The sequence below is a fragment of the Teleopsis dalmanni genome, chromosome X (assembly GCF_002237135.1).
Source record: "Teleopsis dalmanni isolate 2A chromosome X, ASM223713v2, whole genome shotgun sequence".
Lineage (NCBI taxonomy): Eukaryota > Metazoa > Arthropoda > Insecta > Diptera > Diopsidae > Teleopsis > Teleopsis dalmanni.
The window spans coordinates 44,400,248-44,544,426 of record NC_051848.1 but is presented as its reverse complement, the minus strand read 5'-3'; the positions used below and the strand labels follow the sequence as shown (position 1 = coordinate 44,544,426).

Sequence of the window (144,179 nt, the reverse complement as noted above, 5' to 3'; positions counted from 1 at the left end):
ATGATGATGATGATATAAGTAAATCGTTATTATTTTAAAATAATTCACAACTTTTTAAAATTAAATTTTTTTTTTAAATACAATATTACATTCATATACAAATTACTTTTCGGGCTCGCAGATTAACTCCATCACTAACTATATGTGGTCCTATATTAACCATATCATAGGTTATGATCATATATGAGCATTCTTCTATATCATATTCTTTATAACTTAAATTGTTTCTGATTCAAAGAGGTATATCCCTTTTAAACTTTATAAATATTTAAGAACTGGAAACTTTAATTTTTTTTGCAAATATTTATTAGGGAAATCGCTGAGATTTTGAATTTTGATGGTTTAAATTCAGAGTTAACCCAACTTAATTGGTACAGCAGTTTTTTATTTATTCAAAACAATTTAGTCCTTTTCATTTTTATTTTCAGATATATAATAAAAAATTATGGATCTAAGGACTCGTTTGGGTTTTGTTTTACCAGAATCGGTTCGTTATCGTCTCAATGGAACCAAGTCATTATTATTATACAATTTGTGTTTTATGTTGTCATGAATCATTGTTTCCTATAACAGTTTATGAAAAATATTCACCGTGTAAGTTACAATTGTGAGTGCAACCCAAAGTTGCATTCCATTTTTGTGAATGCAACTCAAAGTTGAAACTTTGTTCTGTAAAGTTTTGGAACTACAGTGTTTGAGAGTTAAAATTTCCCAATTTCTGTCAACTTTAGCAAAAGCTGATGTTTTCAGTACATGCAGCTATTTTATTGAGAAGTCAGCAATTGTAATTGTTTTAAAAATTTTAAAGATGCTTTGCCCAGATATAATTTGGCTTCTTCTTATACTCCAAAAGTACCTAAGTAATGAACAAGACTTCATTTAGAAAACTTAAATTTCTTACTTACAATTTTCGTCAAAATTACGTTTTATATCCAGTAAACAGGGGGGAAAATGTAAAAGGAGCTTAGTATTTGTAATTACAAATTTATCTAAGGTAGGTAAGGACGCACAAGCGTTAAGTGTATTGGGTTATGGGCATCTATCTACAGAGCGTTATGTAAGTGGGGTTAGGGGTTTGTTACTACTCTGTGAAATGGGTTACGATATCCGCGTTTGTAGAGTGTAATGGAGTAATTTGAGATCGAGCTATCTTTTCGAAGTAAAGTGCTAAGGGTTAATATCTTCTATCTCTCTATTTGCCTTCTATTAATCTTACTACTTGCAGTTTGTATGTTGTTTATTTGTAGGTCGTTTATTTCTTTATTTTTTGTCGGGTTCAGCATAACTCTTCTTCTAGAATTTGAGTCATATAATGATATGCACTAGCTTTTGAAAATTTAACTTCCAAAGTGATCAGTGCATAAACAACATTCAATGAAAAACCAAAACTTCCATTCTAATAAAAAAGGACCAATCTAAAAATATATAATCTTACATGTGTCTCAAAAAATAGAATGGTTCAGTTTTCATTTGAATATGCAGAGTTCTACGTTTTCTAATTCCAAAATAGAACGTTAATAAAACACACTTGTTATTGAAATTTCAGTTATATTTTTATATCCACATATCATTTGCTGCTTAAAATGTCTTTGATATGATATCTTCCACTACAGGATCCCTAATATATGTTAAATTAAAATTCGTTTTAATTATAACTTAAAACAGATGTTCAATTTTAAAACGTTAAAAATTTAAGTATTGCCCATTTAAACGTAACTCTTTGGGTAATCTCACAAAAAAAAAAGTCAGATGGTGACAAATCGCATGGTCCTGGTCACGAAATCAGATAACCATAATGACAATTATGTAATGATACTTTTAAAGATTTCTCGCTTCACAAAATCGAATCAGGTCATATTCTATGGCTTATGGTGCCAGTGGGTTGAAACCGTTTTCACACTATTCATATCTTTAATTTTGTATCAAGAAAAAAAATTGATAACCATTTGTTTATCAAGCCTCTTCACTGAACCACAAAGGTATTTAACTTCCTATGTGAGGGAAGCTATAGAATAAATTGATGCACTTATGCGCTTAGAGCAGTATTTTAATATAGATGACAGTCACACAATAGGTCCATTCCTTTAATCTCAGTGAATATGATTTACACACGTAGGTGATGAAAATAAATTAATGAATCACATTTCTTAAAAAGAATTATTTTACATCTACTTATAGTAAGGCACTAATAAAAAAAATTAGGAAATGTATTACAATTATAATTATTCCTACAATTCTTTTTCAAAATTTTGCCCTATTTTATTTGCATACATCTATTCGAGTCTTTAATGTATTTTAAAATATTCTTCTTAACCAAATATATCAGGCACTTTAGACCCAACAACTTTAAAGATATGCAACAATGATTTTAGGCTAGAATAATTCAGCTATATTAAAATGTACACTATACGTAAATATAAATTTTCTTATATAAAATATGATATTCAAACAATATGAGAATTATAATTATATTACAGGATAAAAACAGATAAAAGTTTTATTCTGTGTTGAATCAGTGTTCATATATATATTATCCAAACATCACAATTTCTAAGCATAAGAATTCTTAAGCCATGGTAAATGAGACCGCCATACTTCAATGTTATAAGTATATTAAAATTTACACTAAATTTTAAGTACATATTTCTTATGTAGAAAATATAATTCAAACAATATGAGAATTGTAATTATGTGTGAGACCTATAACATCTACCGCGCCATTGCTGAAAAGGAATTTCTAATTTAACCTTGATATATTACGGTTATTGATAATGCTAATTCGACCTCATTTATTAAAATTTGTAAGCAGTTACTGCATTTTTTTTTGACAATTATAGTCAAATGTGTCTAATTAGTTTAAATTGTAAGGCTGGAGTGGAAATACACTCTTTTAGTAGAGACATTGTTGGATGATCAGATTTTTAAGTATTGTAGTAAATAAATTTTTGGCAAGACATCTGTAGCATTACGTATGCAAACAGATATATGACGTTCAGCATGACGTTCAGAATGCAGCTGAACGTCAATATGTCAAATAAAAATTTGTAAAAAGATATAAAAATGGGACACATTTTCCTCTTTGCAGCCTCGGTTTTGAGTAGTAGTATAGGCCTATCTTTAATTTTTCGAATCACTAAAATTCTAAAAAAATTATTGGTACGAATTTGTTTGTTTTTAAAAATTTATTTAAAAGTCTGACTAAAATTTGCACAGTACTTTTTTGTTGAGGGAGCGTTTTCATTATTGTCCTTATAAATCTTTTCAGAATTATATATTATATTTAATAATAAATTAAATAAAAAGCAATCGACCTTTTAGGGAACAAAAGTTAGTAGAGATAAAAGCAACATTTAAAATAATTACAAATGGTAAACATAATTCCACGCTCAGTTTTTTATCTGAATAATAAAATGTCCATATAGGTTATATTCTAAAAATAAAAAAAAATTCCTGAGCATAGTCAGCCAATACTGGCCAGCTGAACCCCATTGTCAGATATCTAGATTGATTTCGTCTAATTTAGACAAGAAACGCACTAGTCAGCTACTTCAACTAAGGCGGAACCTGCTCAGCAACACGGTATCTGTGCTGACGGGCCACTGCCGAAATAGGAAGGCATGCTATGAGACTGGATCTACCCTCTAATTATTTTTGTCGAGGATATGGCTCTGAGAATGAGAATAACATGTGCTCCATCTCATATGTCAGTGCCCTTCTTTAGCTAGGAGAAGTACAAAAATATTCGGGGCCCTTTTTCTCATCGACCTCACCTGACTAAGCTGTCTTTCTGTAATATTAGGGAGCTGACCTAGAACTGTCAGATTGGTTTGCCTGTACCTAATGGAGGAATCATTAAATTAAAAAACTAAAATTTATCTGCACAAAAGTATTATTTATTCCATCAAGCCGTCGAGTGGTATCAATCCATTTTTCAATAAAGTGTTTTCGAATTAGTTAGTTTTGACTACCGCCAGTAAAATATTGACGGTATAATAATATATTATATATAAATATATAATATATATTTATGTTGGTAAATAAAAGTTGATTTGGATATTTGTCCACATATGAAATGGTCGAAGTATTCTTGGTCGTGGTGTGATATTATTTATAAAAATCAAATTGACTTCTGGAATCTCGTCTTAGTGTTCCCGATTCCTGATTAGAGGTAGAATTTCTTTGCGGGTTTGAACTATTATTTGCCTGTGAATTATTTGGATCGGTATTTTCATTTGCAGGGCTCTGACTTACACGAGCAGGCCTACTGTCTTTAGTGACCTGTAATAAAAAACGTTTATATAAGAATATAATATACTAAATCTTTCAACTTACCGGCTCTACAATTTCCTCGCAGTAGCGTTTAACTATCGTAACAACACTCGGAACCGCTTCCGTAATATTATCTTTTCTAATGTCGTCAACTGTTGTTTCATGATTTAGTAATATATTCGATACTTCTCTATTGTTCACATTAAGCAAATTAATTACCATTCCATTTGCATTTACATGTGCAATCAGTAAATTTAATTGATTCCTATAAAGGTATCGTATTGCATACTTTGCTGAACTAGAATTCCAATCAGTGGGTAACCATATAGAGCCAACCTCATCACTTGCAAATGTTTTCTAATTAAGAGAAACAAAAATATATATGAAATATTTATAAGATTTTGTAACATTGATGATGTTATGACGTTACTTCTTCGCCAACTCCTATACATCGGAAATCTTTACTAATTAGCACAAAATGAAGCTGTAAAATATAATTAATTTAATATTTCAGTCCATTAAAATATTCGTTTTTTTTTTAAAGAAGAGAACTCACAAGACAAATTAGTAAGTCTGATTTTGTGTTGAGATTGGCCCTAATCGAAAGAGTTCGCCAATTGAAAACATCACCGGTCTGGGTTTGACCTAGTAAAGATTCTATCAATTCATTTGAGCTGTCCATAATTGCTCTAATTTGATACCACGTTAGCGAGCGGAGGTACTTCTATGTATGTACCTTTTGTGCAGAATAAATTTTGACCGACAAACTAATGAAAATAAAAAAAAATTGGATTAAGAACTAAAATTAAATCTATATTCAAATAATAAAAATAATTTTGAAATTTATAATGCAATGAAAACAAGATTTTTAAATTTTAATTAAAGGAATGCATATTTCTAACTTATTTAATTCTCTTCTTTAGCTAAGAATACTTAAACTTGATCTTAAACTTCCAAAACTTATATTATAAAAGTATTGATTGTTATATATGAAGTTCATTAAAAGCTTCAGCATAATATTATATATATGATACTTCATTTTTACAATGAATAAATAGCTTGTTTTATAGTACGATTTTGGGAAAACATACGCTATAGACAAAACCTTTAATAATGTGGGTTTGAACAGAAATCATGTAATTTTTCATACATTAATATGAAAGGGAGGCCAAGATTCAACTAGGATCGTTGCGCCATTAATGATGATGAATATGAAACACTTTTCACTTCGTCCAAAAGAGAAGTGCTTGGCTTCTCAATGGTTCGTTTTTAATTAAAATACATATATAGTTTCTATAGGTCCAATACTTATTCAGATCTCACTAGTACTAGCAGATTTCACTGTTCTGCTGAAACTCTAAAGTTTTGTTTTCAAAAAAACTGATTCAAGTCATCTATACATTTTCATTTGACTTAAAGGATCGCAATTGTACCTTTTTAATTAAAACACATATATATTTTCTATAGGTCCAATACTTGTTCAAATCTCACTAGCACTAGCATGCTAACATACAATAGTGTTAAAACTTATAGTTTTTGCTTGCAAAAAACAGACGCAAGTCATTTTGACAACTTCATTTGTCATAAAGCTTTTGCCATCTAACTAATTCAGTAAATACGGAACAAACAAATATTATCAAGATGCCAGTTCTGGAGAATATTGAGTAATACATTCCTTCCACATTTTATCCAAACTTATTAGAAGTCTCGGAATATTCTTGCAAAAGGCTATAGTTTTTCTATAGATCAATCGTGATCTTTTCTGTTTAAATGCAATGTCCAATTTGTCTAATTAAAAATATATAGTATACTTCAAAATGGATTGTGGTCTTGTTTGATATAAGTTGAAACAAATGACGTCAGTGGCTTTTTAAGTTTATGATTTCTTTTCCTCTGCAGATATATTTATGGTGGTGAAATTCGGTGATTTCCATCAATCGATGCATTAATTTGGTCTTAATAATTTTAAAATGGAGCTCCAGAATATGATGCATTTTCAATTTCAATATTGTCAGAATTAAATCTTATGAATCAGTTTTAGGACTGGTGCTCTGTGTATACAGAGGTAGGGACAAATTATTTTATACTTATTATAAATAATTTGTAATTTTCTTCTACACTATCTTTACGGTTTTGATAATGCAAATATATAGATTAACAAAAATTTCTAAAACTATTATTAGACCAAAAAAAAATTTTTTATTATGTAGTCTAGTGAATTGAAGAAAAAACACATGTCTTGGTTGAGGAACATCCGATACTGGATTGGGTTAAGAAATATTGCAGAGTTGGTACATATTGCAAGATACAGAGAGAACTCCAAAAACATTATTTCTAACATATTGTAGTTTATATGATTAATTAACATTCAATTTTTGAATAAACAATTAAAAAAGAAGACAAATAAATGATATGATTTCTTAGCCTAGTTAAAGCCTAGTGTGGGGTAGAGATAAGTCCCCCAGCCATTATAGAATAAAAGTGCGTTATAGCACTAACTTAAGAAGAAGAATCAAGAAGTCAAGAAGAAGAAGTCTAATTATGTCACCTGCCAAAACATATATGTTTAGTAGAAGTACACTGTAAAATGTAAACTGTAAAAAAATGAAATTACTTTCCGAGCACCCAATATAGGTAATATATTTCAGGATACCATAAAAATCATAGTTTAATCTTATTGAAATAGGAATCAATTTAAATAACATGAAAGGTTCGATATAAAAAATATCGATACTTTTATGGTTAAATATATTTTTTGTGTTAATTTTTTTCCAATACCAAGTATTTTACTTCATACTTGAAGTATTCGCCACCCACTTTCATCCCATACGTTTAAGTTTATTCAACCAAGAAATTATTTTTTATTGATTTCTCCAATACAAAGGTTTTATATACTAAATACTAAATATATCATGCAGTAAAAAATTTGCCAGTATATTGAAAGATATTTTTATTATATTGATGGATACTCAAATACGCTAGTCCAGACTTTTTTAAATCTTTGGCAGCCTGACACTTATTCATGTTCTAACAGACCTTTTCAAAACATTTAAAATTGCTAAGCATTATTTACAACTGCACATATAGAGAGAAGTGCAGTACTGTAAATATTGTAATCAGTAAATATTGTAATTCGAGCCGTAGCGTTGCGGCAGGACCTCTACATATACAATGTTCTTAAAATGTTGACTATAAAATTACCAGATTTTTTGTCTTAATTGAGACGATTAAAGAACCTCTATTAGTAGATACTGTTTGTGCCACTAGAATGATATAGGTTATTCGTAGATGCTATAAGTGAAGCATACTAACCTCTTACACCCTTAATAAGATATTGAAAGTTGTTTTTTTGTAGAATTGTGAATTTATTTCAACTACAAGATATTAAAATAAATTCTCAAAATATATATATAAATGTATATCTTATCACATGTTGAGACCTTAATTTTATTTCAACTTTGATATTAAAAAAAATTTTCAAAATATATATAAAAATATATATCATTTTTTGACATGTTGGAGACCTCGTTAATTTCATAATTTGGACCTTTAATACAATCAAATTATGATTGAGTAACTGGTAATGCTTATTAGGAGCTAAGTTGTTAAAGGAACGTCTTCCTCAATAGAACTATTGTCTACGCTTTTATCCTGAGTCCTGTTTGCTTTAAACTTATCCAGACAATGTTGGTTCTGCGAATAAAATATAAAACAAATAAATATAATTTATTTTGTTTTTCTCCATAATCACCTCTGATAAAAAGTATGCTTCTTCGGCGCAATTCTTATGTTTGTTGTGACAAGATCCGCGCAACCATTGACCTGGAATTGATTTACTAACAGCTTCCTCGAGTTCTTCTGTAGGGCAATCATACTTTTTGTCCATTGAAGGTAAGCCATGAATACGTATATTATCTAATTGTTGCTTATCCTTCTCGGCAAAGTAACGTTCCTCATCCCTACAGCCACGGCACTTGTTGAAACCACCAGCAAACAGGTACAGCTTTGTGTTGCAAGCATTACTGCAAGTAAGAAAATTTTAACAGATACTGATATTAAAGATAACGCATCATACCCAGTTACAAAGGTCCTTGTGAAATGTACGAGCAATTTGAACATAATGTATAATCTTATGAAAATATATTCAAATTAATGTATAAATTTTGTTTGTGGAATAAAACCTCTTCGATAAAAAATATACAATTACAAGATATGGTAAGAATATTTATAATGTCCAGTAAAAAAAATTAATGTAAACTTAAAGTTATCATTTAAATTCAAATTTCAATGATATATATGATTACAAATTTAATATTGTACTTCATAAGTATACCTACTTTGTCAAATAAGTATTAGCTAAAGCATTTTACTCAACTTATATAGTTATGACAATATATAGGTATATATATATCTCAATTGTTTTTTCTTTGTTTTTGTGCGGAGAGGACGTTTAAAAAGCGTAGCGCATCGTCACTATACCGTGATATGCTTGGTTTACATAAAACCAATACTCATCGTGTGCTAGAACGTTTCAACCCTGGAACTTTATCGGGAATACTTCAAGGTAAGGTCTTTGTGTTAATTATGCATTTTCTTCGTTAGCCTGTGTTCAACCCTCGCTTAAGTTTATTTATCTCTTTGTTAAAGTAGTAATTTTCAAGATCTTATTTTATCAGTTTGAGTATGATCGTAACGAATTGGTCTATGACTGTCCAGTTTTCTTCAGATAGCATTATCTTCGTGACTATATATTCGACGTTTATTTCACCGACTATTATTTTAAGTGATGTTCTTTCGGTGTTCCATCTGTTGTATTTGAAGATGATATATTCAGCGTTGTCTTCTCCGTATATGCATTTCGTATCATTTGCTTTGCCGATGTAAAAAATGTGTTTTTTACAATATCCATGTCCAGAAAAGAATTTTGTTAGATAATAGTTTACTTCGCCAGTTTTTCTATCGAACCATTCGCTACATCTGGAATCAATCTCGCTGTTCATTTTTTTTCTGTTTCTTCATTCTATCTTTGTTGTCACAATTGTTGGATCTATTGTTCTATTATTAGATCATTTAACATTGTGATTTATTGCTGCTTTATTTGCCATCTTGTGTTCCTTTCTTTGGCTGTTTGATCTATATGTAATCTACCACAGATGACCAGCACCGTGACTTTAATTACGTAACGTTATGCTGAAGCAACTCTGAGAGCTGCCGTTCATTGTACTGATGTTATTACCTTACGTTTCGGTTCTACTTTCAGTGAATCAACCAAATAGTTTTTATATAGTAGGAAAGAGTAACATAGGACTGTTTCGTATATTTAATAAGCGCATTTTTAATAGTTGCTTTTGTGAACTCTGAATTAGGTAAACATTTTTTTATATGTTTTTCCAACGTTAGTAAGTGAATAAAGTTCTTAAATGTGGACTAAAAATTTTTAACTGATTAGTTTACGCACTCAAGCGAACACTTTTTACTAACTGTCTTGTAAAAATTAAATAATTATTAAATATTTATTTAAGTAATCACTATGTTAGCATGCTAAATATAATAGATAACAAATTCAAAAAAAATTTGAAATTTGAAAAAATTGTATAATGCAGACAGTAGCGCAAGCTATGGTAATCATATTAATTGTTTGTGTAGAATGTGCAACATGGTTGGTGATAATGACTGTCATGAACTCTATGGTATTCCATGACTTTTTGAATTCATATATTATATGTGATAAATGTAATGTGCCAAAGAAATTATTTGCATTAGTTTATATGTGAAGTGTAAGTTTCACTTTATTTTTATCGTAAAGATAAAGAAAAATAGTTTTATATAATAATTGGAATTTAAACAAGTATTAAATAAGTATTATACTACAAAAATGTAATTCAGTGCAACACAATATGCTTAAAACTCATACAAAAAAAGATAACCGAAACAGCTCGTCGGAGCGATAAATAAAACCGACCGACAATATAGTGGTTTATATTCGTTAGTCTTTTTACAGTTCGGTACCCCTTTATATATTTGTACACTCCTGTGAATTTTTTGAAAACTTGATTATTGAACGTTAAAAGTTGAAAACTCGTTTTTATTTATAATCTTTTTAAATTTTATTGTTTTATTAAATAATTTTGTTAACTCTGCTTCTTCAATAAAATAAATTTTGAAGAATAACGTTATAACAAATAAAGGAGTTATTAATATATTTCTAAAATATATTGACACAAAACTGAACCACTGGCACTGCAGTGTCAAAGAAGAAGTAGTACTATAGTACAGTGTAGGGTGTTACGGAGATCTGTGTTTATATCAAATATGGGGGAAAGGTTCTAATCAAATGAGTGTGAAAAATGATCACGCAGCTGAGTGAGATTCCGCCACGTGATCGCTAGTAGTTACTTTTCACGATCAGTATATTTAGCTTTAACTTAAGTTAGGGAATTGAAAATATATTTGCTGTTAGGCTTGTGCTTATTATTAATAGAGCCGCAAAAGGACTTGAAGGACTCAAAAAAATGAAATTCTGCGCTTAATTCAAATAGGCTAGGCTTATGTGAAAGGAAATTGTATAATTATTCCGTTAAGTTGATAATGGCTGCAAAGAAAAGTATTTGTGAAAGTATATTTATCGATGTCATATGTAATAGTTTTAAATTAATTATAGTTCAATTGGGTCACTCTGTTTATTTTTTATCCAAAAACGTATGACATTATTTCTTTAAATTTTTTTTTAGATTTTTTTGCATAGTCATATAAATATATTATAAATATAGAGCTGTTATTTTCCTGAAAGTTTTGGAATTTTGAGTTACATTTCCTTGTGTATAAATGTTGTGATCACATGTCTAAAATGTGTATTTCCTGTTTGTGATGACATTTTTTCAATTCGATAGATGATTATTGAAGGGACTTGTGTTTAAGTAAAAATTTTAAATACTATATTATTTTTGTTTTAAAATTTATTTCACTTAATTTCAATTCTTTTGTTAATGTAGTTATATTTTTATTATTGTTAGCTGTTGTGCTAGTCTGCACATTTTCTAAAAAAAATTTAATGCCAACGATACTTTTTATCAGTGCAAGTTACCGACGGTGAAACAGATATTCATTACAGCCGTTATCTGAAACAACAGTTATCCTTACAATAATGCACAAGCTTATCTATGTAAGTTCTTACAAATTTATGTGCAGGCAATCAGTTATATAAACAAACTACATATTTATTCAATATAAATGTCAGAGCACACAAATACAATGCATTCACACCGAACCAACACGTTTACCGGCAACAACACTAACACTAACACTAGCATCAAGCCAACACCAACAACAACAACAACACCAGCACCAATACCAATACCAAAACCAATGCCAACGCCAACGCCAAAACAGTACCAATACCAACACCAACATCAACACCAACACCAACACTAACACTATTACCAACGGCAACACCGACACTCATGCAAAAAACGTTAAAACTCTTTTTGTTTATCTTACTTGCCATATCGCTGCAAATGAATGGAAAGGTTCTTTCCTAGATAAGCACAGTGTGATATGTTGCAACTACAATAAAAAGAAGGAGTACAAAACAAAATTTAGGGTGACTGTGGATGCGCTTCTGCCTGTGCCTGTGCCTTTGCCCGTACTCGTACCCGTACCCGTACCCGCACCCGTGCCTGAGTTGTGGCTGTGCTTATGAGTATGACTTTGACTGCTCTTATGACACTTATTACTTTGAAAATGCATAGCACCGGTAGTAGCAGCACTTAAAACACAAGACATTAAAATGATTTTTGTGTAGGAGAACAGGCAAAATACAGTGACAAGTGAAATTTTGCACCCTCTTATCGACTGATAAAACACTGTACCCCTGCCCTTGTTGCAATTTTCAACGATGTATATTGAAATGATAGGGGTTTAAGTAGCTTTACTAGTTTTAAATTGTTCTATTAAAAATATAATGTACTAATGTTTGTGCTGTCTTTTCTAAACGCGGGAAACGATACTACAGCTTTCAACCATTGTGGACTTTATCACTTTATTAATATCTTCAGCTACTTTAGATAACATATCTTAGTTAAAATTTATTTTAGAACTTCTTAAGTCGGTTCAAAAAGAAAACCTGACTACTTAAAAGTATTCTAAAATTCAATCTTAACTGCATTAACTTAAATAAAATTTTTAGACAACTAAAATACCATCTCACGAGACTTGGTATACATACGGATACAAACTGTGTACTCTGCGGAGAGAATGAGGAGTCGGTCACACATGTGCTGTTAGAATGCCCCGCGTTAATACACAAACGGAATAGACTCCTGGGAATGTATATGCTTACGAAAGAGGTAATAAAACTCTGTAAAGTAGGTCTATAGGGCTTAAATATCTACTCAAAACGCAGAAGGGGGCACAATAGACCCGACAGTCGCAGTACCACATCCATTAACAATAATAATAATAATAATAGTTTAACGCCTATATAATTATCGTTTGGTCATAGTGTTTCGTTTCACTGGGAGAACAGGACTCTGTCAAATTCAATTCTAACAACCGTATTATATAAATATTTTCCACACCTATTTTTAAATCTATAATTATTATTATTATTGTTATGGGATCTGGCCTCCTTCTAGGTTTATAGTAGATCTCTAATCCCTGTTGCGTCAATAAAAATTGGTATAGAACCTACTTTACAGAGTTTTAATGCCTCTTTCGTGAGGATGTAAATCTATTACACCTAAAATACTGGATAATAAAAATCTATTTACTTTAATATTTTCAATACTTTTCCAAATTTTGAGCTCGGACCCAATTAAAATGGGATATCCAGCAACAATATATGTTGAGAAGGAGAGTATAAATGTTGTTAAATTCTATTCTAACAAACACATTATATTGTTCTGTTTCTAAATCTTTTTTAAATCTCAAGAATTGGATAATAAAAATCTATTCCAATTTGATTTTTTAAGTCAATTATGACGAATTACAACAACAAAATTTTATTATTTTTAATTAATGGAATTTTCGATTGATCATTGGATTAATGGTAAATACACATTATCAGTGGTCTTTTTGGAAATATTTCTTAAATTTAATTTTTCGTAAATAGATTTTTGAGAGTGCAAGCAACAAGGGTTGAACTCGTGCTCTGCCAAATTTGAACCTCAGAGTCAGTGTTAATTATCCAACTGACCCAAAGCCGTACTTTATTATTAAATTCGCTTGCTTTGCTATATTAGAGTGAAATCATAAACCAGCTATACAGTAATTGAATTTATTAGCTATAGTTATTTTTATTTATTTATTTAAAAATCTATGTAATTGATTATTTTTAAAAGAGATATTTTTAATATCTATTAAATTTGACAATACAGATTGATTGTTATTTAAAGATATTATATATTATATATTATATATATATATATATTATATATATTATATATATATTATATTTAGAAATAAGAAACGTTGAATTGTGATAATATCAATCTAGAATGACTTAACCTAAGTATATAATAAACCAAGAATGCGTGATAGTATACTTTACCTATTCGAATATATAATAAGAAAGTCTAACACTGATTAAATATACAAATCTGAAGGTCTTATGATCCAAAAAAAAAATGTGTTAAAAATATTATAATTAAGAAACGTGCTAAACCAATATATAATAACAATTGTCTTAAATTCAAAAAGAAAATGGCATAGGGTTTTGATCTTTAAGAATTTTAAAAATTTAAAACCCTAATATATCGTATCGTATTTACGAAAACCGTACTATTAAATATTTGTAATGGAACTTTTACGGCCGATATTATATATTATCAATTTATATTTTTCAACTGTTTCAAGTTTGAATGATATGTTATGAGGTTTTATGAGAACTTTGAATTTAATCTTCAATATTTTTATTTCGAGTTTAAAAAAAAAAACTCCGGATAAAATTGCAAGAACATCTCAAAAAAATCATTTCATGAAAACTTATTAATCCATAAGATATTAAATGAGAAGACTAAAATTTACTTGACTTGACAGCTATGCATTCTTTACTAGCGCTCTGCTGTAGATCTCTGTCTCAAGCTGTAACAAAAACTGTGGACTGATCTGTTTCACAATATCTCAAGGTCTTACTAAAATTGCTGACTAAGTTTAATGCCCAATATATTTTTACAATTCTGAGGATTTCTGAGGAATATTATAAGCTATTTTTGTTTCTAAAAGTTTTAAGATCAAATACTTTTTATTTTACTGTAGATGAACACCTCCGATAATCAATATATTGAGTTAGTTAAAATGATTGATTCTTAGTTCCAAATATATTGTCTAATTTAAAAAATTTTTAACACATATTTTATTGAAAGAGTTTTTTAGATCTTTTAAAATAACGTTTAACCAATATTTTAATTTTATTTGCAGGTAACTACATAATTGAACTATATATAATGCAGTGTCTACAATATTTATATTGTGGAGTTGTATTTATGCCGCCATTCAGGTACAACTGTCAATTGGCTTAGTGAACTAGTGTTATCTTGCCCTACGCTCCAGGATAAATAACAACCACTCTCTCCGACTGTCTTCAAGCATCTACCACAAAATTTTTACAGTACGTGGTTGACTTGCTTCATCGAAAAACGCTCCTCAACCACTACGGTCGATGATCGTTCAAATCATCATAAAGGTTGGTTCTCCATTTTAGACGGTTTTTCGAATGCATATATTTTTATATGATTTATGTGTACACTAAATTCGTTCATTTTGTGTGTTTATTATTCTGATTGTTATTAAATTTGATATTTTGCGTATCCACTTAAAGTCAAATTGTCTCAATAAATTATAGTATCCTACCTAATTTATTTATTTCTTTGAGTTTTATTTCGTCAACTTAAGTAAGATGTGCGTATAGGTATTTCCATTTAATCACTACTTAATGAAAAGGCAAGAGTTTGATAAGGATTATTTAATCGACTCGTACTTTCGAGATATTTAGGACTATATACATAATATATGTGGTGTGAGTAGTCTCTAATTTTTTCTTCTTCACAGCTGTTGCAAATTAAATAACATTTATAACTCAGTTCAATAAGTCTTATTAATATTATTTTTATTTTATTAATTTCAACAATATTTTTCTCTAATTGTGGATAAAAAAATTGCAAGTATTGGGTTCTTCAGAGTATTAGGTTAGCTTTTAAAGCGGATTTTTTATATATAAAATAGTTTTGTAACTTAGATACTTTTTATTTAATTTTGCTGTGCTTACATAACATGATTTTATTTAATTTTAATAACATAATTTAAAGGTATAAATTATAGTTTAGAGTTAAAACGTATGCTCTCTCTATAGATGCATCACTTTTTTTTTTTGAAAAGAGCATCGTCGTCTAGAAATACGTCTTTAAATATCTTTTTAGTGAAAACTCTAATTTCGTTTAAAGTGCAAATAATGAAACCTCTTGCAATTTGTGCACTCCACTCCTTGAAATGCTCTAGCAAAGTACTATGATGCCCAACTGCATAAAGTTTTACTTAACTGATAAGGAAAATGGTGCCTACTTGAAATGGAAGAAGAGAGTTTGCCATTTCACTTATGAAGTTGAAGTTGGTTTTGCACATTTGCAGATTTATAGAAAATGCCATATATTTTTTTTGAAGTTTAAATATTAAGCGTTTAAGAAATTGTATATTAAAGTATTCAAAAAATGTTAGAACACTTAACAATCAATTTTATAGTTAAAAAACTGTTAAGTTACAAAATTAATATAAAATTAAAAATATGATTTATAATAGCATAATAATTAAGTTTAAAAAATATAATCAATTGTATTTACTTTAATTCACATTTGATCTTAAAGTAGGAGCCTAAAAGAATATATATAATCTCATAACTATATAGGCGTCTTAAAATCCACTAATTATTTACACACCTAAGTGGCCTTAATAACCTGTTGCACATTGCACATTATTTTCTCATATATCGTCATTCTCCAAATACCGTTTCAAGCACCTTCATTGTTGGACCAGCACCAACAATGTGTATCATTCTCATTAAATGACTTAGCTAGCAACGCCTTAGTTGTTGATAATAGCTGATAATTTGCTGAACAATATTAATGTTCTCGTACAGCTCATGGTGTATTGAAATGTACTAAAACAAAATAGAAAATATGAGCGATTTATAATAAGTATTTTAGATCCTAAGTTCATCGAGAGAGAGAGCTTTACTTCCAGTTTATTCAGACTACAGTAACACCTACTGGATATAATAAGTAAGTTAGTTAACTTTGACTCTGAGAGCAGATTATACTGCCATTTGCTAAAAAATAAGTGGCATTAAGTGAAGCATTAAGTCCAATGCAATAGATGTTGTGGTAGACAGAGTACTTATAATGTAAAGTTCAATCCTACGGTGAACCCAATTGAATACCGTGCAGTACTAAGATTTGTCTAAGGTCATCCATCATACTGTGATGCCATCAAACAGTATAGATGTTATGTTAACCGTATCTTCTTAATTCCTTTATCTCCTTATTTATCTCCTTATGATATACATTCATTCCTTATAATAATATACAGTTGTTATCCATTGAATCATGAGTGGTTATAACGCCCACTTTTTACCAATGCTTCTTCAACATTAAAGTAGCGCAATGTTGGATTTCTTAGCGCGCTCGAAGGTGTTCTGCTTCCAAATTAGTTTTCTGTCAAAAATAATACATTCTGTCAAGTAGAAACTTTATGCTTCTTGGTGAAAATTACGATTTCAGTATAATTGGGGTAAGGCCCCGTTTCAGTGTTCATTTGTTCAGAATATTAAAATTATTATGCAAAATATTTCTTAGATTCTTTGCATGCTTACCGGTAGCTACTAATGCAATAGTTTCACTATTTTCAGTTTTTGTAGTAATTTGTTTCACCACTATATTCCAGAGGAGAAAGCAGAGAACGCCACCTTCGGGTGCACCCCTAGTTACCCTTATGTGTGCTGTTGATGAATTTATAGTTGTTTTAATAAACCTGCTAGTTAGTGACTGACTTATGAAGCTAATGAGCATATCATCAACACCCAGCCGAGAGAGTGCGCCAGCTTTTGCATTTGGAAGTATACTGTTAAATATACTAAATAAAATTCTAAAATATTTTAATTAATTTGGTAAGATTTCGTACCTAATAAGTTAAAATAAACAGCGACTGATCGTCATAAGAAGTTGTTTCCGGTCAAACTGATAAATAAAATCCCAAAATTATTTTTACTAATTTGGTGAGATTTTGTTGGGTACAAAAAATGTCTTAAAAATAATCCTTTAAAAAAGTTGTTCCAAAGCCATAACTGTCCGTAAAATCATATTTCAAAATCCATAAAAGAGTTAATGCTCAACTAACAGCGCTATTGTCATCAATTGACATGACTTTTCAAGCAATTTAACAATGTATGACATTCATTTGGCAAACTTTCATGTTGTCTATTACCCTTAACTTCTCTCACATGACTATTTTTCTTATAGCCTTTATTCCTCTGTACCATACATTCCACTTGAAATCTTAAACAGCGAGATAAACACTTCGACAGATAGAATGCAACAGTGAGATAAAACTTGCACAATTGTCAAAATGATTGGATTATATATTCCCATCAAACCCTCTACAACAGTTAAGACCTTTATGAGAATAAATAATATTTATTTGATTAAGTTTTCGTGCAGAAACTTGCTACGGCTTTAAAGTCCTGCCACATTAAAGCAATCTCTCATTAACTTATAAATTTAGAACCCGTTTCAATTTCACTTTGGTCTATGAAAAACGACCAGAAACTGTGATAATATTTACTTTCCACTGTCTTCAGCATAGGCACTCATTCTCATACATACGGACCCAATGCTGCAGATATGTGCATGTTTATGTGTGTATGTATGTGTGTGTGTGTGTGTGTTGCTTATATGCGAAAAAGCCGGAAAACTGTTTATTCTTTATACTTTACTCTACAGTTTATTGCTTGTGTATTGCTACTACCTTAGCAGCCACACCCCTTGGTGCACAAAAATTTAAATCTTTTTGCTTATCGCTCTACGCCTGATTGATGGTTAATGATAAGCACACCAGTCGCTTGTCCGTTTTGTCGTTCGTATCATATCGAATCGCGTCGTTTTGTCCTCGTATGCTTATGCCTGCATTGTGTTCTGTTTTATTGTTCGGTCCCATTAGTGCGGGTGTTATCAACTCTGCTCAGCCAAGTTCATTTCTTTTCATAATACTGTTGGCGTCTCTCGTTGTTGCTGCCACTGCTACATTCATTCAGTGGGTGAATGAAACATTGCGATAAGAATGGAAAATAAAAAATATAATGCGCGCTTCAGGAATATCTTTTTGTGGGTTAAATTTTGTTTTTTTTGTTTTTTTGTTTTTTTATTTACTTTTTAAATTTGTGTGTTTGGCTGATAACTTATTCGTTATTATTACTTTTGTTGTTGCTGTCGTTTGGTTGTGTTGTTGATGTCGATGTTGCAGTTGCTATTGCTGTTAGTGTGCGCTGTTGTTGTTGTTGTCGGTGGTGTTTATAAAATATTAAGTCAGCAAAAAATGAACACTACGAAATAGAAATAGAAATAAATTATAATTTGTACATCTTCCAAAAAGGCACTCCATTTCGAAAAATTCCATAGATAATTCAATAGAACATTATCTATGTATATATATATATATATACATTTATTATTCAAATTAATAATATTAGAGTATATGTAAATTATTGGCGATTATATTAAGTTTATTTTATTCAATCTACTAAATTATATAAATGAAAGAAAAGGACAATTTAAATTATCTAAATTATAATAATAATATACATACATAAATTATATTAATTGAATAATCTCATTACATTAATCTAATAGTATATAATAGTATAATATTAATCTAATAATACTATAATACTAATATTGTAATATTAAACTAATAATATTATAAAATCAATTTAATAATATTATAATATTTATCTAATAATATTATAAAATTGATCTAGTAATATTATAATATTAATCTAATAATTATATTTATAGAAATTAATAGTTATAATAATTTATAAAAAAAAATTTTATTGTTTAATAAGAGTCTGAAAATAACCTAATATTAATTTGGTAGTGAATGGAAAAAAATTATCAATCATGAAAGCACCAATTTTTATTTTTAGTAAACAATGTTTTTAATCCAATTCAATCCAATCCTAAAACTACTAATTATTTTTACATTTAATTTCTGTAATTTTGTAATTTTTTTATTTTTAGTAAACAATGTTTTCAATGCAATTCAATCGAACTATTGCTAATTATGGCAACTACTAATTATTTTTACTTTCAAAAATTATTTTTCAATAATTTTTTTCATTGGTCGACTTAAGAACCTATTCAGAAAATGGGGAGAAACAATTACAAAGTTGTGACTAATTTTTTTAATTAGAAGAATATGTTAGGTACCCGATTAAGAAAAATCAGTAAAAGAAAAAGAAGAAAGAATCTAATTTTCAGGATTAGATTTTAATCCTATTTTTTTAACTTTCAAAAATTATTTCTAATAAATTTTTTCATTGACCGAAATAATTATAATGTTGTGATTAAATTTTTGTATTTAAAAAATATAATATCATTGCAAATTTAATCCAAAATAAATTAACTCTGTATTATCATAAGCAACAGAAAAAACAAGAGTGTCTGAACCAGCTCAATTTATGAGGATCGCTCTGGATAGTCAAAACCTGTCGCCACTGATGGAAACTACTAAAAAGTGCAACAAATGGCTTGAGTGATTATCAATAAAATTTATTACATCAATTATCAATAAAAATTTGTTACCATATTAATCCTATGAACACTTTTTTTGACAGGAATTTTTTTTTAATGACCGACTTAAGTGCTTAAGTGAATTAGGAGAAGCGGAAACATTTTTTGTAGTAAAAAATAAAATGTCATTGCAAATTTAATTCAAAATACATGAAATCAACTATGACTCCGTGTATTCTTATTTACTTAAGAACTTAGTTACAGACATGTCTCTGTAATAGCCTACCCCATGAGTGGCTTGCTATTGCCGATTGGTAGTGTCGAGTAGTGTCGAGTTACCTGGTTGATCACATGGTCCTTTCAACGACGAGGTCATTTTTATCCATCGCGTTTTTCATCACCGTGAACCGAATCAAACACATTTCTAACCAAAGCACTGTCTTCCATTCGTAATACATGACCAAGCCAACAAAATCACCGAATTTTTATGGACTTAATTATGTTAATGTCGGTATTATAACACAACTCATTGTTCCATCTAATTTGATATCGATTATTAATTCCTCTCGTCCTCTGCCTGAAATTTTTAATATAACGAAGAAAATTTAAATTTGGAGCGGATTTTTTTGCTTTTGTTTTGAAGTGCCTCTATGAAGACTATTTTCTTCCTCTTCTTTTCTTTCGACATCTATTTTTATACACGCATATCTTAGAACTCATTATAATGAGTTTAGACAACGAATTATATTTTGTAGATTAAAGATTTAGAAATCATTGAAATTGTGAACTCGTAAGCGACAAATATATATTCCTGATACAAATTGTTCAATTGTTAGATGGCGCTAAAAATTGTCATATAAGTCTTCAATAACGTTACTGATATAAAAACATAAATTTTTGAGATATATAAAGCTTATTTAAAATATTTAAAAAATCACCATCAAACAAGAGGTCGTTATAAAGTTTATATATGATTGGAGAAACCATTAGCACTTCAAAAAATATGTTTTGTATATATCCAATAATACCCGAACATATATTTTTTAGACCTGAAGCGGATTCTACATATTCCTTATTCCTCTTTTATCTGTAATTCAAATATATAACAGATATATTTTCTATACAGTTTCAGATTGGTCTATTTATGTCTACAGAAGTAACATGTCATAGGCAGTTTTAGTAATTAACAATAATAACTAATTAATAACTAAAATGATTAATTATTAATTGAACAAATCATAGTTTTTTTAAGTATTTATATTAAAGATAATTATTTATTATTGATAAATATTAAAAACTATGTTTTTAGAATTAAATCAATGCATATATACAAAGTGTGATCAATAATTTTAAATAATTATCGCTTTATACTTGAGTTCACTGTGGCCTCAACTCAGTTCGTTCATAATTATTTTGTTTGTATAAGAGGTAACTTACGTCATCTTTTTAAATTTCAAATAATGAATAAATGGACATACTCCTCAACGAGGCATTGTAATCTTGCCCTGGCAATCAACATGCTGAGATTTCTTCTCTTGATAACAACGAAGTATGGTGCGAAAGGATTTCGAAGAATCGAGTATCTTTAAATCAATGAATAATAAAGTGTAAACTCAAATTATTTGAAATATTTTTTTTGTAAAAACAGTTTTTGCATGAAATTACATTAAAAACTATTTAGTTTCTAGAAGTTTAATAAAAAATTAAAGCTACTTTTAGTTTTTATTGCACTTGATTATACATCAAATACAGAATTCTGTTAATAAATAAGAACTTATTTACTTCTTTATTTAATTGGGCTTTACAGATGTGTGTCATTCTAGACAGTGTATACAAATAACGAATTACATTATTTCACATAGATAATATATTTAAAAGAACTACTCAACTGGGTCAGTAATTCAGGTCTTTGAAACTCCGTGATAGTTCAGTACCTAGTAATTTATTTTAGTTTAGTAATTGTAGTAAATGTAGAATATTTATTGATATCTTATGGAGTGATACAGTTCAATGAGTGCTATAATTTTAGAAACATTGTTAGTGAAGAGCAAACATACATATATAACAATATATGTATACAAGGTCGTACTGCCATTAAAACATAGTGAGTCAACGATAAATTTATATATTTTGTGTCTTCCTTACTTAACTTATTCGAAACATGTCTTATTCGAAAATAATTTTTAAATTACATAAATTGTATATATATTTAAATTATATATATATATAAAATTTATATTTATTATCGAAAATACTAAAACAATTTACATAGTAAGAAAACAATTTGCTAGCTTCATCCCAAAAACTTACACCTTGTAATTTCAACGTATTAAATAAGATATGTAAATAAGCAACCGAATGAATTTCGAGTGAGTGAATGCTCGAAGTTCAATTCGAGGTATTGATTTTTACGTAGAAGCAGTTTTTCTTTGTGTTATAAGCACAAATATGTGAACATCAAACAATCAAATTCATTTTGAATATATGGAATGCTTAATACTTCTCCGTTTACTGCGATCTCTTAATAATGATTTTACTTCTCTACCCCTCTTACCGCTGTTACGAATGTGATGTTCTTCGGTTTTTTTTCATTTTACCTACGGGATTAAAATTTACTATCGGATACTATCGAAAACAGGTTTCCATTATGTATGCTTAATTTTTCGGTATTTATATTGATTAGTCTATAGCAGTGCTTCTTAAATTTTTTTTGACCAAGGACTACTATGATATTCCTCATTTTAGTAGACACCACAAAATTTATGAATAATAAACTGTATGATTATTTTAATATGCTTTATTCATCTGGTACAATGTATAATGAATTGTATAGGTGCATAAGTACATTATATAGGATATAAAATAGCTATATAATTAGTTGGAAATTTTTTGTGGCTATTTTCTAATAAGTGAGGTCTAAGTGGACAAACCGGATGTTATGTATGCATACTCATTAAATTTGATTCACGGACCATTTTGAACCATCTCGCGGACCACCAGTTGAGAGGCACTGGTCTATAATTTGTAGTACTGACATGTCAATAGACAAAATAATCTTATACCATATATTTGAAATTTGTCGTTAGATCCATTTTAGTAACATTTTAGTTCTTCTCATGGGCTCATCAGAAATAATTTAGTCACAGCTATACAAAAAAATGGTGTCATAATTAAATTCAAAATAATTAATTTTAAATTACCACAAATAACTCACGATCCTTAAATTTTTTTAAACATGCAAAAATTTATTTTCTCTTGGTTTCTCTACTAAGAGAGACCAATGTAAACCTATTTTAAAGGAAACTCTAATTTCAGACAGTATGGATAAATTTTCAGTTTTATTGGTAATACTGAAAAAAAGGAGAATATTTCAAATGTTTGTGGCATCTTTTCTTTCTGACCTGACAGTGCTGTTATTTTGCGAAACTAAGAACTTGGATAAATTTATAAACTTGTCAGATTGATTAATTTTCACTTGAATGGGTGTGTTGTGCCTTTATACGTTGTTCGTACGCTGACCTTCTAGTCTGTCTTCTATTTAAGTCCCAAAATACTTCGGGCACAAGGCCATCGTTCCAACCTAACCTAACCTTACATGTTACATTGTATAAATTCTTTATGTTTTTGCTGTTTACCGTAATTTACATTACACCTGGCACATGTTAAGTTTCTCGCTTGTTATATACTAATGGATATAATCTGTACTTATTTGTATATAATCAGAACTACTCAATAAACTTCGAAACGTGAAGTTTTTAAGTGACTATCAAAAATCGTAGCTTGTAGTTTATTTATGGATTCGTAATCTATTAAAAGCATGTTTCTTCATTATAATAAAAAACTTCAATTACCTATAAACAGAAGACTGAACTTAAAAACTTACTAAAAGCAATATAGACACTTTTATTAGACCATAGTTTCACTTCCTGAGCTACTAATCAACAATTTATCGCACAATTGTTATTCACTTAAATAATCAGTTGTCTTTCTAGTCAATTTTTTAAAGATATCACTACTAGTCGCCCGGTTTTTTACAATGCGGCGACTTTATAGTCTTACTTAAACGTTCGTATCTTATGTGACTCGCAATATGAAATCTCTTACCATTTTAAGACTAATGCACTCCATATCGTTTCCTATTACTCGTAAATGTGCTTATCAAGAATTTTGTTTACATATCATTTTTCCTAATTGCATTTTTAGTCTCAAATATTGACTTAACCCATAATTTGATTTCTGTAGTGATAGTTATAGTCATAAATGAAAGATTGAAAGTAATTAAAGATTTTCTTGATTTCGCTTATCTGACATTTTTAGGCGCCGTTCGAAGAGGAATAAAAAATAACAAGAATGAATTTCTCTGATAAACAATTTCATACGAGGGCTTGTTTGCATTAATAGCTAATCGAACCTTTGTGCCAACAGGCAAGTGAATATGTAAGTAATTGGTGTGTAATATGTGTAATATGTGTAATATGTGTAATATGTGTACACATGTTTACTTACAAAATAATTCTTATTCCATTTATTTTATTACACTTTCCCCTTCGTTGATGTCATTCATTATCATAAGAGCAAGTTCCTTAAGTTATCTGAAGATAACACACATGTGAGTGGCTAGGACGATTTTCAGTATGCAAAAACAAAAACAATTATGGTTTTGAGTGGAAGAGCGACTACGATGTGACACAACAGCAATAGCAACAGAAGTCACACTCACAGTAGTGATGGCGGTAGCAGTTCCCTTTGCCGTTGCCGTTGCCGTTGCCTTAGCTGTAGCTGTAGCCGTAGCAGTAGTCATAGCCGAGTTGGAAATCGTACAGGCACTCACATAATAACTCATTATCCATTATCCACTTGATCAACGAAACTGATATAACGAAAGAGTCAATGGCTTTTGCGTTTACATTCCTTTGGCATTTAACTAATGTCACAATAAACGACATTTTTTATGAGAAGAACGGCAACAATATATCACAACAAAGTAATTATGTTTTGATGACGCCGTTGCTGTTGCCGTTGCGTTGCCGTTGCCGTTACCGTTTTTACCGCCGACCAAATGGAGTGACTAAGCTACCAGTTCAATAAGTCTTCGTCAGCAAATTCTAAGTTCCTTCCAATGACTTTGATAACAAACATTTTTGAGATTGTTTTCGATTTTTTTATTGTTGCTCTTTTATTGCTTTCTAATCTTGTGTTCAATTTTATTGCTCAAGTTTTGATTTTTGGAGAAAAAGCAAACCGCTTTTGTCGTGATTTATATTTAGCGACTACGCGACTCTTTAATTACTTTTTTTATGGTCAAGTTGGGCGTAAAAAGCTCTATTGGCTTACGGGTCACGCCTTTGCACTTGCTGTAAATATGTGAATGCTGTCACCTGTTGCATGGGAAAAAATTTGGATTTCAAGAGCTAATTAAATATTTTTGGACAATTATCTGATATTATTATTGTTTGATTTAAGTCGTAAGTCTCGGCACTTAGTATACATACTTTATTTAGGTAAATTGATTTATTTAGGTAGTTATATATTATCTGTGAAAATCGCTTTAACGTTAAATGAGAACAAAACTGAATATATGTATGTATGTCGGCTACTGGTAGGAATGTACGCCACTCAAAGGCCGAGGGAGCTGGCGACTATACCCCCGCATCTGACAAGAGTTTCATCTACCTTAGTACCGCAGTAACAAGAAACAATGATATCAGCCTGGAGATCAGACCAAAAATTATCATTGCCAATAGATGCAATTGGGATGTTGAGTTCTCTCTCGACAGACAAATATTATACCCTATAGGTAACTCATTCCACTTGTGCTACTTGGCAAAAAAGTATGAAGGCTATTACAGAACAATGAAGTAGTACTAGGAATTTTTGAGAGAAAAGTTATTCGAAAGATCTATGGTCCTCTATGAATTGACGAAGACTACCATATCCAAATAAGACACACGCTATACAAACTTTACCACAACATTTATAGAATTTGGGATTATGGTTTCGATGGCTGGATTATGTCACGAGAATGGATGAAGATGTTTCAGCGAAAAAGATATTTGATGCAGAAGTTTGAGAAAGAAGACATAAAGATGAACCATATTACCGTATCAAGTTGAGGAAGTACTAATCACACATAATGTACGAGACTGAGGAATGTACGCATGTAGTACAGGCACCTAAAGAGGAGTGCTGTGATAGACCGAAATCCGGTGACCGGTTTTTATGGCTATTTAAGAAAAAGAAGTTCCTAAATATGTAAAAGTATATTCTATAAAGTTTCTTCGTTAAATTAAAAGTTAATGTTTAAAAGTATTCTGCTTGTTAAATATTGAGATTTTTTTTTAAATTACATTTGAGATATGAAAAAATTTAAGTTAGAATCTATTTATGACTTAAAACTGTTAGCTGTTTTTTATTTGACCATTGTTTGATTTAGACTTAAACTTAACTCCCCAGTGTTGAATTCGAAATAAAGCTTAATATCAAAAATTCATAGATGTTTATAAATAAAAAAAGGCAATCATTTTTAACCAGAGAAACACATTCTCAAACAGATAAATATAGTCTCTCGTTTATTTTCGGGGGGCTTTAATCTCTTAAGCGCGCTGGCTACATGGCAGACGGTAGTCCATGGTTCTTGAATAATGTTGATATTTATACTATATTTTGTTTACTGTAATACTAATTGGTTTCGTATACCTGGTCATTGTTAATCATACCATATAAGCGGATTACTCTATTCTATATTATCAATTAAATTAGTGGAATACTCACAATACGGCTATTTTGGATACTGATTAGGCTTTTACATTAGAGAAATGTAAAAAAATTTTTAGAATTTTTTAAAAAACTCTTGGACAGAGTATTGAATACACCTAGAATTACGAGTCAACAAAACGTTAGAAATATGGGATATAATTTCGTTAGGGAAAAGTATAGGTTACAATATAGGTTAACATAAGTTATAGCAAGAGCGCATATCCCTAAAAGTTACGAAAATAACATTAAAAAAAAAAAATTCAACCGTGGTTCAGGAAGTTTTCGATTGTATGAAATTAAAAGTGACGAATCTGTTGACTGAATGAAAATAATATTTAATGGCACCCAAAAATTGATGTGATATTTAAGGTGATAATTTAAGACAGAATTGCAGGAAGGTACAACTCTGAAAGCTAAAAAAAATTTTGATTTCAGAATCTATTACAGTAGTTGAGAGAAGGATTGCTCTTTTAGGAAGCTGAAAGACGGAATGAAAATAACACTTAGAAGAAGATAAGTAATTTCGTATTAGGACGTTTCTGAATATCATATTATAACTTAAATTATAGTTATATATATACATATATAATATATTAATATTTCAAATAAATAAACACTTATAAAAACACTTCTTATAAAACAGAAGACAGTTAATTGATTTTAAAGTACATAATTCGATATCTCTAAGCCTAATCTAAAATTCATTATACACTTGAGGACCAAAGTGTTATATTTTTATGGGTTATTTATGACTTTAATTTATGTGAGATTATTAAAAGGATTATTTTATTATGACCCCCCGTCACTTCCGTCGTAAACCACTTTTACGAGTAGTATACATCGATACGTGTAAACGTGTAAACTTATAAACGCATAAACGTATAAACGGGTAAGTACGTATGTATCGTTTTTGTGCCAAGTAATCCTTTTTGGTGTCCCTCAAGTTGGAAATCAAAATTTCGTTATATAAAGTCTAATGAAAGTTTTCCTTTTTGTAGTTTATGCATATATGTATGTATGTATGTAAGTATGTATGTATATATGTGTATGTGCATTTGTGTGTGCATATGTGTGTTTGTGCGTTTGAATAGCTGTAAATTCGCACAGTTAAGTATAGGTGTATGTATATGCGTATGTGTGTATATATGGTGCGTCATAATAAAATGGAATTTATCAAACCGAAGCAGATATGCATAAAAATTGCTTATCAGAGAATTCAGCAAACAGAAATATGCAGCAATAAATCTTCTTACACACGAGGTGCAATGAATTTTTTAGATATGTAAATCTTATTATGTGAATATCTACATACAATATGGGGCAAGAGAAAGCCGGCAGCGTGCAGAGAGTAAAAGTTGTAATGCACATTGTTACGTTGGGTACGTTCGGAAGAGATGCGATGCGATGAGATGAGATGAGATGACGCATGCGCAATGCTCGCTTATCAGCTGGTTGTGCGTTATGTAGAATGAATGCAATGGCAAAGCAAAAATAAAAACAAAAACAAAAACAAAACATTATCCGACTTGGTAGGAAAATTGATAATAAGAAAAACTGATTCCGAATTTATCACATAGACTACTTACTTACTACCCATTTTGCTAGTAGGATAAAACGAGAGAAGAGATGGAATTATTGAGTGCCCGCCCGAGTGAGCAACTAGCAAGTACGTTTTGTACTTAACAGAAGAAATATAAGAAAAAAAGTTTTTTTTTTACTTTATGGTAATAAAATGAAAACTGATAAGCTCACATTATAAAAAAAAACAGGCAAACAGACAAACCGACATACAGACATTGAGACGCATAGACGTTGAAACGCAGAGACGTAAAGACGCAAAGACGCAAAGACACAGAGACATAGAGACAGGCAGAACAGCAGACACAAACTAGATCAAATTTTTATGATAACAATTTTTCAAAGAAAAAAAATATTAACACTGAACATAGTACGTTGAAGTTAGCGAAAGGGCAAGTGTATAAACAAGTTATCACTAATAGCAGCAATAAACATGCATGTCCATATATACAGGAGTATGTAGACATGTATGTATTTTAATGATTTTCATAATATGAGTCTAATCCCATTAAGCAAACAATCATATAAAATGCACAAACATATATTTTAATACTCATTTCATATATAAATATAAATATACATATATATATATATATGAATATATATGTATGTAGATATATGTACGTAAGATTGCTTATGCATATTTAAAAATGAGTGTATGTTCAACCGAATTCAGATACAATTATACAGAAAGCTTATCAGAACGCAATAATCAGAATTCCATTAGCTGCAGACTAACTATCGCATAATAGCACCACTGCGAGCACCGCCACTAGTTCCAATACATATCCGTATCCGCTTGTGCACTTATTTGTTCATAACCAGTCGTCCGCCTCAATTTTTCTGTGAGGTAATATACTTGCATACAAACACACAAGCACACAAACACACACATTGATATAAACGTACGTACAAATGTACATATACACATATCTTAATTCGATGTTGGTTAGCTGTTGTTGGTCGATGTTATCTAAATGCGCTGTGCGCTTATCACTGCTTTATCAATTTTTGTTTTGAAAATTTGAACTAACGAAGAAACCAACGAACGAACAAACGAACGAATAAGCAAACGTTGGAGTACGAAACAACGTGTTGATGGAAAACAGGGCAAAGTGAAGCGATATCTTATTTCGTATTCAGCCAACCAGGCAAGTAATAGCAACAGAATTTTAGATTCGCAAATACACAAAATAACAAAAGATAAACAATACCAACGAATGCTACGAATGCGACGAGTTGAACTCAGTTGAGCTCAACTGAGCTGAGCTGTGCTGTGCTGTGCTGTGCTATGTTGAGCTAAACTGAGCCAAGCCAAGTTGAATTCACTACACAACACACTGCACAGCACAATATTGTACACTATGCAGTGTAGAGTGTACAGTGTACACTGTTAATGCCGCCGCCGCCACCGCCACCAACATACACCAATGCCATTAGTAACATCATTAAAACAAGCAACAAAAACAAACATTACCACCAACACAGTAATATTACCACCATTTCCATCAGTGTTAATACCAACACCATCGTCATCACTAACATCAGCTGTACAAGACACAGTACACTAGCCAAATAAAGGAGAGTAAAAACTTAACCCAGCAAAAAATCCATAGAGCACCAAGTCTGATATTAGGCCGTTTGCGAATTCGAGTAAATTGAGGTAAAGTATATATTTACACTTATGTAAATATGTATTCATTTATTTATTGCACTTATTTATTATTTTTGGTTAAAAGTATTCTAATTTATTTATTGATTTATCAAACATCTTATAAAATTTTCACAATGGTAATACATAATTTACCGAATTTTTATCTAATTTATCCTACTCGTAATTCTGGTAAACATTCGCTGCCATACCGATATAATTCACTATATTTCTCAGTTTATCTTCAATTTACACGAACTCGCACACGGCTTTTGTAACATTTACAATAATATAGAGAAAGTCAATAAAATTTGATTCATCCGGGCTTAAGGTCTATTATTTAAAACCTGAATTGTTAATAAGGAACGTTTATTAAATTTTTGTGTTAGTTTCAAATTTATTGAAAAAAAAAAATTAATAATACTATATTAAATTTGATTTTTTGACGAAAGAAACTATTCTCTTAGTAGAAACTATTGTTTTAATAGAAAGATTTTTCGAGCAGTAGTGAATTGCAATAACAAAGTTTTAATTTTTTGAAATCAAATGAGAGAGAGAGATAGAGAATTTTCGGCTAACCATAAAACTGAATATTGCCAAAAACGTATAATTAGTAATATTTTTTTGGATATATTTTTTATATATAAATATTTGCAAAAATAATTTTTTACGATTGTAAGTGCCAAGGGTTAAATTTGTGCCCTGCCAAATTTGAAGCTCCGAGTCAGTATTAATTAGCTAACTACACAAAGCCATAGTAGACTTTTATGGAGTTTTGTTGACATGTTATAAAAGTCCATTTACAATTTTACTTGCATGTATTATATTAAAATGAAATTATAAACCAGCTACAAAATAATTTAATTAATTAATTATACTTACTTCTAATTGTTCGATTTCAGTACTATTAACAATTAATTTCTAAAATATGTAGAGAGAGTCGGTAAAGAAGAATATTGAAGCAACAATAGAATATATTAAGAAGTATTTAGACGTAACTTAAGAAAATGTTGAGGTTGAAGTCAGTAAAGTTTTAAAATTCAACTACCAAAACAGCAGATTTTGTTTTTGTTTGGATTTGGTTTATATTTTCTACGTTCAATACGATATTTATACTGAATGAATAATAATTTTTCATATGTATTATTATCTAATTTTGTATGTAAACAAAAATTTGTATATGCCTCTGAATATGCATGGGCATGTGTGAAAATATTACCAAAAGTCAAATAAGTGTAGACGCAAAGTAAGCAACAAAGTAATTCAATTTTTGTAAGTATATAAACGACTGATTAATATAACACATAACCATTAATATTTATTGGTGATCCATGTTAGCAAACAACAATTCGAATCTTGTAGGTAATAGCCATATATCTCACCAAACTTCAAGCCAATATAATTGTAGTGTATCAATTTCAATCAATTTTTAGTTAATGGAATGGTTATTGCTTCACGTTCTAGTTGATCTCATTCTCGTTTATTGAAAACCAACTATAGTCTTCAACACACTGAAGATGACTATTAACTGTATTCGAAATATGCACTATAGTCTAAGTAAAAAATAGTTTAAAAAACTATTTTTTATATATTTAAAAGCTAAGATTAATAGGAAAAAGTATTTTACTTCGTATAGATATACATTTTCAATACACTAGCAGTGTTAATGAGATTTATCTAATATATTAATAAACTATTAATAAACTATTAATTTATAATTATTAATTAATTATTAATTGATTATTAATTATTATTACTAATTAAATATTTAATTAATTATTTTATATATATTTTTTATAACATTTAAAGTTGAGATTTACAGCGAACTACTGTCTTACTTCAGTAGTTCAAAACATTTTCTATATATTTTAATTTATGTCATTCGATAATATGTTACACTAACATAATTAATAAAAACTAATTAATTTATTAATTTGTAATTTAACTTCATATTTTTCTGACGGAAGTGACTACTATATAAAAATAAAAATATAATTAATTAATTTAATTATTCTATAGCATGTTTATGATTTCATTTTAATATAAAACACAGCAAATGAATTTGTTAACAAAATTTTCATAGCAAAGTAACAAAATTCCAGAAAAGTGTGCGAACATAAAAACTCAAGTACGGCTTTAAGTCAGTTGGTTAAGGTGCGCTGACTCTAAACTTCAAATTTACCTTGCAATCTTAAAAAATGATTAACGAATAATTAAATAGAACAATTATTTACAAAGGTCAGCCAAAAATTCAATTACTTAAAATAATATAAAATAAATTTTTGTTATTGCAGTTCACTACTGTACGAAAAACTTCTTTAATTTATTAATTAATTATTAATTTAACATTATGAATATATTAATTATTATTAGTTATTATAATAATTTTATTAATTATTTATATAGTTAGTTATTTTAAATGTATTCTATACAGCATTTAAAATTAATATTTATAAGTATTTTGCTTCAGTAGATATATATATATTAATATGTATGTTTTATATATATTTTAATTTGTGCCAATTGATAATAGCAAATATTTACTAGCAGCGTTTGTATTGAATTGAGTTGACTACCTAAATTGCCTGCTGGGTCTGTATGAGAAGAGAATAAAATTCTGAGTTCACAGTTTTCTTGTGTGAAGCAATCATAAACTGAATGTAGTGCAGAGCAAGCAGAAGTCGAACGCGATGAGCGTATAGAAGGCACACTGCTGCCATGAGTATCAAGTATCTCACAGTATAATTTTCATTAATTTGCCGCTAGTTCAGTGTGTCGTTAAACGCCAAACGAATGGTAGTGTGCTGTACTGTCGCGGATAGTCGTACGCGTGTGTATATGTGTGATATTTAAACAAATCGCGCGTAATGTTTTATTTTAAAACAATTATTCAATAAATGATTGATTTCTTCATTATATACATGAAGAGTGCGTGTTTCGGTTGTTTTACAAAAAGAATTTATCAATATAAAATTAATAGAATGCCAAAAAAATAAACAATTGCAAGTAAATTAAAATTCAATTTTTAATAAAATAATTATTGCTTCTTTTTTGCTCTTTATTTGTTGATATTATAAATTTTAAATTATTTCAACACTTAACTAATTCCACATAAAACTCGTTAACATCAACAACATCGACAACATCGACAACAGAACAAAACTAATAATGTAATTTATATATGTAAAAAATAAAAGTGCTGATAAAAATCTATAAACATCAAGATTTTTGCTTGCATATACCCGTTCTCCCATATATATTTTATTTATAAATTTATTTATAAATTAAATTTTTTATTTGTGTGGCGATAATTCAGTACGCGGCGCATCTGTGTTGGCTTGGCTAATGATGTTTGGTAATCCATAAAAAATAAATTTATACAATGTTAAATACAATATACAAAATACAAAACACAATATACAAAATACAATATACAATATCAATACAATATCGAGTAGAGTACATTTACAGAAACAAAACAAAAACAAAATCCAACAAAACAAACAAATAACAAAAACGATTATTTCAAGATTATAATTACATTTCATATGAGATAAAACAAAAGCTTCAATTTCAAGTTTAGTATCAACAAAGGAATTTGATATTATGTAGATAAGTCGAGAGATATACTTACGGAATACTGTGGAATATTGTTGTATTTTGTGCGAGTACGAGTACTAGTACGAGTACGAGTATTGCTAATGATAAGAACTGCTCGCCATTCGCCACTCGCTCAATGCATTTTCGTTATTAACTCCACTGACATGTAAACATTTAGTGACTTATTTTGTTAATATTTTAATATATATTTTTTTTGTTTTGTTTTTGCATTTTGTATTGATAAATTAAAATTAATTATTCACTAAGTGACAGTAATTAAAAAAAAAAAAAAAAAATTAACTAAGTAGAGTGTAATAATTATTATTAGATCTGGAAAGCCACATTGAGGCATGTAACTCTAACTATTATACATTATTAAAAAACAATTATTGATCAGGTCTTTAAAAGATTAACCTGTTTTACGTTTGATCTTGAAAACTTTGGAAAGTGATCAATCTCTACGGAACTACAATATATGCTTATATTTCTTAAATATGCACAACATATGTATATAGCACTTAATATAGTCTAATTGTATAGTAATTTGAAATCATTTGAAAAAATATTTATATTCAACAATAAATAAATTGTAAATTTTACAAGTTGATTGAACCCAAATAGTTCGGGACACATTTTTAAATATAGTTGCATTTTTATACAATAAAATAATATCATGTTTTCACTGCAACTAAAACTACTTAAGTTAATGAAATTAAGATTTGATCGTTTCCATTGACATAAACTGATTTATGCATGTGAAATACATAGTTTATTTATTTACATTTTACATATAAAACATATGACAAATATTTTGAATTTGATCATTTCCACTTCCATGCTAATCTTAAATCAAATGATTTATTTATAATAAGCTCAATGTTCTTTATATAGAAAATGTTCACATTTTTTGTCTTAAATTAATTGATTTATTTATAATAAGCTCAATGTGCTTCAATGTGAAATAAAGATTAGATCGTTTTCATCGGCATAAACTGATTTATGCATGTGAAATACATAGCTTGTTTGTTTACACTTTACATATAAAATATATGACAAATATTTTGAATTTGATAATTTCCACTTCCATGCTAGTCTTAAATCAAATGATTTATTTATAATAAGCTCAATGTTCTTTATATAGAAAATGACCACATTTTTTGTCTTAAATCAATTGATTTATTAATAATAAGCTCAATGTGCTTTGTATGGAAAGGAATCTTAATAAGCAAAATAGCCGATATGAGACAAGTGGAAACATGGTATAAGAATGATAACATTGGGGTATTAACAGCTGAAAAATATCTCATATATTGCAAGTGTTTCTTCACCAAAGTAACGAGCCTTAAATATCCTTTTTCGACAATGGGGTATAGTGTAGTTCATTTAAGAAGGACGTAACAATAATTTGCATAGTAATACCGGTTTTAAATATTTTTTTAGGTATTTAATTAGTTGTTGTTCATTGGCCTTTCTTGATAAAATTGACTAGATCACAATGAAACAACTTAACCTAAATATAACAGCTGCTAACTTATGTCAGAAAGTCGACGGCCACTTGTATCTACCTATCTAAATAGAAGAAAATCTGCTGTCAAATAAGTACTTTCCTCTAACAGTATAATTCAAAGAATTAAAAAAAATTTTAGCTAAAAGCAAATAAAATTAACAATATTAAAAGTATTACTAGAATACTACTATTTTAGAACCACTATTTTTCTAGTAGTTCTAATACACAACATAACACTTAATATTGGTTAAAGGACTAATAAGACAAAAAATTTTAAATACAATTTAAATTTATTCAATAATATAGTCTCTTTCTAGAAATGATAAATTTATTTCAATACTTTTGTTACATGTCGATATTTTTTTTTAAGAGTTTCTGATTCCCAAGCTTCAAATAGGCTTTAGTTTCGATAATCACTTCTTCAGTGCAGCATTTTTTCCGTCCCATTTAGTTCTGTAAATAAATTATATTGTCTAAAAGCCTGATACACTGATAAGGTAAATGGAGAAGCGATTGGTAGTGTAATTTTTATAATTGACAAATTTTTTCCCTATATTTGTGCTCATATCTTAATCATTTTTTGCTTTAAACTTACCATAAATGTCATATAAAATTCACTCAAGGTAATTGATGTTTAAAATACCATGGTTATCCTAACCTATGGAAACCAAAACCATAACAGCTGACTTGTAGCGTATCCAGGGACGGATTAGGGAATAGATCGCGCCTTAAAAATATAATCTACAGATAATACACTGCAAAAACAATACCAACAAAAGTATTTTCTAGTATATTTCTCCCTTGGCACAATTCTAATTACTCTATTGCAGTTGACAGTCAATTTTTGGGCGTTTTGGGGAGCTTTGATCATATATTAATCAACTGATTATAAATTTGATTCTTACGTCTAGTGATGGTTTTATATTTTTTCCATTATCGCATGTTGCATTTTCCATTAAAAGGTTTAAACATGTCTATACAGATCCCGATAATGCAATGAGGTTTATATTCTCTATTATTTTGCAAATCACAAAACTACTATAATATCACATATTTAATATTATAAAGATCTTTAGTTATTGTTAATCAAACATTAGATTCTTTTTAAATTCTATCACGTGTCGTTTAAACTATTTCACTAACTTTTCATTAATCATATCGATTTGTCAATAGTGACGCCATCTGTGTTACGCCCCACGAAGTAACTTAATATAATTGGAAAAAAATATGATTAATAAGTTATTTTTTAATAATTATTGTTTGCAATGTTCAAAATGTACGCCCGCCATAATAAAAAATGCCCTAAGCAAAAATCCATAGTGTTGTAAATTTAAGTAAATAGAGTGAGTAGAGTAAAGTAGAGTAGAGTAAAAGTAGAGTAGAGTGAATAAAATGAGTAGAATCTTTACTAAGATATTTTTTCATATGGTACATCTAGAGTTGGATACAATAACTTTGTTTGCGTTATAACAGTGTTCTGTATAAACCAGTATTCGGGGTGTACAGGGATATAACTATTCGAAAAGATTAACTATAATTGGTTTAATTTTGCTTTATCTCTAATGTAAGGAGTTCAACAAAAGTGAGTTCTGTTAACATAAATAAAATATACAAAAAAAAAAAAAAATTATTTGAACAAATAGGCGCTTTTGGCTTCTAAGTCCACGGGACATCTGTCTCCTCAAATTCTCACTCGTGTCGCCACTGGTCAATTCATAACTTAAATGGTGTTTCATTAAAAATGTTTATTAATTTGTTGTCCATTGTATTCCATTTCTATTTTTTTTTTAAAAGTGATGTGTTACAAAACTAAAAAAAGAAACCAAAAAAAAAAAAATTGATTGATGCCAATTAGTTGGGTCTTCCTATGCGGAAACTAGTTGTCAACCTTGTTACCTTCAGAAGCGTTCACTTCACCGATGCCTGCGTACGGCAGCGAAAAATATTCCAAATTTATTCAAAAAAGCAAATTTAAGAAACGTATTTAAAGCGAATAAAATAGAATGTAATAGATAAAAAATAGTTTAAGTGATACTAAGAAATATTGGTGTCATTCCTATATATTTATCTGAAATAATCACAATTTTAACTGATAAAATTTTTAGTGTCAAAATAAAATTAATCAAAAATAAGAACTATAAAAGTAACAACACCCTTTTCATCTTAAACTGACTAAAAGATCGTTATACATTGTGACCGAAAAGCTTCCGGAAATTTTAAATAAAACGCAAAATTCTTAATCTTCATCAATATTTATTTTATCTCCTTCAAAATATGCTCCATTAGAAGCGATACACAAATGCCAACGTTTCTTCCAATCATCAAAACATTTTTTATAGGCGCTTTCCGGTATGGCTTTGAGTTCCCTCTGCGAATTCTGTTTTACGTCTTCTATGGATTCAAAACGCGTTCCTCTGAGTGGTAATTTGAGGTTGGGAAACAGGAAAAAGTCACACGGTGCAAGATCAGGTGAATACGGTGGCTGTTCGATGGTATTTATTGAATGTTTGGCCTTAAAATCGTTGATAATGTTGAACAAATTGAGGTGAATCGGAACAAGCCGGGCGTTGACACGTCGCATACACAAATTGTCCACCAAAATCAAACGAGCCATCTCACGACCGATGCCTAGCTCTCGTGCTATCTCTCTAACACTCACATGAGGATTTTTGAACACGATTTCCTTTGCCTTTTCAATGTTTTCGTCGGTGGTAGAGGTCGAAGGTCGTCCAGAACGCGGCATGTCTTCGACGGTCGTACGACAGTCCTGAAAGGCTTTGTACCACTCATAAACTTGAGTTTTCGATAAAACTGATTCCCCATAAGCCTTTTGTAGCATTCGCAACGATTCTGCACACGAAATTTCGTTCGAAAAACAAAATTTGATGCAAACTCTTTGTTCAATATTTTTTTCCATTGTTTTTTTCGCAACGCACTACTGAGGTGAACTGGTTTCAACAGCTGCCGTAAACGAACTGTCTGACAGATCGCGCTCATTTTTGGCATAGTAATTAAGGACAGTGCTGCCAAACTACATAAACTTAAAATATCGAAAAATATACAGCGCGCGAATTTTAAATGAGAACCTCCGAAAACTTTTCGGTCACAATGTATAGATGAGATAAATATGCGCTTAGAAATACTTGTTTATCGTCGTTTTCTCAGTAATCAAAGCAGGACTTACAATCAAAATAAAGAGTGAACCACTCCAATAGAAATGTTTCAGACAGAACCCAAAACATGGCTAACAATCGTAACACATGTTTACTCTTGTTTTTGTATTTATGATTTTTTTTCTAATATGTAAGGGTGTATACGAGCGAGTGAAGGTCTGCTGCCATAGCATTCACACGACAAAGTGTAAGAACACTTTGAAAATTGATATTTTCGAAAAGTAGACAATATTTTCTTTCCACTCATAACACACATAAAAAAAAATGATTGTTTCAATACTTAAAACATTCCTTATTTGAAGTGTAAATGTGTCCCTCAATATGCACTCTTCCTAATATTATCATCTTTTATTCTCTGCAATGTTCTGATACATTCTTGTAGTATTGAGAGAAAGAAATTTAATAATTTTTAATTATTCACTTCTGACAAATATGCTTAGTATCACCCATTTCGATACTACTCATAACCGAGTTTGTGGTAACAAACCACCATTTATGCACTACTTGAACATCAAAAGAGGCTCTGACACTAATCTACTAATCCCATCCAGGTATCTAATGCTTTTTATCGCCCTTTTAAGCTAAGTGAGTTAAAACTTCAAAATGGGTATAAAACATTTGAGTGGATTAAGCTTTATGCCTGTAAGTTTACTTATCTTGATTTCATTTCAATGGTATCAAATAAATAGATTTTCATTAGAAATTTTATTTAGTACATATAGTATATATATAATTTTAACTATTTGTATTAAGTAGCTTATCCAAAACTTTTACCAATTTATTTTAGATAGATTTTAATACAGAATTACAAGAAGAAATATTGATTTTATATATCTGGGTAGTAAGTATAAGACTCTAAAATATAAAACCAGGTCACAATAATAAGTGCTTTTTAAAAAGCTTATCAGTAAAATTGAAATTGAAATCTTGAGACATGATTAAAACCTATATATTTCTTTTCTTCTTTCTATTTCTTTTCTAATTTTAGCCTATTTTCTGTCGACTCTTCTTATACGATATCTCCAGAACACACGCTCCTTAGTGTTGTCTTTTAATATTATCTTTTTTATTTTATTGACGTCTTTATTTAATTTGATTTACCTCCACCATTCTGTTCACTTGTTCATTTGCTGTTATCAGTGAATCTATATAATTAAAAAAAATTATAAAGAATCAGCAAGTCAATCTCTAATCGAATAATGAGAGTTTTTCTTCGCTTTTTCATCTAATCACTTAATTCTAGAAATGGACACAAGAAGTATCAGTTATCTGTTAGTTCTTAAATTCATACTTAATATTTTAATACCATTTTTCCATCTAGCATATAGTGAATCAAACATCTTTGTCTTTCTGTTTTAAAAAAAAAATCGCCGTATCTTGACATGATTTATTATGCCTATGTTGCGATAATTTTATATAAGTCATCTTTCTATCTGAATTGACGCTAATCTACAGATCTGTTTATGAACCAATAGGTCATCTCATTACTCTTGGTTATAATTCAAAATTGTTTCACATTCTGAATGCGAGGTGTTATCAGAGGTGGAGCATAATTGTAGTCTGTCACAAAATCTCTGCTATTCAATTTTCAATTTCTTTGCTTCAAGAATAATTTTTATTAATTAAAAAAAAAAATAATAATCTGCTAAGTATTTTGGCAAACCACGTAAATGGTACATTTGGCACTTTATTTAACTATATGTATCTGCAATAGTTCTTAAATCCTAAAATATGGTTGCCGTCATTGCTTTTAAGAAACGATTTTCTCAAACGTAATGATTATTGATGAAATAATTTTCTTTCACATTGTAAAATTTGCTATCATCTTAAAAATCATTTTAAGAATTCTTTTACATTTAGCTTTGATAAGAACTAAAAGTTTTGTAATTTATTATTAATTTAAAGTTAATAGATATAATTTTAATTGCAAAATATATTATCAACAATTTAACAAATTGTCAGCCTGTTTCTACTAAATAAATATTCTTCTTCTTCATTCTACTAGTTCTGTGTGCAACACAGGACCTCTACAACTTCGTTTAATCTAATTCTCTTATTGTCTTGACATGTCTTGTGAGGCGACAAGTTCGGCTTCAATGTTTTCTATGTCGCTTCTGGGCTTCCGATTGTTCCATTTTGAGACTTATCTGAATATATATGAGCTCGGTTGTTGAAGTTTATGGTATGTGCAAATCACTGTCATTTCGGTTTTTTGACTTCATATATCGTTTCTTGTGTGCTTGCTCGTCTCTACAATTTCTTATTGGAGAATAACTTTGGCCGTCATATATTTAATATATGCTTTAATTATAAAAACAATAAATAATTGTGGTATAGACTATGATACTTTATTCTTTGCAGCGCGGTAAAATATTGATAACAAGACTTTGTATATTGGAAGTACTTTTTTTCAATTTAGAACTTTACAGAGAATCTTGATTAAAATCTTTAATAAATCTTTTAAATAAGGGCTTCTTTTATTTGTAGTATTTGCCCTAATAACCAACCTGCATCATATATTTATTTCTAGAACTGATAAAAATTGCTAGACAAGTATTATCTGGACAAATTCCATCAATTAACACTTTAATCCATTATGTTCGATCGATGCTACTTTTTGATTAAAAAAGGAAACAATATATTCAAAAATTTTATTTGATGAAACATCGAAAATCGATACTATTAAATAAGTATTTATAGTAAATATAAGATCTGATGTTGACTCGAATGAGATATTTGTATTATCTAAGAGTTTTGGCATGAATTCACAAATAAATTATATTTTATATTCCGAAATTACCCTAACAAAGTGATATTCCACTGAAAAACTCGGATCCTATGAAGAGATCTGGAGTACTCTGCTACGCAAGTGTTTTAACTGTGTAACGTCGGTACACTGTGAATACACTTAAATATGGGATTCTGCCGTTTCGAACTAATTTGAATTTATTAGTTTAAAATATTCTGTTTTTAATTTTATAATTCTTTTCTAAAACTTTCGTTCCTAAATTTTGATTAACTCTGTGTAACGAGAATTTTCAGTAAAACCGGAGCTAACCTAGTATTTTTTTTGTGCTTAATTTTTGTGTAATTACATATACTTTATAATTATTGGCAGGTGCGTACGTATAAGCCTATAATAAATTTACTTTAATTATTTTTTATTTAGAACAATTCATTTGCAATTTAATAGCATAATAATTTAATTATTTTAACTTTAACTAATTAATTGAAATTATTTAGTACAATAAATTTTAATAATTTAAATTTAGAATTAATTATAACTAAAACATATACCTTGATACCTTGAAAAAACTTGACTATAACAGGTTGTTAGTGATTCTATTTTAATTTATTTAAAATTTTTTTTTATAGATGAGAACATTTTTTAATTACATTATAGTGGACTTTTATGATCTATGTTATTTTATAGTTTTTAAGTTGAATGTAATTAATGCCGGTTATAATGCCGGCTATAAATTCATAAATCCTTTTATTACATGTTTTTTTTTCATGTCTTCCTTGGGCTTTAAATACCTTTTTTTATTATTATTTTTTATTAAAAATTATTAACCTGAAATCGTTGAATAGCCGGTACTGCAGCCAGAAGAGTCCTATTGTACCAATTTCACTATTGATTAAATAGAGCCCTTTAAAGCTTTGTGAACAAAGTCCAGAACTAAATCTGGAGAAGAACTCTTAATATTATTCTGGTGACTGAAATGGCATATGAATACGTGAATACCTAACACTCTTTATTAATTATGTGCATATGTATAAAAATATTTTTGATCTCAACCCTTCGTTGCAAGTTAACCTTTATGGTATACTTGTTTGGATTTAATTTAATCTCCGAGTTTATTTATTCAAGAAAATTCAAGAGATTTTTATTCAAGAACTTCTTTGAAAAAAATTTTGTTTCTGACTTTTTGAGTTTAATTTCCTTTTCTGAAACTAATTTTATTAAAGAGCTAATTTGGATTAAAAATATGGCAGTCTTTATGTGGTATATTAAAAAAGTCTATGTAAGTACCCAAAAAGTTGATGTACTCACTACATGTGATTATTGTACAGATTTGTTTCCGAAGCTAAGTCATATGTGGGTCTTGTTATTAAAAATCTAAACACTTTTTTGTAATATGTCTATATATTGTTAGAGCCAGTGAAATTGGAGACATAGAGATATTAAGTGAAATGATTGTTGTTTTCAATGTAAATATTACATTTGAAAAAGATAGGAAAAGAAAAATTTTGTTTAAACTTTGGTCTCGATGACTAGGCTTTCTTTCAAAAAATTTTTGTATACCTAAAAATGTCAAAATTTGTGCAAATCTAAATATGATTACATGGACACACAAAAACAATTGCATAAATAACATATATATAATACATAAATATTGTTTAAATTTAGGCATCTCCAAAAAGTATTAAAGTAGTAGTGAAAGTATTAAATTTGGTCATCATCAAATGTATTAAATTGCCGTGACAATTCGTCATATAACCATATAAGAACAGTCTGCATAATATGATCTTTAGATCTATTTTCTAACAGTTTAACATTATAATATGAAATAACAAACATGTTTTAAACACCATTTAATTTTAGGCACCTCCAGAATATACTAAAGTAGTGAATAAAGTACTAAATTTAATGATGATCAAATGCGTAAAATGATCGTAACCATTCGTCGTAAAACAGTCTGCATAACATGATCCTTAGATCTATATTCTTACACTTTTACATTATAATATGAAATAACAAACATATTCTCAACATCCTTTTATGTTAGGCACCTCCAGAAAATACTAAAGTAGTGAATAAAGTACTAAATTTGATGATCAAATGCGTAAAATTTCGTCATAAATAATCTATATAACATGGTTCTTTGATCTATGATATGATATGAAATATATAATCACAGTGAGAAACAAAGACATTGGCTACTAAGCCTCAACTATTAAGAATTTTATATTTAATTTAATCTCGTCTTTCGACTGAGCAATGAGTACTTTTTCAATATATGCTATACTATATTTGTCATACTTGGAAATTTAATTAATTAACTCATTTCTATGAGAGCATAAGTGTATGTCAAATTATCGAGTCGATCAAGTCCGTCCGTCGTATGACAGATCCGAATAAGCACAAGCTCCACACGTTGGTTGGTTTTTTAGAATTTTTATATTATTTCCCCTGCAAAAATAAAAATCCATTAAGCTGATAAGGCCGTAATAAAATTAAAAAATTAATTTAATACAACCACAAGCGCTCAAATGCATATCCATTATGTATTAGTCATGCGGAGCGTTTATCAAAGCATTTGCGAATATTTCAAGCTCACAAAATTCATTTAACACAATTTAAATATATTTAAGATTTCAATTTTAATTTCAATATTTTGATCACTTTGTATTTTTCTGAGATTCAGTGATTCTGTTAGTCTGTGATGGTATTCTGTGATTCTGGGATTCTGCTAATCTGTGAATATACAATATAAGTACGGCTATATGAGTTAGTGAGCTAGTGAGCTTGTGGTTGTGGTTGTGGCTGTGTAATGAAAATGCTTTTAAAATTGTTTTCAAGGGTAAATGTTTACATTTTGGAAAACATTTAAATACCCGTACCTGCATTTTTATTTGAATCCACTCATGCTTGCTAGCTGGGCTTTCTGCCTACGTACTACTCCAACTCCAACTACAACTCCAACTCCAAGTCCGATTATTATCAGCATACTATCTGCTGGATACATTCATTTATATAAGACGTACACATGTGCTCACACATGAATAAACTTTCATATGCATATATAGCATTTGGATTCTTGTTTATGTAAGTTTTAGGTATATTTTTAGTATCTTTAATCTAAGCAAAAAAACATAAAGTAAAAAAAATTAATAATAATAATAATAATAACAATAAAAAAGTAGTACCGACAGCTGTTATTATTGTTATTTTAATTCTTGGAATTGTATATCAGCAAAATAAAATCAAATTCTAAAAGTACAAAAGTATAAAAAATAAGAAATGAGATAGCCTGACGCTAGTCCAGCGGCTACACTTCATTCATTTAAAAGTATTTATATTGAAATTGGTTTAGTGAGGAAACAGATACATTAAGGCACATACTGAAATTACAAACTAACGTGCCATCATTATTAATGTTGTTTTAGAGAATTGCGAGAAAACTCGTACTCGTACTCGTACTCATATCGAGTCGCATTGTGATTAGCCATCACGTAGAGAAGTCCTTCAAACACTAAATGGGAACAGGTAATTTTGATCAAATACCAGGAATTTGTAGTCGCGCAGCTAGACACTTTGCAGCAGACCAAATCGTTTAGTCCCTAATGACTTGTTTACTCTCTAATTATTTTGTCATTGTTGAAATTACTTAAAGATACTTTTAATAATTAAATTTGCATTAAATGTCTAAGTGTAATTATTATAATGATCTTTTAAATTGTGATGGATTTTGAAAATGGTTAAAACTATCTACATAAATAGCCCACTTGACTGACTAAAACTTATGTTTTAAGTCATACACATTTCCAAATGTATCTACGGCCTTCATATCTTTCTAACATTGGTGTATGGTTATATTAAATATTTTTTAGTAAAAATATTTTTTTTGCAATTTCAAATTCCTGTGAAATTTCTGTGGACTTTATAAGTTTTACGGGAATACTATCCACAAAAAAACAGTAATCAGTAATTAATACGAGTATAATGAATTTATATCTGGACGTAATATATAGACACTTCGATGACGCTAAAGTCTTTGTTCGTCCATATGAGGCTATTACTCTAGAAGAGACATCTAAAACAAAAAAATAGAAGTATTTTTAATGAGTGTATGATGATATATATATTTATTGTTTTTTTTTATTATTAACAATTCTTAAAATATCTACAAAAATCGTTTTAATATTGCACCTAGTACAAATAACAAATAAGAGGTACTACTAAGCAATTCCATTGGAATATTTAAGGTAAAAAGAAACTATTTTGCTACTCGTTGTCCATTAGGTCTGCCACTGTTCTCTTTTTTAACCGTCTAGGTAGTGCAACAGCCTAAAGAAGACTGGATACTGTAACGTTAACATGTGTTTTCAAACACTGTTTGTGACCAACGGCACATCTTTTTGCCACGTCGTCGACTGTCGGCATGCCAATGTTACGGTGGAGACCACTGTTTCTAATATAGTATGAAGCATTTAACATATATACCATAAATCCAAGCCGGCTTCAGTATTTGTGTATAGACCATTAATTTGTTATCCTTATGATGATATTGAAAATAATTTTTTTGATATAGTATAAATAATAACCAATTGAGTATCGGATTTGTGTAGCTTCATTCAAATCGAGCAACACAATTATGATTTACAGTATTTCTTAGGCATATAGGCTTATAATGGCTGTGATAATTTACGTGATCTATGGTAATATGTGCTTCATTCAAAAAGGATATTGAGTTATTCAAGTGAACTACTAAAAGTATATTTTAGGTTAGTTTATACCAGTGATCCAAACGACATACCTACAATTATTGGTCAATGGTGTTACCGTATAGAGAAAACTCAGAGGTTTGAACTCTTAGTTAAGCTTAAAATGTGAGTGAGAATTGGTCAAGACCTTCAAAAAGAGCGGCACTTAAAATCATAAAATGGTGCCACACATGCATTTTGCAATAGCGAAACAAATGTAAGGCACCTCCATTGTGCTCTCCACAATCCAATCTTCTAGCAATCTTCTAGCCTAATCGGCTATGATCCGTAAGCAAATATACCAGAACATTGATATTTGTACGAGTCATAAAGTTTATTTTAAAATCCAGTATATATCATATTTCTGACAGAATACAGATTACAATTGTTTGAAGAATGTATAATGCGATGTTAGTATGAGCAATTGAAAAATCAAATAATTTCAGTACTCGATCTCTTCTTCTTAAGCAATACAACCATAGAGCACTTTGACTGTACTATTGTTCTCACTACTTTTAAATAAAGTAAACTTTCCATAAATTGCTGGTTGGAAAGGATCAATTGTTGTATTATAAGTCAGTTCTTTGATACTTATGTTTCCTAAGCAAGTAAATCTTTTATCAAGAGTCACAGTTAAGAGTTGCCCATTTTATTTCATTATTGACTTTTTTTATACTTTATAGTCTTTTAAGTGTTACCTTTGATTCTTTACCTTTTAAAGTGGCCCATTATTTTTTCAATATAAAGTATATTCACATTAAAACTACCAGATATGACAGCATGAACTATACAGATGTTGTCTATAAAAATTGAAATTAAGTTCCCATATTGCATAAGAAAATCAGGTATATATAGACTACTGCCAAACGCTTCAAAGGCTCATGTCTTCAGCGATGCTCGGTTAAATATATTTCGTATTGTCATTTTTTGACATTAGTACAGCCATCTATCTGACTTTGCTAAACTCATTAAAAAATTGTTGAGAGTAATTACAATTGAATGATGCTCTTTCGTTCTTTCCTTAATATCGCAAATAATATCTAATAATGAAAGGTTGTATGTTATTATCTTTTATTAGAATTTTTTCAGTTCTTAAAAATATTCTCAATTAGTTTTTAGAGATCCAAAATAAAAGTTAGAGTTGAAGTTGAAATAGAGTTATAATAATATATAAAAAAAACACTTTAAACTCTACTAAAAAGTATAAAGGATATATGTTAAAACTATTATAATATTGCTCTAGGTACATTTATAAAAAAAATTGCAGGTGTCAGTTAAATATTTATCAGATTGGTAACTCTGTAGTTATCGAGGTAATGTTTCGTGAATTTCGGAATGAATCACTCTGCTTAATATTAATTTTTAATTTTGATGAATCATGTATTGTAACTTATTTATTATGAAAAGTTATGAATTACTAAAAAAAAGAAAAAATCAACAATTTATCTAACCTATAGTAATTTAATAAATATATATTAAAAACCAGTACTGATAAAAAAAATTTATTATAAATAAACAAAATTTTTTCTTATATTGAGAGAATTTATTGTAGCGCCTATATTATAATTATTTTATTATATTTTCACTAAATGCAATATGCAAAGTATTACAAGTTGCTATATATATTCCTTCATTCAAAACTGAATGATACTGAAGTATAAGTTTTTATATTTAAAACTCTTGGCATAGAACAAAGCCGTAGACTAATAAAGAATTTGACTAGAGTTCTCAGCCGTATCTAAGTAAGTATTCAAAGGCATTCAGACTCGACTTTTGATTTCCTTAAAAAAATCCATCTTGTTAAGATAATGCATGCCTGGCAGATGTTCCCAACAACCTCAACTCTGTGCTACTAAGGAGTTTCTTCACTCCAGGCTATTCTTTTAATTACAAACCATTTTTCTATGCGAGACCTCATTGTTGGTCCACTAATTTAATAATGATAATATTGTGTATAAAATTGTATGACTGATCCAGTCCTTGTGAGATTATTTTCGACGTCATTGCCATAGTTTTCTGTGTAACTAGCAATGTAGCAAACGACCATCCTGTTTTTGCTTTTCAGCTTCTGTGGCATATCATAGCAGTCTACTAAAATTCTTAAAGTAAAGTTTCAAGAACCCAATGTGTTTATTGCTACTTGACTGTCTGTGTAATAAAATTGACTCGAGTGCAGAACTTAATGGATCGAAGATCTAATCACGAGATCAGATTCGCTTCTAATCTAGAATTGCTTTTCTCTCAATCCATACAATCGGGATTACATATCACATAAGATATTAATTGCTTAACTACATATTAAAAAAATTACATTTATTTTAATCAAGTGTTCATAAGACTAGTTCTTGAGATATTCCAATACAAATGAGTTTTAAAATCAAATCTTATTCACAATTACTTCTGATTGTGTGCTTTTAATTAAATAGCTAATACCAATTTTTATTATTAATATTATATATTTACCATATGTAATAGAAGTACCATAGGTATATACCTATATGGTATATTTTGGTTTGTAGAAAACTGTAATGCAAGAAGAACTTTTAATTCTTTATAATTTTGTGTGAAGGGTACTTATTTTTCAGTTGACCCAAACTTTTTAATAAATGTTTTAAAAAATCTTAAAGGCAAGATTTTTATTTTTGCTATAAAAATGAACACATATATGAGAAATAAGTGCATTTACATATTGTTGAATAACAATCTACAATAAAAAAATTAAAAATTCCAAAGAAATATTAAATGTTATTATTAAATAAAATAATATAACTTAGTAAGTTCATTGTCTAAATATCGATACATAATTGAAACCGTACAAAAAACACATTATCAATTTTCACTTTCGATGTACATATTTTTCTAGAATTTTGTATTGCAGTTGGTTGACTTATGTAAATATATTAAAAAATTAATTTTTTAATTTTTGTAATATTAATAAACATGAACGAGTACACATCACATGAAGATGATAACTTAACTCTCACTTTTATATATAATATTTGTAAGACATTCGTTATCAACAAGTAACATTTTAGAAAATAATCTATCGAACCGGATTTAATAGATTAGAGAAATAAATTAACGACATATAACGACATGAAGAGATGTATATTGTACATATATTAGATTCTAATCACAGGAAATTTATTTATAATTCATAAAATAGAATTTAGTAAAACCCAGAAGACAAACAAAAAATTACTCAAAGTTTAAATGAAATAGAACTATAGATAAAAATAAATTATCTGGATTACAATGTCTTCTCTAAGGCAACTTTTTGCAAATATTTTTGTCTTTCTCCAGCGGTGTTTTTTTTCTTTTATTCTCCACTAAAAACACCAAACTAGGAGTATGAGAATAAAATGATTCACACTTCCAATCCCACAGAGGAAAATATTGCATAGTACGTAGTGTGAAGTTTTATCGAAGTCTACTTACAACACTCCATCGCATACAGTCACATTATGGGTGTAAAGGTAAAAGTACAATCACGACTTTGACTTCACAGCTTTTACAGTCTGATTGCAAAGCAACGACTTCAGCTTTAACGAAACCGACTGTAAGTTGAATCCATAATAACAAGAAGGCAGTTAAAATGAGATACTTTGGCAACACTTCTCTGTTAGAGATTCTTACTGTTAAAAGCTAACTTTCTAAGTCTTTTGCTCTCTAATCAAACACATGCTCACAGATATTTTTTAAAGAGATCTGATCGTACTGGCAGTTGAATGCTCTTTTGAAATATGATAATATTGCTGACTTAAAAAATAATACTATTTCGATATATAAATATCACAATAATTACCGAATAATAATTATTGAAAGTGAACTCATATATTATTTAACCGTATATAGAGAAGAAAGTTCGGATGAAATTAAAAGCTAACTAAGTACTTCTATAATTTTTTGTGCATTTTTACGTTAATTCGATATTCAAAGTATTTAATAATTTTATTAATTTTGATAATTTTTTGTAATTTGTAAACTAATTTTTCAATTGCGTTTAAATAATACTCTTTGGTTCATCAAAATTAATCAGAAAATACTGACGTGGATGCTAAATGTTGACAAACATAATTAACATAATTCTCTATACTTAGAATATAGTATTCAATTCAATAGTTTCTTTTATTATTATAAAAAAAATATTGCATTAATTAAAATTATATATAAATATTTATTTTTTTTATTTTACAAAGGTTTTAATATATCTCTGACATTAATTAATATCAAGACATTTTTAAATATATAACATAGATATTATTTGATCAATAACCTTTTGAACTTCAAAAAAAAAAGATAAATGTAGCACATTTGCATTCAAAAATTCGATTAAATATTTATTTTAATATATTGTTAAGACTCTGCGATTGGAAGTGTAGCACCACAACATTCAAATAAACTCTGTGAATCATCATATCATTTTTATTTAAATATATAGTTAAAGTCTGCCATTAAGAGTTGAAAACTACATCATTCAAATGTATTTCATAGGTTGCCATATAGTACTAGATAAATTTTCATTTCAATATCTTGCTAAGAATCTGCCATAAGAAGTAAAACACTACAGCATTCAAATGTTTTCTGCGGATCATTATATAGTACTAGCACATTTTGAGGTAATTTTCGACAACTTGACACCACATAGTTGGCAATATCTCAACTATAAACAAAATGGTTCAAAGCCATCCTATCTATAATTTAAGGATAAACACGATCCTTTGTGTAACATCATAAATAAAATGTACACTCAAGATATGTCCAAGATACTTTTATTTGAGAATAATATCTTCAATTCTATGCGTAATCCCACAAAACAAAATGTTTTTCTAATGTTAATTTTTTTTGCCGAATGTCACGCGTCCTATGACGAAAAAAAACTATTTAATAGTAAGAAGAGTTTAAATGGAAATGAAAAGACAACAACAAAAATTTCAGTTAAATTATTTAAATTTGACTGACCATACAACGCTGTTCCAAATATTGCCAAGTACTCATCATCAGTGGTCTTAGAATAGAAATAAACGGGGTACTAGCTCCCAACGGAGCAGAGCACTGCGACCAGATTGATCTTTTGTGCTGCAACTGACCCTAACCGAACAGAAGACATTCCGCTTTTCGAATTAAACCCAGAATGCCGTCCGTTGAGGACCTCGTAATGTCAGAAGGAAAGAGCAGCTCTCCTCCCAGTGACCTCCTCCTTGCCCAGATCAAGGTTGGGCAGTCACAGAGAATGTGACTTGTAGTCTCGTCTGCTTCTAAGCAGACTCGACACTCTGTCTCCTTGGACAGACCCATTTTATTAAGGTGGTAACGCAGTCTATGGTGACCCGTTAAATATCCCACCAGCAATCTCAAATCTGATCTGCTAGGGAGGGATGCCTTACCATTACTATATGGGTGAACCAGCTGTTTAGCCTAACGGTTATCTCGATTGTCGCGCCAGTAGCGACCTCTCTCGGTTAAGATCCATTTATCAATTAGATACCTAGTTGTAGACCAACTTAATCCACAATAGGGTTCCGGTCCACAGATTTGAGTGGCAGAACCTGCCCTTGTAAGACAGGGCAGTGGTCTTAGGAAATATTCGAATTATTTTTTTTAAATTAGTTTATAGTTCGTATATAATTTATTTGAGAGTCAAGTACCAGGCTTCAAACCTGTCAAAATACAAGCATAAAAGAATATTTTTAATAGTGATAAATCGGATGACCTTTATGAAAACGTGAAATAATACTTTTGAAAGTTATTTCGAACAATAAATCCAAAACAGGACATTTTGTGTGATGACTTTTAGTGTCAACTTGTTGAAATCTCATATTTTCCATATCCGTATCTTCAATTTCACCCTAAGAAAATTGATAATTATATGATATAACCGATCACAACTTACAGCTTGTGCAACACTTTCATGTTTTTTTTACAAGAATATACTAGCTATTCATACCTCTAGATAATATGTCATACATAGGATTGTATTAAGCCATACCATCATCACTTTCAAAAAAGTATAGCCTTATCACACCTCGAGATTACTGCCATACCATATAGATAAATAGACTTTTTAGGAATAAAATGCTCTTTCGACAGTTACTTATTCATTAAGAAAAGCTAAGTGTTAAATGTGACTACTACATAATCATTACTTTAACACGTTCAGCACTTGTTAAACGATCCATGTTGTAAAATGGTTAGATCAATCATTGAATAATCACGAAGATTATGAGGAACACTCAAATTAGACTCTGCAGTAACCCCCAGCCATCATAGAGTAAAAGTGCCCAGATGCTCTAACTCGGAAAAGGCTCAACATAATAAAATGGCGAAATTATACATATAAAATACATTGTTTACAAATGCTAATGTCATTGAAACAGTACAGCTAAGTCCGAAGCACAAAATTGATAACCCATTGTGAAATCTAATTGCCTCCAATATATTTCGTAATATACAGATCTTAAAGTCTAATTTAGTCTATTAAAATCTGAGCTATAAGTAAAATCTAATTTAGTTAAAAGTGTTTCAATTAATTATTATAATTTTTATTTAATTTCAGGTGATTGTACTGAAACGAAAGAAGAAATGACAATTGATAGCAGAGGTAAGTTACAAGTACATGTAATAGAAATAATAATAATACCATACAATAAGAAACTAAAACTATCTAAACTTTTATTATAAGAATACCCACATATACTAATGTAAGTATATTGTTTATTAAATAAACATATTGTAACTGAAAGATAGACTTGAAGAGAGATATTGTATTATATATTATATGTATATTTAAGCTTAGAAATAAATTATGAAAACTATTTAAAGGTATTTATTGCTAAAATCTGTGAGGTTTGGTTTTATTGTAATTAAGTAATGAATTAAAACTGAATTATGCATAATTAAGAAATCATCACATTCTACAAAACGATTAAAAGTTTTATGTTTGTTTAATTCTTCTATAACTTTGACTTATTAAATTATCTACTCTATAATCTAAAAAAAAAACTCTACTCGAACCATATCTCACAATCCTTTTATGAGCCAAAAAAATACATAGCTATATTAGTTCCATTCGTTCATTAAACCCCGTTATATAGAAGCAACCAAAACGCACGATAATTAATTTCTAAGATCAACATTATGTAGTATGTATATTATCTGTCCATTAAAAGTACTTTCATAACGACGTAGAATTAAATTATTCATCAGAATTTCATTATCGAATTTTATATGAAATATACTTATAACGCTTTGGTAATGTATAATACCAAATAAAAAGTCTTGTCTTTTTCAAATTAGATATATAGTGAGCGCAATTTACTTAGACGCACTTAATATTTTTTCAAAAATGATGCAACGAACTGGAATATAAATGTTTTTTTTGTTGAAAAAGAAAAAGCAGTGCTTGATAGTAAAAAACAAAAAAGAAATATATTTCATATCAGTCATTCTTCTTACATATGTACAAAAACACAAAAATAAGGCAAAATAAACGCGCAATTTTCTTAGGCGCACTATGTTTAAACAAAAGAAATCAAAGAGTTTTCACAGTTTTGACAATGCTTAATACTTTGTAATTCCTCCGTTTTGGTTTATAACTGAAAAAATTCGATTTGGCATCGAATCTATCAATTTTTTGATAATCACATCGTCGATTTTGTCCCAAGCCTCTTGGATTGATGCTTTGAGCTCACTTACTGTGGAATACTGACGTCCGTTGGCATAGACCTTCCGTGAAATTATTCCCCATAGGTTCTCAATGGGGTTTAGGTCAGGACTCCTTGCTGGCCAATTCATTACCGTTATCTGCTTCGACGAGAAGTAAGACTTTGAAAGCTTGGACACATGAATGGCGGCTTTATCCTGCTGGAAAATTAGATCCCGATCGGCGTGTTCCTCCAGAAACTTTATAAGAACGTCATCCAGCATTTCAGTGTACTTCTCTGAGTTCATTCTTGTATTTATGAAGCACAAAGTAAGTTTTCCATGAAGTGAAAAGCCACCCCATATCATGACAGATCCGCCTCCAAAGTTTCTACTCATTCTTATGGGATTGTTTTGGCGAAGATCATGCCAGTAAGAGCTGAAACCGTCTGGCCCGTCCAAGTTAAATTTTTTCTCGTCCGAAAAAATAACCGAGTGCCATTCTTTGGTCCAAGGCATATGATTTTTAGCAAAAACAATGCGATTCTTCTTGTGCATTTCTTTCAGAGGGGGCCGTTTCATCATTTTCTTCCATTTTATGTGGCCATCGGCATGTAAAATTTGTTACACTCTTCTTTTTTTAATTGGTAGCTGCAATTTTGCTGCGATTTGAGCTGCACTGAGCCGATTTTTTGTTGCTTCTTCCTTTATTTGGTTTTTGAGTCGCCGATTTATCTTTGCATTTCGATTGTTATTCGTAGGGGCTTTACCATATTCCTCACCCAAACGTAAAAAATTTCTTACAACGTGTTCCGATCGGTTTATGTGGCTTGCAATTTTTCTCTTTGAGAATCCATTTTGATGTAAACACCCTATTTTGGCTTTTTCTTCAACGCTCAGAAATTTTCCCTTTGCCATTCGACTTGCGCAAATGCGAAGCCTATTTCGTAAAGAATTTGTATGGTTTTTGCTTTTAGAATATTAGCTCAAATATTAATGTGTTATGAAATACAAACCTTCTTACAGAACAATCAAATAAACTAGTCCGAACTACCGAAACAAATATATGCGTCTATAAAAATTGCGCACTTACTTAGCTTCTTTTTTATGAAATTCACCGTTATAACTTTGCAAAATAAAAATCACATTCCTTTTATGTTTGTTTACGTTTAGTAATGGAAAAGAAAAAATAATAATGTAAAAAGATCAATAGCTCTGCTCTTTAACAAAAAAAAAAGCATTTTTTTTGTGTGCGTCTAAGTAAATTACGCTCACTGTATTTGATATATGAGTAATTATAAACGAGAGAGGACCCATTCTATTAAATCATCTTTAAAAAAAACATATATGTTGAGATCGTTCAACCTATATATTTTAATTACTAGTAAATATTATCGACCTTTTGTTTAAGTTAATTAATAAATAAATATTATAAAATGTGTGGATATTTTAACTATCTACACTTTACGGGCTCAGCAAATGGTTCATTCTTAGCAGACCAAAAAAAAGTCACATGTAGACCATTAAGGTCCATTACGATAGCAGATCAGAGTTTTAATTTTTAACGATTGTGTCCATCAGTTAGGATGTGCGTGTTATTAGTGAATTTTATTAGAATTTCAACAGAAATCTCAGGTATGTGCTTCTATGCCATTAAAACGAGATATAATTTATAATACTAAACCAGACTCAATGAAAAAGTAAATCGTGAGAGAAATAACAAAAAGGACAAAAAGTATCGGAAGTTAAAAGAAATTGTATCATTCAATTTTCTCAAAGTCACAGTAAGTAGATAATAGATATAAATAGCAATCCATGGAATATGGAACGTTAGATAAGACTCACTTCAGGTTTAGAAGTATTTCCATTGTGATAACACAATTTTATGGTACAGTAACTAGTTTTTCTATTTCAGACCAATTCACTTTAATTAAGCTTACAATATTTATTAATGTCGTTATTGAAGACATTAGATAGATATTCTTAAAGAGGGAATTTTTATAGGTTATGACTATTTCTAATGGAGCAGTTTTATTTACAAAAGAATTAATAAAATTCTTCTTAAATTACGCAAAATTATTGGATTCCCCGACATTGAGTTTCGATCAATGGTCTTAGAATCACCTATATAAAGAAAAACTGGCAATATAATTTTTCATATTCAAAAATAATAAAATAAAATAAATATAAATTAAAAATGTAAAATATTAATTAATGTGAAGAATGTAGAGGGAATACTGAACTTATACTTATGAGATTTGTGTTTCATTGTCTTTAATGGTTTTAACATAGTTAACATTAGCAATGTCATTAGTATTAGTTATTTCTGGCGATCCCTCCAATATCATCCACCTAAACACATCGTCTATTTATATAAAAGTATATGAGAGCTGTTTTTTCTAGTAAAATTTTGAAATAAGTTCCAGAATTGTTAAAGAACTCAGTCTCCATTGATTGATTCTTCAAATTCTATAAATATCAGAGAGGTGGTTCTTGTTATATACAAGATTAAGTGTAATTGTTTTTTTTTAAGTAGTTTGTCTATTTTCACTTAATTATGAAATATTTTGTTTCAATGATTTAAAAACTTTTGATAGTACCCGTATTACATAATATTAAATTTTTATATAAATGTTGTATATTCATATATACGGGTGCTATAAAATCTATTTTATTTAAATTAAAATATTTCTTTAGTTTTACCATCTATATGGACTAAAAACCTGATCTGATAAATATGAATATTTGGCAATAAATTTGGTTTTGGTTAAACTTTATTTTTCATTAAATTTAAAAAAAGCTACAGCAGATTTTCAATGTTTTAAAAGATGGGTCTAATAGACCTCCAAATAAATAAAACGTCATGTTGCATTTATAACATCGAGAATTAAAAGTTGGAATATACCGGCGGTTTCCTTAATGAAATGCGGAAAAGTTTTAATTATTTTTTTTAAATATCATTCAGTAACAAAGTGTATTTATAACTTCAGAGAATTCAGTATAAAGTAATCTATTATAGTCTCTTGCCGTCAAAAACGGTCTCTACTATTTTGTTTGGCAGTTCATAACCACTTTCGGAAGAAACTGTGACATGATTTAAAATTTTGTGGAGCAGATTAAGTTAGGATAAGTATTAATTTTAAAACAAATCTCTTCGATACCCATATAATCCTTTTAATCTTTATCAGTTTAGATTTATCACCCATTAGTAGAATTTAATGACCAAACACCATTTAATGTATTTGAAATTGTGACTTGATTAAATATTTGGTCAATTTTTAGAAATAAAACGAAACCATTTGAAGTGCATAAATTTAGTAATCTCTTTTAACTAATTAAGTTATCTATTATTTGTTTTATAATTTTCATTTACTCATGAAGTAGGTTATTTCACTAAGCTTGGCTAATTAAGATAGCATTTAAGTGTGTCAAATAAATGTTGTTGTCACTTTACAATGCTAATATGTGTTTTATTATTATTGAAAGGAACAATACTATCTATGACGATCTATGAGATCTAAGGTACTATTCATGGTATTGATAAATCTAATAATATTTTTCAGTTTAAGCAGTTCAGCGTCAGATCTCTCTCGGTTCAATGAAAGTCAATAAAAGATCTAGCAATATTTTTCGTTTCGGACCTTATTCAGTTCAATGGATGTTAAACAAAAGTATTGAACTGATAATCGTTGGATATAAGCAAACAAAGTGTATAAACATTTTACTCTGTATTTTGTTAGTATTAGTACCCTTATTAGTACTATCGCAGCCGATTTGGGAACCATTCTAGAAAACTGTATCTCCATTTTAATCTTCGTTCTTGTCGCACTTATGGAATGGACAATAAAAGTGTCTCACATCTGCTTTATTGCTGCCTAGCAATTGCGCCAATTTACTTTGTTGGTTGTCTTCATTTTTGAGGATCTTGTTTAACTTCAAGATCTCTCTCTAAAAAACATTTTTCGTTTTACAAAAGAGTTAATGTGGTTTTCAAAAACTTTGTGTTTTCTTTATACGGCAACACAATGAATCTAAGTGGATCGCCGGCATAACCTAAGCACCTCTTAATCCAAGTTTTATTTAGAAGCAAAAGCAAAAAAAATTTATGAATGGATGTTTTAATTCGCATTTCACAGAAATTGGAGTGGTATTAGTGTGATATAATCACAACTTTATTAAGAAACTAGTGGTCAGACTAAGTTCAAAACTGTTTAGAAACGTGTCAGTATTTCTTATATATATTTTATTATATTTATTATATTTATTTTCTTATATTGCGATCTGTCAATTCGGAATAGACAGTAAACAATATTTAAAAGTCACTATATACTTAAAATTTTTGTGAGTTTGAAGAACTGTGCTCAGTAGTACATCCGTCTGTTGGAGTCGGACACATTAAAGTTCCAGTAGCGTTTAATTGCGGAGTCGTGTGAATGTTTGGAATTGCGGATACAATTTAATCATAACTCTGTTAAGAAATTTTTGATTGGTGTGAATTCAGATCTTTTTAGAAACTCGTCGGTATTACGTGTGTTGAGCCCAGAGAGCCACAAACTACGCAAACAATATATAATCAATTTTCTAAGCTCAGATAGACTCTTCCAAGTTGATAACTTGAAGAAAGTCTTGTGTCCTGTGTAGGGAGCGAACAATAAGTTAGCTAGTATGTTTTAAAACTTTTTATTAGTGTCGCAATAGACGTCTGCCTGTGAGTTTGACTGCCATTTACCTGATCCAAATACTTTAAATTATATAGTTGTGGGTTTGTTCTTGAAGTGCATTTTTGTTGCATATTTGATTAAATTGTAAAAATTGTCGTCTTTAAAAATTTGTTTAAATGTTTAAATGTTTAACATACAATAAAAACCTATTCTTAAATTTCTTAAGCAAGTGAACAGTTGTAAAGCATATAACAGAAGTTGTGAAAAAAAACACTTGAAGTATGATTTTTCCACTTGTATTGTTTTTCTGTTCCGTGTGCTTCAGAAAGCGACTCTTTTGGCATTATTTGTATCTCCACTCTTAAGTGCCACCTTCATTGCTGCTGCTGATATTAGCCCCAAAAACTCAGATTCCGCCACATTCTGCTTATTTGTAAAATATTTATTGCTTCTGATTTTGAAAAGATAAAATTCCCGTAAAGTGTGCACATTTCGTACGTACAAAAATTTTAATGTTTACAGAAAAAATGAACGAACGTGAAGTTAAAAAAAAAAAAACAAAAAAAAAACAAAAAAAAATCGAAAACAACAACAACAATAAAAACAACAGAAAGTCATTCTCAATAAAACAAAACAAGCCACAAAAAAATAATAATAATAAAAATAGTAATACAACAAAAGTAACGACACCAGTTTTTATTTTATTAAAACTGATTTTAGGTGTTTGATATACCAGAATCTAACAAAAGCCTTTAAAATCGAATCTGCTGTACAGACGAAATCTCACTAACAATGGCAATCAGCAGTACCAACACCAGCTTCTCAGCTTCTCAGCATAGCTTCTATATGTGCACACCGTTGGAGCGGAGTGGATTGGAGCTGTGTAGCGTTTTATAGAGTAGAGTATGGAGTGCTGAATGGAAGAGTTAGAAGGTCAAAGAGGTTATTGCAAAGTATATACTTTTGTGATTGTAGTTTATATTATGGCAACAGTTATGATTAAATTGGAGTCACCGCAATTTTTCTTATTGCTAACTGGTCGATTAAATAGCAAAAAATGGAAACTGCTATGAATATTAAAATTTATTTGCACAAATTTAGTCTAATTTTGATGAAAACCTTAATGGATATATGCTAGTTGATGTCTTAATTAATTAAATTTAATTAATTGAAGTTAAACTGTTTTACTTAAACAGAGAAATCACTAATTTAAATACTAACAAATAATTCGTTAAATGCTCTATTGTTCTTTTCTATTCTATCGTTTTCTCCTCTTCTATTTTACAGGAAATCATAGAAACCTTCACACTACGTATGCTAACTTTTATTTAGTCTTAAATCATCAATTTCAACATCACAATGAAATTGTTTGTACTAATTTAATTAATTTAATTAATTATCGCATGTTTTTGTTTTTGGTAGAGTCTTAAATATTTTGAACTTCAGTACACATCGAAAACGAATATCCACTTCCTTCAACTACAATTTTTATGTTTCTTGAATCAAGGAGTCACTTGCCGAAGTAGAAACAATTTTGAACGAAATATATTGTGGAGTAGCAATCACTACCTTCTACCGGTATAATTTTTTCGTTTCCTAGATCAAGAAATCATTTTCAAAGTTTATAGTATTTTATAACGAAACATAATGTATAGCAGAAATCTATGATAATCACATTCATACAACAAATTCTCATGTAGGGTTGGGAACCTATAAATACCATGTACTTCGATAAATATCTAAAACGTATACCCATCCCACAGCCGTATAATTTTTTTCGTTTCGATTCGGAACTTCAAATCAATACAAGATAAAGGTGCAAGAAATGTTGGAAGATCTTGAACAAAATGAAAATGGAGAGTTCTTACTGGAACTTGCAAATCGATTGAAAAGCTACGATTAAACGCATGGAAGACGATTTTAAAATCACAGATTATATACATATAAAAATATATGTATATAAATATACATATAATATATAAATATATATATATAATATATAAATATATATATATGTAATATATAAATATATATATTATATATCATATTGATATACACTCATATACTTTAAATCAAAAGACTCATATGTTTAAGTAAACAGAGTATGATATCGTAAAGGTCTTCCATATGCAGAATAAACCATAAAAAAAAAGAAAAATAACCATAGAGAGTTTATATATAATTTTATTTAAAATTGTTGCCGAATATATGGTTGACGTTTGATGACTATATAAGTTGTCTGCTTCGAGACCTTAAGTTCCCACGTATTTTACAAATTCTATCAAATGCCCATTACGTTATATAAATACATAATTTGTGATTCCATAAAATTTATTTGTAAATGCAACAATAGGGTTTAACAAAGTCTTATATGCCACTAAATTCCTACATGCGGGTGCCACGATCAAGTGATTTATAAAATTTTACTCAAAGTTAACTAGTTCGAAATCTTTCATATATTAAACTAATTAATCAATTAATTATTAATAGTCTGTAATTTATGAGGAAACGCTTATTAAGTAATAAAATCCATATTATCACCATAAAGACTGGGATAACATCTTGGAGTTAAACCTTAATCCAAGAGAAAAAAATTATACTGACATAGCTCTCCATTTTCAATATTTACCGAAATAGAGAGTACTCAAAAAATACTATATAAAATTATACTAAGCAATAGAATTAAAAAAATTTTTCAAACCTAAGAACATGCCAATTCCGTCTAATTCATAAAAAGATTTCTCCACAATTTCAAATAAAATCTTTCTGATTTTTGATTGTGATTGTGTTAATATTAAATAGATATGGTATACCTCCGTAAGTTTTTAAATAATCTATATATTCTACAAGTATTATTAAAATATTTAATGTATTTTGTACTTGTAACTTGTACCAATAACTTCCCAAAAAATACTGCCCCGATAATGGTTAAAATACAATATTTTACACAGCTAACCGGTAGCTGACTGGTACTTAAGAAATCCTGATATGGGTAGTGTCAGGATGTTAAATTGAAATTTTTAATTGAGTAATATGTACTGTAAGAGTACTAAGTAGTACTAAGTAATATGTAAGAGTACTAAGTATTATTCGTCTAGCTTTATTTTTGAAAAAAGAAAGGGACAACCAGCGGATGTGTTCGATAAAGTTATATATAACATATATATATAAATATATATATCGATTATAAGATTCATGTAGATAAATTTAAATATTCTTGTTTAGTTCACTCCTAAAATGACCAATTTGATTTATTTTTTATGAACTAGAGTACATTTTCAGTATCTAACTTAAATAGAGTAAAAAATGTTTAGACGCGTATTCGTAATTATAATATAGGAACTACTTGTCCACATTGTTATGGAACTATAAATGTATTTATATCAACTAAAAAACTCGAAAACGTAGTACAAATATTAAATAACTGAAAAGTTCAAGATCTTCACGATATTACAAATGGGATCTTAAAATATGGTGGTGAGTACTTTCACCAAAAACTCTTCAATATATTATACCTTTATCAATACCGTTAAATTATATTGTAAAAATAATAATGCTCGTATTAATATTTGTTTTATCCATTACTTTTTTATATAATTGAATTATATACTACTTCTATTCCAGTAAATAAGTATCTGATTATAATATATAGTTCTAATAAACTCTTATAATAATTTGTACAAAGATTATAAAGCTACTCCTACGTTATGTGATGTGCCTAAATGTACGGACATTTTTGTAATATGTAATATTTTAGATTACCTAAGGTTTTTAATGCAAATCTAAATTAAAAGACAGACTATTCTTTGAAATTATTCTAGCCTTGAGATTTTACTTTTTTTTTTTGGGCGATAATCACCAAGTAACTACGCCGATGTATAATATTATTTTAACGATCAAGTTAAATCATTTAAGCCTATTTTAGATTTAATGTCCCATTATCTATCTACTGCTTGTTTGTGGGTGTAAATTATCATATGTGCTTTCTTAAACCTATTGTTTATATTATTATTATATTATAATGTTTATATGTATATTATTCGAAGATAGTTTTAGTACCTGTGCATTTGTGTTTCCCTTTGAATAGTACAATTCAGTTCTTTTGTGAAGTCCTATTAAGACCATTGTCGGTTCAACAATTAATTAGTATATAATTGCATAAGTAATACGGTTATAATAGTAAAATTTTCCTAAGATACAATGACTAATGTTATCGACATATACTTTTCCCTTTACTCTTCCAACTATGTGAAATCACCTACTATTTAAAATAGTTTCTAAGAAAATATTAGAAATATAAAATTTACTTTAAATATATATTACAGAGTATGTGTCTTATGGCAGTCTCATTTAGGCAGTTTTGCTCATTAAGGCAGCTAATGAAGATAATTTACCATATAAGCGCTTTCATATAAATGAGCTCATTATAATATAAAACAACTCATTTAAGGTAAAAAATGTTGAATGGAGCACTTAAAAATAAATTTCTCACAAGAGAAATTAGGAAAATTTATAGTATTTGTCATATGCTTTATATGTGAAATGTAAACAAACAAGCTATTTCTCATGCATAAATCAACTTATGCCAATGGAAACGAGCAAATCTTAATTTCATTAACATAAGTAAGTTTAGTTACAGTGGAAAAATGATATTATAGCTAATATTATTCTTAATTAATTATATACGTATATGTATATACATATACATGTATATGTGTTTACTTCTTACAGGTCTCTTGAACTTATATATCTTAGTTCAATAAAATTTTTGTGCTAATTGCTCATTAATACCCATCTAAGAAACTCCCCTCAAAAACTTCTTAGTAAGTATAAATACAACCGTACATGTTTGTTTGTATAGTATAATATAGTATATACGTGAATACACATTTTGCTCATTTTCGATTTTGTATATGAGCATTCTTGAAGAATTCAAATTAACACAATGTAAAACGTTGTTAAACCAAAATTTCTATCTAAATTCTACGAATTCTGATAGTCAAAGTTTGATGTCTTCATTAAAAAAATAAAGACTACGAAGAAAATACTAAATGAATAAATTAAATTTTAGCCAATTGATACAACCGATGTGGCTGTTGAGGCAACAAGGATATATTTCTTAGATTAGCCTCGTTTAAGTGTTTTCCTCCAGTATGGGATGTTGCAGTACTGATAAGAGAAGAGATTTCGCTGCTGTTGATTCTTAGTCATCCTTGTTTTCCTTATTTTATAATGCATTCCTTTATGCAGTTATAATATTCAATACGGAGACGAAATGGAATTGTCGCCGTTTTTTTTTCGAATTCTCGTAACGATTTTCGTGTGCGCACGCTCAATTTTCGTTCCGAACTGTGCTGATTGCAGCTGTTGTTGTCATTGTTTCTGGTGCTGGTTCTCTTGATCTGTTGATCTAAGCTTGTCGTTCGCTTATTCGCACGACATTGCCAGACACATGTACGTGTGTCCGTCGAATGAAAACGGATGTACCTGAATGTGTTTACTGTTGGAATTGGCTTAAGCTCGATCGAGTCATCTACACTAAGTCTTTCTCGTTGGCTGAGATCACGATAGATTATTCTAAGTAACAATATAAAATAACATTTCTGAGATCCATTGAAAACAACAAAAAATTAATGCAATTTCATATATTAAATAATTTTATATTGTATAATAATTGATTGAAGTTTAATAAATATAATTGAATATTATTGCGTTCTACATATTTACATATTAGATTCAACTGAAGAACATGTCACAAACTAAAAGTGATCAATTCAAGACATCTACCTAAAATAAAATTATGGATACATATAAATATATACATATACATATAAAAAGCTATATTAATTTTGCTGTGACAATTGTAACAGAATCAAACAAATATCGAAGACATTAACTGTTCGTGCTGTAACGTAATCTAGTTGCGATATATGAGTACTGTTTGAGATATATGAGTACTAATAAAATTTTGCACTTATAATATAGAACAGGGCTGTCCAAAGTACGGCCCGCGACCAATGTTTGTCCGACCCGCGACATGTTTTTAATCTACTACAATTACGCAAATTTATACTAAATAAATTAATTTATCAATATTATCAATATAAACTAAATTTAACATTATAACCGCATTTATAATGTTATATTGCATTTATAATAACAACTATGAACGTATGTATTTGTTTCTGCGGCCCTCCAATCTGTACAGATATTTATATTGGCCCGCGATCGCATCTGGTCTGGACAGCCCTGATATAGAATATACAATATAAATATTTGTCGGAATGATTAAAATCTTTTGACTATATGCCATATCCAATATAAGTTCTATAGAGGTATTTAATTAAAATTGGATAAGTATTAAAAAATACTCATCAACTACCCGTACCAAACTTTATTCAAATCGGTTTAAATTGATAAATTAATTACCATAACTGACATACTGACATTTAAGAATCAGATTTATATAAAATATTTGACAGTATTATCCATTTTATTGCTCTGAAAGAAATTGTAAACTAAACACATTTGCGATTGAGATCTCGACGAAATTTTTGAAACTGCAAATATTATGATGTCAACAACTGAGGAAGTCGAAAATAAAGTGAAAATACTAGAAAGATGAAAAGTTTCAGGGCTTCAACATATTACAATTGGGATCTTAAAATATGTTGTTAATAACTTTCACCAAAAGCTTAAATATTTAAACATTATAGCTTTATCGATAGCTTAAAATAATCCAGATCAACTTATAGCTCTTTCGTCACATATCACACAATAGATCAATAGATCAAAACGTACATAATTCCAGCGTAATAGAACCATAATTCATTGTTTAATAAGATCTCTCCGAATAATTATAATGTATTGAATTCACTGGAATTCGTTAGAATTCGTTATACAATTGAAGTTTTCTGATATAAATTTCATTAATCTTAGTATATTAAATGCTTCTATGTGTAGCATGGAACTTCGTGTATTCCATTTCCGATATTTCGGACATTTCCTTTACTATGGTTCTCCGATGGAAAGACAACTGCATTGATGGTTTCGAGCATGAGTTCTGCGTTTAAAATGATATAAATAATTAATAAATTGGTTAAAACATATTTATAATATATATGCTAATTTTCCATTGTTATTTTGAGTGCATACTACATGATATAGTCAAACAATTGTATATATTTGTCAGTTTGATTTGTCTATTATTTATTCCATACTCCATTAGGAGCTTAAGAACATAACAAATGATTTCCAATTATCTCTATTTTGCGCGCCATATATTTCGTAAGCTCCTCTTGCTTTTTGTATTCGATTGCTTATGGCGTGTTTTGTGCCTCCGTCTATGGAGAGAATACTTCCCAAGTAAGTAAAGCTCTCCACGTCATTAACATCTTCGGTTCCAATTATGTAGCCGGCTATATTATTGTATTATTGTGTAGAGATCTTTTTTTTACATATATATAGTTTGAAACCGACTTTCGAGGATTCGTTATGCAAACTGCATATCAGTTTTGAGTCAGTTTTGACTACATATGTTGCTAATTATGCGAGAGCAGGACGATGTCATCTGCGTATTCTACATCTTCAAGAGTAGAGTTAAGCCTCCACTTGATACCTCTATTTTGCATGTTAAATATTTCCCTTACCCAGTCTAATACTATAATAAATAGCAATGGCGTTAAGATACAACCTTGTTTGACGCCAGTGATGGAGTTGAAGGAATCGCTTAACTTTCCGTTATGTAGCACTCTGCATTTTGACTATTCGTAGCTTTTTCTTATAATGTTTATAATTTTTGATTTGATTTGAATGATTTGTCTATATTCACTTAAAGTCCTGATCGAAAGAGCCTATTTGCTTAACTCAAAAACAGCGAAACTAGTTTGTCGGACAGACATATATGACTATGTTAATTGGTTGACTGGATGAGATCTCTGACGTCTTCATTACATCTTGAGTAACTATATACTTAAGTGTAAACAAAAATAAAATTTTGATATGATTATAAAATAATATGATTATCTTTATTATTTTTTTCAATTCGGGTTATGTTGGTACAATCGGGTTAGGCTTCGGGTTATACTCGGGTTAGGTTACTATAATATATTTATAGTCACTTATAAATATTATGTCACAACTAAAAGTATCAATTTCATTATCCAAAGATTAGAAACTTTTAATTTTATAGATTATAACGATATAAGACTTTAATTTGCTTATTTTAATACGAAATTCTGCTTTGATAACGACTATAGTTAATGCATTAAGATTACTTTACAAATCGTCTTCCAATAATTTTAGCACTTATCACCAGACATTTCTGAGAATGGTCACCAAAACAAAAAAAAAGATAAAAGGGCTATGATAGTTCCACAGTGTACCTGTTTGTTTTGAAGGTTTCTGTGTTGGTTTGCGTTCAGTATTTATCGATATCAGCAGAAATCTGCTAATGTAGAAGAAAGTATTCATTGCTTATCGATAGTTATTAAGCTAAAGGTTGGTCTTGCGTTAATAAATAGTCCTTTCAAATATTTAATGGACTGCAGAAGTTATAATGCTGGTTTTAGCGTAATATCTTATGCTGATTTATTTATTATTTAAGAGAAACCAAAAATATTGAAGAAATTATACTTAATAATAACAATTTCAACATATTTGCAAAATAGTTGAACTTGTCAATTTACTATTCTATAGATAAGAACATCCTTTCCTATTTTATAATTTTAAGGGTTTTCAGTTAAATATATACTTTTGTAACTTCACCCATTTCACCTATGAACTGGCAGAAATAGGTTTTGATGATTATAGAGAGATTTGCAGTTCCTCACAATATTTCTCTCCTGATTCTGTATTTTCTCTCCTTAAAATATTTTTCTTGACTATTCATTTTTGCTAAACCTTCAAATATTATATATTACTTACTTACTTACATAAATCGCTATACCATATATTAATTATAATTATATTCATAACTGCATATAATTTTTTTCTGTATTAGACTCGATGATTGAGTTCCTTTTACTCTTCTTGGCGTAGGGTTTCAGACTTAGCTTTAGACTTTTGCATAGGTTTAAAATGTTTCTGTTATTCGGTAGTTATTTAAAATTTTCTATTTGATAATAAACTATTTTTATACTTATAAAATAAAAGATTTTTAATTTCTGGTCTAGGAATCTTAACTGAATTTCACCGACGGCAATTGGTATTATCGTATATAACATTAATTCAATATATCAATACAGTCAAGTGTCATACTTACATAGTCAAGTTAATTTTTCTATTTGTTTGTTTTAAATAAAATTCTTATTTTAATTAATTATTTAAATATTTTAATAATAAAATATAAGTTGTCATGACTAATCTACTATTATAAGTCTCATGTATATCGGCAAATTTGAAGCGAGCTAAATACGTTTGTCTTCTTCTTTTCTTATATGTTTTGAAGACTTTGAAGACTATTATCAAAAAAATTTTTTAAAAAATCTAGACTTGATAACTGTTGAATTTAAGTGATTAAAATTAAATTATTTTTAAAAAATCACAAAAAAGGTTGCCTTATCGTTTTGGTGTCCCAAAATCAATCAGTGTCCGACGGCGAAGGTTCTAATCAGTTGATCTGGTGATCAGTTCGATCAATTATAAGTAAATATGAGCTTTTTTTTATCCATTATTACAATAAATTACAAAAACAAATAAAAATTTGTAATGTCGGTTAGTATTGAACAAACAATGATTTAACCTTACAGATAAGAAGTGCCCACCATACCATTTTCGTCGAGGAATAACATGAACTTAAACACATTTCTTTGCTTTTTTGGTGAATGCCTACACCAATAACATTTTTATGCGTTTAATCACTTAAAAATTGTCCATATCAGATAAGAGCTTTGAGAGACTTATTCGGCATAATCTTATTGTTTAATAAATTTCCAACAAATGCATGTACAATTGTTGTTGACTATTCACAGTTTTTCTCGTATTCCGCAGTTCCAGTAACGCTGCGGAGCGATTTTATTCAGTAAGTTTGCGCGTAATACATTGCGGTGACATTTCAATAGCTTCCAGTTGACGGGTCAACACGCATGTGTAAGACGCGGCTTTTTGTGAAGGTAGCACAGCATAACTTCTCTTCGCCATTTCCAGGAAAAAAGGTGATTTACGTTGATGACACTTACAAATTTATGTATTCCTTATACTGGAGGATTATGAAAGAAATAGACGGCTTACATAATGAGCATCTTCTGTAATCTGTTCTGTATATTGCTTAGAGGAATAATCTAAATCGATTTGGTATTACAGGCCAATTAAATGTTAAGCATACTATCTTGTATGATCCAAACCAATACATACCAATACATAAATTCATTGCATCCAAGTGCAATAATAATACATGCACTAAAAACTATTGATTCGTATCTAGATTCCGTCAAGTGCCATACTTATATATCAAGCTGATTGTTAAGCTTGTTTTAAATTAAATTTAGGTATATTTCAATAATCTCCTTAATTTTACATTTGGTATAGGAATTATTAAATATAAATTTTGACATAAGAAGTCTATTGTTAGATGAGATTAGGTTATACCGGCGAACTTAAGGATCCACTGACATATTGGCCTATTGCGCTACTATATAAGTCTATTGTTAAATGCTATTTAAGTTTTCTATTCGTTTATTTTCAGTTGATTTATACATTTTGTGTAAAAAGTATTTACTTACTCCCTTATTTGATAATAACAACGCGTTACTGGGTTTCGACCTGACGCAACATGTCTCCATAGGCGAACATCATTTCCGGTTAGTGCTCCTTCAACTTGATCAATCCACTAGAGAGACGGTCTACTTTTACGCCTTGTTCCTCCAACCATCTCTTCAAATAACTTTTTCGCTGAAGCATCTTCATCCATTCTCAAGACATGATCAAACAAGCGAAGCAGCTGCATATGCATACCCTGTATAATATCAATATTGTGATAAAGCTCGTACAGCTCGTGGTTTATTCGAATGCGGTATCCGTCGCCAACTCGTAGAGAACCGAAGATCTTACGAAGAACTTTTCTCTCGAAAACTTCTGTGCTACTTCATTTTTCTTTAATAACGTCCAGGCACATACAAAAACACAGATAGGATGAGCGATTGCCTACTAAGCCGTTAGCAGCTCCTATTTGTAATGGTGATACTTTATTTGATCTCCAGACTGACATAACGGTTGTTTCATGTAAAAAGTATATGAAAAAAATAAATGTAAAATAAAAGTTTTGGGCAAATAAAATCTATTATGTCACCTTCAAAGTAGGTTACATCAAATAAAATACAGCCATGCTCCTGCTTGACTCAGCCCTGTATAAATTTTTCATAGATTGATTGAGGTAAAGCCTTCAAATCCTTCAACAAATTTATTTTCTCTGCTTGCAATTGAATCGAAACGTTTTTATCTAAATAGTTATTTTAGCAACAGACTATATCAGGACCATATCACTTTGTGCCATCATAGAGCACTCAAAGGTATAATTGTAAAAATATACTAATTGGCAGATTGCATTCAAAACTGATAACACAGTGTGGTGATACCACTTAAGAGAAAGAAACTATAATAATATCTTTTGAGTTCTTCATTTTATAAATTTTAAATATATTTTTATAGAACGTATAACAATAAATTTTATTTTAACCGTACTTAAGGTCTGTTATTAAACACTTTAATTAATAAATATCTAATAATAATAAATATATAGATGAATATAAATATTTAATCAATCGTTAATATAATTGTAATGTAATTTTTTATAATTAATAAAAGGGCTGGAGTCAAAAAATTAAAACTTATGAAGCAGTTTTTATTTTATTTTTTTATTAATATATAGTATTCTACATAATTATTGCCGATGTTTCAAAGTTTATTTGACTTTTTACTCATGACAGAGGAAAAACTCTGATATATAGGTATAATAGTACTTCGCCATGAGGAAGAGGTCTAACAAGCTTAGAAACGTCGGCGATAGTTATATGCAATATTCAATAATATATTAATTTTTATCTATAAATAAAGGCAATCAAAAAATTCATTTAGTTAATATATAATAAGCAATAATTTTAATTAATAATTAAATTTTAATATAATTTTTATTTTATTATATATAAAAAATATTAAATTTTATGTCAATTATTTTTGAATCAATATTTTATTTTTATTGATTTATATGAACATTATAATAATATAGTATATTTCAAAATAAAGTAGAAAAATTTTTAGGTATATACTTATATTTTTTTTTGTTTGCTAATGTGTTATATTTTATATATATTATATATTTCAACGTAAACATATTTATATAAGTACATAGAAAAAAAATTATTATTTGAAAATATTATCATTAATTTTCAGAAATTTTTTGGTTTACTAATAGGTTTTGTATCAGCATAACATTCCTGTTAGTATTTATATACCCTAATTTAGATCAAAAAATAATAATTTTGATTTGATTGATAGATTTTTATGGAATTTTGATTGCAATATAATTTTCCATTATACCTATACAGGGCCTTATTTTAGAAAGTACTTTTTTACATAGCTAAAATAAACTTAATATCTTTTTGAAGATATTGAGAATAGATATACTATAGTCAGGTTCAGCATTTGATTTATACTTATGCGATTAACAATACAACATTAGCTTAAATATAAATAAGACGTGACCTGAGGACTTCAATGTTATATATGGTATGTATAATTTTACACCCTTATATCAGTAAAATCCATTAAACCTACGGTATTTTTTCAATAGTCTCTGCTTATAAATGCTGGAGGATGGTGGATTTTCTAAACCGTCTCTTTGTCTCTTTGTTTTATAGTACAGAACTATTTTTGATACAAAAATAATAAAATAATGATTTAGATAATGATATAAATATAATACATTTATATACATAAATATAGGGTATTGATCTTTCTTAATCTCGATTCGGATGCGGAAACTATGATCCATAGATACAATTCATTCCCATCACCAATAAAATAAACAAACCTTTCAAACACATGTTTAAGATTAATTCAGTTGCAATTCAATATAATCACTGTTTTCTGAAGATTTTGGTGTCTGTAATAGACTTTAAAACAAATTCTTTTTATGTATCTAATTTAAGAACATGTTCGAGTTAAGTTCATAAAATATAATATACATAAAATATATAAAATATAATATATAATACATTTAAATTTAAATATAATGTTTATCTTCTATTCCAGATTCAAAACAACTGGATATTGATCACTTTACTGATGATGAAATCAGTTTGAGAGATACACAATTAATATCAATAAATGAATTCAAAAATGACTTGGATGACTTGTCATCAGAACTAATAGAAACTAAGAGTAAATCTGCAATGAATATCAATTTAGTAGATAAATCAAGCAATCCTATAATAATGGATGTGTCACATGAATTAACAATGAGTTCAGAGGATTCATCCAAAGAAGTTGCAGAAATGAAGTGTGAACTTAATGAAAATAAATCTGAACATTCTGAAGTGATGACTAAAATTGACAGAAGTCTTACTCCAAGTCCTAACATGGAATTACCAGCCAACAAATCGAATTCCACTTCACCCTTGAACACAATGCCAAAGTTACGTCTAAATACATTATTAGCATCTGATCCAGCAATGAAACCAGATGCCAGAGATCTTAAATCTCTACATCAAGAAACTCAATCGAATAATCCCTTATCAAATATGCTGGTGCAACCAAAAATTCAACAAGATGACATTACAACAATGCTTGCGGCTGCACAATCTCCAGCTTTAGTGAAATCGGTCTTAAAGTCAACTTCAAGTGTAGAGGTACCGCCTAGAATGAAAGTTTTTATGTGCTTGCCATGTGGTATAGGCTTTAGTTCGCCATCGACGCTAGAAGCTCATCAGGCTTATTATTGTTCACACCGGTATTTAAAAAATACTTCGATAAAATTGTTATAGTAATAGAATTGTTTATTTTTGATTATTTTTTATTAGAAACAAGGAGGTCGATAAAGAAGGCTCTTCATTATCATCTGTTGCTATGGGTGATAAAAATGCATCTTTAGTGGCATCGACCGTGCTTAATAATATGTCCGGCTCTAATGCCGCAGCCAGTGGTGAACCTGCAACCAAATCAATTAAGACTGGGAAGCAATATGTTTGTACGCAATGTTCATACAGCGCGGATAAGAAAGTTTCATTGAATCGTCATATGCGTATGCACCAGACTTCTCCTTCTTCAACACCTAGCTCGAATGCCTCGAATGGTGGCGGATACGATGAAAGTTCTAGTCAAGTGAGTTGTTGGTTGAAAAATTGTTCTACTTTTCTTAACCACAAACTAATACTAATTCTACAATCAACATTTTTTTTGTGACATTATATAGCAAATAGATCGCTATTGTAGCGATTGTGATATTAGATTTAACAATGTCAAAACATATCGTGCACACAAGCAGCACTACTGTAGCTCAAGGCGGACTGAAGGGTATGTTTTTCTATGCCATTATACAAACTGCTAAATATTTATTGGAATATTTTTTGCAATTTTAGGCAATTGACACCAAAACTTGAAGAAATTACAACAAATAACATTAAGAACGCTACTGTAAGCGGCATAATAAGTCCTCAATCTCGCTCTAAGACACCGGTAACGGGAATAGCAGTGCCAGCATCAGGTGCAACTTCAGTGCCAGTTACGCCACATCCATTTTTGGCCCTTCCGACAAATCCAATATTAATTATTCCTTATTCTATAATACGAGCAGCAAGCATTTTTCCAGGTCCACTGTAAGTCAAACATTTCATTTTAAAAATATTTTCATTAATCAATAATCTTTAGGACGACATCTTCCTCAAACTTGGCAAACCATGAAAACACCTGCTTTACATTAGAAAATGGCGCTTTAAAACCCTTAGCATCTGCTTTAAATATTGATGTTGGAAGTACACTAAGCCCACAAAACAGTACGAATATCACAAGTACTGTGAACGAGGGCTCTACGAATAATTCTTCAAGCGAACAAACATTTAATGAATCTCTCTTAATGGAAAAAAATATCGCCGAGGTTGATGCACAAACTAACAGAAAAGATATACGGTAATATAAATAATAATATAACAATAAGGAATATGCAGCTCTAATATTTGTATTTATAATTTTTTAGCGACCAAACACCTCTGGATTTGTCACTACGTCGCTCCCCCATAAATGCGATTTTGCAACGTCATCGTTTTTTGGAATCGGAACAACAACGGTTTGAAATAGAAACTTTGCTAGAGGCTGGTAAAGAAAATTTGTCATTGGACGAAAGCGGTACCCTAACACCGGAACAAATCGTTTGTGCTCCATCGTTACCAAACAGCCCTTCTATGAGTCCATCTCCTAAACGTCGCTTAATTAGCCCTAGAAGTTCCAGTGCAAGCAGTACTTCGTCAGTAACACCCCCTGACAACGCTTCAACTGCTTCATTGGCAGCTATAGCTGCATCCACTATGCTGGAAAATTTACCATTGCGTTCAATATTACCAGCAGATATCGCATTAAAGCTATCCAAATCAAATATAATAAACCCTTTATTAGCTAAGCAAAACCTAGAGCTCGCGCTAAAGTTATCAGCAGCAGCCGCAGCAGCAGTTAATTCATCGTCCGTTGCTGCTATGGCAAGTGGGAACAATTCATCAGTCTTAGGTTTACCTATTTTACAGAACACTGCTGCCGCAAGTGGAGCGACTCAACCCCAAATATACGTTAAGCAAGGAGTTTCAAAATGCAAGGAATGTAACATTGTCTTCTGTAAATATGAAAATTACTTAGCACACAAACAGCATTACTGTTCTGCTCGAAATCATGAGACAAGTGATACTGATGTCAAAGTCTCGAAGACGCCGCCATTAGTAGCTGGAACCGCAACAACAGAAACGACGCCTGTTGCATACCAGCAACTTATTTGCGCCGCTTGCGGTATTAAGTATACTTCACTTGACAATTTGAGAGCTCACCAAAACTATTATTGCCCGAAAGGTAATTTGGCAGCAAGTGCAACAGTCTCATCTACCAGTGGAGTAGCGACTACTGGTAGCGACTCCGAAGAAGTATAAAAATCTAAAAATTTTTTAATATACAATCTTTAACAATACTTCTTTATTCGTGCTTAAGGTGGACACAACAAAAGTGAAATGTACCAAATGTAAAACAATTCATGAAGTTGGGATGCCATGTCCTCTACCATCAAATCTCCAACAACAAAATACCCCACAATCAATACCAGGGCCATCAAATATTACTAATCTCAACCAAAATACTTATAAATGCCTCGTTTGTGATGTTGTCAGTATTACAGCTAACGAAAGCCGTAAACACATGGAAACCCATGGGACTGTAAAAGCTTTTCGTTGCATCATATGTCGATACAAAGGCAACACGCTGCGGTAAGTCTAACTAAAACTTTATGTTATAATTACTCTCCAATATTGTGGTCCATATCTTCAGAATACAGTCAAGTTACTTACTATGGTATGGATACGGTTGACCTGTTTTTAGAGTTGATCCCAAGTTATTAATTTTTTTTATGTTTTTTGTTATGTTTATCGTTTTGTTCTAAAAATAGAATTTCTACCCCTTGCTCGCTGGTTTCATCCTCCTTTTCAATGTCAAAATCTCGTTCTATGTTCTCTTAAAATTGGTGTTACAGATCATCTATTACTTTATATTATAATTATTGGCGTTATTGTTTTCATAGCTTCGGATTATATTCTAGTAAAGTATTGTCGTATTGGAATTAAGTTGATGAATGTACTTTGTCTTTATGATTGTTAAATTTAAATAATTTTTGAAATATATTAAAATAACTAAAATAATTGAATAAACACATTTTCAACATATCTTCAAAATCTGTATACCACACTTTTAAAGCTGACCGCTTGCAAATCATCTACGATTTTAATTTATTGTTATTGTAGCCCGTGGAGATCTGTTTTTAAAATCTCTTTTGAGAAGGTGATGAATGGCTCCCGGACGTTGACACGGTTGTTCTTCAAACACAGTCGTTGTTGTTGTTGTTAAAGCCCACCAGAATCTGAAGACGAATATATGGGTAGTGTTTGGGGTAAGGGAAGAGGGATAATGGGATAATATAATTGAAATCAACCCGTGTCCAGTCACAGAAACCTAGCCACTTCAAGAGGGTCATTGCAAAGGTCAATTGGACTTCCTTTTTGCTTCAGTAGATTCGTCTTCATCTTTACTACTCTTATGCTAATGCAACCATGGACAGCTTGACTTGTTTTATTCTAAAACTGATTTAAAAGATTTTATCCCCTGATTCTTATATCCTTATTGAAATTTTTGCTGTTGTATTACGATGTCTCTTTGAATACTATGTTTTGTTCGTTCAGTGTATTTACGAGCTGTGTATTTTGCTGTTAAATCATGTTTCTTATCTGTGAAGCATTGTTTCTATGATTTTGTTGAAAAGTATATAAATCCTGGATTTAATGTTATGTACTGTGTTTATGTCGCCACTGAATTTTTCTGTTGTCAAAATTTTCTTGAAGTTGTCCCACTTAACAATGTTTTTCTTGTTAGTAAAGAAGCGTCTGTGAGATTATTTAGACCTTAAAAACATAAAATCGACTTAGAGTCGCATCTTCATAAATTTAATCAAATTGAATGTTATAATTAATATTTTTGAAAAGTTAAATTCCATCATAACATTAAAAATAATAATAAAAAAATTTTTTGTTGTTGCAGTTTTACTACACTTCAATGAAAACCTTTTTTTTATGAAAACAATGTTTATATTAAGAATTTAGTTTTTTTCGTCAAAACGGGCGTTAAAAATCAATTCCAGTATAAAGTTATAATAACTGTTAAGAATTATTTTATTAAATAGTCACACCTATTTGTATTCCTAACACCCCAGATTCGGTGGTATATGCTCAAGTTTACAGTGAAACGAGTTTGTACTCTTATTTCTGGATATGCTATGTAATGATGATATTGCAATTAATATATCAAGCGTTTATATTCCAATTGTGAACTCTTGTGAGATTCCAGATATTTTGTTGACTATCTTGACTATTTATTATGTAGATGGTTTAGTTTAGGATATATAGTTCTGTTTTATTAATTTATTTTAAAACAAAGTGTGGCTAAATTTTACAGAGAAATTTTAAGAGTTTTTTACAACTACTAACAATTATTATAATGTAATATTTTCTTCTGTCGTACTACCCGATAAATTGTACTATATACTTTTAAGTCTCTCCTACATTAAAATATACTCTTCATCGGTTTAAATTGTGTTTATATATAATATTTATTCGATCAAAACTTTATAACTAATCTACTTTGTAATATTATTTCAAATATGCTCTATATATTGTATATTTTCGTTAATATCTAATACTTTACTTTGAACCCACAGTGGAATGCGAACACATATCCGTATGCATTTCGATAAGAAAACTACAGACTTTAATGAAGAGAACTATATGTTATGTATAATGGAAGATGAAAATGTCGAAATGACCAGATCAACTCCAATCAATCAAGAACAAATTCTACAGCAACAACAACAATCGTTTAATTGTGAAATTTGCAATTATTCCTCGTCATATAAAGGAAATGTCGTAAGTTTTTATTAAATAAAATTAATAATTTATTAATTTCAATTGACTTAATTCAAGACTAAATAAATAAAAATCACTTTTTTTTAGTTACGTCACATAAGATTGGTACATTCACATGCAAATATTTCAGAATCGCTAGCAGCTTCGCCAGAATTGGGAGATCTAGATATATCTGAAGAGAACTCAGTAAAGAACAGTTTCAATGGTGATAATGGAATTCAAGAGTAATGAATTTAAAATAAAAATAGTTTAATAATATTATATTAATTTCTTTTTTTTTTTTAAATTAGTTTTACAATTAAGACAGAACCTGTTGATCACTCAGCAATAGCACAGGACAATAATTTACAAAAAACTATTTCTGGATCTCAATTATCAGCAGCAACCACATCAATTTTACCGAATACGACAAACACGTGCACAGAATTAATTCAACAAATAAAGTCTGAACCCATGGATGTTACGCTAGAGGACACAAATTCTTTATTAACGAAGCCAACACAATCGTTAAGTCAAATTGCCGGACAGTCAACTCATCTGAATACAAACACAGAAGAAAATCTGGCGAATTCGGCAATGTTGAACAAAAAGTATTGCCAGACTTGCGATATCTCATTCAATTATATGAAAACATTCTTAGCTCACAAACAATTTTACTGCAAAAATAAAATAAGACGGCCCGAAGCTAACCAAAGCCCCAGTCCAACAGCAAATACGTCACCTGCATTTGTAACGACTTCAGCGACAACCACAGTCGCTGTAGCGATGAGATCGCCGGGTTCGCCTATGTTGCAGAAAAACGAGGACAGTTTGCAACAAGAGGGAGCCATTTGATGAAAAAGTGAAGTTTGCTTCTTACGTAAACAATGGAATTGGTACTCTTAGTTTTTTTTTTTTATTATTTCTTATCTTATAATTTGCATTTTTAATTACTTAAACACTTAAATCCAAGAAGTGCTAGGCCATTTTGTTCTGGCTAGAAATAATAATAAATATATATTTAACTGAAATTTTAAAATTGCTTTATTATCGGCCATAAAGCTTCATCAGATATCAAAAAGATATGTAATCTTACGTAAAAAGAATTGATATAAAGTTTTAGTGTTAAAATATAATTCAATAGATTCAGACAGTAGTTAAAGCTTCAGGGCTAGCAGACACACATTATATAAATAGATGAGTGTGCAGTTATGTGCTCGATAACCAAAAAAATGGAAAAAACATACAGTATTTTTTGAAATCTCTAAGTAGAAAAATTAAGCTAATATTAACTATAACTAATTTCACTATGTGATGTGAAAGTTATTTGTCCATGGTCCACTTTATTATAATAAAATAATTGCGCAGGTCGCATAAAATGTGTTAAACAAATGTTATACATAAATCTGTTGCAAAAATTTTGTTCTTTCATATATTCTATGCAAATCATTTTAAATAACTATTAGCAGTTATATTTTCGAATATCTTCGAAAAGCCTTAAGTATTTTCGAGTAACTCAAACATGTTCTCCGAGTAGCTTGAATATCTTTGAGTAGCTCGAATTACATTGAGTAGTGCCAATATATTCGAGTAGTTTAAATATCTTCAAAGAGCTTAAAAATGTTCTTCGAGTAACTCGAATATCTTTCAGTGGCTCGAATATGTTTGAGTAGCTCGAAAATCTTTGACTAGCTTGAATATCTTCGAGTAGCTCGAATATCTTCGAGTAGCTCGAATATCTTTGAGTAGTGCCAATATATTCAAGTAGCTTGAATATCTTCAAGGAGCTCAAAAATGTTTTCCGAGTAGCTCGAATATTTCGAGTAGCTCGAATATCTTTGAGTAGCTCGAATATCTTTGAGTAGTTTGAATATCTTTGAGCAGTTCAAATAACTGCGAGTACTTGAATATCTTCGAGTAGCTTGAATATCTTCGAGTAGCTCGAATATCTTCGTGTAGCTCGAATATCTTCGAGTAGCCAGAATATCTTCGAGTAGCTCGAATATCTTCGAGTAGCTCGAATATCTTCGAGTAGCTCGAATATCTTCGAGTAACTCGAATATCTTTCAGTGGCTCGAATATGTTTGAGTAGCTCGAAAATCTTTGACTAGCTTGAATATCTTCGAGTAGCTTGAATATCTTCAAGGAGCTCAAAAATGTTCTCCGAGTAGCTCGAATATCTTCAAGTTGCTCGAATATCTTTGAGTAGTGCCAATATATTCAAGTAGCTTGAATATCTTCAAGGAGCTCAAAAATGATTTCCGAGTAGCTCGAATATTTCGAGTAGCTCGAATATCTTTGAGTAGCACGAATATCTCTGAGTACTTGAATATCTTCGAGTAGCTTGAATATCTTCGAGTAGCTCGAATATCTTCGTGTAGCTCGAATATCTTCGAGTAGCCAGAATATCTTCGAGTAGCTCGAATATCTTCGAGTAGCTCGAATATCTTCGAGTAGCTCGAATATCTTTGAGTAGCCAGAATATCTTCGAGTAGCTCGAATATCTTTGAGTAGCTCGAATATCTTCGAGTAGCTCGAATATTCTGGAGTGGCAAGAGCAGTTCCGAACATTTCATGTGTTCGATTCAAATGTTCGAATTCATATAGTCCAATGCTTGAACACTTTAACGCACTAATAATAAAATTTCAAACCTAAAACCTATTAATCTTTAACCTTTTGAGATGAAATACAAATATAAATTTTATGAAGCATACATATGTGGCAGCATAACCCAACTAACTACATTGAGCAAGTTTCTTCTCATTATCAGCAATTAGACTTTTAACTACAAAAACATAAAATATATTATATATATATATATATATATAAGATTGTAATAAATACATTTGAGCGCAGGCTTCAAAAAAAATACATAATATTTAATTATTATTTAATTCCTATTGGGCTGAAGCAAACTATTATTTTAAGAGTATTTGCAAATACTTATTTAGCTCTAATATTAAAACGAATTTCTTTGACTTATTTATTTATTAGTTGTTATGACTGTTTCAATATTTTTATATGATATGCCTAAAAATGTAAATAAATATTTAATTAAACAAATGATTTGTAGAAATATAAATAGTATATACAAATAAAATACAATTAAAATATATGCTAAAAAAATGTTTATAAAAAAAAAAAAGAAAACAGACGCATGTAACGCCAAAGTTAATTAATACATAAAATTATTTTTAATTTATATTAAAATCGTATACTATAAATTAAATATTTTTTAAAAATGGCAAATATGTGTTACTTAAAAAAAATATGAATCGGTAGTTTTTAATTGTATTAACTAAAAAAATCTTGTAATAGTTAAACAATTCATTCCGATTTTCTATACAAAACAAACACAAAAAATGAATAAGTGCTAATATTTTCTATTTTAAATAACGATAAAAATTAGAATTAAAACTCCTCATATAGTCTAAATATGGTCTAAATATAGTCTAAATATGGTCTAAATATGGTCTAAATATGGTCTAAATAAAATTAATACACATACCCAAAGGTATGGTTTCCTAAATATTATATTATAATATTAATTGTATATAAAACAATTAAAATTATATAGTGTCCTTTATTTATATATATCAATTTGGTTTTATTTTTTAATTTTGTTTAAAATTTAAAATTTTTAATTGCGCTAATTGGAGGAGGCAGTAGTGAAGAAATGTGTATGGAAAAGCTTTAATCCTTCTTACTGTAATTAAAAAATAAAATAATGAAATGTAATATACAATACGTAATAAATTATTGTATTTAAACAGCGCTTACCTCTTTCATTCAAAAACCTCTTCCCTTAGTTTTATTCCTCTAAATACGAACGAATTCGAAAATCAAATCAAATTCATTTAAAATTTTTTTTTTATGATATTTTATTTTTATTTCTATTTTTAAAAAATAATAAGACACTATTAATATAAATTATTTAAAAAATAAAAACATCATTCAAATAATTTTCTTCCATATGATATGATGTTTGCATTAATTATTCTGTAAAGAAATTATTTTTTTTTACTTGTATATATTATTCTTTCATTATAAGTATTATAAATGACAATAATAATTAATTCCTAGAGTATATATATATCCAAAATGCGTAATATGCATTAAAATAAATTTCTAAAACTAGCATAAAATTTAACTTAAAAAATATTATAACATATTATAAGTCTATATACATAGACGCACACATTTACAAGGACAACAATAAAATATAATTAAAAAGACTATTCATATAAACTAAGTATTTAATTATTTTATATGTAAGGGTAAGTAAGTCGTTCCATAAGGTTGCAGAACGCCATCTATTTAATAAAAATATATGTGATTAAATGCTTCTAGGTAGTTATCGAATAGTGTATTTCCATCAACATTCTGTAATTATATGGGCGTAAGAGTCATCCGCGTAAAGTCAATCCATATTAACTTCACATAAAGAAGTATAGCTTATTAGCCCGTCTATATAACGGAGGTACAAATTTCCTATTTGTAGAAGATGTTTAATATCTTGGTGTAGCGCTTGACTCGATAATTCCGCTGAATGAATATAAAGCTTAAACGTGGTCTGTGGGTTAAAGGACACATCAGTATTGAGCAAAACGAGAAGGCAGATGAACTTGCAAAGCAAGGATCAAGTCACAATTTCTGTGGCCCAGAGCCCAGAATACCATTGAGTTACAACATGATGGCAGCCTATATCTATAAGTGAATAACCTCACTTCATCTTAATAGATGGAGAGAGTGAAGCACTTGTAGACAGATCAATTTCATTTTTTTTTTTTAAACTTAATTTTATTATATTCAATCTATTCTATGCATGAATAATAAATACTACTTATGGCAATAATAATATATGATTGGCATGTACGGGACTACCCAGTGGTAATCATCGCCTTATGAAGAATTACAATTTCTAGAATCTACTCGGCAAATAAAAAGTTGCGAAGCGTATTAATCTACTAATTTAATGTTGCCGAAATCGTGGGCCAGGGAAGCGATAATAGTGCTTAGCTATTTGCGGAACACCCTAAGCTGGCTGACCTCACTAATTACTGGACATGGCAACTTCAAGTATCACCTCAAAAAGATAACTCTTGCTGAGGAATACACTTGCAGACTATGTCTAGAAGAAAAGGAGACAGCGGTGCATATATTGTGCCAATATCCAGCACTGGCAAGTAGGAGGAAGACTGTGTTGGGACACCATTGGGTTTGTGATGAATTGGCAGGAAACCTCAAGCTAAATGAGCTGCTTGCATTTACAAAAAATGTAGTTATGCGAACGGAAACCACACTAGCTTTAACTCAATAACGACATCCGAGAATCGAAAGACGAAAAAGGATCTAAGTCGTTTCGTGGTCTACTTTGACTAATCTTTCAACTCAGTGGGGCCACTTGTTGGACAGTGCGCTGTCCCAACGTCCCACCATATATATATATATAAACGTGGTCTTGACTTTAATAAATTGTAATTTCTTATCGGTAGAAACTCTACAATATCTTAATATAAAACTAACTGATTTTATATTAATATGCCAAAATGGATCTGAATATATGACTTCAACTGTAGGTGTATGCTAATAAGACCAGCATTGCATTAATTAAGCGCTTCCAAAACAAAGTTTTACGACTGATAGTTAATACTATCCTATTATATTATAAATTGTATCAAAAATATATATTCCAAATTATGACCTTCACCATAAACTAGATATTTTAACAGTAATCAATGTAGCAAAAGAATTTGACAAAGAACTTTAAGAACGACTTATATGTTATCTTAGTGTTGAAGTACATGTTTAACAGTGGGAGAAACTTATTATAAGCCGTATGGGAAACTTATTATAGAAACATCATCTGTGTGTTATGTGTGTACAGGGCGTGTCCAACTTAATCGATACAAATGTCAAAAATGGTTCCGTGTTTTAAGAAATAAAAAAAAATGGTTGGGAGAAGGGAAGTCTAGTGTGTTTTCGGTAGTAACCAAGATACAAAGTATCATGAGAACGACTACCTGATATAGTTTTAACTTTAAAATTAATCATAAATTATAAACCAAGTAATAATCTTTCGTATTTAAGTCGTTTTAGTTGAAAACACCCATATATATATCTTGACCTCGTAGATTGTTATTTTAATCTGAAAGTAGCTCCAGTAGCAAAAACGATTTGATGATTGCTGTGAGATTGGGCATAAACTGTGTTGTGTCCCTAGAAGAACTTTTGTCGTACCAGTTTGATTGTATGTTTATTCTATATTTAGTAAGAACAGAAATATAGATCGATGTGCGATGGCCAAAATAAACTACATTATTAGTTCTTCATTACTTGGCGGAAAATAAATTACCGTTGCCTCGCAGTATTCGTTTACCATTCCCTCATTACTTCGTCGCTGATTGCGCTTTTTGACTAAAGAATAATCTAATGAAACCATTTCCAGGAGATGGTACAAATAGAACACAAAAAGTGTTTAATTACATATTGTCCCGCTCGCGTCGAATGATTGAAAATGCTTTTGGTATTTTAACAGCGCGGTGCAGAGTGAAAAGAATAACAATATGGGGTTTCAGTGGTGGAGCTGGACCTACTTTGGACGTCGGGGACATTAGAATTGCGAGGCCCTCTTTATAACCCAGTTGTAAAAGTAAATAAGTTACATTCACTTATATGACAAATTAATTAATCAATTTTAAATTTGAAAAGCTTCTTTCCGTCGAAGCTATACTGACTGGAACTGTGAACATGAATCTGGTTACTATATAAGCATTCGAAAATATTTCGAAAATGGTTAATGCCATTATAAAACCAAATTGTTCAAAATATTTATTAAGTGCTTAGAATCCACAGTCGGTAACTTTTTGCGAGACCCCTATGGGCGCTAGGCCGTCGGCGGTCGCCGACATCGCTGACGCCTAGCGATGCTACTGTGGGGTTTAGTCCAGAAAATGCAGAATTGTATTGGTTTGTTATATATTGGCTGTGATACACAGCGTTGGTACTGCTCGGAAAATTTTACAGACATTGCAATGGCATATAATTCTGTCGTTAGAGAAGAATGATATGATGAATTAATACCTGTTGGAGGACTATAAGCCCCGTAACGTCTTTTGTATGTCATGGCCCAGACATAGTATACAATTTGAGAATGAACCTAGCTAATTATTTTGTTAATAATGGTGCAATTCTTTTTCAAAATCATATTAACTGAAAGAAAATGCATTTGAATGGAATTAATTTAATTTTTTTATTAAATTTTTTTTTTGTAATTAATAATGCTAAGTATATATAAAAATATTAAATAAAACATTTACAAAATAATTTATATCCAAACCTTATCTAATTATATATTGTATTAATTATAAATATTAATTTCCATTACCCCTCTATATTTGTGCAGCTACGAATATATCAGTACATTGCTTTATGACTCTGGCTTCTTATCGTCAAATTTTGATACAGTTGAGATCGCCATTTGACCAGAGCCTTGAACTGTTTCAGTATATTGTGGGTCTTGTAATCTGCCTTCACGATACTGTCAAAAGTTGTCGTTACTTTCAATATAGCTCTGTCAATTACATCGCGATAAACAACCTTTTTTTATAACTTGTGAGGGGAAAAGAGAGTTGTGAAGTTAGAGAGAAACGTGGACAGGTGAAGTTGCTTCGTCAGATGAAGTCAGTAATGGAGTATATTGTTATGCCAATGTTGGTAATCCTAAACAACCTTCGCGATAAACAACCCTTTTTTGTAGCTGCTTCTGGAGGGAAAAGAGAGTTGTAAAGTTGCAGAGAAACGTCGACAGGTGAAGTTGCTCCGTCAGATGAAGTCAGCAATGGAGTATATTGTTATGCCAATGGTGGTAATACTGGTATCACACTCGGAAGCCCTAAGCAGTTCGAACTTTCTCCGATTCTGTAAAGAAGAAAATTTATTGAAAGAAGTACATACCTAAAAGAAGTCTAAAATTAAATGATATGTTATAAAACGAAATAAAAATAAATGTTATTTACAATTGAACTCAGTCTAGACCCATTAAAATACTTATATTTTAAAATATTTTTCATTTTAAAAAATAATTAACTAAATATTTTTCACTTACTGGTGTGGAAGTACATGCTTCCTCAAAACCTTTAAGTGCTTGTAAAAGTGCGATTCCTTCGATATGCTAGCACTACTTCCAGACGGGATTCTTTACCGAAACGCATTCTTAAAACTTTTCACCGCTTCTTTACTGCAATCTTTGTATTAAAAAACAAAGATGTGTAAAATTGTTGAATTCCATAAATATAGCGTGATACTTACCATCAACTTCCAATTCTTGAGCTATTTCCTTTTAAGTTTTATTTCTTTTTTCCATTATTTTTGTAGTCATTATGACTTTTGTCATATAATATCGGATTTTTTAACAATAACACAACGGTTAACAATAACTTTAAATTAATATAAAAGAATTATAGCGACACACCCATCCTCAACAAGATTTCGTAAGCAACTAAGTACAATTATTAAATTTGCTTAAGGCTTAGTTAGACGGTAGGTAACGTAAGAAATTAATTCAAAGCGAAATACACAACCAACTAAACCTGTGTATTTGAATTAATTTCTAACGTTACCTACCGTGTAACTGAGCCTTAAGGGTTACATTGGACATTTTTCGATTTAAATCACTTAAAAGCTCAGTTAGTCGGCACGTACCGTAAGAACTTAAGCGAACTTAAGCCAAAGTGAAATGCACAACCGATCATACCTCTGTACTTCGCTTTGACTTAAGTTCTTCCGGTAAGCACCGACTGAGCATTTATTTATGTGAAAGCTCTTTGTATGGTAAATTTGTTTCATTAGCGGCCTTAAAGAGCAAAACTGTCTAAATGAGACAATGGAAACATATTATTTGATTATTTAAAATTAAGAAGCAAGAGTAAGAGATGACAGCTCTTACACTGAAAACAACAAAAAATGTGTTGATCGACACACACTCATTTGATCGTCTGCATGACATGGTCCGAAAAGAAGAAACTGTTCTTGTTCTTGAGGTTGCCGCCATAGGAAATTCGCAATGAATGGTAACTCTGCCAATTTTTTTTTGTAGTATTCGCACAAAATGGATGACGTTAGTGTATGATTTCATTTATTTTATTAATTTAATTAAATCAATTGCTTTAATAAATAATTTTTTTTTCCTTTTTTTCGTCATGGTTTTTGTTTTATTTATTTATGTTTTAACAGAACAGCTGATTTATGCCATTAAAACTAAAGCAAAGTAATTTTGCTTTTTAAGATTTTAATAAATTTGAGTTGCAAAAATTTTGTACGTTTCGTAAGGATTTTTTTATACATACATACATATTTATTTTAAGTCAATTTTCTGGAACCCATATTGAAAACATAAGAGCTAATACAGCAACTTATTTAGTCCTACCCCCTCCCATATACTTACTTACATATAAATTTAGCATAAAAGCAATAATGCAACGCAAAACACAACACACCTTGAATGCTCTTAATACATATGTATATATGTATGTAAGCATATATGTGTATGTGTGTTTCTATGTGTGTAAATTATAGTTTAGGATTTTGTTGGTACTAAAAATGCATTGCATTGCATGAAAGGAAAAATAATACCTTGCGTACATCGGTACATCTATGTGCTTACCTTTGCGTTCATCAATACCGCAGACAAAACGACGTTGTGCCTTACCGCAGGAGTCTGCGCAGTGAAAAACCTTTTTATGCATGTGAAAAACTTTCTTTTTGTGTCTGCTTCCATACCAGGAAGCGAACCTACGTTCGTTCAAACGTAGATATATTTTAATGATAAATATACTGAAAAATTGGGATCTGAAGCATTGTAATATTAGAAGAGTTATACGTCTAATAGAACTTTCTCTGAATTTCCCAGAAGTCGAAGAAATTTTGTGTCTGTTTTTTAATAATTTATGTTGCAATATTTGTTTATATTTTAATAAAGTCTTAGTAATTACTAAAAAGTTATAATGTTACAACTATGAAGACGTAATACCCCAAAGAAAATCAAGAAATCATATCCAATCACATTTGTATTATTATAAAAAATAAATTTACAGCGGAAGGATTTGATAATAACAATTTTCGTCAATGTAGCTAATCTATTCAAGCATCCATTGATTTGGAATCTATTTGTTTTGTTGCTATGCACTCACGTCCGTCCCTATGTTCATTGCATATATGCACAAGACAGTCAGTAATTATTTTAGCATGGCAACCACTATAAGAGGAAGGAGAGAAGAAGTACTAAGTAAATTTTGTTGCTAAGCTCTTTGTTTTTGGATTAGACTTGTTTACTTATGGCATGATGACTCATGTTTCTGTGTCCAGTTTTTAAGAACTTTATGGATACAAATTAGATCTACTTAATTCAAGATCTTCGATCCACACTAAAGTCACTACTATATCGCTGCTAACTTTATAATACTTTTGATATAAAAATAAAGTAATTTAATATTCAAAAACAAAAAAAAAAGACTCAAATTATTGATAATGTTATAATTAATTGTATTTTTATCTTTGTTTATAATCATCGAAATATGAAAATTAAATTGTAGTGTAATATTGAGAAATAATGAAGTTTATTCTGTTGAGGCCATAGCGCGCGCTTGTGCTCGAACTCGTTTCTCGTATTCCAAACGGTTTTGGCAGTATATAGTGTAGGCTTCTGCCTGTGCCGGATCCTTAATATTAGGCTCATTAAGTAGATCTTGTATCCCAAGAAGAATTTGTTTGATTGTTATTGCTGGACGCCAGTCTTTTTCCTCATCCAATAACGACAAGCAAACCGTTCCGGAAGGATATACGTTAGGGTGGAATAATGGTGGCTCAAATTTGCACTTGGGTGGTGATGTTGGATAATCATCCTTAAATATCATACGCAACTTATAAAATCCACCTTCCCAAGGAGTAGCCTTCTTTCCAGGTATAGCACACTCCCATATCATTAAATTAAGTGTGCCGTCAGGATTCTTGGCTGGTCTGAAAATAAAAGCAGACATTTACATTTTCATGATCAAAATTTGTAGGTGAAAAATGTGGAATTTTTGATTTTTAGATTTTACAATATTTACATACCGACAAGCAACAAAGTCGCTGCATATGTGCAACTTTCCGATAAGACACTTTATCCACTCATATGCAACGAATGTATGCTTGCGTGTTGAATATGTAGCAACATGTTCAATACAGGTGGGACAGCACAAATGCTGCATGTGAAATTTAGCCAAGAAATATTCATTTATTCACAATATTATGCGTAGCAAATTTTAAATCTGTTAGATTTTCAACGCAACAAAAAACAAAGCAACAAAAACTCAACAAATTTCTTACCGTGCAACGAAGCCAAAGGGATGATCCTTACGCCAAGCCTTTCTTTCCTCTCCCAACCGAGTAATTGCAATTCCAGACATTGTTCTTCTTTTAATTCAATTTATACTGAATTATCAATGGTCCACAATAAATAATTAAAATCGAAAAGTTTTATTAATCTACGCGCAGACTTTTACCTGCTACTCAATTAAAACAACAGCCGACAATTGAAGACCGATTTAACTACAAACAAAACTCTGCGTGCAATACTTGTATAAAATCAAATTAGGCTATGTGCACACCATCATACATCATACTTTTGACAAGCATGTAACTATTCCGCTCTGTTTGAATATATATTGTGAATGTATTTATGTTGTGAATTTGTATATTATGTATGCTGGCATTTATATATTAATTTAAATTTTTATAAATAATGGATAAACTCTTACTATTTATTTATTTATTGATGAAAAAATATCGTTAATGTTTTTGTATAGATGGATTAATTTAGGTTGTATATTAGTATTCATATTTTATGTTAAATTTTTCTAATGAATAGGTAAACTTTTAGGTCGTGTGCGAGTTCGAGTAAATTGAGGTAAAGTAATTTCCTAGGGATTTTTTGCACTGCACTTATATAAATATTTATTTATTTATTTATTTATTGTACTTATTTATTATTTTGGGTTAAAGTTTTCAAATTTATTTATTAAACATCTTATAAAATTTTCACAATGTCAATACCTGATTTATCAAAGTTTCATCTAATTTACCTTACTCGAAATTATGGTAAATACCAACATTTACTGCCATACCGACATAAGTTACTATTTCCCTCAATTTACCATCAATTTACTCGAACTCTCATACGTCGTTAATGTATAAACTCTTAATATTTAAATGTATTAAATGAAAAAAAATCGTTCTATGTTAGCATTTATATTCTAAATCAATTTTTGTATTATTAGGTAAAGTCTAAAATTCGCATAGACAATCTTAAAAGAATATTGTTTTAAATCCGGTTATCACTAGTTATATTAATTTTATTTATGCAAATCTTAAAAGTCATTTTAAAATAAGTAAATCGATTCTAAATTCACGTGAACAATCTTTGTCGTTTGTCGCTAGTTTTATTCTAAAAAGTTTGCTTTAAATTTTGTGTAAGCTCATTGAAATTATTTTTAAGGCTTAAAGCGCGGTAAAGACTATTATTTTTAAGTGTCATTCAAGAGAGAAAATGGATGAACGACACTCAAAAATGATAGTCTGTACTTTTTTGTGACACACAACCAACATGTTGGCGTGCTCACTAAAATTTTGGTGAGCACATCATACAACTTTTCGTCAATATATTGTGAATGATAGTCTGTCGCCCAAAAACTCCCATTCATCATTCAAGAGCATATTTTTGTATGGTTGCACTAAGACACTTATAGCGTGCACAAACACACTTATTCTTCAAATATGTTGCTTGAATGATAACTGGTGAATGTGAGCATGTTCAAGTTTATTCCCCATAGGATTAAATTCAAATATTGATAAAATTCCATTTTATAGTTTTCGTTCTTTAATGAAATTTTTATTTGTAATATAATTAAATATCATATGTTCTTTACTCTGTTTTTATATTTTTTTTTATCTTTACTAAAAACGCACATTACGCATTTTGGTACATAGTTATTATAGACTTCTATAAGTAATAAAATAATTATGAAATGATATAGAAATTGTTGTTACCACTTTATATTCGATATCGTTTTTTATACAATTTTAATTTATGTCTTGATAAATTCAAAATTTTACAGTAACATTTAAAATTACCTAAAAAACTGGTTTGATACAAATTTGAATATAATGGCTTACATACTTTTTTAATCGTTGTTTTTGTATCAGTTCTATAAATTTTAAAAATATCTTATACCTATTAAGAGTTTTAAATAAAAAAGTATATACAAAAACAAAAATATATATATATAACATTAGCAACGAAGTTATTTCATCAAACACAAGTGTCGATAATATACAGAGCAACTATTTTTTTAATTTTTATTTAAAGCCATGCCGTATTTTAATTGTAATTTGTTTTTTTTAAAGAAATAAAATATTTTTATTTTTACAATTAACATTACAAAATTTTTATATGGAAAGTATGGAAACAGACTTATGTGATTGCTACATGACATGTTTGACATAATTCATAGGCAGCAAGCTGTTCAGTAAAATGAATGCGTGTAAGTGCATAATAGTTTTCTCATAGGCAATTGTGTATGTTGCTTTGAATGCGAGAAGCGAGATATGCGGACTGCATATACATGGATTATTATTGTGCTGGCCACCCTTATTTTTAACTCAAAACAGCTGATTGCTATGTTGCGTTTTGCATATTGTTTTTGTGATAAAATTTTTAATGATTAAGTGCATATTAAAAATGAATTTAATATACAATGAAATTGCTGTATAAAATAACAAATAGATATGAAAAAAAATATTAAATAGATATTTTAAGTTAAGTTTATTGTAGTGATCAACGTTCTACGCCTTCGCCCAACCCAAAAGTGAGCAAAATCAATGTAGAAAATTTCTACTAGAAATCGGTGTATTTATCGCTTAATTATTATTTCGTTCATGATAATTTATTTCTTTCAAATAGCAGTTGATATGCATTCAATTCATAATAATTAATTTATAAACATTTTCAGTTAAAATGCGGATTACTATTATGTGAAACACTTAAAAGTGCAATAATTAAAAAAAAAACAGTCTTTTTTAATACTGACCGCGAAGGTTGGTGGAAAATAGTTTTAATTTCATTACGACTGATATAATAAGTTAAAATAAGAAATGGAAGACGGTGATAGCAATTTTGGCTTTCCAGAAGCTGGAACATGGAACTCCACAAAGCATATACCGCTCGAAAATATGAAAATTGACGCGCCTATGGTAAGTGGTTCCCCTTCTCAATCAAACAATTTATTAAAGTTTATATAGTGAAATTTATTTAATATTTAATAATAATGTATACGATAATATGTATTTATTAAAAATAAAAGACATGCATATATAATATATATATTATTAATTTACTCGTACCTTTTCAACCACTTCCTCACATAATTTTCATTATTAATTATTATTTTAGTATTTTTATTTTATTTTTAAATCCAAAGGGTACATTGGCCACTTATATGGGCCTTAATAAGAGATAAGTAATTTCATAAAGAACGCACAAATACTGCTTTTTCAGTGTATATAGAAAATAAAGGAGAAAAAAACAGAAGATCAATTGTGCGATGTTTGCAAGAGAAACAATAATGAAAGATAACCAATACTAGAAAAATAGATGATAATACTGATAGTATATATAATATTTTATTCATTTGCTAATCAAATTTAAGGAACTGTTTGCAAATTGATATAGTATAGCGCAGCTACTCAAGGAGCGTTGATATATGCCGATCTTCATTCATTCATTATTATTGAGTCAATAAACTATAGCAGCATGTATTGGGAATAAATATATCAATATATCACCAACCATTTCTATTCATTATTATTGAGTCAATAAACTATAGTAGCATGTATTGGGAATAAATATATCAATATATTACCTACCATTTCTATTCATTATTATTGAGTCAATAAACAAGTAGTAGCATGTATTGGGAATAAATAGATCAATATATCATCTACCATTTCTATTCATTATTATTGAGTCAATAAACAAGTAGTAGCATGTATTGGGAATAAATATATCAATATATCACCTACCATTTCTATTCATTATTATTGAGTCAATAAACAAGTAGTAGCATGTATTGGTAATAAATATATCAATATATCACCTACCATTTCTATTTATTATTATTGAGTCAATAATGTATTGGGAATAAATATATCAATATATCTCCTACCATTTCTATTCATTATTATTGAGTCAATAATATATTGGGAATAAATATATCAAATTACAATCATTTTTATAATTTTTTTTATCCGGCTATAGGTCTATTCTATTGTCAATATTGCAGTATAGTCAATAGAATAAAGAGGATGACGTAGATATAGTTTTATTAACATTAATTTATGTTAGATCGTGATCCTGATGATGAGAGTCTTTCGACTATATAGAATATATTAAAAAATATTAAACAAACGTGAAATTATTTAACAAAAAGTGACCTATAGCTGGATAAAAATATATATAAAAACTATTATAAAAAAACAGGTCGATAAATAAATTAAAAATTTTATATCAAATTACATTTGGCGTAGACGTATTTGGGTTTCTACTTTCCATATAATACTTTTCTTATAATGAAATTGAGATTGTTTATGAATTCCACTAGTCCTGGGAATTCCTTCCTTGCGAAACAGTTCAACAGTTGTTGTTGTTAAGACCCGTTAGGATCTGCTTTTAAAATCTCTATTGAACGGCACTTGGTTGTTGTAGTTGAGTAGTGCTTCTGAGATGTAGAGACCACCGTTCTTGGAACCTAGCATTTTATAATCGATATTGATTAGTGCCTTCATGATTAGAACGCAGGTGCCAGGTGCAATCGTTATATGATTGCCTTCTTCAGTATGGATTAAAATATTTTTTGATTAAAATTTGTAAATATTTTTTATACTATATGGTCTACTCGTATGAATAATCATTAATTCGAATTTATTTTTTTAATCATAATAAATACTTAAACGTGCCAAACCTTATCAGTCAGGAATTTGTTATTACTCATAGCTGATTTTAATCTCTACATTACGAGTATAATTTAAATAATGAAACTCGAATGAGAGCAGAATGGTTTCGATGTCTCATATTAAAATTGTTATTAAAATCACATAATTTAGGAATCTATAGATGTAATGTTAGTTATGTACTCTAAAAACATAATAAACATTAAAAAACTAATCATTTATTTATTATTTTTTTTATATTTTTTTTTTCTATAGTTTATTTCTAATTAATTGAGTACGGTAGCTATATTTGTTATCTGATCCAGACTTATAATATAAATAAATAATTATAACTGCGTTTTGTGTTTATCGTTTCTCCCAATGTAATACTATCCATCGTTAGAACGTCTCAACAAAAGATATAGCATTGTTATACGTATTTTTTTTTTTATGACGAATGCATCGTATTTCATTCGTGTAGGTCAGGTACACTATATGTAGTGCGCCTGAACTGCATTCAGCGCGTAAGCAATGTTGATAAAGTGTCATTTCGGAATGGAGATTTGCTGCGGATTAATTAATAATGCGATAGTAAATTTTAAGTGCTAAAAAAAATGTGATAGAAAAAAACAACTATAATATTAAATAATCTTATCAAAACTATAAAAAATCGACATATACTCATCGAAGACATGAGTGCTACAGAAACTAGTGAAACAGGATTTTTTAAAAATCTGGAGATTTACAGATCTCAAACTTTTTTTTCTGTGCACCATGCATCGTTGCTTGTGTGGATCTTTGATAATCCAGAGCAGGTACGATCCAACTAAATAGCAATATTTTTGAAAGAATATATATCATTATTTTTTGTGTAATATAAGATCAAAAAACTTGCAGCACTTTATGTGAACTATGCAGTACTCAAGGAGTTCAGTTGATAATGTTTGACAAAAAATTTATGTTTGGAATAAAAATTAAATATAATAAAAGTTGAGTGTTGTTAAAAAATTTACAGAGTACAGGAATTTATTAGTCTTGTTTTTGCTAAGTTTTTAATTCATAGTTTATTAATTGATTAAAGTTTTATTTCATTCGACCAACAATGAAAACAGTGTGGTTACTCAGTGAAAATGGTTTTATGATTTTTGGATCAAAACAATTTCACATCCGATTGAACCAATTTCCGAAATAGTGTTGCCACTCTGAAGTTGGTATCTTCAAAACCAGGGTTTTGATTATCTCAATCCTGTATTGTTGTATTGTTTTAGTTAATTATAAATATTTAATATATATAATTTGCATTTAAATAAATACAGAAAGAACTATTAAATAAAAGAGAAATTTGCAAAATGCATCGCAAAAGTTCCATCTAAGCTGAGAGCTTATCTCAGTACAGGGTTAAACTTATAAACGAAATATATGTATATATGTTAGGAGAATGCGATACTTTAGAAAATAATTAGAGATAAGAACTATGTTTTCTTATACAACAGAAAAGTGCATAAAAACAAATCACGGAACTTAACTAGATTTTATTAAATAAGCAAGGTTTATCATGGTACTGTGAGCGATAACTATAACTTAGAAAAGTGGTACAATACTCATTATACCATAAATAAAGAAAGTAGTATATTGTTGAAATCACATTAATATCTACTTTCATCTATATTTTCAGCTTCAATTAAGTTAAATCTTAATACAGTGTTCAGACTGAGCGAATATCTTCATTAAGAGATATATTGAATTAAAATATTTGGCAACCGTTTACACTGCTTTAAATGAAGCATTTTGTCTTAATGAGCTTCTGAGTTAATGTTTCTTAAATTTATCTATTTTATTTCCATATTTATTATTGAGTGGCTCCGCCACGTAGACCAGGTCGTTCTTGAATATTTGTAGTATTGCGTTTTATTAATTTAATTCATTTCTCTTATCTTATCTCGAGTTTCACTGTCAATTATATCTATATATATTATATTATATCTTCATATACACAACGTATTTCATTTATGTAGGTCAGAAACACTATTTGTAGTCTTACTAAATTTCTTTAATCATTGATTTTAATGACGATAAAGATTTATTTTGAAAAGAAAAATATTTATTTCAAGTTAATAACGACTTAGTGAACATCTTTGCTAAATGAAGCTGAGTTGCATGTGAACAGGACATAAGTGTAAATTACTTTTGGTTAACTTACCATTATTATAAATGATTTGTATCGATATCACGGTTATATGGAATGACTACTGTATCTTGCAGGTTTAGTGGTCTTTCTTATTAATTTACATTTTTACTGAATAATGTAAGGACTTATTTTATATGAAAACTTTTTGTTTATATTTTTTTTTTTAATTTTATAAAATGGAGTTGGCTGTTTATGGTAGATTGGCAATAGTCGCTGCTGGTTTTAGTTTTACGAACATTTTATTGAGAAAGTAAGATTATTGTATTAAAAAAATTGATGTGATGCGTCAAACAAAACACGGTTGGAACAAATTCTTTCAGTACCTGTACATACCATGCGTACGGATATGTTTTTTTTTTTGCAAGACCCGACCTGAAACCCTTTTTTGTACTATTTATCGCATCACATGGTTGAAAATTTAACTTCAACATAAGTATTTAACACATAAGCATAAGTGCGTTATTCTACCTCCGTATTGTTTATGTATTAACCACAATCACCACGAAACTCCTTGAAAAAGATAACCCAAATATCCAGGAAAAATATCCCTAAAAACTTGGAGTTTCGCAAGTAATAACTATTTACTAGCGGTAATACTTCCGCTATAAATTAATATGAGATCTAAGTCGTTTCTTGCGGTAGGCGTATCTAATTCCGGGAATATTTTAACATTTATTTCGAAGGGCGACAATAGAAGCGATAAGCGATATTGAGTCAGCAAATGCAGGTCCCTCCGGAACGTAGGCTCAGCTGTCCCTTTAGTCTGGTGGTGTTGCTTCAGTTTAACAAATATTTGAGTCATAAAATTCAATTATTATGATGTGATGTTTTGTGGTGATTGTTTTCTAGATATAATCTTCATTCACACTGTTAGGGAATAGTATTTTAAACTATTGGGTAAGGTGGTTAATAAAGCTTTAAGTTCATTTGTTTAATTATTTTTTTTTAATTATGAATGTTATGAATACTGATAAATTTAATTGATAATATGATAAAGTAGTTCCTGACCCAATGACCTCCTCCTAGTCCAGATCAAGGCTGAACAGTCGCAGAGCATGTGACTGGAAGTCTCTTCTGTTTCTTAGCAGAATACACAATCTATCTCTTCTGACAGACCCATTTTGTTAAGGCGATAACGTAGTTTGTGATGACCCCTCAAATATTCCGCCAGTAGCCTCAACTCTGTTCTGCTGAGAAAGGACACCTTAACGTAACTGTAGGCACGAACCAGCTCTTTAGCCTGAGAGTTGCCTGAAATGTCGCGCCAGCAGCGACTTCTTTCAGTTAAAAAACATTTTTCAATTAGAGACCTAGTTGTAGACCAACTTAATCCACAATATGGCTCCGGTCCATAGATTTGAATGGCAGATCCTGTCCTGGCAAGATTTTCCGCAGACTCATTACCATTGCTTCCAGTGTGACCAGGCACCCAGCAAAGCATCACTTTATTTTTGCTTGCCAGCTGCTGCAGCGTGTCATAATAGTCTAACAGAAGCTTTGAAGAAAACTTCCAGGAGTATAATGCTTTGAATGCTGCTTGACTATCTGAGTAAATACAAATACGGGCACCTTTCAACCCATTACTAATGTTGATTCGACCGCAAACCTCGAAGGCGTGAAGCTCTGTTTCGAAGACAGTGAGTCATATACCCATCGTGATATGATGGTCGATTTTTTAACAATTATTTATTTTTTTATAATTCTAATGATATAAATCGATCTATTTATCTAAATCAATAGAAACTAGTTCTTTAGTTTAGACCGAGCACTCTTACACATCTTCAAAACCAAAAGTTATAGAAACTAGTTCTTTAGTTTAGACCGAGCACTCTTACACATCTTCAAAACCAAAAGTTATACACTCTTGCGAATAAAACATCATCCTAATTGTTTAGTTAAATAGTATGAACACCGCAATCTATGTGAGCTGTTTGATAAAAAATTTCTTTTAAAGTTAAACATTAATATAGTATATTTTATAAAAACAAGAAGAGGTGGGGTGTTGCAATTTCAGCTAAAGAACTAAGCCAACATTATACCGAGTCTTAGTTTAGCCATGACAGCTTAGTTCTAGATAAAACTCGCAAACCAATATAAATACTCGTAGCCGAGATAGTTGGAAAATCGAACACATCAATCATACAGCAAAAATATATGGTTGAAAAAAATTGTATGATTTTTAGTGGGTGGAACTCTCTGTCACTGTAAAGATGTAATAGAATTATATAGTATAGATTAATTATCTTATAAACAGATAAGACTGTAGTCATAGTCCGTTTTTATATACCAATGAGTTGTTTTTGTTTGCCTGACCACAGTTATTTATGTATATCAAAGTCGTTGTTCTTATCTTCTTTATCAGACATTTTTATTTCTATTCTTAAGTTAGATGGGAGGTTCTTTAACAATTACTTCTTGTGTGATTTTGAACCATTCATAAAAAATATTTAGTAGTGAGTTTCTTAAGATGAGAGCTATTTTCATATTAAATTTTAAAACAATAAAATTATATGCCACCTTAAATTTTTGCTAAGTTATTCAAAAATCGTTTAGGTCTGTAATTTATAAGCTGATATATATATTTTTTTTTCTTAAAATTATATATGACCAATACATATTAGGATTTGAAGTCCATAAATCAAAGAGATGATTTTTAAACACATAGTCAAAATCTCTTAAAAAAAATTTACCAGTTTCCTTCACTTAATATATGGGTGTCACTGGTGACTTTGACTTTGACACTGATAAATTTGCCGACATATAACTAATTTTATATTTAATAACACTTTTTTTTTGTAATTCTTCTATATAATAAAAACTTGCTAGCCTAAGATAATCACTAACTTGCTTAAATGTTTATTGGTTAAAGACTTATTTCGTATACCAGCCAGACTTATAGACAGACTGACGATAGTTATTTACATATTATTCATCGTCGTATTAAGCAAGGTACAAATGTCAGTAGGATGTTCTTCTTGACCACATAATACATAGGTTTTTAAGCAGTCAACATCGCTGTTTTGTTTTTTTACAAGAGTAGTCGAAAAGGAAATTATAGTACCTGTAGTATCTGTATAGTATCTGTTACTATAGCAACCACTGTAGCTTAAATAGCAATAGTTCAAACGTCTTCGTGTTTCAATCTTTCTACTGACTATCCAATTACCCTTTTTTATATAGTCTTGTGAATTGCTTGATATGTAGCCATTTGAATCAACTTCCGACTTCTTGGTGTTTCAGTACTTCTACTGATAACCCAACAACCTTGTTAGGTTATAAATCATTTGATGTCTAGCTACTTGTATCAACTTCAAACCTCTTTGTTTTTCAGTTCTGCTGCTGATAACCCAACAACCATGTTTTGTACAGCGTTTTGGAAAGCTTGATATATAGCCAATTTAATCAAGTTCAGACCCCTTCGTGTTTCAGTCCTGCTACTGACAACCTAACAACCATGTTTTGTACAGCCTTCTGAAAAGCTATAGCCATTAGAATGAAGTTTAGACCTCTTCATGTTCCAGTTTTGCTACTGTCTATTCAACTACCATGTATTATATAGCCCTTTGATTCTCTAGATATATAGCTACTTGAATCATTTGTAAAGTTTTTTCATATTAGTCAATTATTTAGACATCTGTTTTCTTATGTCCCATTTCATTTCTGCATTCAATATAATTATGTTCTTCTGTACTTAAAGTGTCTTCTGTTTATATTATCTATGCAATTATTACTAATAATTTCTGCAAAAAAAATAAACAATTAATCATTTTTTAAGCCTCTAAAATATTTCTTTGATCATTTTTGTCGAAAGAGTCATGAAGGCTGGATCTGATACATCAATTGTTAGTTTAAATAATTTTTACATTAATTAAAATTACAATATGTGGACTACAAAACACTCAGTGATACATTTCTTAAAAGATGTCAAACTGTTTATAATTCTATGATCTCCAGTGATTACAATAAAATATTTTAAAAAAAATTCTTGTGGTTTTTTTAGATATGGCTTTTGTGCTCCTTACTGACATCAATTACGTGGGTTACATACATCACTTTCTATAATTCTCGTCTTATCGGTATGATAATTACAAAAATCGCAAATCGATGGTTTATCAAAGGAGCATATTTTAAAATCGGTAGGTTGATTATATATAAGTTTTAATAAAATATAAGTTTTCAGACTGTACAATAGTTAAACATTTTTAATTTGTTTTACAGGATCAGTAGCTTTAAATCCTTTAGCTGGAAAAATAATGTTTCGCGATTTTGCGTATATCACTTTTGATTATTCCGCACGTATACAAGATGGTTATTTCATATTTCGTTGGTGGCGATCTTATGTTCCAAAAGATGTCTCCGAAGGTTTGTTCTAGTAATTTCGATAACTAAAGCTTAAAATTATAGTTTTAATTTAAAATAGATCTTTCTCATTCTGATACCCGGTTGTCTGTTCAATTGAATGGGTTTGAGCTTCATATATATAATCGTTCCGATTTATATGATCAATTAGAAAGGACATTTGGACTTAAACCATCTTTACTAATACCGGTTAGTATTATACATTTGATTATTTTTCTCTCTCTAATATTCATGATTGTTTTAGACTGATAGCCTTTCTTCAGAGGAACGAAATAAGTTGAGAGAGCACACAATGAATTTGGAGAACACACGTAAAAGTAAACGTGATAGTGTTAAACATTCCGAAGCAATGAAAGCGACAACTTGGCGTGATCTCATACCGGTGATAAAAATTGATATTTGCTCTGGACGATTTGTTTTTGGAAATCGATTAACTCCAACTACTCTTTCCATTTCTATGGAAGAAATGCGTTGCACATATAGTACAAAACCGGCAGTATGCCGCCTTGATCATTTTATGCACTTTATCAAAGCGAATGTAGAGAATGCAAAAGTAATGTTTGCGCCAAGTCCAAAGTATACAGGACTTGTTGATGAACCACCTCGTTACATGGGCGAAGGATTTGTTGTGATGATGTCCAATCAGATGGAATTGTATTATTATATGGATGAACCTGGCGTGGTACCTGATGAGCCCGTGCATATTATTTTAGCTAATGGTGACATAGTTGAACCATCACCACCAGTATTGGGTTTAAATATAAAATGTCTAAAAGGCACTGATTTTAGTTATGGCCCTTGGGCAGATAGGCAAAGAGATCATTTATTTAAATTTTTTTATCCACCGGATTGGATGGAAATGAAAGTAACTCCAACCCCAAAACCTGGTGAATTAAGAAGTTATCAGTCTTTTGATGTTACATTATGTGTTTTAAATGAAGCTACCATTGATATTCTCTTTTCTAAGGATAAGGAAACGAACGCTATGCATATCACAGTTGGTCCAGCGTCTTATGTTGAAGTAACTATACCATGGGTAACACTAGTCGATGGCTACACATCAAAAATACAAGGTCAATTATTTCATGTTGAAGCAACAACTTCACTTCAATATCGGAGTTTAGCTGAATTTGAATCACTTGAGTACAAAGTACGTGTTTACTATCCAACAAAATGGAATGCTCCACAGGACTGGAGCATAGCTTTAACTGGTTGTAAAGCAACTGCTTTTATTGTCTACAAGCATAAGTGTTTCTTTCAGGATCTCATTGAGGATTGGGCAAGCAAGGCTCGTCCAGATATTTTATCTTTTGTTCCTTATACTTGTAAATTCAATATTCTTTTAAATGAATTCGAAATTTTAACCTTGTGTAACGAATATAACTGGATTGATTGCTCAAGTGCCAACCAAGAAAACAATCACTTAGCATTTTGCGGTGATGTTTTTGATATGAGTTTTTGTCTACCATTTGATGACTTTTTGCCAAAGACTGTGACACTTAAATTTTGGATACATGGAGAAGGATTGGATCTTAGCTTATTTATACCTGAAGTCTCATCAACACAACCGATAGTATTAGCGATTGATGAAAATGCAAAACTACTAACGCGTGGCGGAAAAATAAAAAGTCGTCCAGAATTGTACACAAAAAAATGGCGAAAAATATGTCAGAGAAGGTAAATTGTATTAATTCACTTATAATCTCAAAAAAGTGTCACTAACTAATTTTATATATATTAACAGTTCTGGTTGGATTGATTGCTGGACAGTTCCAATTGTAGCACTTTCTATTCAGTACATATATCATCCTGTGCCTCCTTTGGGACCAGATCCTCAAGCCGACATAACTACGCCAGAAAAAGAAGAAATTCTATTGAGTCCTATGCGCATACCTAAAACTCGTAAATCACCTGTTAACAACTGGAAAAAGCCAGAGCATTATAAATTTGACCCAGGAACCCTAGCAGCTGATCAAGTAACAGTGGAGCTTGAAATTGGCTCATCGGTGTTAATGTGTTATGGCAATGTGTTGCGCAATTTTATTAATTTAAAAGAAAATATTTTTGGTGAAGATCAAAACTTCACAGATATGGAACAGTCGAATGTTAAAGTTAAAAATACAACCAGCACAATTAATCCCAAAGATCAATTACTTTCAAAGGAGAAAGACATAGCTACAAAGTCAATTTCAGAAGTTACTGTTATTGAAGAAAAACAAAAATCGTTTGATCCGCGTCTTTATCGACCTTTGGAGGTTCTAGTTTCACTTATAGTTCACGACGTACAGGCACATCTTATGAAAAATTGTAATGAAACTGATCCGCCTTGTCCAGTTGTGCTTATAGAACGTTTTGGTTTTGAAATGAATAAACGTTATCATGAGACTATACTCCAGGTTTTAGTCAGTCCAGCGTACCTTATAACGTCCGATACACTTATTCGTCCAAATCGGGATAAACATATCAATCAAGGGCACTTATTACTTTCAGCAGTACAGGTTAGTAGTACATATATATCGTCTATTGGATAATAATAATTGCTATGGTATTTTGAGTGATAGAATATATGTCGGTACCTGAATTGACAATAGCTATACTTTATTTAACTACAATAGCATCTATTAGTTTTACTAGTACTCTGAAGATGACTATAGAATAAGTTAGCTTTTTAAAAACTAATTTCTTTTAAAAAAGTGTTTTATTTATGACCAACTAGCCCGTTTTAAAAATAAAATTATTATTAATAATGTTGCTAACCCAAATAATAAATTATTAAAAAATAAAATAAATAATAAATTTAGGAGAAAATTATGTATTTAACAATGCTACTTATATATTATTATAAAAAAAAATTACAATATAATTATTATTATTATATTATATATTACATTTGTGTGATAAATATAAGTGCTAAATAACTGACCATAAGCCCGGTTTAAATAAAATGTAGGGATATTTATAGGTGAAAATGAATAATTATTTTTAACTTCTATCTTATTAAAGGTACGTGGGCATGCAATGTTTAGCAATGAGGGCTGTGATTTAGATGAAGATACATTAGAATATTCATGGTTAGTAGAAGTACAGCTGGGAAAATTATCCGGCAAATTAACTCTGCCGCAACTTTGCAATGTCGTAGTTAGTCTCGAAACTCTACTACTATTAACAGTAGATCCAGAAAATTGTTTAAAATCTCCGAAAACAATACGAAACTGTCACCATGGTGTACCCACTAATCAGTGCCCATACACAAAGGAGGAAAACAAATACAAATGCCCTTCATCAGAGGATATAAAATACAAAATGACAAGATTATCAATGGACGCAATTGATATCTATTTGGTTGAAAGTGGAACAGCATTGCACACATGGGTTTGTATAAATGCAAATAAAAAGTGTTAAAAACAAATTATTGTTTATTTGGTTCTCTCCTTTAGATATCTCCAATAAGATTTTCAAATTGCAATCTACACGGCCAGAAAGTGAAATCTGGTATTTCAGGACTGCTACCAAGCATACTTTTAAGACTTTTCATTCTTAATAACGGTTGTTATTCAAACATGACAAATTCTTTTAATACAAATACAACTGGAAGTAATCGTTCTGGAAAGATAAGACGCTCTGAACAAGATTCAGTGAAGTCAGAAATTCATCATCAACAACCTATGACTAAAGTCAAGCGCAGTTCTAATTCTTTTTCTCAACGACGTGACTCAAGAGAAGAGGGTTCACGAAAATTACGCGAGAGTTTTTCCGAAGTTAAACGAGATAATGAATTTTTCGAAAATTGGCTCGAAGTTGGTTGCACGTCATTTGGACCAATATTACTTGAAGGTGCATCAGCACTGCCAATTCCAAATCACAAACTTCATATTGTGCAGCACAAGTAATTTATTATCATTTAGTATATAACTTTATCTAATTCTCATATACTTTATAGCTTTTTACGCGAACATGACGCTAAATATAAACGACTATGGTTTCTTTGGACGAACAATGGGACAATGTCTACATGTAATGAAATTTCACGTTGTGGCTGTATTGGAGGATGCGCCTTTTTCGGAAGTAATCGTAATGGAATTAAGTTCTTTAAGCCTTCTGTTCAGGATATGCAGGATAATTACAACATTGCAAGATATCAGTAAGTTTTTATTTATATTTTGTTATATTAAGTATGTAAAAGAAAAAATAAATTTGTGGGGGTATTCACGTTCTTACACTGTAAAGTGGGAAAAATAAAATACATTGAAATGTGTATTATTATTGTCGGTTTATTTTGTTACCATATTACTCGAGATCATGAATACCCCTTATATATATTATTAAACCAACTTATTGAAGAATTGATTATTATTTTAATAAATGAAGAAGCATGTTTTAAAGTATGTTTCAAAGTATTTAAATATATCTTTCTTTTTATTTCAATAGTGTTTTGAATAATAATAAAGACTACGGATTTGGTGAAAGTATTCTCCATCAAGGGCAACTTGTATTTCATACTCCGCCATATAGCTTACAACTACTATTGCATGACAGTAGCGATTTTAACGGCAAAGTAAATTTGAAATTATAATCCAAAATGATTTTATGCTAAACATTTTTAATTTAATTTTTAATCTAACAGAGTAAACATTATTGCTTTTCTGCTGACATACGTAATGGCAGTCTTAAAAAATCGGAACAAAGTAGTAAAGATTTTGCTAACAAATTTAAATGTAGTACTTCAATTGACAAACAGGAGATAAACGGCCGTAAGTCTCATGAAAGCATTGGGTCACCAAATACGCTGGAAAGACGTAGAGAGAGTAAACGCTTTTCTTACACAACATCAAGGTTTGTTTGGTTTTTTAAATGTGTTATTCTTTTTATTTTTAATATTATAAAATTTATCCTTTAGACAAACTTCTGTTGAGGTGCCTTATGCTCGCTTACTTGATAGTCCATCTAAAAAAGTTTTACTGCAAGATTCCAATGAATCACAAGAAGTTTCATATAGACGTAGTTCAGATTCTAATAAATCATATAATAATACACTGCACATATCTCCACCAAAGACAAGTATTTCAGATTCTAGGTTAACCGGTGAAGATGACGTTGAAAAGGATATTAAAGTGAGTAAAAATTAAACTTTTTATTCACTTATTGATTATTGATTATTGATTATTATTAATATAATTCTTTAGATTCGTGATGATATGTCACATTCAGCACCGCACTCACATCCATTAGAATTTGAAAACAAGGACACACATCTTCAGTCACAATATTTAAGTGATATTTCAAATTGTGATAATTTAACTCGTGAAGTTCAGCGAACTATTTCATTAACATCAGAAAATCCATCTGAATTATTTTTCTCAGCTGAAGAGGACATATCAAATATTATATCCCAAAGAGGTTCAATAAAGTATCGCAATGCATCAGGTGTCTTTTCAGGCAAAAAACGCTTTTCATCTGATTTAAGGTAATTATATATATAGTTTTTTAATACTGCTTTATAATTAGTTTCTCATAAAATATAAGTATAGTATGTGATTAGGGTAGTGCTTCGAAATGTTTAGGCATTACGATAATCGATCAAATCGAGTATACTCGATTTTGAAAATGAATGTTGAAATGTTTGTAAAATATATAAACATAAAATAGAGTTATTGGGCACAGCTAGATATTTTATTGTAGAAATTATTAAAATACTGCAATGATTTTAATCCAATACATATATTTTACAGGCCCTCTGGCTTGTTACTAACAAACGTTACCAAAAAGATTTAGTTATTTCCTTCATAAAATATTTGATTTTAAAAAACAGTTCTAAATATCTCGTAAGATTGAGCAATCACAGTAATCACCTAGCAGACATAAGACTTTATATATCTTGGATCTCGCATTCAGGCAATAATTAACTAAATAATGATTAATTATAATACAGTAGATTTGCGAAATATGTATTATGTTATTTATAAATCGGATTGACCACATATTTTTTAATTTGTATCTCATGTTATTAACGTGACTGCTTAACAAACTAGTGAATCCATATTCGCCTATGCACTTGGTTTGCTATTTGCTTACTTACAATTGTCATGTTACGTTTAATAGGAAATTGCTCTGTCTTGTTACTTATCTTCATAGCAAGTATATGTGTTATAGCTAATTTTCAATTGCCCATTATCAGTGGCCTTTGAATGTCTTGTCGTTGTCTGAGAAAAGTTTATTGATAAAAAATATGAAAATTTATCAGCCAGTGTTTCCAAATTCAACAGGTTTAAAGTTCGAAGTCTATCATTTGTGGTCCATTAATTATATATATACTGATATTTCCAAAGAAAGAAAAAGAAATATTTCCAAAGATCACTGATGATAGGCATTTGGCAATATTTAAAGTAGCTGTATTATCAGCCAAAAGAAAGTAATTAATTAATAATCTCCGTTTCTTTTCATCTCTGTTACTCTTCCTCTCTGACACTCTTCTTCCTCCTACTCTTTGTTCTGCTCCTCTCTCTCTCTTTGTTTCTCCATCTGTCTTTATAACTCTTTCCTTGCCTCGCTCTCCTTGTCTTTCTCTTCTTGTTTCTTTAGACTTGTGTCTCACTCGTTGTTTATCTCCTTGTCTCTATGCCTCTCTTTGTCTCTTTCGGTCTTTGTCACTGTCTATCTCTCTATCTTGTTCATTATCTTTACTTCTTTCTGTTTCTATCATTCGTCTGTCTCTCTTATCCGTCTGTCTCTGCCACTGTCTATCTCTGTTTCTCTCTATTTTTTCCTTTTTCTCTCTCTTCGACACTTTTATCACTCTTTTTGCCCATTTTTGTCCATTTTTGACTGATTTGAAGAAATAGATTATCCACATAACCTTGGCACATACTAAACTTCTGAATTTTTATAAAAAATACTAAACTTAAGGTTTTTATGCGAAACATATTTCTTATGTTATATCCTTATATAATATTTATAAATCTTTTTCGATTTTTCAGTATTGGTATACAAAATGAGAACTCTGCATTAACGCTGCCAACATATCGTAGTGACTTAGAAATTCATGCACCTGAAAATAACAAAACTGTTCCAAAGAGACCACAAAGCTCCACAGAGTTGGTATGTTTAGCAATTGTTATATATCCGTATTATCGTTTTTTTTTATTTAATTATAAGTATTATTTTTATTCGTAGTAATTTTATTATTAGAAAACAAACCTACATACAATGTATATGTTTAAATATGTATTTATTTATTTAATTATATATATTTTATATATTTTCTCGATATATATATATATCTATTAAAAACGGCTTACAGTTTTAGCTGTATTAAATTTTCTATTCTTCAACCTTTACTTTTTAAATTACCTTTAAAGTAATCATATGAATGCATGTCTATATATACGTTAAACGTGTAAGATTTTATACAATCGAAAGTCTACTTACCTTTTTAATATCAAAGTACCACGTTCACTTCTTTTCCAAATCCATTAATTTCATAGAACGAAGACGTGAGACGTATTAATGGTCTTGCTACACCAATCAGAAAACTAACGAACATTTCATCAAGACCTGAGTATCGACATTTCGTTATCGATGTGAGTAGACTTTTACAGCACATTAAGCAGTAATCCTTTTACAAGTCTCAAGTAATTTATAGAACGAGTAGACAAACATTTTATAATTTTGACATGCCTAATAGTATTATTTTGTTTCAAATTTCTTCTATATTGGATCCTTAGCGAAAGTTTCTTGTTCAATTTATGTGAATGTTATGTATAATTTGTTTTGTAAATTAAATTTTTATTTTTAATTCCTATTCCTATTTTTAAACTTTTGCACAGAACTTATAGGCTGACACTTGTAGAAAATAAAAGCTAAAATTCTTTTACAATTTATCTAGAAGCAACTGGTAGTACCAATAGTTCCAATTTATTCCTTGTATTATAAATGAAAGCAACATAAGTATGTATAAGAACATTCATATTTTGATTTTATTTTTTTTTTAAAAAAATTAAACATTCATAACAAGGCAGACACTAAGAATTATTTGTCCTTAAAGGACTTTTTACTTGAAAAACATTTACATTTTTTTCTGTTTTCACTTATCACTAATCCGTATATTAATCTATGCTTATACTCTGTATTATTTTTCTATCTATATTCTTCTAGTTTTCCTACCGTGTAAACCATGGTAAATTCTTTATTTTTGATTCTCTAACTTATCTTTGTTCATTTACGATGTCCTTAACAGCTGACATTTTCACTCTTATATGAAGGACCAAATGACTTCTGTTTAGTTAGGTTTTGTTAGAAGCACAAAAGACCAGCTATGACTATAGTGCGTTGCTTCACCGAGAGCCTCAATAAGTGACATACTGGCTGTTATTCGAAAGGGAAAATTTGTTCTATTCAGTTAGGGCCGTTTAAAAGCACAAAAGACCAGCTATGACTATAGTGCTTTGCTTCACCGAGAGCCTCAATAAGTGACATACTGCATGTTATTCAAAAAGGGAAAATTTGTTCTATTCAGTTAGAGTCGTTTAAAAGCACAAAAGACCAGCTATGACTGTAGTGCTTTGCTTCACCGAGAGCTTTAAAAGGTTCTTGTATGTCTTAATAGACATACTGGCTGTTGTTCGGAGGGGGAAATTTGCTCTATTCAGTTAGGGTCGGCTAAAAGCACAAAAGATCAGCTATGACTAAAGCTTTGCTACGCCGAAAGTCTTAATAGCTTACATCCGGAGCTCTCATTCAGAGGGTAAATTTGTTCTATGGCTGTAGTGCTTTGCTTCACCGAAAGCCTCAATAGGTGGCATTCTGGCTCTTATTCGAAAAGGGAAAATTTGTTCTATTCAGTTACCGTCGGTTAGAAGACAAGAGACCAGCTAAGGTTGCAGTGCTCTGCTTTACTTAGATCTCCGTAAAGCCAGTGTCTCGTACATTTTCTATTTCTATTTCATATCTATTTCCAATTTCTTTTCGGTTAGTGAAATTATAGTCCTGAATATTTAACCTATTATTTATTAACAAATAAATGGTCTTCTTTATAATAGAATAATTATTATTTTTATTTTATCTGAGATATATATTGTAGAGGATTGAGCTGTTTTCTTGATATTTTAAGTGCTGATAGTTCTCCGAGTTGATTTCGTTTACTATAGTTTAAAATTTAATTTAAGTTTAACATAATTAATTAATAGTTAAAATTTTAGTACGTATTGACGGTTAACCTGCATGTTACAATATTTATTACTGTTGAGTAGTTCTAATTGTACTTCATATGCCTGCTCTAATAATTTATAATTAAGTCCCAATTGTTCTTGAGATGATAATTATCTAGGTGAATCATTATCAGTAGTTAAAATTTTATATATATAGTTTAGTTGTTGTTTTCATTATTGTGATTAATCTGCTACAAGTTTTAAATAAATGAATTAAAATATTCGTTTCGGATTTTTTGTTTTTGATTTACTTAATTTAATGTTAATTTTATTTTAAGCTTTGTGCGAGTTCAACTAAATTAAGTAAATTAAATAAAATTTGTCAAGGAAGTTTAATTAAGTTGACTAAAATTTTCTCGACTAAATTATGTAAAGTACATTTGATAGTTACTAAAGAAGTTATATCCAGATATCAAGGCTAAAAGATGTGAAGCTGTACATTGCTGTTACTTATAAAAGCATATACGCGCCATCTACTGCCGACTGGTATATTTAATTTTTGCATTGATTATACAAACAATGACTAGATGGCGCATCATTTTATTGAAGGCAATTTTTATGTAGAAATGTCCATGTCTGTCGTGCAAGGTGACTGAAATCTCGACGCTATGCCGACACTGTTCTGGAGTTTGCATTGTAGTAAGTGCGTGCCTCCCTTTTGCGACACTCGATCGAAGGTGTAAATTTGGTACCACAGTGGTCAGGGGTCAGGTGCAGGCGCCTCTGCTCTGGCCAACTGACGTTGGCAGTTTAGTAGTAGCTGTGGTTAATACCCAAACTTATGCTGGAAGAATGACAGTATTCATTTATTATATTTTGGCGTGGAGTTGCGTATTCATCACCAGATGCTGTGACCCAAAGATCAGCCGATCTAGTATTGGTATTGGTAAGCCTCGCTCCTTACCACGGAGGAAGTTATGTTCTGAAAACATAACTTCCAAAGAATTTCACCGGGGCCTTGATTTGCGCATTATATTGATACATATGTTTTTGAACACCGTAGTGTTAGACCTCTATGGTATAGAACGCTACGTTAAATCAGTAGCGTTCGTAGTGCGGTGAAGAACACAATACAAATCCATTTAGTCGTGTTGTTCTTGTAATCTATTTTGGTATTTGGTCAACTGAAAATACAAATCGGAGTGTGAAAACCCTATATGGCGTGATGTCCCTCAATCTGTCAGTTTTTTGATAATATCCAGTCTAGTTTTTTAGTTTCTGAGCTAATCTTATGCTGATCCAGTTAATGCTGGAACCACATTTAGTTATCATGTAGGTTTTTCTTTAATAATTACTAATCGTTAATCGAAATTCTGATGGAGTATACACCTTTTCTATACTAGTACACTATGTACATTATGTGCTTTATCATTTTTGGTCTAACAATTACCTACTGGGATACAGGATTCATCTTTAATTTTAATAGAATGATTTGAATCAGACTTATGTCTTATACTTATGTCTTTACTGGGTATATGGCATGCAATTACTTTTTGTAAAAGTAAAAATTGTGGGCTTGTGAAATCAAAAAAAAATTTTTGATTTTTTAATTTTGATAAATTGATTCTTAAAATGTAAATTAGTGATTTAACGAGGCACATTAATGATTAGGTACACAAATAAATAAGTAAATCTATTGCGTTAAGGGTATAAAGTGATCGAAATCGTATAAAATACTGAACATACATTTTTTAAATACTATATTTCTTGTATATATAAAATAATAAAAATAAAAACTATTTAAAACCCTGAACTGATGTGCTCGTATTTTATGAAATTTTTTCTTTAAGTAATTAAATAAAATTTTTATCTCTGTCTGTTGAAATTTAGTTTGCATGCTTATGTCTAATGTATTGATTGTTCTATGGTTTTAGCTCTTCGATTAGCAAATAAGAAAGTGTAATGAACGGAGAGAAACATGAATTTACGTGAGGGAAACATACGTATTTTTATTTTAAACTTGAATGAGAATCTAATAGAGCACGCATTTAAAATGTTAAAATAATCCAATATTTTATTTATTTATTTTGTTCAATATGTTAAAGATTGGATCACGAGGATCATCTTCAGGTACTCCATCATTATCTTCGAACTCATTTATTTCAGCGATGTCATCGCAAGAAGATGTTGCATTAGTTAATCTACATCAACAAGTTAATCGGCCAATTATCGACTCACCACTTCTTATGGCCAGTTATTTAAATCATTTGTCGCAAGTGAAGTGTTTTAATTGGACATCATGCTCTTTTCCCTTTGGACCGGATGTCTTTTCAACGCCACTCTTTTATGAAAACGAAGATGGTGGTCTTACTTATATAGGCAGCAAAATGGTACCGCACTTTGATACGTACGCCTTCTGGCGGGAAATAAAAGTTGTTCCGCGGTATGAAAATAATACAGGTAGCAATAGCTCTGCGACATTCTTTAGTGGGCCGAAATCTCATCCATGGGATCCTAGTATACTACTGAAAGAGGAGGAAAATGAGAAAACTTCAAATGGTTTCGACGATGGAGAATTCATAAGCTTACAGTCTGAAGGTGCTGCATGTACGTCGGTTGTTGCTCGTTGTAAAGGACAAGCTAATGTCTTCCTAACACCACTACTTTTGGAGGGCTTACAAAGGTAAGAGTAAAGAATACTTGTTTTTTTTTCTTAAATGTTTAGAGTTTTATTTTTTTAATTTTATGTTTAATTTTATTTCGTTTAACTCGAATGTGTTCTTTCTTATCTTCGTTATCTTCGTTATTATTTTGATCTTGACAATGTGGAAATGAATTTTCCAAATCTTTTATATATTCTGCATTAAGCAGATACTAAATTAGATAGGATTATAAAAAATTAAAAAAAGCATTAAAGCAGTGTAAAACTAACCTGTTTGTGATTTTTATATTCTCTTTTTGATCGTTGGTTCCACAAATGAGGTCCATTCATTTCATTTATTTTAGCTGGTTTGCTGACTGTATCATCTCGAATATTTCCTGATGATGGCGTCTCTTTCTCTTGCCTACAAAATTAAAAAAATATTTCTATAACTTATATTGAATGAATTGTTAATGTTTACTATAACCTTAAATTGTTTTGCGATCTCCGATCATCACTATCATCCTCAATGGGATTCGATGTATCCAAAAGTTGGCTTAATACATCCAGATCTGTATATGTTAAATCACTTAAAGCTATTTCAATTTCTGCATCACTTAGCCCCTTCATCAAGTCAGTGAAGTTGGCACGCTTAAATAGTTGCATCTTTAAGGATTTCACTTAAAGTATTTATACATTTATACCACAAGAGAACTTCAAAAATCTTACCAATTTATTATTTATACAGTCAGTCGTTAAAAAATTTCCAAAAAATAAAATGGTAAACAAATAGATAGTAGCACTAAAAACTAACGACATTTTAAACAAATTTTGATTTTCTTTTTGATTTGAAATATTTTGACAAAACGTATTCCTGAGATCAAAACTGAAATTAAATATTGTTAGATATTTTAACTGAAATACTTAGTGAATATCGCCTCTAGATGAAAATATTAGTTCATATTAACTATATAGTAATTAGATTAAAGATTAAAGTAATTAGATTAAAGGTTATACGTTAAAGGTTATATCAAAAAGCAAATTATAAATTAATTATTTATTAAATTTCAATAAATCACCATATGTAATTTTAGTTAAGTCAGTTATTTCACTTAAACTATGCAACAAAATCAGTAGCCCTGTTTTTTTTAGAATGCCGCTTTAAGATTTTGAACTATAAATAATCAGTAATACAAAATAAAAAATAAATTTGAAATTAATATAATTTAACTATTAACATTTTAAATTTTTTAAATTATATATGACATGAAAATAAGTAATATATAATAATAAAAATTTTGAAAATACTATTATCGTTCGTTTAGTGTGTAAATAGTGAACTCAAGTAGTGAGTTCACGTGGTCTTCTTGAATGAAAAATTCGAGACCAGAGACATGACCGATTTTAGAAATGTTTTTTATTCTATTCTTTCTGTGTTTATCAGATTCTTACATATTTACAAGAAAGACGTACCGTTTTGCCTATAAAGTTCCAAAACTCTGGCTTCTCTAAAAAATGCAATTCCAAAAGTTACGATGAATTAATGATAAAATAAAATTAGGATAAGATTGATCCATCTTTACAATTCTTGAAAGGGATCGTACAAGATCTTTAGTGCCCCTTAGTTGTATTGGAGTGTTTCTCCAAGTCTAATTCCTTTAATTAAAAGACAGAGCTTTCCTAGTCTTGAATCCTTATGATCCATGAAATACTCTCCCAAGTGTTTCCTACACTTGTGCTTCAGTGCCTGGCACACCCCAAGCACAGAGTATGCAGTTTCTCTTTCTTAACTACAGTATCTGCAGTCTGAGTTGGATTGATTTCTTAACTTGGATAGGTAATTATTCAATCTCCAGTGACCGGTCAATAATCTTGTAATAATTCTTAGGTTATTGTGTGATTACGCTATACAATCTTTGAAGCGTTTTAGGTAGTAAGTTTCTAAAATCATTTTAGATTGTGAAAGTCTTATTAGCCTTTCCCAATATAGTTCTTGTAGCGTTACTAAGACAACAATCATTTCAGCTTAACGTATCAAACTGTTAATAGATAATTACATCTTAGAATATTTAAAATATGAGAAAATCGTGTTAAGAAGAGTTCGGATTTGTTGTACCAGAACGCTTGTGTCTGCGTGTGTAATTACTTTTGGAAGTGCTGCCCCACACCTGTTCGTCGAACATTTTAGCATGTTGAAAATATGAGAACATCAAGTTAAGGAAAGTTCATTAATTGTTGTTGCAGCATACGGGAATCTATTTATGTAATCCCTTTTGGATCCCTTGTATGATCCCTTTTATATTATCGGGCACCACGATACTTCTTCGTCGAATTTGATGAGTGGCTCCAGGACGTAGATTCGTCCGTTCTCGGAGTCCCCTAGTTTGTGCCAAATCAAACTATGCATAAAGATTTAGAAGTTTATTATTTGAAGAAAATAATAAGTTTAGTGAAAGATTCAAGGGCTAATTAAAAATTTATGATTATTTATTTATAATATTTCTGCAGTGGAATTCCTACAGACCTTTTCTTTAAATTGTTTAATAAGTAAAGTATGCCTTTAAGATTTAATTATAAGTTTAATTATAAGCTTCAGCTTTTACTAATCTGATAAACGTACAAGATTCCTTTCTAAGGACGTATTTTCTTAAGTATTGATAGATTAGCTTGTGTTATAGAAGGCTTATAGACAGATTAATATTGCTAGATCGTTTTGTTTAATTAAGTTAAGCACAGATTGATATGTTTTATAGTATCACTAAAGCATCCTTAATTTTATTAAAACCAATTTATGATTTTTCCAGAATGGTTGAGTCAGTTATTCCAACAATTTCTTCAATGCACTTACTTTCGGTTGTCAACTACATACACTCATCCTGCGTCGCTAAAGTCAAGAATGATAATATTTTAAAACGTGATCAAAGCTTAAGTTATTGGTCTCAGGTTTGTGAAACATGATTGTTATTGTTCTCTGAGTTTCTTTATACATTCCAAATATTAGGTACATTCCAATTCAAAACGATCGACAACTGAACGTAACCTACAAGGACCTGGAGATTCTTTCTTAAGCGATGTGTATGAAGAAAGCATATCAACAAAAACACAAGGATTGATTGTATTACCGAAAGTGAGCATAACTATGCTGCAGTCATCTATTATTGAAGAAGTGATTTCTATTGCCGCATTGGATAATATGCAGGTAATTTAAAAAATTATAAAAAATTTATATGTGATTCACTACTGTTCCAAATACTTCTCTATTAAAACTAAAACATTTATGATATTTTTTTTTGATTATAAAAGGATCTTAGTTGTGTGTCGCTGCTAACGTTTTATATAGAAGGTGTTTCAACAAAATTCCATTTGGGTAAAACAACGCGTGCTTCCATGCATAATGTTTATATACAACAAACCGTACAATCTGGCAATAGTCATAAGAAAGGTGGTATAATGAAAGGCACTAGGGCATTGCTAGCACATTTGTCATCTCAAAGTCGACCCGATAATATACAAGGTGAACCAATTTTAATAGAAACATCTGAGAAACAATTGGAAGAGTTGGTAATTACATTTGATGTGGGTCGTGCCCATGCTCAATTAAGAAGACTGAAAACGGAAAGTAATGGCAGTCAAGAATCACCAATTATAGTTACTGCTATACCGGAACACAAAAGTAAGGTACTCTTTGAGTGCTTAAAAATGCCGGAAAGTACTGGCATTGATAGTATTGGTTATATTATATTTGAGTGCGGCTTAGAAGGTGTGGGTGTGAAAATTGTGAAACGTTCACATTTTGAAAAATCTGAAAATACAAAAGAAGAATTGGCTGAGATAACAGAAAGCGCTGCTAGTGGTGTAACTCGTCCCATAAATTTAAATGATTTAGTTGGTTCAAATGCATCTAATATTGGAGATGTATCTGCCACTTCTAAAGCAGAAGCTGCATGGAGATTAATAACTAAAAAACCACCAACACCAAAAACACCTAAAGAAAAATTTCAAAACGCTCTGGAAAATATTATAATACCAGATAAAGGATATGCCGGTAACGAGAATCGAAAACAAAATCCAAAACAAATGGACGATGAATTTGAGAAAAATAAGAATAGTAAAAAACCAGAAGGTTTTCATAAAGTTTTAGATAATATCAAGGAGACTGATAAAACGTCTTCCTGCGTGATAGAGTTAAAGTCTGTATGGTTTAATTTTGCTGCTCCACCATGTGTTCCAATAACACGTAAAATTGATTTAACCAGGTAATTATGAAAAAATTACTTAATAAAAAAAGCTTTATTTATATCATATGTTATTTAGGTTGGATTGGAATTTATTAAGTACTGCATCTCCTGCCATAACTGCTTGGATGAATCCGAGTAATTGTTTGGCTATTAAAATTGTTGCATTGCTAAGAGCTTTACATACAAGACATACAGCTATAGCAGCTTGTCTGATGGCGGATGCATTGGAAAATGAGAAAATACAAAGAAATCCCAAGATCAAAAAGGTAAATTAATGTTGTAAAATGTAATGGAAAAAACGCTAATCTTAATTTTTAACTCAAATTGTAGAGTCGCTACTCCAATAATTATACTCTACTCTCTAAGACATTACAAGAAGATCCTAGTTGTCAATTGTGCTATATTATGCAAAAATTAGTTTTAGATGAAGGCGTCCAAAAAATTGAAACTATTTTTAAGAAATCCGATATTCCCCATCTTAACACTTTGAGACAGGTGAGATCACTTAAGTATATTTCTATATTGAATAAAATTCAAATTGATATTACCTCAGGGAATCATTGTCTTAAGTCGGCAATGGAAAAATACTCTATATAATCCAATTTTGTTTGAGCATCAATATAAGAAAAAACTGGCACGACCTATAAATGTGACATTTTCTTTTCCACAAAATGAAGAAGAATGTGAAGACCAAGAATTTGAAGCAGAAGCTGAAATTGGTACTTATACAGGCATTGGAGAAAATCCAGAAGAGAGTGAGAATGCTTTATTACTTGGGCAAACACATCATCATCGAACTCATATTGGTATTTTTTATGACGCTTTAAAATTACAAAACAAAAAATCGTTTCAGTACCATAAATTGTTTATACACATTTTTATTAAGCATTCGCATTGCACGCTTTGGAATTTCAATTTTTATTTAATAATCTACAAGTTTTTGTTTCATTATTTACTCTTGATTATTTAATTATTTATTTGCTTATTAAAGATTTTATACTAAATTTTTTATCAGTTCAAAACGGAAGACTTTCTTCGGATCACCCATAAATCATAAATGTTATTAACTTTTTAATTTAAAGCTTACAATACCTAACTAAATGCTTGTGGTTTTCAAATATTCTTAAAATAAGTGTCCATAATAAATTAATTTTATAACAATTAATGTAATTTATAATATATATTTATAAATTTTTGTATGTATCACGGACAATTCACAATTCATTGTTAAATTAAAATAGCATGATTTTTGTACGTTCCATTAAAATTGGCAAATAAACTCATGGTACCGATATATATATACATATATATATATTAAATGATCTATATAATTGGTAAATAAATTTTACTTGAAAATTGGTAAAAAATTGAATTAACAATTGAATAATATGTAAGCACATATTATGTTTGGGATTTTTTTATAAAAATAAAAATTCTGGGCTATTTTAGCACGTATATAGAAAAAAATACTCGTACTGTGCTTTCTGTGTTAATGCAAAAAAATCTTCAGCAACATTTATATTCATAATCTAATATACTCACTATATATGATAAACAAATAAGAAAGTATTCCTTCCCACTCTTATTCTTAACCATTAATTATCTTCAAAGGTGAGATAAATATTTTTCTTAACCTTTTTGTATAGATTCTTCACAGTTTGAAATAAATTTTAATAATGAAGCAAATCAACATCTTACCTCACAAAGATCTGCACCCACATCTCCAAATATTGCAACTTCGCGTAGAGTGTAAGTTAAATAAATAAAAATATTAATTAATCATATTAATTATAATTTACACTTTCTTTTTCAAAATTAAATTTTAGAAAACCACCCATCAAAGGATCTACTTTATCACATGGCAGCTCATCGCGTTCCAGCATTCAAATGTTGCCAATTATTTCAGGTTTGGTAGAAAAGCAAATTCCTGAAATAGGTAAGTTCAGTTATTTTTCTTTTATATATAAAATAATTTAATATTGAATTTGTTTCTCGACCTGGAAAGGTAAATAATGATTTTTATATATTTTATTTCCGGCTACAGGTCCCCATTTTTTTTAAATTAAACGTTTGTTTAATATTTTTAAAAATTTTATATTTTGGCTCTCATTAAAATATAGTCATTATCACCGCAAGAAATAATTAATAAACATTAAAAATATATTATTAAAAATATATAATATAATATATATGTATAATAAATTGAATAATCAATTCAGCACTGTTAATTTCAATAACATTCAAATGTTTAATTAAAAAAAAGAAAATGGGACCTGTAGCTGGACATAAAATTTATAAAACATTATTTTATAAAATAATTTATTAGAATGTGTAGTGTTAGTAACAATATAGGTTTAGTTCTCCAATATCTGTCACAACCGAAATACAGAATGTTTGAAGTCTATCCCAAAAAAAAATCTGATCAAAAATCGTGCAATAATTTAGGTTAGGTTGAGTTATACCGGCGATCCCAAGGCGATCTACTTAGGCCTATAGGCCCTTTGTGCTGTCGTATTATTAAAAACTCAATGCTTAAAACCATCTAGAACTTTTGGCTAAGCTTATGATGCTATTCACAACACAGCAGGTGGTAGGCACTTTCATCGTTCTCACCATAACTGACGCAGTAACGGTTGAATGGGAGATTTAGTCTCCTAGCATTGTAACCTAGCATGGTTTCTTCTATTGCATACAAACGCCTGCATATCGTAGAGTCTTCCCATCTTTTATTAAAAAGTTCAGCACAGAAAGAATTCAAGACCATTTTGCATAATGTTAACGATATGCCCAGATTGTTTAGGTATTTCAAGTGGTTTCCTGAAGCACCCCGTGTTGCTTCAAATCTCATCTTCAGTTTTTATGCTTATTATCTGATAGCTAGAGAGCAATGTTTGGCCGACGTTAACGCAACACTGTTTCACCAAAAGAAAAAAATTTAGAATTTTTTGCACCAAACTGGACTCCACTCTTTTCAAACATAAATTATCTTATCATAATTTATCTAAAATGGTCTAGACTGGTCCAGATGAAATGTTAATAGTATCATCATGGTTTCTTAAAACTTAATCGATGATTTTTGGGCAGTGATTCTTTGACTTCCTTAAAGTGTTGTTTATCAGTTGGTGGTGTTATTAATTTATATACAATACTTTTTTTATATTCTTTAAATTGATGGTTTATACCATTTCCAAATATACCAAAATTTTGTGACATAGCCTGACACCTTCTGTCATATTCCCAAAATTACTCCAACAATTAGATATTGTAAAAATTGCAAAATTAAGTTTTTGTTAACCACAAAAAACGTTCGGAACTTGTGTATAAATGCAGATATTGTCAAATGAAATATATCATAGATGTCAGTGGTAGTATTATCAACCTAAAAAAACAGTTACCAGAAAAGAAAAGCTCGCATATTTTTAATCAAAAATTTCACCCTGTTTTTTGATCACAGTAGTAGATGAGCTTAGTTGAGCATTGATTGCAAGCGTGAGTGAATTGAAGGGGCTTAGTTTGTTATTTATATAAATTAAATTTATATACAGTTAATCTCTCATTATGCTTATACCTGCGCATAAAGAGAAAGAATTAAATTTGTTGTAAAGTACATTTATTATATTTTAATGAAAATATCACAAATATTTTTAAATTCAAACGGATTATAATGGATTGACAGTACTAAATTAACATTTTTTAATTGAATTTTTATTGTTAATTAGAGTACGGAGCGTTGCAAGAGGGTTCATTAAGTTCTACTAATTCAGTGAATAAGTTTTGGTTTGATTCGGAAAATGCCAAGGAAGATTTATACTTTTGGATGGCAAAACAACAGGAAAATAAAATAAAAGAAAATATAAAAGAGAAAGAAATTACACGACCGGTGCCTCCAAAATTAACCACGCAAAGTAGCACACGTAGTGGAATATTGCAGGACTCCATTAAATTACTGGATGCACATTTGATATTTGAACCATTGCTGACATGCTTGGGTGTAATGCCACAGCAAATGGTGAACAAATTTACAAATTCTGGTAAGTTTATTTTGTTGTGATATTTAAATAATATATATTAAATGAACTCTATTCTAGATATATCATCGCTTGAAAATTTTGGCACAAACCTGTCGCTTATTGGTACTTTCGATTCGATACGTGTGGACATAGTTGTTAGCGAAGCTGGAGATAAGAAAACTAATAAGCCGACTAAAATAAATAAGAAATCTAATATGCGGCCTTCAATAATGATAGATACTCCACTGTTTCTTTGTGAACGTGTTGGCATAGAATTAGAAGTAATAAAAATGTCTGATGGTATGGTAGACCAAGCGCGCCAGAACGTTATATATGTATCAAGAAGGCAATTGAAGAAGCACACTAGTACTGTTATTAATTTCAGCTTAAATATTCGCTTCATATCGCAGCAGGTACAATTAATCTTAAGTTTTTTGTTATTGTTAGTCTAATTTTTTCCTATCTTATCAGGTCAACATGCCACTTTTGCGTTTGCTGCATCAAATAACCAGTATGTACCAAAATGTTAAGGACGCCCAAAATGAGTTTCATGAACGTCCTGATATTGTAAAAAAATCGCACACAAAAGATGAGTGCAGTCTAGGTAATAATAATGGTTTTAATATTCTTTGAAAGATAATTGAAATATATTTTACTTATTTTTGCTTAGCCTCAGAACCAAATGAGGTGTTTGGCTCAGTTTCGGATCAATTTAATCAGAATGAAAATGTATCAGATGAAAGATATGACAAGTTTCATGAAATGGTTTCAGTTAGCAATCCAACTGGAAGGTGCATATATTAATAATATTATAGTTTTGCAAAAAAAAAATCTTTATTTTATCTTAATTCCATAGTAAAATCCGTACGAGTGGTATTGGACCGTTAATTCAACTTACACCATCACCAAGCGCTAAAAACCGTCCACAAAGTTTTGCTCAAAAGTTACGCTCAACTGGGAAATCCGTAAAGGGAAAATTAGGTACTTTTGCATAACGTATACATACATAAACGAGAAAAATTTCTTTTATTAAACAGTTTTTATAATATTTATAAATGTACTATTTTTAATAGGTTACACCAATTTGAATGAATCGAACTCTTCACCGCTGCGAGATAGTCCAACAACATCAGCAAGTGATCAACATTTATTCAAATTATCGCTTGAATCAAAGGTTTCATTAAATGGTGCTGGTATACCTGTTGCACCAGGAGAACATAATGTTACCAATAAAACCGATAGCGGACTAATACCACCTCTATTGGAAACTTCTAATTGCTGGAAAACCATATACCATTTGTTAGAATTATATGGAACCATGCCTGAAACAAAAACCATTCAACGTAGTTTTGTGATACATGACAACCAAGATACCAGCAAAAATTCTAGAAAATCTGCTGGTTTTTCATATAGTAGACAAGAGACTCGCAATGAAGACGATGATATAGCTAGTGCTCGCATCTCGTTGCCACAAAACCGAGATATGCTAGGTAAGTTTGCTGTCAAATAATAAACAATTTTGATGGAATAATTATTGTTTGTTTTTTTTTTTTTTGAAATAGCGGAACCCGTTTCTTTTGAAAAAACACGTTTTGTAATTTTCGGAGTTGCAAAAATTCATAAAACCCGGCTATTAGCTACATTAAGTGGTTTAAAATTAGAAGCTGAAATCACAACACTAAATAGCAGTACCACTTGGCGTAAAAAAACGCGTCCAGTATCCTTAGAATGTTCGCTAACTGGACAAGTTGGGAGAGCTATGATTGTACTTCTAGAAGGGGTAGCACCAAATCAACAGTAATTAATTTTTAATTCCATAGATTTATGCAATATCTAATAAGTTTTTATTTCACAGAACTGTAGTGAAAGTAACTGTTGGCAAAAGTCAAACACTTTACTCCAGCTTAACTAAACGAGGAAAAGATAAAAATAGTGGTCTTTTATCAATTGGTCCTGTAAATATTGAAATACCTCAACATCCTGTCGCGCTACATAGCATGATGACGCGTAGTTCTAAACAGTTGTCCTCTACTTTACAAGAACTACGAGTTGGCCGCAATTCCGGACGTAATACTACACGAGCACATAATGCTGATGAACCTGATTCTCCGTTTCATACGCGTACGTCTGGGGTTAATAGTGATTTGAAAGAAAAAAGTCAACAATCAAATAAGAAGTTCTCCACACAATTGAAACCCATGGCACAACAAAACGGGTTACTTCAACCACTAGTGATGCAATTTAATATATTGCTACAAAGTTTGTCAGTGAATGCAGCGTTGCTGCCATCGTTACAGGCGCAATATCGTATGAATCATGTCAGTTCCACCGGTGTGACGGGCAACCGTGCTAAATTTGTAATAGACTTGCCGACACATACGCTTAGTTTTACAACAAAAATTGCAGTCAGAGTAAGTACTAAAATAAGGCAGCTTAAAAATTATGTACAAAATTAAACATAAAATATAATTCATAGAATGAAATGAATTTACCGTCAGAAGCTTGCATTGCACTTCCACCAGTACATGTTAGTGCAGAATATATACCGGAACATAGACATACTCAAGAGGTAATTTGAAAAGAATTTATATTTGTGTATATAATTTCATTGAAGAACTCACAATCAACAATGTTATTCTTTATCTAGGATATGGAAAAGGTGGATGGAGTTGTTCTACGACAAGGAGGATATGTCAATGCCTCGGCTGAAATTGGAGAGTTTGAAAGATGTTTAACAACAGATCTCCTTAATCACTTAGTTTTTGTACAAAAAGTGTTTATGCGAGAGGTGAACGAAGTTCTACAAAAGGTTTATGGAGGTGAAAAACCAGTACCGTTATGGGCTGAGGACAGCGATGTAGGAAGTGTACAGGAGTCTTCGCTTAAACGAATACTTTTTTCTATCAACATATCGATGAAACGAATTCAGTTAACTGCCACTACTCCTTGTTCGTCGGCGGTTCGTTTTGAAACAGGCACTTTGGAATTGCATCTCTCAAATCGGGTTAAAAATTTGGGTTTAGGAGAAAGTAATGATCGAAAAATGTTTGGAAAAGCTCATATCGATTTCAACCTCTCTCTGGGTCAAATTATTCGGCATGTTATTTTTGACGAAGCTGAGCCGGAGTATCAGCAATATGCCTTTTTCCACACTACTATCGGCTTGCGTAATGCATTCCAAGATGAACTACTTAATGAAGATAAAGAATTGATATTACTTAAATTAAAGCGTCCTTTGGTATACATTCAACCGATAGCTGTGGACAAAGCCATATTAGTTTGGTTGAACTACAAAAATGCATACGAGTATTGGGCTGAAAAGCGTGCAAATTTAAATTACGAAAGTACTCAGCAAACACAGCAGGTAATTGTTTTGTTCTTTGAATGTAATTAAAAAAATTTGTTATTACTAACTTTTTTGATAGGTTTTCGATCGTGTGGCTTTTAGTCAGTTTAGCAATATTGCTGCTCCTAATCTTTCCACCTTATTCTTGCAATTGACTGTAGAAGACATGGGAATTTGTTTGCCATTAAACCAAGTTGCAAATGTAATAACAAAGTAAATCACAATAAATACATTAATTAACAATTTTCTGTTTTCAGTCATGGACTAATCGTTCTTATCAAGATTTTGAGCCAAAGGGGGCTGTTGTTATAACGCTGGAGAACACAATAATTTCTGCTTGTAATTCTGGATCTCTTGTATCAAAGGGTAAATTTCAGGGATTATGTTTACGATTTGCTGATGATTTTGAAACCAATTTGGATGATTGGAAACCAAACTCAAATGATCCAATGAATGTGTGTATTGTATCAGAAGGTACATACGAAGTTTGTTCGCGTACCACAGCTGCTAAAAAAATGGATAATGCTAAATGGCTACTTAATGTAAAATGGCAAATGGAAGGTGTGGATATACATTTAGATGTAAATATTGGTAAACAATTATCTTCTTTGGGACACACTCTTACAATGTTGACGGGCTTTGAAGATGAAGAGACAAATATTGAATCACCGGATAGTGATGATGGAGATCAAATGCACGATCCTTTTTCACGTCGGCGGGAGTTTGAGAACTTGCCTTCCTTTATGTTTGACCCTACCATAGATCCAAAGAAACGTTCGTTTCTAATGGAGAAGGAAATTGCAGAACAACTGAAAATAATCAATGATTTGCGTACCTTAGGTGCATCACATAACACAATTGCTCACGAAGAGCGTCGTTTGCAAGAATTGCAAGCAATTTGTTATAAATATTTCCGAAGAGATATGATACAGAAGCTTAAACGCCCAACAATAAGAAGATCAATGAAAAACTCTAGCCGTTCATATTCATTTATAGGTACCTCCTCAAGCCGCGAACCAATGGATGATAATGGAGAAAATTACACATTCCGTCGCTTGGATCCCATTGCTTCCAATGACGAGATATCTAGTCTTCAAAGCACACCAGTATCAGGGCATTCTCGCAGCGCTTCCTTAAGAACGTGTCCGGCTAATAGAGTAACATTTTCTGAAACAATGAGGCAAACATCTTTGCCGAATGCAGACACTGATACAGAAATTCAAGATAATGACACTGATTGGAGAACTCACGGAGAAACTGTTACAAATGAAATGGATATTGACGGCACCTCCGTTGAAATGCGAAGAAAATATGGACATCAAAAGCAACAGGTAAAATCTAAACTTTTTTTAATATACCTAGAGAATACAAAAGTACTGGGATAGTACTTTTTAATGTTATGAAAATTATTAAAATTATTATTATAAACTTTAACTTCATTTAATAATAAAAATATGTAATGAATTTTCTTTTCAGGAGCCAAATGTTGATTTTGAATTGGATATTAAAGTGCTAGTAAATTCGGGAAAATGTGTGCTACACACGAAAGAAAATAGTGAAGAACGATATTTAATTTCTGGTCCAACAACAGTGAAAACACACAAACGTGAACGAAGTATAGGAAACGAATGGGGTAGTCCAACACCTTCACGTCGTCAACGTGATAAGAGTAAATTAAGATATAATACTTCCAATAGCGGTGTGCTATCTGACCTTACTATTTTCCACATCCCTGGCCTTGATGTGAAGTTACACTACCAATCAAGAACTGTTTATGAAACATCAGAAACAGTTCGTGTTACAAGTAGTGAAAGTCATTACTCAGCAACATCTGTCATAGGTCGTCGTATTGGAAGTAAACGTGCATCACTTTTTGCTTGGATGACATTGCAAAGCATACCCGAAGAAACTATAATTTCACCGCATATATTAGAATTTTTAGAGCAAACCTTAGAGCCGATTCCAACAAAAACTGAAAATAATGGCGGTCCGCAAACTCCATCAAACAATCCTGTAAACTTAGATATATTGCCAACAAACTACGTAACGTATGCGTCATTTCCAGTGGATGTGATAGTATACTTTCACATGCAACCATCGACATTCAGATTTTCCTGCTTGCCTGTTTCTCGTGTTGAATGTATGTTACAGCTTCCCAGTTTAGATATAGTATTTAGTTCAAAGCGTTCTTTAGAAGAAGAACAAAATCAACAAGAGCATATGCAACTCACTGATAGGGGAACTGATAAGGACAAAACACCGTCTGGCGGCTTAAGGTAACTATAATTGTTTTTTTTTTTTTGCGAATCAACTATTTAAGATTAAAACTCTTTGTAGTGTGACTGGATGTCTAGCAGATTTCAATGTTTACATTTTTCATCCTTATGGAGGAAAAAAGACTAACGTTAAGGAAGCACAATTTTCTCCGCTCACTGATAATGAACGAAAAGACTCATTGAGTACAAATGTTGAGTTCGTTAAATTTCATATAACTCGATGTCGCAAGGTTTACGTTGAACCTTCAATAACCAGTAAACGTTCTGTAGATCAATCGCGAGCAGTAATACGTTTCTCAACTATAGTTGACATTGGAAGTGCTTCTTTTAAGTATGATATGAGGCGATTAACGGAAATTTTAGCTTTTCCAAAAGCATGGTACCGCCGACGTATTGTACGACGTTTGTTTTTGGGTGATCTTAGTGTACATCAATCGGCAGGAGTAGATCCAGAAGTATTATATCCGCCAAAAGATGTTAATAAAACATTCAAAACTCCAGTTAATGAAAATACAAGAAGAGCTCATACAGATACATTTTTCCCCAAAAACTCTATGTGTTCAAGTTTTGAAACATCACATCCATTACCATTAGATACAACGCGCAAATTTAAATCTTTAGATAAGTCATCAAGTGCAGAATCATCAGGCACACCGCCATCCGAAAAAAATCAAATAACTGCTTGGGAAACACTTGTACTCTTTGCGGTTAACTTTACAAAACTAAGTGTTCAAATGAATATGGGTAATGTGATGGGAAATGTTGTTTGGTTAACAAAAGATTTCCAATCGGATGGTCGCTTATCAATCGGCAGCACAGGATACAAAAATATGTATATTGGTATTTATTTGGGAAGCTCATCATTAGATGCAAAGGGTGGTATTGTTGGCGGTAGCTTTGAAGTCAACAAAATAAATACTCGTTTTCACATAAAAGAGCAAACCGGAGTCGAGCCATATCATACAATGGGTTTAAGTTTCATGGCTTTAGAATTGCGACTCGATTACATGGGTACATCAGTGTTAATGACACGTATAAGTTCTTTCTCTGCCGCCTTAAAAGACGAGTGGAAAACGACAATAAATACTGCTTTTTCGAATTTTGATGCTGGAAGTCTTGGTATTAACACTTCTACAGAGTCTAAGGCAATAATATTTATACACGGAGACCTCTCTTTGGATCAAGTAAATATAATTTTATGCTCTTGTGTTTATGTGTGTTATTATTTTTTGTTTTCTATTTAGCTGCAAATTATGATATCTAAATCTACCACTGCCGATTTGTTAAAAATGTATTACAAGCTTGAAGAATTTTTCACGCAACAGTTTAAGTCTTCCAAACGTGTTTTCTTCAGTTTAGAACCAAGGCTGCACGATCGTAGTTCTAGTATGAAAAGACGAAATAAAAAGAAAGCAAATGGGGAATATTTACCAAACGTACCAGCGGACGGCAGTAACACAGATGCGCGACATCATCGACATTGGCAGAAACCTTTGGAGCAAGTAGTTGGCCTGATAGTGCCAACACTAGTTACTCGGTTGCCGCGATATGGTACTGTTTTAGGTGGTAGTGTGGTATTGCATGGAAATAATATTTCGTTAGCATGTTTCCATGGGATTAATTTCAAGTCAAAGTCTTGGGCGTTATTTAGTTTAAAATCACCTTCAATCAATTTCGCAACAGAAGCACGTCATTGTCAAGAAACAGGACAGGTTTTCGTTACACAAACGTTAACATCAAGTTTGGGCCCATCTGGTGAATTACAACTGCAAAATCATTCAATGGCAATTGTGAGCAGAATATCTCGTACTATAATTTTTCCACCACAATTTAAGACTTTAAGCGAATGGTTTCAATATGCCTTTGCAAATAGTGAAATTGATGGTAAGTTAAATGAAATTTATAATTGTAATAATAAATATATAAGTATGTATGTGTTTTGCAGCTGTAGATCGTTTTCCTATCTTAGAACGTGATCGTGAGATCGCTTCAAATTCCATTGAACGTACGCGTACTGGAAGTGCCAGTGGAAGTAGCTCCAATAAATCACAAGAACATAATCACAATCGTGAAGTAATTTTCGCTCTGCCAAGTTTACAATTACATTTTAAAACTGAGCATAAACAGGGTCCAACAACGCCTGATCTTAATGGTAACATACTTTTATTTGTCGTTGCATAATTAATTTTAATATATTGACTTTTTATTTTAGAATCGAAACCAGAAGTTATATGTAGTTTTATTACTGAATTTGATGATCATATCTTTGTCACAGTTGACGCAGATGCATTTTTCTTTTTACACGATTTAATTACTTCATATGTTAAAGAAAAAGAGAAAGTCGTAAGTATTATATTTTATTTGCAGTCTTGACTGATAGACTTTGAGAGAACCGCGTTGACTAAGAAAGAATAAACTGTTTTAGAACAGATATATTTCTGTTAAGTGTAGTACATTAACATAGTAAATACTATACCTATTTTGATATTGAGTCATAATTAAGAGTGTGGTGTGAATTGAAATAAACTCAGTTTCATTGGGGTGGACATCTGGCCACTTCCATGAGTTGGGTACAAAGGTCAATTGTACGAAGGTTTCTGTGTGCAGTGAGGTAAGAGAACAGATGATCGTCGTCATGGGGGTGGAGTTGTAGTTTGGGAATATATTAAGAATACACGTGTACATGTATGCGTAACAAGTAACTGTTTAGCACTTAGCTATATACTGATCTCAATTGAGCTAGGACAGTTTTTGCTGCACGAGGGAGTCGTTTCTTTTATTTGTAAACAGGGTTTTTGAAATATTACAATTTATTCTACAAAATTTTGTTTATCATATGCTTCGCCTTATATATTATATATATATTATATTATCTATAATCGTATAAAATCTAATTTACTTTTTTTTTATGCAGATTGGTGGTCAATCTGGTAGAGCTGCGTCACCAAATCTGTCTCAGAATGTGAAAAATCAAAAACCTCATTCGACTGAAGACTTAATGAAAGAGAAGAAATCAAATATTTTACCAGTAAATGGATCAGTTTCAAACACTGCGGTTACCACATCAACAACAACATCAACATCAACGTCAATGTCTACTGTTACATCTTCAAATGTTTTAAATCACACACTTTCCAGCAACTCAAATTTAGACCTGACATTTGTTCATAATAGTTCGAATAGTAAAATATCATCAAATTTAAATAACATAAATAAAAATACCAAAGATCTTGTGATATTAACATCCAATCCAACAATAGCCAATCCGGCATTTGCATCGACCGTCGATGGTAACGTGCTACAAGGATCGTCAACTGCACCTACGGCAAATGCAACAGCTTCGGCATTGATGGACTTAGAGTTGTTTGTGCGCGACTGGCGTCACTTTGAATGTCAGACATGGCACTTAGAACCAACAGTACGTTTACTTTCGTGGGCCGGAAAATCTATTGAGCCCTACGGCATTGATTACATTCTAAATAAGTTGGGCTTCAGTCATGCACGAACAACAATACCGAAATGGTTGCAGCGCGGATTTATGGATCCTTTAGATAAAATTCAAGCACTTATGATGCTTCAGCTTTTAGCTATGATACGAGAGAATAAAGTCGAAAGCGCTTCAAAATCAAAATCCAATTATTAGTTTTAAAACCAGTAAAAAATAAAAAATAATAAAATTCAATTATAGCAAATGCTGTTGACTGTTGGTATTGCAAAAAGTTATTTGTTCGTTTGTATTTTTTTTTTTTGCGCGAGGTACTAAGGTGTTAACAATGATTATTATTATTAATAGAAATAGTTATATTTTTAATTTAGTTTTTGTAATATATTTTTTGCATACATATAATGTAAGTGTATATTAAATTTTGGTATTTAATTTTGACGAAGAAAATTTATGGGGCAATAATTATGTTTGTAATTTAGATTTAAATTGTTTAAAATTAATATGAGTGTAAAAATAGTGAATGTTTGCGAATTTGCAAATTTGCGAATCAATAACATTTAAATTTATATATAGTTTATATTAAGTTTAGGGCTTCAAACAGAATAGCTAGACAAAGTGTCTGAAGCAATTACTCACTCAAATCTATCAAAATTTGCAATAATAATTAAGGTTGGTGCGTCGGCAATTGTGATCACTGATAAAACAAATTTCTTTATATAAATAAAAATATTTTGAATAATTTTAAATAGATCAATTCTTTTTATATTAATTTATTAAGTATGTAGCTGAATAATGTAAAAATATATAATAAAGATTATAGTATGAGTATAAACACTATACATATTATCTGTATTAAATGTTGTTTGTTATGATACGATATTGTGTTAGAAATTCCTGTGTAAAGAAGTGTCATTATTAACACGACTATTGTCTATAAAACTGCATATATTAATTAATTAATTAATTACTAAATAATAGGCTATGAATGCATCCCGATCTAAAAGATCTAATGTGCACCTAAAGGTCCAACTAAGACAATTAGTTGGATATTTATAAATCTCGTAATTGCTGTGGGCTTAATTTGTTCTATTTGTTTTGCGATTAAGATCCCGCTTCCAAGGTAGTCAAGTTTATGTCTTCCCGCCGCTGGGCAGTTGCACGGAATATATTCTGATTTTTCCTTCTCCTTATGACAGAGTCGACAGAAATCACTTTCTACCGCAACTAAATTCTTCATGTGGTAATTGAGTCTACAGTGTCCTGTAAGAAGCGCAGCTTAGATTTTAATATCGTTTCTGTTAAGATTAAGGAAAACTGTGATCAATGTATCGTCTTGACTGCCGCATGCCTGTTTGGTCTCACCACATTTCTTGAAATTCAAGTAAATTCTGATGAAATATATTAAAAATTAAACCCTTTTTTGCCTGTGTCGGAATGCCATTGTTGGTATTGATACACTCAGAATGTAGTTACATTAATTAATCAAATGAATGATTTTAATTATTAAATTTTTAAATTTTCAATTTTTAATTTTCATAATAAATAAAAATATAAATAAACTCGCAATATGCTGAAGTCATGGGTTTGATGACTTAAGGCAGCAATTGGATGGTTATGGGTTTATGCAGGTGACAGAGCGCAGTTGAAGTCTTCATATTGAATGTGAGACCGGCACAAGGACTGACATAATAGAGATAAAGATATATAATGAAGACAAGTAAAATTTTGCTAAAATGAATTAAAAATTAAAAATCAAACACATTTTTTTTTCCAGTGGGTAAAAGTAAAACAAACAGTGGGTAAAAGTAAAACAAATAAAAACTGAAAGATTTAATTAACTGCAGAACTACGATTGAGAATTTTTGTTGATTTCCTGAAAATAAGACTTTTTTCTTAGCATACTATAATATATGGATGTAATATACCACTGAGAATCTTCAAATTTAGTAATGATTATACGATGTTTTGGTAGTGATAGCATACATAGTTTATTATTATTGTCGCAATAACATATCATACCTGATTATGTTTTTTTATCCACTGCAGTGATCAAAGGACATACTGTAGGCAAGGGATAGCGTTTAGAAGATATATCTGCATTGTTATTATTCCGCCCAAGTGAAGTTTCAGACTATGTATAGTCTGACTTTTAAGCTTTTGGTAAGCAAATTGATGGACACGTAGAACACTTGATTTTAATGAATTTCTCTGATAAATCATTATTGAAGTTGTTTGGCTGGTAAATAATCCTTTAAAATTAGTTTAATCAGATTATCTGAATACCAGAAGAGTTTGTTTTATTTTCCTAGTAACAAACACAGTTTCGTGTCAAAATAACCAGAATATATCGTGATAACATATATATGACAAGAAACTACAACCTGTAAGCATTCAAGTACTATATTTTGGGAGTGTTGCTTCATTTTTTAGCTAAAAGATAACTCCTGGAAGTATATATTAAAATATTTTTATATATTTGAAATATTTTCATCCCTTTTTTAAAAGAAATTTACTGCTGAAGTTAACAAACTGTTATAAAAATCCTTTGTTTATGTGACAATCCTTAGTTCTCATGTTTTTAATTCCCCACAAAGCCAATTACCGATATACTTAGTGAAACTTAGAAAGAACATATATTATTTTTATATTAAATTAAATTAAATTAAATTATTAAAATAAATTATATTATTTTAAGAGTGTTGCAATTCTAATTCTATTAATTAATATCCGTTAAAGTTTCTGTAATTCTAGTAAATAGCAGTATTACCATAAGTAGTTTTTTATATATCAAAAAAGATATTCCTGTAGTCCGACATTGGAGACTTTTCAAAGTATTTCTTTTTTGGTCGTGATGAATGAAACTACATCTTTAAAATTATTTCAAATAAATCGTGATTGAAGTAAGCGGAACTGGAACGAAAACCAAAACATTATATCAGAAAAGAGTAGTTGGTAATCCAGGAAGATATAATAGATATTAAATAATATATTGTTAATATAAGCGAGACTTCTAAGTGTGTTTGATATAATATTGATAGAGATTGTAAAGAACAGTGCTCAATTGAGAGCCTTAAAAGATTCCTAAAGTAGAAGAACAAGCAGTGCGTGTATGTGTGTACCCACATCTTTCCAGTCAAAGATTAGAAGGATGTCTGCGAAAAATACACTGTTACATTCTATTGAAGATGTTGATGAAAAAATTGTGAAATTTTCGTAATATTTTCATGACATCGAATAAATAATTATATGACATTGATAAAGATTTAATTTAAACAAGTAATCGAATTATGAATGCTACTTAGCTTTTGCCGAAACTATGGAGTCATTTTCAGTACTCGGCTCTAGTAAAGTAAAATCCATCTTGATTTTAATTATGCAATTATTGATTTATAGTTTTTCGCCTAAAAGTTTATTTAAATTAAAATAGAAGGGCCGATGGTATATGTATTAATTGTAGAGCAGGATACCAAAAAAGAAACCTATCTGAAAAAAATACTTAGTAAAAAAATTCTGAATACCCGAAGAATACCATTATTATTTATTATTATTATGTGATTAATACTATAATCAATTTTGTTAATTTCAATTTTCTTAATCTACGTTCTTTAATCATTTCATGTCTTGAAATATTGGATTGTAATGTTTCGTCTACAAGATAAATAACTTTAGTGTTGCTAAGTAAGGTAAGGTTAAGATTTCTCAACACTTTCTTTACAGATGGGATAAACATTGATCTCTGCGAGGTTAGTTTTTTTGAGATGGTGCATACTCTGTACTGCTCTATTGGAAGATTATAAGAATAAAATACCCTCTTTCTAATTGTATTAACTATTTAAGACTATTTCGGATGTGATCTGTAAGACCTATAAAAAACTTTTATTAAACTTTCTGTTTAGTGTCAGGAAACTTTCTTTGAGACTTTAGGGTAGTATGTCTTTGCCTTTGCGGTTTATACCTAGTTTACAGTGGTTCTTTCATTGAGTTAACATATTTAAAAAAAATTGACAGAATTGTCTTCGTATTTGGTAAAGCAGTTAGTTGTTTTCTTGCCTTCCTAAATGTAATACTCCGAATCAAATGATAAAGTGACACATTCAATTTTAATGCGATAGTCGATAGACTAAAGAGTCTACCGAAGAAATTCTTCTCATTTGGGAGAGCCACTTGTCAAAAAGTGACACATTTAATTCTAATGCGATAGTCGATAGACTATAGAGTCGATTATGCTAATTGTAGTTGGGTTCCAGATTTGACAAAGTAGTCATTCCTTTGATTGCCTTCATAAGCTTTAGACTCGGAACCACTTCATTAAATGATACAGGTTTTTCTAATATCATAAATCATATTATGTTTTTATGGAATATCCTTCAATGTGTTGCCTAAAATGTTTATTATTGATTGATTTTTATTAAAATTTTCGATTATTATTTTGCGGAAAACTCTTTTTTTTTTAAAATTTATGTAAACTTTTTATTGTTTTTTTTTTTTGTTTGTTTGTAGTTAATAATTTTAAAATATATCTCATTCAGAAAATTGTCTTCTACCATGGATCATTTCTCGTCAATGTTGCTTGTAGTGAGGTAGCTATCTACTGCTGATGGTTTATAACTAAACTGACTTTTAATCTCAATCTCAACCTATATCCTCTATTTAAATTTTTATCTTCATTAGAAAAAGGAATCATGGGCCAAATATATTTATACCGCATACGCTGAAAACACTTTGTATTTTAAAATCACTTCCAAGCTTAAACTCAGCCTCTACCCCTCATCAATTTCTTGTCTTTATTAGAAAAAAGACTATATTTTTATTAGGGTATTTGCATAGTAGTATTTGCTAAATTCATGAGTATTTAGGGGATTTTTCGTTTTGTTTTTGTTATCAAAAGTAAATAAAATTATAAAAAAAAATTTGTGATATACAAGGCATTAGTTGTTCCTGTATCTTTTATTTGGATTTCACTTGGGTTTCTCCAGAAATTGTGTGACATGGTCTAATTGCTTCTTTATCTATCCATAAGTTATAACGTAGTCATGCTTTGGAATTATTATTTTATTAACTATTTATTCATCTCATGCAACTTTGAAACCCTCGTATTAATAACTTTTGTCCTCACCTATCTTGAAGTGCGCAATTTGAAGCAAGGAAGCTGAATTCGTTATTTGACAAATACAAACAAATACGGCACCCGGAATGAATGTCTGCTTCGGTCCACAGCGCTCCAGTGTGCTGGAATACGTATGTTATATCAGAATTTAGGCACAAAAGGCCCTTTGTTGTAGCATTTAAAAAAGCAAAATTCTGGTACTTAACATTTCCTCACAATCGGATTGTTTGCATGCATGCTAGTTCCTTTCACAGTTTATATTTTGTGTCCTTGCAGCCTTTGGAAAGGAGGACGAAAATTAAAATAATTGAAGTCAAATTAAGTTTTTAGATGTGTAATTATTCACTTGTTCTAGGTTTGCTGTCACTTTAACTTGTTCCAGTATTTTGAAAGAATAATAATGTTAAATTAAGAAAATGAGAAATACTGAAATAATAGAGTTGAGCTTAAGGCGAAATTGTTTTCTTTTCAGCATTTGTGCTTTTTTTATGTGATTATTACTTCATATGCTTTCCGCATTTTAACTCAAGTTAAATGAATTTCACAGAGTCTTGAAAGAATAAAGGACTTTCGGCATTTTTAATTGTTTTTTAAATGAATTGTAAGTTCCTTAATTCTTATTTAATTTTTAAAATAAAAAGAATTATAATGTGACTTGTACACTTCCATCGTCCATCTAAAAACAAATTATTGGTGCAAAACGTGAGAGTTAAACTAAATTGAGGGCAAAATATATAAAATAGAAGTGAAAAGGTCTTCAACCAATACATTATTCCTAGATCATTTTTTGATTTCTTCATCTGAGTCTCCTGGGTGCTTTCTGTGCTCAGCTTTTTAACATAAGATAGGAAAACGGAACGATAAGCAGGCATCTGTATGCATCTAATTTTCAATAAATAAATTCTCTCATTAAGATGCCACATAGAGATATCAATCTTGTGTTAGGTTTTCTTACAGCTCATTATAGATTAAGCAACCATGTTAGAAGATTAAATATCCTAATAATCCTCTAATGCCCAGCACCGCCTCAAGGTGGGCTTTATATAAACAGCTCTCAAAAATTTATTTGGTAATGTTTTTAATATTTTTTTGATGTCAGGGGTTAGCTGATGGACCATATCTTCTTGTAACATTCAAAATATTAAACTAAAAATTCACTGCTTTTAGAACAAAATAAATATTTTTGCAAATAAAAAGCTGTGGGAAAAATGATGAAAATGCTTCTCATTCTCTCGGTAGGTTTACTTACAGGTCATTGTAAATTAGACAACTATGCCAGTAAATTGTATCTCCCATTAAATGATAGCTGTCGCAGTGGTGGAGATGACATAAAAGTGCCACTCAATTGCTTTGTCTATGCACAGCCCATGTACGACGGCGAGTCAATAGTTTAGGGGCCCCCTTCTTTGAGGATTTTAAAGAACTTCAAGACCTCCCAAGACCTCAACAACTTTCTAAGCTTCGGCAAAGGTTTCAGATGATTTTAAACACAGAGTTTCGCACCAAAAAATTTTCTTGCTAAAACGAACGCATAAACCGCAGCTATATATAATTAAATTAACTAAATATAGTTTTTATTGCAGATTGTTCTTATACCTTATATAATGAAGTTTAATTAAATTTAAATAATGACATTTAGCTGTAATCTTACAAAGTCTTCATTGAGCTTAACTGAAAATAATCTTATAAATTATTAGTAAACCAATTTGCGATACGTGGAGAAAAGAAATCAGTTAGTACACATGTAGAAAAGTTACTGGGTTAGTGATTTTATGAAAATATGTATCTGCACTAAAATATTATTAAAGTAAATCTCAAGGCACCTATTTTGTGGCATCACCCTTTGACAGTATTTTTTTTTTTTGTTTGTAAATATATTGCTCCAATTTCAACGCTTCGAAACCCCTTTCAGAGGAAGTGAAACGTCTCTTGACAATGCAACATTTTATTTCCTTTAATGCACATAGCTTGTTTGACAAATAGAATACTCGTACGTACACTTTCAGTAAAAATATAAAATATACTATACAAAAATATTCCAAGTTGACGGTAGACATTGTGAAAAATATTTATTCTTTTAACCCTTTAGTAACTAAATTAAATCAAAAACAAAAGTAATTTTAATTTTACTTATTGTGACTACAAAAGTTGGAGGGACTCTCTGGAAATCTCTAGCTAAGAAATAGTAAAAGGACCCAGTTGCACGAACTCGGCAAAATCTCAATATAAGACAAAATTCTATAGTTTTTAAAAATAATTTTTGGTGTTGACTGCGCTAATACAATTCAAAAGAATTGTGATTATTACGATATTAAGCAAATTATAGTTTTTGGTGTTTAGGGAACTCCATATTAAGAAGTTCTGGTTCTTAGCGATTACTACCACTTAGAAGACCTAAAAAGAATATTGGAGGGAAAGATACTTGGTGAAGTATATGCCAGTACACTTTAAAATAAATATGCCCATATTGTTTAGTGTTTTAGAAATGCTATTTCAAGGAGTTCTGATTCTTAGCGACTACAAATAGCAGACCTCAAATGAATGCTGTGGGTGCAGATATTTGGTAGGGTATGTGCTTAAAGAAGTATTTTAAATGTATGCAGAAGATCTAATGGCTTAGAAATGAAATTAGATTCCATAAGTCACTGCAAGCCCTCAATTACACGTACAATTTTTTTGAAACACCTGAGTATAGGATTTCAAAGAAAGATTTTACGTAGCTGCTTTTATCTGTCAGTTTCGTTATTTCTTCCGTTTGTCGAATAATTTGAAAATGATGTGACGGCACGTAGTCCATAATTATTTGTAATCGTAAATGAACAAAGAGTCTGCAGTACTTCGCATTACCCAAAATTTTTAAAGTACAGCAAATTAAGGATATGAGAAAAAATGATGTAAAAAATCCTGAAAATCTTTTTGAGTGCAACTTTGCGAAATGTACATTTCGTAGAGTGACGCGCACTTATCGAAAAAAGAGGATGAAGGATATTCGAAAAAGGTTGGTCTGTTTATTTGTTTTCCTACGTATAATTTTTTAAGTAAAAAGTAAACACTTTTAGCGCGCAATTCTGAATTAATGGTTTCGAAAGCTGTTTAAGTTTATTTCTTGTATGCAAATGACAGAATCCGACTGTATGTTTACACATTTTCGAATACTCGTACTTTTGTTTGTTCATTTTGTATTTTGAAATGAAGAAGAACATTTTCTAGAGTATAAATAAATATATTTTAGTATTTATATCGGCAATAACGACTAAATGTATATGCTACACAATATAGTTTTTTATAAAAAAATTTATATATTGCTTAAAAAAAATATTATCATTTAAATATGTATATTACTTTCTAGCTTATTAGAATTATTTTTGATTATATATAAAACAAATATTAAAAAAATTGAAGAGTTTTCGAATAATAGTGATTTACAAAAACAAAAAACAATATTATTTATATATAGTATAATAGTATTTTACAGTATAACGCGGATAGTTTAAACAGAAATGTTAGAAAAATTAGATTAAAAACTAATACCAAAGAAGCTATTATTTAATTTGGCTCCTATAGTACTTCATTAAGTCCAGCATAGAAAAAGAAATTAAAGGTATTGCTGTCACTTAGATATTTAGATAGCATCATTACAAACATCATAATAAATCAAAAGCCACGTTCGATCAAATTAACAATATATGAAAGAGCAGAATATCATCTTCTCTACTAGAATAACCCCAAAATATTGCTCAAACTACCAATATATAGAAGAGCAGAATATCATCTTCTCTACTAGAATATCCTCAAAATATTGCTCAAATTTACAATATATGGAAGAGCAGAATATCATCTTCTCTACTAGAATAACCCCAAAATATTGCTCAAACTAACAATATATAGAAGAACAGAATGTTATCTTCTCTACTAGAACATCCTCAAAATATTCCTCAAATTTACAATATATGGAAGAGCAGAATATCATCTTCTCTACTAGAATATCCTCAAAATATTGCTCAAACTAACAATATATAGAAGAACAGAATGTTATCTTCTCTACTAGAATATCCTCCAAATATTGCTATTTCTTTCAGTTTCTACTTTTTTCTTTCATTAAAAATATAAAAAATATAATGTTAGAAGGGTCTAGAGTGAGATTTTAACTTTAGGATATATACAATTTTTTTTTGTCAAATTTCTTTTTTACTTTAAGAGCAAAATTGAAGTCCTAAACTAATCAGTATTATATATGATATTAAATTTGAATCCAAAATTATTAATTTACTTCATCTGCAATTAAAGCTTCATACACAAAAAGTTATATTTAACAGTCCTTTCCGATATCCATCACATCGTTAGCAAATTTTACTTCAAGAACAATGCCAAGCTATAAAAATATTTTGTTTTTAAAAAGTTGACCCTCTAACAGAGAGTTCTCTGTTTTACAGGGAATATTTCATAATCCCTCTAATATGATTCAATATAAACATAATGAAAACAATGTAATGGTAGTCCAATGAAATGCCAATGATAGTCACGTATCCTGACTATAAGGAACACTATCAATAATCCGAAGAATACATAATACAGATAGCCATAGATTTATATGAATATATGGACTAAAATATTGACTTTCTTTGAGTGACAATCAGAAGCACTATGACAAACCCGTAGAAGAACAATCGATAGACAGTTATATGAAATATGTATATTATTATAATAATTAATGTTATTATTTTTAATAATTCTGTTTTATAACGTGCTAATTGTTGAATTGTTAAATAATACAGTTTTTTAAAATATATATTTTTAAAAAATTATAGTTATATTCAGGGTACTCTGAAGTATATTTTAAAAAAAGAATCTTTAATATAAATTTTGGTTGTTAAAACAATATGTGTTATTATTATTATAATATATAAGAAATATGTATATAATATATATTTTTATTCTTTAATATTTTTATTAATAAAATATATACGTATATAAATACAGCGAAATCTGATAAACACAGGCAGATACAAACACACCAGATCCATTATATTATAAAGCCCCGTATTCAGTTATTCTTAGTGCGACTTAAAACTGTCCACAGATATAATAGAGTTAAGGTGATGAATCACCAACTCAGACATCTGTATATCAATGATTTATATATTGGTATATGGATTAAAATTTTGACTTTCTATAAAACCAATTATCGTTTTCGTAAGATTTTTTTAATACATTCTTATTACCATCCATCCAATATTAAGTACTTCTATATTGCTATCTATATAATTTAGCTATTAACCAATAAAAGCAATGTCATATTTGAGTGCGTGTGAAAAGAATTCTGCAATAGCGTTAAATAGAATAAAATTCAGGAAAGTTGTGGAGGATCTATAGTCCGATAATGCGCATAATTAGTGGCAAAGAAGCAGTAGAATATTTAGTATTTATAAAATATTACGTCATAAATGATAAAGACAATATATAAAGAAGAGAAGATTATATTTATTTTTTTTAGGACATAGTCATTGTTTTTGGAACTCTGTCATTTTAATAATAATAATAACAATTATTATTTAATGTTAATTTTTTTCTTGCCAAAAGTGACGCGTCTTATGAGGTGTTCGAATAGAAATAAAAAGACAACAACAAAAATTTCAATTAATTTTTTGGAATTTAGTTGACCATGTTTCGAGTATTGCCAAGTACTTAATTAAAGTAATTCAAACATTCAAATACCATATTTCCTAAGACCACTGATGGTGAGTACTTGGCAATACTCGAATACTTTAATAAATGAATTAAAATTTTTGTTGTTGTCTTTTTATTTCAATTTGAACCCTTCTAATTTTTAAATAATTATTATTATGCAAGGAAAGTATCTAATAAAAGAACCTCAAATGAAATATTTAGTTGAAAATATGGAATAGAAGTAAACACACATTAAACTTCATAGGGTTTTGAAGTTTTTTATTATTGCAGATATTGAGACATAAGAACTCTAAAAGTACAAGTAATTGGATAATTGTTTTATAAATTTTTTCTTTTGCTTGATTTTAAGATAGGTATTAATCTTTATATATATATACAGAAAATATTTGAAAATAGAACATTTCTAGTTCGTAAATGCGGATCCAATATGCAGCGAACATTTAAATAAATAATATTACCAATTTTTAATGGTATTGATTTTGAAGTCTTTGTTATTTCTCTTTAAAATTCCTTTAAATAATAATATTTGTGCATGTCAGCTGCAAATGTTGTACAAAAATATATGCAGACATTGTCATCTTTAAATTTATTAAATTTTTTCGATTTTCGCAAAATCAGAATCCATTGACTGTATGACAGAACTGCTCTTTCTGAGCTATCAAAATTTGGTTATAGAATTTGGTTAGAAAAAGAAATTGTATGAATATAACATTAAATCTATAATGCATTTTTATTCTTTAAATAACTACAGCAAAAATGCATTGCATTAGGATGGCTTTGGTTAACATGGCAGTGACGTTAATGCGTTGAAATTCCATTGCCGGAAAATGTCTAAAACTTAAAAAAAAAAGTCTAAAATATGACGATACTGACAACATTTATAATTTTATTGAATTTGAGGAATATTGTTCTATCTTGTAATTTTTTTTGATACTATTAGATTCCAATGTGAATTTAATATTTATTTATAATATGTCTTATAGTTAAATAATGGATATTAGATCCCCTCGAAAAGATGGCAGAATAATGATTAATGTACCTATGGGTTAGAGTGGCGACATTGTACAGTAGAGCCTACTTAAGCTCAAATAATGGATCATTGTCTTATACATACTAATAGGACATCGTCTCTAAATGACACGTGTTCACACGATGGGCTTGGTGAAAACCGATAACTGCGAGAAATATAATATACTTGGAGAAAAAAGTGTAATGGAACGTGTATGCCATGCCTGTCCTTAGCGTTGTTAAGCGCATGGTTGAAACGCTTTCATAACAGGAAGCTGGAAGAAGAAGCCAAATAGAAAACCGTCACAATCTTTTAATTGATAAAGGATACTTACTTGCTGTCCATCTTTCCTAGCGGAGAATAGGGCCTCAACGATTTCTCTAAATCTTACTCTGTGTGAAATCTGTAATATCTCGTAACAGTGTTGAGAAAAGGATTTTGGCTAAGAAAGAAGCCAAACAGGAAACCATCAGATCTTTCAATTCATAAGGCATACTTACTTACTGCTGTCCATTTTCCCTAGTGGAGAATAGAACCTCAACGATTCCTTTAAATCTTACTCTGTTGCCTGCTGCTCTAGTAATTTGGTAAAGGATACAATAACATTCAAATAATTAGAGTGAAATCTATAATATTCCAACAAAGTGTTGAGAAAAGGGTTTCGGCTAAGAAATCCTTTTGAACACTAATGAAATCACCTGCTCTGTATTTGCTCTTAATAGAGCTACTACTTTATTAACCATATTTTTAAAAACTAATACTAGACCCCTGGATATTTTTGGATGAAATTTTAGTCAATTAATTCAACTTATCTCACTTAAAATACTAATTTGATCAAAAAATAAGGTTTATGGATTTGTGGAAATAAGCTTGCGGTAGCTGTTTTCGTTTTTAGGATTGCAGTTCTCTCATTGACAACTGTTTGAAATATCATATATCCCCTTGTTTAATAGTCTGATATTCTTAAAAAAAAAAGGTGAAATAAATTTTGTTGTCATTGGAAATATTGCAGAAAGCCATGTTAGATCACAAATAAATGTTTAAATGCGGTAGAAACAGTACAAAATTTTGAAGATGGAAATTATTATCGACTGCCAATTAAAGATTTTTTAAATACTGACAATATTTTATTTAAATCAATTCAGATAATTTTAAATGATGTTTATATTATTAAAAAGTAATCTTCTGCTCCTATATTGATGGCCTTATCCTACCGGAAATACATAATAATAGTCTCTTATCTCAATATATTACAGTACATTTCTTGCAGCTTTCTGAACATAAATTATATTTTAATCTTAATAAAGTTATATATGCAAACATATAATTAAATTAAAATAAAATAAATTTAATTAAATTTAATTAATAATATAATTAATTAATTCAATTATTCTACAGCTGGTTTATAATTATGTTTCCAACATAAACACAGCAATTAATTTGTTAAAAAAACTTTCACAGCAAATTAACAAAACTCAACTCAAGAAAAATGTACGAAAAAGTCAAGTACGGCTTTAGGTCAGTTCGTTAAGGAGCGCTGACTCTGAGCTTCAAATTCGCAAGAGCACGAGTTCGATGACTGATATTTACAGTCTCAAAAAATTATTTACAAATAATTAAATACAAAAACTATTTCCAAAACCAAAAAAGATAGGTATTTGGCAATACTCGAAACAGCTGTATGGTCAGCTAAAAATTCAATTAAATAAAATAATATAAAAATGAATTTTTGTTATTGTAGTTCACTACATTTCGAAAACCATTCTATGAGAATAATAATAAAAAAATAAAAAAAAATTTCAAATTTTTAATTTACTAAAACTCTGGTGTTACATATCATCAAATATCCATCACATTTGGCCTTTGTTGAATTATTTCGAATAATCAAAAAATTAGATTGTTCGAAAAGTAGTTAAAATAAGAAACAAAATTTTTTCAATACTTTACGAAGATCTCTTGACTAGAACACATACATTTTTCATTGACTTTTCATAAATAGTTTCAGCAACCAGAGATGTTATACGAGTGCTGTCTTTTAAGTATTTCGCCTAGCAATGAAAACACAGTGGCTCATCAGTGAAAATGATTTTATTGTTTTCCGAAGTGTTCTCCAATGATTAACGCACATTTGCAATCAACTAAACCAATTTTCGAAACAATTATGGAACTCTGAAGTTGGAATCTCCAAAATCAAAATTTCAAATGTCTCAATGTCCTATTTGGAAGTAGAAAAACGCTTGCCACGTATTTTTATCTTAATGTCTGGGAACACTAAAGAAATCAAGTCGGGCCTCTAAGATGGATGAGCCATCGATTAATTCAATATATTTTATTATTTAATTCTTATTAATTTTAGTATGTGTACAGTAAAAATGACATTAATCTTCTATTTGAAGACTGTAATTTTCGCTTAAATGAAATAAAAGCCACTTCATTTAAAATTCATTTAGAATTTTATTTTTATTTTTTAGTCAAAAGGTTAAAATAATTGCAAAGACAAAAAAAAATTTAAATCTTAACTTCCTAATTTTAAATTTACAATTAGTTCTAATCTAAAATAATTGTGCTTCTTTTTCAAACATTAAAATTTCATTAAAGTTGACGAGGCTATATTTAGTAATACCTCGATCAAAAAATGTGTGAAAGACAACATCCTTCCTAGTCAATCGCTCAGCCAGGTCATCATCTGAAAATTTAAAGCGCATATGATAATTCTTTATTCATATTTAAAATTCAAAACATATTTTACCTTGGGGACGATAATCAGTTAGTATGTAGACATATTTATCATGACAATCCCTTACCATATACTTATTAGCGAAGGATAGATCAACAACAGCTGGTAGAATAACACGTTTTCGTAAAAACAACACTTCACCCTGAGGTATAGGAAAAATATTTTCCTTCCTCTGCATCGACAACAACACTTCTTGCGCATTCATGGTAATATTACGCTTAAGTCTCTCGATGAAACATCGTTGGTTTTTATAGTCCACAATTACGGTGTGATTTTTTCTGAAATCATGATAAATTTGAGTAGATAGACTACCACTGATATCATAAATATTTATAACTGCTTGGACTCCCATACTAGCAGTTATATTAAATTGAATTTCTTCACGAAGGAAATATCCATAGGGATCAGTTAAAGCATCAATTAAAGTTTCAATATATTGTGACGCTGTAACCGTCTTCCACGTGGAATTCAAATCATCTGTTTGACTTAAGGTATACGGAATTGATCCCGTATAATTGTCATGGACGGGAATAGCACACAGAGCAAGATAATATTTATTATCATGCTTGTGATTAACCTTCAAATAAAATATGGAAGTGAGAAAAGAACCCGTCATTAGGGCAGCAAGAATAATGAATGTAGTCATAAAGATCTTTGCACGAAATCCGCTTGGTTGCTTATAGTATAATTCCTCGTGGCACAATTCATATGCATCATACCACTCTTGCTCATGTCCTTGGAGTAAACTATAGCGAGTGTTTGCCATACTAGTTGCGATCCTGTATTGTATTTATCCCAGAAGAACAAAATAGCAAAAAATTTAATCCGTTATTGAATTCTTCCAAACTTATTAAAATATACAAAATCTCACAATTTTCGAGGAGAAAAAAAATTAAACAGACTTGATACAAAAATTTATATTCATGTTTTTATTATCAAAGTTAAAAAACAAAAAATCATAGCCAACTAATATATCTCGTTTGTCTAATTTACAATAATTCATGATTTATGATCCGTAATCAAATAAATAAAATATAATAACTAACAACAGTCTGTTGTACAGTCTGACACTCTATCAAGATTATGACTTGACTTAACGTACTTAACTAAACTGGCCGTTACAGAAGTGAGTCTTCTTTGACCGTGTCCAGTATTCTTTGCCAGTCAATCCAGTGAGGGACTTCCTATCGCCAATTGGTGGTACCGAGTGACTTCATTTAAATCATTGTTCACCTGATT

The 144,179-nt window shown here is 30.0% G+C and overlaps 7 protein-coding genes across 10 annotated transcripts; 2 read left to right on the top strand and 5 right to left on the bottom strand.

The window, feature by feature from the left end:
- Positions 1-4,034: 4,034 nt before the first annotated feature.
- LOC119689893 (proteasome inhibitor PI31 subunit-like) lies at positions 4,035-5,061 on the bottom strand. Its single transcript, XM_038104822.1, has 4 exons — positions 4,826-5,061; positions 4,700-4,753; positions 4,333-4,626; positions 4,035-4,278 (listed from the first exon to the last, which is right to left on the bottom strand). Exons 1-4 carry the CDS (start codon positions 4,949-4,951, stop codon positions 4,105-4,107), a joined length of 648 nt encoding a protein of 215 aa, XP_037960750.1. The 5' UTR covers positions 4,952-5,061; the 3' UTR covers positions 4,035-4,104.
- Positions 5,062-7,754: 2,693 nt separating this feature from the next.
- Positions 7,755-8,471, bottom strand: LOC119662063. The gene is made up of 3 exons (XM_038071607.1): positions 8,345-8,471; positions 8,021-8,291; positions 7,755-7,962 (listed from the first exon to the last, which is right to left on the bottom strand). Exons 1-3 carry the CDS (start codon positions 8,386-8,388, stop codon positions 7,867-7,869), a joined length of 411 nt encoding a protein of 136 aa, XP_037927535.1. The 5' UTR covers positions 8,389-8,471; the 3' UTR covers positions 7,755-7,866.
- Positions 8,472-33,238: 24,767 nt separating this feature from the next.
- On the top strand, positions 33,239-79,578 carry LOC119688098 (zinc finger protein ush). Its single transcript, XM_038102743.1, has 12 exons — positions 33,239-33,382; positions 52,352-52,396; positions 71,346-72,042; positions 72,113-72,413; positions 72,505-72,605; positions 72,671-72,907; positions 72,960-73,217; positions 73,285-74,212; positions 74,277-74,548; positions 76,546-76,750; positions 76,838-76,974; positions 77,041-79,578. Exons 1-12 carry the CDS (start codon positions 33,373-33,375, stop codon positions 77,582-77,584), a joined length of 3,735 nt encoding a protein of 1,244 aa, XP_037958671.1. The 5' UTR covers positions 33,239-33,372; the 3' UTR covers positions 77,585-79,578.
- Positions 79,579-87,248: 7,670 nt separating this feature from the next.
- On the bottom strand, positions 87,249-88,331 carry LOC119688954 (SUMO-conjugating enzyme UBC9-B). The gene is made up of 2 exons (XM_038103647.1): positions 88,098-88,331; positions 87,249-87,746 (listed from the first exon to the last, which is right to left on the bottom strand). Exons 1-2 carry the CDS (start codon positions 88,175-88,177, stop codon positions 87,347-87,349), a joined length of 480 nt encoding a protein of 159 aa, XP_037959575.1. The 5' UTR covers positions 88,178-88,331; the 3' UTR covers positions 87,249-87,346.
- Positions 88,332-90,531: 2,200 nt separating this feature from the next.
- LOC119687748 (transmembrane protein KIAA1109 homolog) lies at positions 90,532-129,145 on the top strand. Of its 2 annotated transcripts, XM_038102191.1 has the most exons (43): positions 90,532-90,634; positions 90,779-91,019; positions 98,942-99,077; positions 99,160-99,303; positions 99,362-99,489; positions 99,545-100,977; positions 101,045-101,798; positions 102,304-102,672; positions 102,738-103,186; positions 103,241-103,441; positions 103,729-103,855; positions 103,925-104,133; positions 104,198-104,411; positions 104,484-104,764; positions 106,275-106,395; positions 106,782-106,877; positions 110,549-111,126; positions 113,889-114,027; positions 114,086-114,283; positions 114,388-115,340; positions 115,399-115,588; positions 115,653-115,817; positions 115,876-116,128; positions 116,969-117,071; positions 117,149-117,258; positions 119,042-119,353; positions 119,411-119,745; positions 119,804-119,936; positions 120,003-120,123; positions 120,189-120,313; positions 120,406-120,822; positions 120,895-121,129; positions 121,188-121,743; positions 121,809-121,901; positions 121,980-122,696; positions 122,758-122,880; positions 122,936-124,009; positions 124,155-124,954; positions 125,016-126,138; positions 126,199-126,838; positions 126,900-127,106; positions 127,167-127,297; positions 127,869-129,145. In XM_038102191.1, the coding sequence occupies exons 2-43, from the start codon at positions 90,921-90,923 to the stop codon at positions 128,595-128,597; spliced, it is 15,321 nt and encodes a 5,106-aa protein (XP_037958119.1). In that variant the 5' UTR covers positions 90,532-90,634; positions 90,779-90,920; the 3' UTR covers positions 128,598-129,145. The 2 variants fall into 2 exon arrangements, with proteins under 2 accessions (XP_037958119.1, XP_037958120.1); XM_038102192.1 differs by lacking the exon at positions 106,782-106,877.
- LOC119687749 lies at positions 111,125-112,288 on the bottom strand. Of its 3 annotated transcripts, none has more exons than XM_038102194.1 (5): positions 112,164-112,266; positions 111,814-111,970; positions 111,572-111,750; positions 111,376-111,508; positions 111,125-111,317 (listed from the first exon to the last, which is right to left on the bottom strand). In XM_038102194.1, exons 2-5 carry the CDS (start codon positions 111,901-111,903, stop codon positions 111,165-111,167), a joined length of 555 nt encoding a protein of 184 aa, XP_037958122.1. In that variant the 5' UTR covers positions 111,904-111,970; positions 112,164-112,266; the 3' UTR covers positions 111,125-111,164. The 3 variants fall into 3 exon arrangements, with proteins under 3 accessions (XP_037958122.1, XP_037958123.1, XP_037958124.1); XM_038102195.1 differs by having other exon boundaries at positions 111,572-111,735; XM_038102196.1 differs by having other exon boundaries at positions 111,212-111,301; positions 112,164-112,288.
- A 13,784-nt stretch (positions 129,146-142,929) lies between the features above and the next one.
- Positions 142,930-143,706, bottom strand: LOC119688349. Its single transcript, XM_038103028.1, has one exon. The coding sequence runs from the start codon at positions 143,704-143,706 to the stop codon at positions 142,930-142,932; it is 777 nt and encodes a 258-aa protein (XP_037958956.1).
- Between the last annotated feature and the right edge of the window lie 473 nt (positions 143,707-144,179).

Bases quoted from the DNA above. Each gene is read 5' to 3' on its own strand.
- LOC119689893 (XM_038104822.1), bottom strand. From the start codon at position 4,951: ATGGACAGCTCAAATGAATTGATAGAATCTTTACTAGGTCAAACCCAG. The intron at 4,627-4,699 runs GTAACGTCATAA...TCTCTTAATTAG, and splicing joins GTATAGGAGTTGGCGAAGAA to AAAACATTTGCAAGTGATGA. The intron at 4,279-4,332 runs GTAAGTTGAAAG...TTTTTATTACAG, and splicing joins GCGAGGAAATTGTAGAGCCG to GTCACTAAAGACAGTAGGCC.
- LOC119662063 (XM_038071607.1), bottom strand. From the start codon at position 8,388: ATGTTCAAATTGCTCGTACATTTCACAAGGACCTTTGTAACTGG. The intron at 8,292-8,344 runs GTATGATGCGTT...TCTTACTTGCAG, and splicing joins ACAAGGACCTTTGTAACTGG to TAATGCTTGCAACACAAAGC. The intron at 7,963-8,020 runs GTGATTATGGAG...TTTTATTCGCAG, and splicing joins AAGCATACTTTTTATCAGAG to AACCAACATTGTCTGGATAA.
- LOC119688098 (XM_038102743.1), top strand. The intron at 72,414-72,504 runs GTGAGTTGTTGG...GACATTATATAG, and splicing joins ACGATGAAAGTTCTAGTCAA to CAAATAGATCGCTATTGTAG. The intron at 74,213-74,276 runs GTATAAAAATCT...TTCGTGCTTAAG, and splicing joins CTGGTAGCGACTCCGAAGAA to GTGGACACAACAAAAGTGAA.
- LOC119688954 (XM_038103647.1), bottom strand. From the start codon at position 88,177: ATGTCTGGAATTGCAATTACTCGGTTGGGAGAGGAAAGAAAGGCTTGG. The intron at 87,747-88,097 runs GTAAGAAATTTG...TTTTATTTTCAG, and splicing joins CCCTTTGGCTTCGTTGCACG to ACCAGCCAAGAATCCTGACG.
- LOC119687748 (XM_038102191.1), top strand. From the start codon at position 90,921: ATGGAAGACGGTGATAGCAATTTTGGCTTTCCAGAAGCTGGAACATGG. The intron at 91,020-98,941 runs GTAAGTGGTTCC...TGGTTTTTTTAG, and splicing joins TGAAAATTGACGCGCCTATG to ATATGGCTTTTGTGCTCCTT. The intron at 127,107-127,166 runs GTAACATACTTT...TTTTTATTTTAG, and splicing joins AACAACGCCTGATCTTAATG to AATCGAAACCAGAAGTTATA.
- LOC119687749 (XM_038102194.1), bottom strand. From the start codon at position 111,903: ATGTCGTTAGTTTTTAGTGCTACTATCTATTTGTTTACCATTTTATTT. The intron at 111,751-111,813 runs GTAAGATTTTTG...AAATCCTTAAAG, and splicing joins ACTGTATAAATAATAAATTG to ATGCAACTATTTAAGCGTGC. The intron at 111,509-111,571 runs GTTATAGTAAAC...TTAATTTTGTAG, and splicing joins AGATCGCAAAACAATTTAAG to GCAAGAGAAAGAGACGCCAT.
- LOC119688349 (XM_038103028.1), bottom strand. From the start codon at position 143,706: ATGGCAAACACTCGCTATAGTTTACTCCAAGGACATGAGCAAGAGTGG.